Genomic DNA, 140947 nt, shown 5'->3' on the forward strand with positions numbered 1-140947 from the left:
TTACTTCAACTAGTACTATGAGTACTATTTCTAATTCCACTATTATTACTGTGATGATATATAACACAACAGCTGAATCATTAATGCTGCTCAAGTACTAAATCATATTTAATTGTCATTGTTTATTTCGCCAACACTACCACAAAAAAATTGCCTTTACCTAGTTTACTTATGCTGTGATTATCATTGCCACTACTATCATTACTGCTATCACTACTACAAGTACTACCGGTATGATTACAAATTCTATACCAGCATTTCTTCTGTTGCTATAGCTACTAGTGCTGCAGGAATGAAACATGCCATTGGCTTCTTGTCGAGGGAACCAGTGCGATGCATTTGCTTACATGAACTTGCTTCTATTATATTTGCCTGTAAACTTTGTTTACAAATACAAACCAAATCTAAATCATCTTCAGACAATAGCCGGTGTGTTCTGCCTCTCTTGCTCTCCACACGGACCCTTTACCCGCATTCAACCAAAGCCTGCTCTGACGTGATTGGTCAACTTCGAGTACAAACAGAAACCAGAACGCTTCCACGACAACTACTGTGATTTAACTATTATAACTGTCACTACTACTGCAATACCACTGTTTTTACGCATATCTTAATCAGGTTGTCTGTACAATCTGTTTTCTATGTTTAGTTATGTGGAAAACGTATGAAAGAATCTCAGGTACGTTTCTTAGATACACACAGGAGGGAAAACAACTCTGCAGCAACAGAGGAATTGTCCTGCCTCTGAATGCCTCACTCAGCTAAATATAGCCGGGAGATGCATGTCTGTCAGCCTCCCCCTCCCTCCCCCTTCACCGTCCCCTCAAGCCCTTATCTTAATTATTTCCAGACCTTTCAGACACACACACATACACAGCTGATAAAAAGAAAATACCAGTGTTGTGTTTACAGGCCTTCCTGCCGATGTTAAAGTCAGGGGAGGGCGTGACTGTCTGTGTGACGGCATACACTTTGTTTTCTCTAAACTCGCATGCACAGGCATTCGTTTCTGTGTAGTGTTCATACGGATGAGGAATAAACTCAAAGCAAAAAATGCATTTCTTATGATCTTTTATTGTTTTCCCTTATTTAATCATCACCAAAAGAAGCATGAGAACACGAGTATGTGTTCAAGTATACATCGTTTTCCTCGGGCAGCTTTAGATTTGCATTCATTTCTGCATTGATTTCTTTCAAAAATCAATCAGCATTCTCCTGAAACATGCTTGGTTTTCTTAATTTATAATATAAAATCAGAATGAAAAGAAACAGTTGCATGAACATGAATTGTCCATCAATACTGCAAAGTGAAATAATGCAATTTAAGCAAAGATTGACCTTAAAAGTCAGCCAGATATCTTCTTTTTTTTATTACAAGCATTCTCCTTCCTCAAAAACCTGACACCGACATTACCCACAATGCAACTGGAGTGAGTGCTGACAGGCGGAGACTCTTGCGACTTCTTGCTATTTTAACCTACAGCGGGGCTGAGGAGTGGGCTGCACGGCACCTCTTTGTCTCCACTCTTTGTGAACAACAACAATGAAAAGCTTCAAAAAGCTGGTACAGAATGTACATTAAACACACAGTTCAATCTCAAATCAAGGTGAGGTCCCTTTACAGAGATGTGTAATGTACCAGGTTTTAGCCCGTAGTACCTGCGTAATTAGGAAAAATACAATCAAGGTTTTAAAATAAATTGTTATCTATGATTGAAACTATTTCATTGGCAAAAACATGGTCAGGTCTTTTCAGCTTTGACATATTAGATGTGGGAAAGTCTGTATCTGTGACCTGGGTGGTGCCCTCCTCCTTTGTCCTATAACAGGACAGCAGGTCGCACACTGGTCAGACACAGTCACTTTCTGCAGTTCTATTATTTTTCCATCCTGTTGGCACAATAGAAGTCATCTGTGAAGCCCAGGCTGAGCCTGAGTTATGTTAGTAATTGTGGCTATCTGGCTAACATAAGTCATTTCACACAAATTAAACTTTTGTTCTCTTTGGGAGTGTCTTTCGTTTTTATTTATTTATTTAACTTTTTTAGACAGAGGTTTTTTTTTTTTTCTACAACCTCACCAAAAACCAGCCTGAACTGCTTCTTGGTGTTATGTCACAATCTCACTCTGTGCTGTCCAAGACCCACACTACCATCCTACTTAGTATGCCAGTAAAAGATTTAGTATGTCAAATGTAGAATGTTAAAAAAAATCTGGTCACATGGGCACTATGAGCAAGCCATAATGTTTTTCTGGCTATTCTGACCCACAATCCATTGCACAGCAGATATATGAGCAAGAGGGTCAAAGTTCAAGGTGCAATGTCCTGAGGAAGTTGTTTGTCACGATAGAATATATACATGCAACAGTACGTACTTGAACAGCATGTGTTCTCCTTCCATCACTCAGACAATCACTACTGTACATGCAGTATTTGATGTTCTTTAGTTTTCTATCTTTATGCGTGTGTGTGTGTGTGTGTGTGTGTGTGTGTGTGTGTGTGTGTGTGTGTGTGTGTGTGTGTGTGTGTGTGGTAATGATTAGATTATGTCTCTCCTATGCTGCCCCGGTGTTTCCCCCGGTGTACAGAGCTCTGAGCAGTGAGGTGTGAGATCCACTTACCAAACCTGACTCTCCCAAACACCTGAGGAAACACTCCAGCACGCTCGCCCATGATGTTGCCGTGCAGGCGTGTGGAGTTGTGACTGCTGCCGGGTCCAAACCTTGTGTCTGCAATATGGAGAACATCAGCCTTCAACCAAAGTGCCTTCCAGCCACGGGAGTGCAAAGTCAGGAGCGCAATTTCGTGAAATTGTCTACTCATATTTTCTAAATACCTGTCAATTCTTTTTTTTTTTAAGATTATAAAATGCATTTGAATAGCTCTCATCAGCCCCGCTTACAGCTGTGTGTGTTTTCAACTCAAAGCAATAACACCAGATGAAGCTTTAATGATCTCAGGGAGGAAATAGTGTTGGAGCAGCAGCCAAGTATGAAATGACAAAAAAAAAAAAAAAAAAAAAAAACACAGAAAATGGAGGTTTTATAAACATGACAAAAAATAAATGTTAAATGGCTTTTAAGGAACTGTTGCCCCTGATAATGTCGGTAGAAAGCACTCTCTTATTATCTTTCCTACTCGACACATAGCAGATATCCACCCATCAATAATTCATTTCGTTTAGCTAATTAGCTGCGCTTTCAGAAACCACTGTAAATGTCAAACACATTGAAATAATTGCTACGTCTCTGTCATAGTAAATGAACATAGTGGTCCTGGATCCTCAAAACTGACAATTCACAACGCTTCATAATGAATGGGGGTTTAAAAAAGCATTTACCTCCAATAGATTTCACTTAACTAATCTATCAAATCTTGCGTAGGAGACAAAAAGAGAGCGAATTATGGTAAAAACAGATTTTTAAGCTTTTAGTCAGCTTGACTGTACAAAAGGGAAACATAAAGGAGCAACATAAGACATTCAGAGCATGAGTAGCAGCAAACGACTGTCAGCTATGTAAAGATACAGTGGAGTAATGTCTATGCCCTCTGTGTGTGTTGTTATCAGAGCTTCTCCTTGCGTTAGCATACATGCTTTTCGTGGCATGTCAGCGTGCCCTACTGGTGAGCTGATAACGCCGTACCGACCCACACCGCAGAGGCCTTTTATTTACATCTTTTACATGTCTTCTTTCCGAACATTCCTCTAGCTTAGTGATTTGCCTCAGGTTTCACATTTGCGCCATTTTCTGTAGCCCTGTGCCATTCGGTTATCGATGGTTTCTCCGTCTTCTACCAATCTAGACCTCCCAGAGATTAGGAACCAGACGTCCAAATCAGCCACCTTAGTAAAATCACATGGAGAAGAAACTAGAAGTTGTAACGGGGACAAGGCTCCGGGGAGGCTCCCCTCAGCTTCGCTTTTACACAACTGCACACAGTGGCACCTGGGAATCGACAACCCGTCGCAGAGTACACGCCTTGCTCAGGGGCACAACAACAACACTTGGAAAAGGGAGAGGAAGACGAAATGTATTCCTTCTCCTCGCTTTGGTGTCCTTGATGGTTTTATCCTTCACTAAAGAACACAAAATCCCACAAGTGACATGGAAAGAGCTTATGTACTTTATTTTCAAGCCGTGGGAGCGACTCAGTCATTTTCAAAGTGTCATTGGCATTGTCACCCCGTATGATCACATTATATAATGAAACGTTGTTCCTCTTGACACTTCCTCATCCGTCTTTCCTTTTATTGTTAAATGATTCATTATATAACTGCTGTACTCCCTCTCTGTCTTTTTAAACTGTTGTCTCTTAGCTGCCATGAGCTCTTAAGAAGAGGCCAGAGGATCAGTGGAGGCTCCATATTTTACACACACACGCCTTTATATCAGTAACGCTTTGTCTCATACTGCGTATGAAGCGGAGCTACACTTTGCCTCACGTTATTCCAACCAAAGTCGACATTTGTAGTAATAAATGTCAAGGCAAAAAGGAAGATATAGGTTTCAGTAGCTCGCTTGCCCGCTGCAAATGAAATGCCATGTCACGCTAGTAAATCAAGTAGCAGCTCACTTGGCTCAATCCAGTAAGTAGTAAAAAAAAAAAAAACCCAAAAGAGTTACGACATGTAGTTTTCCTCTGGAGCGGACGATGGACGTAGCTACGGAGTAATGTTGGGTCTGTATGCTCACAGTGGTGATGTTAACATCCCGATGTTTAGCATGTTCGCCATCTTAGTTTAGCGTATGAACACAGAACAGCTGAGGCTGATGGGAATGTCAGTTTGCAGGGATTCAAAGAAGTGACCAAATTGACATGTCCTGATGAAAAGTCACCAAACTGGTGAGTTTTCATTCCCTTAGATGGATATAAACACTTTGAGTTAGCATTCAGCAGCTTTACTCATGTATCAATTACACATTAACACATTTTATTTACATACTGCAAATGCAGAAAACTGTTTTCACTTTGTAATTTTCCACAACAGCAGCATCACTTTCTTCATTTGTGGTTCCACTTAAAGACTCGCGTCCTAATTCTCCTGTTGCACAGCAGTAAGGCCTACAGGGTTCAGGAGTTCACACCTGCACTGTCACCATGGTAACCTTGATCTGAAGAAGAAGTTCAAGCAAAATATTAAATTCAGTTTCTAATAACATTTACTCTCACTGTTGCCTTTGGATTGAAAAAAAAAATCATATTTATTCAACATTTATTCTTGGGAGTTTGAGAGCTTTGGAGGGAGCTGCTTTTGTACTTTGAATTCAGGAAAATTGAATTTAGGTCGAGTCTTATTTGAGTGATGCAGGACTCTTTAAAAGTCCATGCATCATCCTTCAAAACTGGATCGCTGCCACATTTGATGTTGTGTTGGAGCTCAAAGTTTTCAGCTACAGCACCCCCATGCGGCTGGTTGAGATACTACATCATTAGGTGAAGGCGTTTTCCACTAGAGGGCTGAAGATGACATGCAGACAGCAGTAAAACAGAGTCCTGACTTTGCTGAAAGGCAGAAAGCTGGCTTTGTGGATGTGATCACATGAGACTACATCAGAAACAATGTCGAGCTTTGCATTATTGTGTTTTTCACTAATCTGACATGACTCATGACTATAAATTAGCTTCCATGCAGGACATCCATGTTCCTCAGTCTCAGCGAACCTTTGCAGGTCTCACTGGGATCAGTTTTAACGAGCGTCTAGCAGAAACCTGGAAGTCTTTGATGCGCTGGTTTCAAGTCCCGGCCCACACGTCTACATCTTGGCGAAGGCCTGAGGAGAGTTGCAAAAACACAGGGGCCACTGAGACGCCAGGGGATTTGAAAATATAGTTTCTGGAATCATTGCTTCTCGGGTCCTTGTTAAATGAATTTAAAGGAGATGATACGGTGGCTCTGCTTGTTTCAGATGTGTGCAGAGAAAGAAATGAGGACCAAAGGTGGGAAAGGTTGCTCAAATCATAATGGGAGATTTATTTTCAAGTTGTATTCAGGGAACAGGACACTACAGTCATGTCGACTACGTTTTTTTCCCAAGTGAATGTGTTTTTAGAAACATGGGTGTGATACATACTCCAGATCAACAAAACAATATTACTTTTTCTGGTGGGGTTTCTGTCTAGACTTGTATTAACTGTCCTGCCCCTGAACACAATGTGTTGTTCTCCCCGGTGTTGTATTGTCTTACAAATAAAAAAATAAAAAAACATGGTTGTGATGGCCACACAATGATAAAACTGTCCACACTCTCACCACATTACTTCATAAAGTACACAGGTTCATTTCGGTCAGCCATTTCCACATTAAAGTACATATCACACGGTTTGATATGTAATCATTTATTAACTTTTAAACGTACACTGTTTAAATGGAGTGCATACATTCCCACTCTGGAGGTTTAAAACAATCAAGTTTCTGTATGAATTATGATTTCTTTGAGCATGTTTGTGGGGAGGGAAGTCCCTTCCTGGTGGAGAAAAAGGCGTGGCCAAAGGTGGAGGGCTGCTTCCCATCAGGACATACCATGTGCTGCCATGTTAGGGGGGGGGGGGGGGGGAGTAGGGATTAGTTTGTTTTTCTTTGTATTAGCTGTAGTTGACTTGTTTTCCTCTCTGTTGTTATTTGGATTGTTGAAGCCAGTATATATGTTCCTTAATGTCTTTTAACACTGCTATTATTTTCAGTATACTTCTATTTTGTTGACCTCCTTTATATCATATTTGTTGGTTAAATAAAAAACATATTTTTCCACTCCTGTCCTCCTCGCTGCTTGGTCCCTGACGATCACGTACTATTTAATTAGCTTGGATTCCAGTATTTATAGAATTGCGAGAACTTTCAAGTGAATTGAAAGATGAAATTCCAGAAGATGGAAATCAAAAAGCTTTCTTTAAAGCCGTTCTGAAATGCTGGAGCAAAGGAGGCTGACGTGTGATGCATTATTGAACAAAGTGCAAGAGATTCTTCTTACGTTTCAGATGAAAGAGTTGTGGCTTTCAAGAGTTACAGCTGTCAGCACCATGGGGGTTTCTTTTTTTTTTTAAAAACACCCCGTCATATCTTTTGATGCCAACATGACCTACAGACCAGTTTTGCTGATTCACAACATAAACAGAAGTACAGGATGGATAGATGTCCCCATCTGATACAAACATCATATGAATAAATAGATAATATGCATCAGGCGGGAGCTGTTTCTGGCTAATGACAGTGTAGACAGCATGTATGCAACCTAATAATACAGATAGATAGATAAATGACTAGCTGTTGAGACTCCTAATTTACCATAATTTGAATCAAAATGTGCCATGTTTGCTATTTACATAGGATCAGTGCATTGTTGCTCTCACTAGATTTGCACTTATTTGAATATCTTATTGTCCTAATATCTGTGTTATGGCTGAAAAGCTTTAAACAAAAGCTGAAAAAGAGGACAACAGTCAATCTAAACTCCTACTTCCAAGGGCCTGCTGGTGCATTACATTATAGTCACACATCAGGGAGAAAGAATCCAGTTTTAGTCTAAATGTAATAAACGTAGGCAATCAGAGCCGTGCTGCTTGGTTGTATCTGAAGACGTATCACCTGTAGCAGCATCATGTTTGCTCTTTGATTGTGTTTCTCTTCCAGCAACGCCTCCCGCTTCCTTGTCATTACTGCTCATTAAAAATACAGCAGTTATAGCTCGTGTGCACACAAGGGGCCTGCAGCCGCAATCACGAATAGCCGGCGTCGTGATGGATGTCCTGTCGGAGGCGGAACGGCATTTGCTCTCAATCAGAAAAGCAACGGCAGACTCCTGTGAGCTTAAATGAAAGGAGCGAAAACTGCAGCGTGGTAACAGTAGGAGTGGAGCGTTTCTTTTGTTTGTGCTGCTGGAATAGTGAGATTTATGACGCGGGTCCATGCGTTTACATCTTCCTCTGTCTCTGGCAAAAGTCACCATGTAAACACAGGGAAGACACAAAGGAAGTGAGTTAGATATGTGAACCCATGAATGGAAGTTCAAATGTGAGGTTGCAGAACGGAAACGAGCGCCGTTGACGTTGGCAAACGCACGAGCTGTCAAATGCTTATGTTAGCATCCGCCGTTTTTATCTGTGTTCGAATAAGGACGTGCTAAGCACCGAGAGAGTTTGAAATCAGAATCAGATACAAGGATTTGGGTTATCAGCCGAACGCACGGTTCAGAGAACAAACTCACAGGAAAGACGCCAACTCAGACATGCAGGTCAACAACTAACTGGACAAACCAGTTTAGTTCATTCAGCCCAAAAAAAGGGCTGAACTTCATCTCTATAGAAACATTCAACCCGACAGGCTCTTAGGGCTGTACGTCTTGTCTTTAAAGCCTCTGAGCAAACATTCTTTCAAATGACCTTCATGATAAATGTATAACTTAAAGCTGCACATAGAGGTCTGTATATCCCATATACTTTAACCAAAGTCTGTTTTTAAAGTGCGTTTTCAGCCCCTTTTGTGCATCTCTGAGGCTGCATTTCTGTGTCAGGATGCTCCAAAGCAGGAAATCATTTGTTGGTCATGATGTTGGTCATGTGTGGAAAAATACACGACATGACCAACATCAGAAACTACAATCCTTGCAATCTCCACGTTAGTGAATCTCTGCTGCTCTGCCATCACGCCCGAACATATAAATATACATCCACTTTCACTGAGGAGCTCAAACGCAACCTCAATCTTCTGAGGCCGGTGCAGGTACAATGGTGGAACGAATGCCTTTCAAAATCCAGAGGCTGATGAGAGCCCCGTCGAACTGAAATGACAGAAAGGGAGCAGGCAGATACATAAACGCGGAGAATAGAGGATAGGCAGTGAAAGAGCTTCTCCAACAATGCGGCTCAATAAATCGAGGAGGCAGATCAAGGCTGGGGCTGCTATCTTGATGAACTTGCACTGTAGCGGCCCGCGAGGAACAATAACATGTTATCTCTTGCCTCCGAACGGTGAGCGAGATGGGGAAGATCAGGACGTGATAGTTGCCAATAAGTCACGTTTTTGTTCCTCACCTCTCATTTCCTTTTTTTAGTTCTCTTCAATTCTGTCTTTGCCGAGGTTGTTTTCATGGCGGCGAGCCCCTGAGTGTTTGTATGGTGAGTCTGAAGGGAAGGTTAAACATTTATAAACCAATGGAAGCTTCACACATTTCCATCAAGTGTTCATCGAACGTCTAATGAATACGAGAGGGGAAAGGAGTGCTGTCTGGAAAAGAAAACATGCATTATGAAGGTGTTTAATATACACTATGTGTCTGGAATATTCCCTCCCTAGTAAACATTATAGCCTTCACCTATAGCAAGAACATTTCTAGTAAGCAGGGCTTCATCAGGCGCTGTAACGTTCTTAGAATCAAAGCTAGAAATCAGAGTCAAACGAAATGGCAGAAAGTAAAAATGGTACAGTAAGAAGCAGATCATATTTGAATTAAAGTACAGCCTAGAGTCAAAAAACACATTCATATGGCCTAGATACGATGTTAGAAATAGATTCATAAGTGTAAACAACATGAATGGAACAGTGTGTAGGATTTAGGGGGATTTATTGGCAGAAATATAATATAATATTTATAATTGTGTTTTCATTATGTGTGTATGATTACCTGAAAATACAAATTGCTGTGTTTTTGTTACCTTAGAAGGAACCTCTTGTAACTCCACACAGTAGCCTAGAACGGACAAACCTAACCTGGCTTTTTTGCCGTTTTACGTCTCCTGAAAGCCAATGTAGATCCCTGACACACTTGGAAAGGGAGGGGCGTTCATTTGGATGCAATCTACAATGGTGGCCCCCTCACTTCTGAAATGATGGCTACGCCCCTGCACATATCCAAGAGGTTAAAAGGCATCTTGAATGGATTCAGGCTTTGGGCCTGACACACATTTCAACCTGTTCACACGCTCACACCCAGAGAGCCCTGTGGATTAGTCAATCACTGTTTTGATAAGCAATATCAGTCAAATCTCATAAACATTCACTGTCTTCTACAATATTCCTAATTGTAGATGATCTATGACTTGCTTTATACGCATGCAAACTGAATATCTTTGAGTTTTGTATTGTTTGGAGAAAAAAAATAATTTAAGCATGTTGAGCTTCAGGAAAATTGTGAAAAGTTTTTGTTGTTATTTTCAGACATGTTATTTACCAAATGATTAATAGATGATGTAAAGCAAAAAACCAGCATAAACCAGCTGTAGTAACGTTAGTCGACCTCTCTGTTAGCTGAGGGCGTTGAGCTAATATTAACTAAGCAACTGCTAGTTGTCGTTTACATAGTTAGCTAACTGTTATATGCTTGTGTGAACTGTTTCATTTAAAGGGATCTTCTGAAAATCTAACCGGAAGTCGTTTCATGGATACAAAATAGTTTGTGTTCTATAGCAGTAGGATACCGAGCAGGTTAGTTCAAACCACCACTCTTAAATGCACCCTTTAATCTGGTCAACTTGGCTTCAATATAAATCTTTACTACTACTGTAGTTTACTTTAAGGCACAGAAAACACATCTGTCGAGCCTGCCCTTCACTGTAAAAGCCTTCCAGAGGTCAAGAAGCTTTTATTGTGAAGTGGTAGGAGGCATCCAATCCGCACAGCTTCGGTTCAGTCCTTTTTCTTTCCTAAACCAGGAAACAGAAAAGCGACTGCCGTGTTGAGTGTTGATTAGTGAGTTTCGTGGTTGCTAAGAGTTAACTCACTCTTAATCTGTGTGTCAACTTCTGGTTCTCATTTATTTTGGTCTACAAATTTACCTGTGAACTGTGAAAAGATGAGTTACTAATTTTATAGTTGACAAAATTATATTACTATAGGAATGTAATATTTGGCTGCTGTGATTGCAGTGAATCTGATATCAATACTGGACAAAATCCCATATTCAAAAATGTAACTTTACCCAAATTCTTTGTTTTTATGAAGGGAATGGAACATGTATGTCTTTGTGTTTCTCTAAACAAAAAAGGCTGTAAAAACGGACTGTAATCAATCACTTATCATCATTCCCTTGCATGTTATTTTCCCTCTAATTTTGAGTTCAATGTCTTCCTTTGGTATATTGTATGTAGGACTGAAGATACAATTGGGGGGAAGTGATGCCAAAGCTGAAGTGCCTTAAACTCTACTGGCCATCAGGGGGCGACACCTCTGGTTGCAAAAAGAAGTCTGACTGTATGGAACCCATTGGTTTCCTCAATAAACCAATGGGTGACTTCACAATAACTACGTCCACTTCTCATAGTCCGTGGTCTCGACCAGCAGCCCACTGAACTCAAACCTTTAGTCTATGTCGCTCTACATGACCACAGACAGCGTATAGCTGGAAGCTACTTGTATATGCTGGTAATTTCTCTATGCTTTAACATTACATATATCTCCACCAAATACATTCATGTATATGGCCAATAATACTGGGCAACACGTTAATGTGTTCTACTCACTCATAGCACGCTGATGTGAAAACTCAATTTGTTTTATGTTCCTTTCCCATGTATTATTAAAGGAGTCGTAATTAACGGCATTGAGAAACTCATTTGATAGAGGGCTGTTCATCATATATCGCTGACGTATAAGTACTGACTGATGACAACATGAGCTGACATGTGTTGTTCATTCGCTGGTGAGGTCAGAGGACAGGGTCCACCAGACGAGTCTTTTATCTTCTCAGACTCCACATGTGAGTTCCACATCACCATGCCATCCAAGCTGAAGGCAGGCGATGGAGTTCACCTGGTGGTGACATTGTTATTGACAGACTCTTTATTGTCTTTTCCATGTTGGTCCAATCAATGTTGACCACTTGTTGGACAGACCTTGGCAAAAAGACTATGTGACTACTCTCTGTGCTTTAATGTCATTATCCTTGTTGTTATTAAATATTATTAAGACATATTAAGTCACTTTGTGCCATGGAGATCTCTCACAGAGGATACCCAAAGTAAAGTATATACTGTACAGCATTGGCACAAAGTACAAAAAAAACCAAAAACCATATAAAGTTGCAATTCTTAATTTATACATTTTATAATTATAAATTTTCCTGAAACAATGGCAGTATCAGCACACACATGGCGCTTATTTAGAGGCTTATATCGCCACCTAGCGGTCACAATGATGATTGACGGGCTCCTCAAAGAAAGCTCCTTCATCTGCCAGTTTAGGCAATTAGAAAAGAGCGAAAAATCACCTGTAGTGTTGGTGAAACAGAGACTCCCGATATGATTTAGTGAAACATTTCACAACAAAATACAAGAGACATTATACTCAAAATAATACATGGCAGCCATAATGCCACGTGTCTGTATTTAAACCTGCTGAGTGTAAATATGGAAATAGAGGTTTCCAGCCTGAAGTTAAGCTGCACCCAGAGTCAAACCTTTGAACCACATTTCTGTTTTCTGAGGGCAGAACCAGGTCTACTCCAGTGCACTTCACATTGCAGTTCAAAGAGCACTCGTTCTGGGGGATCCCATTCAAAAAGGTGAAGAAGCTGCATTGTTTGAATGCTTTATTCTTTGCTTATATGCATTTAACTAAGTCGCCACTCATCGTCATCTTTTCTAGGGGTTTTAATCTGAGAAATGTGACAATAATTATCCAGCTTTGTGAATCGGGATCAATACACAGCTTTTTTAAAAAGCGGCAAAACATGTTAGAACATCATGTCAAAGTTCCCAAAACTAAGCAAAGTGAAACAATCATCAAGCTTTTGCAAAGTAACAAACCAAAAATCTTTTTTTTTAAACATGGTAATACGAGTCTGTGTATTAATTGTGTGATCATAATAATAAATACATAAAAGCTACGAGGTGTATGTTGTCAATAACAGGACTTGTGATGTTCAGAAATAGCCCAGAGATAAACGGTCTTGGTTGGCATTTTTAACAGCATCAGCCAACACTCAGCCACTGGCTGCACCTGAAACTCCTCACCAACATGATCTCAGTGTACAGTAATAACCTTGCATCAGGTTGGTCATATATATAATCAGTGCTTGAATTGGAATAAAAAAGGTGCCAGTACTCTAAATCAGCAACTGCACAGCACACGCGCTTGTGGCTCTCGTGGGTACCATGTGTTTTTGCCTGGTTTATCTAGATAAACCCTATACTAGTTGCTTAGATAAACCACATACTAGTTGATAATTTTCACACACACATTTCTCTGTAAAAAAAATAATAAATAAATCTTTTTTTTTAATCCGCGCACCTAGAGAGCTGATTGGTCAGTCGGCAGTGTGTTTCTCCACGTTGATCACTTATCAGGAACATGACCTGCTCCGGAGCAGGTTAGCTCCACAGCGTAAGTTACCATGGCGATCTACCCCGGTAAGAATTGAACCAGCGTCGTAGGACGGAAAACCCAGAGTTAACGCTTAAGTTACCTCGCTAAGCACAAATCCTGCTGCAGAGAACAGACCAAACAACAGGCTCTACATGCACGGAGTGCGTGGGCCCATTCAATTTTTTTGGTGCGCATATTTTGCGTGTGGGGAAACCGGAGCACCCGGAGGAAACCCACGAAGAGAAGGAGGCAGGCAGCTTTCTTGTCATAGAGGTAAACCGTCCCGTGTCCGTTGATGACAGAGGGCAGAACTCTATGGGGTCAGTTCAGTCTCATTAATAGTGAATGCACAGAGAAGGATTCACAAATGCATTTTGTGATTTATACATACATTTGTTATTGCCTGGCCAGGCTGGCGGAGGGGGAGTTGACCCTCTTTTGCAAGTGCAGCGAGGCACAACTGGTTCCTCTCTCCACCTAATCAACCTCACTCTAAAAGCCAGTCCTGACTCAAATCCTGTGCCAGATAATTTCTGTCTCATCGGTAGAGCCAGTCGTGTGTATTGTTAGTGAGAATTCTCCTGTTTCCCTCAGTGTATGGATTTGTTTACATTTTTACATACCGATATCCATTTGTGTGTGCATTGAAATGTATTTGTGAGAAGACAGTCATTTATATATAAATGACAAAATACATTTGCGAATCCTTCTCTGTGCATTCATTATTAATGAGACTGAACTGACCCCATATAACTCCTGGTGAGACTCTTGCAGAAACCTGCTGCTGGACCCGCACTCACCTGAGCTGGAAAAAAATGCGTGGTGGGCTGCAACGGCGCCCCGCCAGAACCCCGGCACGCATGGAGTGCAAGGGACTGAATTATTATTATTATTATTATTATTATTATTATTATTATTATTATTATTATTATTATTATTATTATTATTATTATTTTGTGTGTGCATATTTTGGGGAAACCGGAGTACCTGGAGAAAACCTATGAAGAGAAGGCTTGGCAGGGTCTTTAGCAGCGCCTGTCAAGCTTTACATAGAGGTAAATGGTCCCGTGTCTGTCGATGTCAGTTGGCTGGTCTCCTCGTGAGACTGTAATGCAGTCATCGTCCGCCTTGACGGTGATCTGATGATACTCGGAGAACAGATAGGACCACATGTGACCGTTGACTGGGCTCTGACAGATGACAGAGAGTATAACTGTACACAGTCTGCATCCACTGGAATCTCTATGAACTTAGACGGAGCGAGGGGGGCTCCGCATGGAGGCACGTAGAGGGTCACAGTGTCCGCGTCTTCACACACTGTACGTTTCTCTACTCTGGAGCCGCATGTTGAACAGGCTTCTTGGTTGAACCGCACTCGCTGGAGCTCAAAGACACGTTTGAGCAGAGCTGCAGTCGTGCAGAATCCACTTGGTGTGGGTAAATCATAAATGCTGCCCAGGGGCCCGTTTCACAAAGCAGGTTCAACAAACTCTGAACCTAACCCTGAACTCTGAGTTGATCAACTCTGAGATGGGCAACTCTGAGTTTTCGGTTTCAGAACAGCGGTTTTGAATGAGTTCAGTCAACTCTGAGTATGTAAACTCTGAGTTACGCGCGTGCCTGCCGACTCTACAAAGCCATCATCAATGGAGCTCCGATACTACGATTCACCATGGCAACGGGGAGAGCGTCATTAGATATTATTGAGTGTTTATGTAGAAAACGAGCTCATCCTGAGAAAGCGGAGCAACGTAACTGCAGCAAAGTAGCGATACTTGGCGTGGCAGACAATTACTGCCCGATCTAATGTGTATAACTGAATGAAACAGTCTATTGATATAAAGGTAATAATTGTTCATTTTCAGATTTGCAGAGCAACACTGTGGTGTAATGGTTAGCAGCGATGCCCCCAGTGCAGGCGACAGCGGTTCAATTCACGTAGTTCACAAAGTAGCGCAATGAATAAATTATCATTATCATTGGGTGTAATCCCCCCAGGCACAGAAAGAAAGTGGCGTCAGTTGAAAATTAAGCATAAGAATATTGCGCAAATAAGTTGACTAAGGCATATGATTTTAATCATATTTCACATATTAAACAGTAAATATAAGCAGATATTTCAACACAGGAATGTAGCCTACTTAAACATTTCATAAATCTCCCGTTCGCAAAAACATTACCTCCGCAAAGAATCTGGTTGCGGATTATGTCCGCGATATGAAATGTTGAAAATGTCGGAGAATATTGTTTAGATAATATCTAATGTGATTGGAAGGAAAGGTAATCAAAATCCTCTCCCGACGCAAAGCTGCTAGAATCACGTTTTATTTCCATATCGATTAGGTTGACGATGACAGGACGGCACAATTTTTCAGAGTTGGTTCAGATTCCGGAAAAAGGCGGAGACATGTAGGGAGAAACTCAGGGTTTGTTGAAGCAAACCTGCTAGCGAGCAGGTTAGGTTCACGGAATATGTTACCCGGGTAACTGACTCAGATTTATGCTGAACTGGCTTTGTGAAACTGAAAAACCAGAGTTTCCCTCATCTCAGGGTTAACTAACTCAAGGTTTTCACTAAACCTGCTTTGTGAAACGGACCCCAGGTCTAAGCTGTTGAACTTGGTGCATCCACATCTTCCACAGTTGCTTGTTTCCTTCACCCGGATCTTCGTCGACACCCCACATTCATTTAACCACACCAGCAGGTGCTGTAATACACTCCGTGGGTTCCTGTGCTGTAACGGGGTTGTCTCGGATAGTTCCTGCAGGACCAGAGCGAGTCCCGGCAGATAGAAGTCCCTACCTGGGTTTTGGAGAGCTCCTAGAAAGAGTCCAGCGTACCTTGGTGTTGTTGCAAACGGTGTCAGAGACTCTGGCTGTCGGTGCATCAGTTTGTCCCGCACCACTTTCGGGTTGAGTGGTTGCATGAAGCAGTATTACAAGCTGCATTGTTCTGTCCCTCAGGGAACCTGCAGATGTTCCAGCAGGGATCAGTTGATTGAAACTTCTCGTAACGGAGTTTCCTGGCGCTGATTTCTTCCTTTCTCCTCTGCTGCTGCTGCAGGAGCCGCGGTTTCTGCAGCCTCGGGTGCAGAAAACGCTGCGGGTCCTGTGACACTGTCTTCTTGACCCACGTATGTGTCGAAGAGTTTCCTCGCGGCTTTGGTGACTAACGTGCCCGCAACTAAACCGAGAATTATGATGGGCATGTTGCTGTGAGGATTAGTGTGGATGTGAGGAGAACTGGATGAGCTGTTCAGTGTGTCTCTGCTTGTCAGAACGTTGCTTTATAGGCAGGCGAGCTGGACCTGGCTTTGATGTCAGTGACGTAAGCATTCCATCAAAGGCATGCCACGTCACAAAGTAATGACTCTCAGTAATCGAACCGATTACCCCCCCCCCCCCCCCCCCCCCCACCTTGGACTTTGAAGTTCATGCCCATTGTTTTCTTTGTTTGTTTGTTTCCTCAACAATGGCCGCGTTTCCCAGATTCGTTAAGAAGCTCTTAAGTGCGTAGACCTTCTTAGGAGCGCTCTTAAGAACGCTCCGTTTCCCAGAGTCGCTCTTAGCTTAAGAAGATCTTTCACTAAGAAGCCTTTAAGATCGAGCTGACCCACTCTTAACAGCCTTCTTAAATGCTCAGTGATCAAGCCGCGTCAGGGAAATTTACATCCTCCACTTTTCGAAATAATAAAACAATTCTCAAATGCGTTGAAATGCGCTGTTGAAATGCGCTCATAGCTGCGGACCACTGGCGCAAGAAACATAGGCGAATATAAGGCGAGAGAAGAAAAACAACTTTTATTGAACAACACGTTTAAGTCTTCCACACACATCTGCATATATGAGTTTATAGTCGGCCTACATAAAAAACAAAGTAAAAAAAGCCAAAGTCCGCGCGTGTGAGAAACACGCTGGCTGCAATACAGCACATTCTCGCTGCGAACCAACAGCGTCGCCGTGCGTGAAGCCAGACGCTTTACAGAAATGCATACGTGCGTCAGCAATTCTCCCCACTGGACGTGCTGTCAGACCGGGCTGGTGAGGCAAAGTACCGGCTGCCCCGTGCGGAGATCCAACGGCTGATCTTTCTGGTGTCTCCACACATCCAGAGAGCAACCCGCTGCAATTTTGCCCTCAGCCCGGAGGTGCAGCTCCTGGCTGCGCTGCGTTTTTACGCAGTGGGGAGCTTCCTGGAGGTGGTGGGGGACGGCAAGGCATCGGTGTCACGGAGTGTGCCAGCTGTGACTCCGATTCTCCTGCGCCACGCCCGGACCCACATAAACATTTAGATTTAGATTTAGCATTTAGATTTAGATTTAACATTGAGTTATAGATTTAACATTTAGATAATTATTTACCGTGAAGTGATTGGTGATTCATCTGATTATCTTGCATATCATGAGACTTTATTTGTGTCTATAGTTTAGCTTTAGTCTGTGTAGCATCACAGCTCAGGTGAGTTCTGAAGAACTCCTGGATCTTCTTCCACATGAGGACTTCAGCTGCAGCGTGGGACTCGGGCTCACCCCCCCACAGGACCGGCTTGCCTATAACCCCATGAAGACTGGAGGGGCAGTAGGGTCCATAAGGGGGCTCGAGATAATGCCCCGCTCTGGGGTAACACACGCTCTCGAAGTTGTCCTTCCCATGACGCTGCAGTCTCTCCACCATCATCTCCATGTAAGCCTTGCTGTCCCAGTTGAGGTCGTCCTCCGAGGCCACAAAGAGGAAACGTCCCTCGGCTCGTTCAATGGGGACCACGGTGGCCTGGTTCTCCTCTGCCAGAGGATTATGGAGAGCATTCTTGACAATGATGGCCCCTGACTCGGTGGGAATTATCTTGCTGATGTCCGCCTGTAACGCAGGGAGGACTTGGCTCTTCTTATAGTAGAGGGGAAGGAGTGTGTTGGCAGAGCAGCCGTTGATCCACACTACGGCATCAACATCTGGCAGGAAGGAGGCCATCGAAAGTGCAACATCTCCACTTTTTGAAAGGGATATTACACCAACACCTTTACTGCCCACCTGTGCAAAAACAAACAGACAAACTGTTGACATTTTTCCAATTTCAGCACATGAAGTCATGGTATGACAAATATGTGGCAGACAGACAAACCACCGAGATTCAGAAGAATTCGGATTGTATCATTCAAACTCACCACATCTTGTTTTTTGAGAAACTCTACTGCTTCTTCAAAAGAATCCAGATGGACCTCTTTGATGTTCGTCGCCATGTCATCATGTCTGTACAGCGCTACAGTCAGAACTACAAATCCACGGCTGGCCAGCAGAGAGGCCCTTTTCTCCGACACACCTCCCCCAAAAGTGTACAAATCCAACACGGCGGGGAACGGACCTCCTCCTGGATCAGAAGACACATGAGAACACGACGCAAAATCAAAATAACGCCAGCATTTTCCTTTTAACTTTACACATTCAATTATTTGAATTGTGAAAGAGACATGGACCAACCGGGGGGAGTAAACAGGACTCCACGAATGTTCCCCTCTTTGACGGGCCGCCGGCTGACCCCATCTCCCATCAGCAGCCTCTCATTGGTCGCCTCAGCCAGCACCCTGCCCTCCCTCTCCTCCTCGTGCACGGAGAAGTTCACCACGTGGGGGTTCAGTGAATTGGTTTTCTGAAACCTTTTGTGCAAGGTGTCTGTCCTCATGGACCACAGCAGACCCATGGGTTGGACCCCGGTGTAGCTCCCACTGAGAGAGGGGTCTCTCTGCAGGTCGATCTGCCCGCTCCCATCAGCCTTGTAGGTGGCCGAGGAGCTGAACGCGGCTCCCTTCTCGTCAGTGGATCTGGCTCTCATGGTGACCACCTGCCTGGACCTCAGCCCGGTCACCTTCACCTGAACGGCCTCGTCGTACATGCATCTGGCACTCGGCAGCAGCCTCAGTCTGACCTGGGACGACATCTCTTCTGAAACACGGAAAAAAGCTCATGAAATGCAATGTGTTACAGGTCTAGAGGCTGGTACCACAGTAGAATAGTACAATCTGCAGAATCCAGAAAGGAATCAGCAACAATGAAGACACAGAACGTTCGCTTCGTCCTCCTGATTGGCCCAATTTCAATGTCCCGTTAAATCATTGAGGGTTTAGGGCTGTCCTACTGTCAAATCATCAGGTGCACGAGGGCTCGACTTTTTGAGCTCTTTATGTCCACTTTCTGTCAGTCAGCATCAATGCTGGCCTTGCCTGAGAGAATTACCCACAGTTCATATCGTGTGAAACATGGGGTTACCAGGGGAAGCCTGGAGAACTTAAAAAAACAAAGAGGATGGCACATGAGCAGCATATTTTACACGGAAACATTAACATCAAAAAATTCATATGGCACATAAAACACTTGAAATCATAGGAACAGGAGCATTAGGCTTCACACCTGGTTAATCCATCAACCATTTCTTTTAATTTTGCTTATTGAAGTCGTTTTAACTGAACCAAGTAAATACATTTGACAATTGCATCTCGTCTGGGATGATTAGAGCCTGGGAGATGTTCAGAACAGGCTGTCAGAAAAATAACATAACGATCTACACCTAGATGTGTTGTTTTTGGGTCATCAAAGTATAATGTGTAACAATGCCGTCCCATTTGTATTGCCCATTTCAAGCCCTCTCCTCCGCTCACACTCAACCATTTACCAGGTGACTTTAAGTCCCCGAGGGTTCTGGGTTTATGGCTTTAGGGGGGACATTGAGATCGGGCCATACTGGAATGGAGAGGGATCAAGAGTTCAAGGATGTAGGTCAAATTCCACTGGCAACAATAAGGCCCAGACCTTGTGTGGGCCTCCTGAGTACAGCAATAGTAATAAGAAAATGATATTTGGTTGCAGAATGAATTAAAATCATGACTAAGCTCAGTGGAATGTTGGAGTTTATATGCCATCTTGTGGCAAAAGAGACTAATGACAGTTGTGCATGAGTAAGTACATACATTTGTACTTTTACTTGAATAGTATTACTACTGGTGGAAGAGAGTACCTCATCCACCACTGTAGCTTATTTATATCTTATCTATATTTATATGAGCGAAACTTGTGTTTTAAGGCGTTCGTATCTAGTTTAGGATCAGCTGCACTCTTTTAAAACGCATGTAAAGTTTCAAGTCTAATCCTTCCGTTTTCATGGCACCCTTGGGTGAGCCTGAAACCGCTAACCCTGAATTCTCCCTTCAAGTAAGCCGAACACTCGCACGCGCTGCAGAAACGTCACGAGAAGCCTCAACAAGTATAACGTCACTTACCTTCATGAAAGCATAGTCCCGTGTCGTCAGACTGCGGTCAGACTGCGGTCAAACCAGCCGACATTTAAATCTCCGTTGTCAAGCCAGCCGACACTAAAATGGAAGTGCCCCCATATACTCACATTGACGGTAGACGCATGCAGATTGCCCAGATCGGGAGCGAGCGTCGAACTTTACAAAGTTAGCGGAAGGAACCAACAGCGACAACTTCCGGTTTCAAAATAAAAGCTAAACAAATCGTATATTAAAAGAAGCAAATAACAACTTCCGGTTTCAAAATGAAGCCAAACAAACTGTATAAGAAGCAAATATATTTTTATATATGAATTTGAGTTTTTATTCACATTAATTACAAACATATTGTCTGTCTCTTCACAGGAAATTGGCACTTCATTGTGAGGAAATTCTTCATTATGTGTGTTGCTGAAAAGATAATTTAACATTTTTTTCAGAAAATGCCTGGTAGATTTGTGTTCAGGACATCTCTGACTACATACATACTGGAAATCAAGCATTCTTACTGTACCAATGTGGAGAAATTCAAGTATAAAAGTCCCATATTTATACCTGGAGAATTGCATATTTGCCCATATTTGAGCTTCTGTAAAAACAATTTTCTCAATAATTCCTGGCTATGGGTGGTATATTTGACTTCTACACATAATTGACTACAAGTATGTTTAATATGAAGCATTTTTACTGAACAAATGTGGATAAATTCAAGTATAAATGTCCCATATTTATACCTGAGATTGCATCTTTGCCCATATTTGAGCTACTGTAAAAACACTTTGCTCAATAATTCCTGGCTATGGGTGGTATATTTGACTTCTACACATAGAGGACTACAACTATACTTTAAATCAAGCATTTTTACTGTAGCAATGTGGAGAAATTCAACAACAAAGTCCCATATTTATACCTGAGATTGCATCTTTGCCCATATTTGAGCTACTGTAAAAACACTTTGCTCAATAATTCCTGGCTATGGGTGGTAAATTTGACTTCTACACATAATTGACTACAAGTATGTTTAATATTAAGCATTTTTACTGTACCAATGTGGAGAAATTAAAGTATAAAATTCCCATATTTATACCTGAGATTGCATCTTTGCCCATATTTGAGCTACTGTAAAAACATTTTGCTCAATAATTCCTGGCTATGGGTGGTATTTTTGACTTCTACACATAGAGGACTACAACTATACTTTAAATCAAGCATTTTAACTGTAGCAATGTGGAGAAATTCAAATATAAATGTCCCATATTTATACCTGAGATTGCATCTTTGACCATATTTGAGCTACTGTAAAAACACTTTGCTCAATAATTCCTGGCTATGGGTGGTATATTTGACTTCTACACATAATTGACTACAAGTATGTTTAATATTAAGCATTTTTACTGTACCAATGTGGAGAAATTCAAGTATAAAATTCACATATTTATACATGCAGATTGCATATTTTACCACATTTGAGCTACTGTAAAAATACTTTTCTCAATAATTCCAGAATGACACTGATTGATTTGAGTTGAGGACATCTCTGACTACACACATACTGAAAATCAAGCATTTTTACTGTACCAATTAAGAGAAATTACAAAGTAAAAGTCCTACATTTAACGAATAATAGGTATATTTCTGAATATTTGGGGTGCTATAAGAATACTTTTCTCAATAATTCCAGAATGACACTGATTGATTTGAGTTGAGGACATCTCTGATTACATACATACCAAAAATCAAGCATTTTTACTGTACCAATTAAGAGAAATTACAAAGTAAAAGTCCTACATTTAACGAATAACAGGTAGAGGTAGGAATGTTTGAGGTGATATAAAAATACTTTTCTCAATAATTCCAGAATGACACTGATTGATTTGAGTTGAGGACATCTCTGACTACATACATACCAAAAATCAAGCATTTTTACTGTACCAATTAAGAGAAATTACAAAGTAAAAGTCCTACATTTAACGAATAATAGGTATATTTCTGAATATTTGGGGTGCTATAAGAATACTTTTCTCAATAATTCCAGAATGACACTGATTGATTTGAGTTGAGGACATCTCTGATTACATACATACCAAAAATCAAGCATTTTTACTGTACCAATTAAGAGAAATTACAAAGTAAAAGTCCTACATTTAACGAATAACAGGTAGAGGTAGGAATATTTGAGGTGCTATAAAAATACTTTTCTCAATAATTCCAGAATGACACTGATTGATTTGAGTTGAGGACATCTCTGACTACATACATACCAAAAATCAAGCATTTTTACTGTACCAATTAAGAGAAATTACAAAGTAAAAGTCCTACATTTAACGAATAATAGGTATATTTCTGAATATTTGGGGTGCTATAAGAATACTTTTCTCAATAATTCCAGAATGACACTGATTGATTTGAGTTGAGGACATCTCTGATTACATACATACCAAAAATCAAGCATTTTTACTGTACCAATTAAGAGAAATTACAAAGTAAAAGTCCTACATTTAACGAATAACAGGTAGAGGTAGGAATATTTGAGGTGCTATAAAAATACTTTTCTCAATAATTCCAGAATGACACTGATTGATTTGAGTTGAGGACATCTCTGACTACATACATACCAAAAATCAAGCATTTTTACTGTACCAATTAAGAGAAATTACAAAGTAAAAGTCCTACATTTAACGAATAATAGGTATATTTCTGAATATTTGGGGTGCTATAAGAATACTTTTCTCAATAATTCCAGAATGATACTGATTGATTTGTGTTGAGGACATCTCTGACTACACACATACTGAAAATCAAGCATTCTTACTGTGCCAATTAAGAGAAATTACAAATTAAATGGCCTACATTCACATTGATGAATAGTTTGTATATATTCCAATAATTCCAGAATAAAACTGAATGTGTCAAATTGAATTATCACAAACTGTTCACATAAAATCTTGTTGAAATTCCTTAAAACACGTTTAATTCACAGAATTTCTCAACAAGAATTTGACACAAAAGGTGCAGGGGGCTGTCAGAAGCATTATTATATAGTGAACAAATGAACAAACAAATAAATAAAAACAATAGTTCCCTGCAGTGTTATAAAGTAAAAATAAGGCCACTACTCCATGTGCATACACAGAAAAAAGTGTATCATAGGGGGAAAAAATAGGTTGTACACACTGTTTATCGATTCGTTACAGACACAGACAGCAATTCCACTCAGTAGTACTCATATTTGTAACTTGCGCTGGGTCCATCTGCAGGCACTGGACGTGAAACCAACGGGAACAGCTGTCACACTGAATCTGAAAAAGACCAAATTAGAAGTTTCACCACAAAAGCCAGTTTTATACAGTTTTTAGAGTGTTAATACACTTTTAAAACGTTCGATTGCTGTTTTCATAAAGTATCAACTCCTAATATAAACTGCACGTTCTGTAATAATTGAATTGTAAGAAAAGCTCATAATGTAATAATCAGCATACAATTTAAGAAAACAAAGAGAGCATAACATACAAACTGTTGTGCATTATTGAATAAGAATTTTGTCACAAGATGATTCATCAACTTGGGACTGATTGATGAAAATGTACTCAAGACCAAACTGTAACGGTTGTAATTTATATTAACCTGCCAAGGCACTAAGGGCATATGCCAAATGAGGAAGGTACTGAGTGGCATGCTGCTGATAATATCAAGGAGCTACTTTCTGTTGCACGTTATTTCCCATCTCTCTGCCCTCGTTTCATGTTTTCCTTATTGTCTCTCAAAAACAATTTACAAATGCACAAACAAACAATGACAAGAATAAAATTATAACTTACCCAGTTAGTGAAGGCAGGCCCTGGACCCGGTGGTTTTTTCGTTGAACACATGGCACAGTTGTTATCCATGTCAAACACTAACATAAAAATATATATTTTAGATCTTGATTACTACAGTACAATATCACAATATAACTATGAAAAGTTCTTACTCACCTGAGGCTACAAGTATTTGCAGCGCCAAGCGTTTACGCTGATGTTTAATGTAGGACTTTTACTTTGTAATTTCTCTTAATTGGTACAGTAAAAATGCTTGATTTTTGGTATGTATGTAGTCAGAGATGTCCTCAACTCAAATCAATCAGTGTCATTCTGGAATTATTGAGCAAAGTCTTTTTACAGTAGCTCAAATCTGGTCAAATATGCAATCTGCATGTATAAATATGGGAATTTTATACTTGAATTTCTCCACATTGGTACAGTAAAAATGCTTCATATTAAACATACTTGTAGTCAATTATGTGTAGAAGTCAAATATACCACCCATAGCCAGGAATTATTGAGCAAAGTGTTTTTACAGTAGCTCAAATATGGGCAAAAATGCAATCTCCAGGTATAAATATGGGACTTTGTTGTTGAATTTCTCCACATTGGTACAGTAGAAAGGCTTGATTTAAAGTATAGTTGTAGTCCTCTATGTGTAGAAGTCAAATATACCACCCATAGCCAGGAATTATTGAGCAAAATGTTTTTACAGTAGCTCAAATATGGTCAAAGATGCTATCTCAGGTATAAATATGGGACATTTATACTTGAATTTCTCCACATTGGTTCAGTAAAAATGCTTAATATTAAACATACTTGTAGTCAATTATGTGTAGAAGTCAAATATACCACCCATAGCTAGGAATTATTGAGCAAAATGTTTTTACAGTAGCTCAAATATGGTCAAAGATGCTATCTCAGGTATAAATATGGGACATTTATACTTGAATTTATCCACATTTGTTCAGTAAAAATGCTTAATATTAAACATACTTGTAGTCAATTATGTGTAGAAGTCAAATATACCACCCATAGCTAGGAATTATTGAGCAAAATGTTTTTACAGTAGCTCAAATATGGTCAAAGATGCTATCTCAGGTATAAATATGGGACATTTATACTTGAATTTCTCCACATTGGTACAGTAAAAATGCTTGATTTAAAGTATAGTTGTAGTCCTCTATGTGTAGAAGTCAAATATACCACCCATAGCCAGGAATTATTGAGCAAAGTGTTTTTACAGTAGCTCAAATATGGGCAAAAATGCAATCTCCAGGTATAAATATGGGACTTTGTTGTTGAATTTCTCCACATTGCTACAGTAAAAATGCTTGATTTAAAGTATAGTTGTAGTCCTCTGTGTAGAAGTCAAATATACCACCCATAGCCAGGAATTATTGAGCAAAATCTTTTTACAGTAGCTCAAATATGGGCAAATATGCAATTCTCCAGGTATAAATATGGGACTTTTATACTTGAATTTCTCCACATTGGTTTTCAGCAACACACATAATGAAGAATTTCCTCACAATGAAGTGCCAATTTCCTGTGAAGAGACATAGACAATATGTTTGTAGTTAATGTGAATAAAAACTCAAATTCATATATAAAAATATATTTGCTTCTTATACAGTTTGTTTGGCTTCATTTTGAAACCGGAAGTTGTTATTTGCTTCTTTTAATATACGATTTGTTTAGCTTTTATTTTGAAACCGGAAGTTGTCGCTGTTGGTTCCTTCCGCTAACTTTGTAAAGTTCGACGCTCGCTCCCGATCTGGGCAATCTGCATGCGTCTACCGTCAATGTGAGTATATGGGGGCACTTCCATTTTAGTGTCGGCTGGCTTGACAACGGAGATTTAAGTGTCGGCTGGCTTGACCGCAGTGTCGTACGACACTGCACTAATAGTCAGACTTCGGACCCTGAACTGAGGCTCAAAAGTCCTGTGTTTTGTTTGTTTGTCCCTGCTGTTTTTAAAATGTGCTTAATAAATAAAGCTTAACTATGCATTAAAATGCCATAAGCACCACTCCATTAACAAACTACACCGTGTACTAAAGCATGGAGTAAACCGGCTCCTCGTCTCGTCTGCCCACCAACAGACCGGTTCTTACCTTAGCAGTTTAATCCCTTTGGCACAGCTCCTGTTGTTTTAAACCTGCTAATATAAAGTTCTGCTTCAACGCTTCAAAACCGGCCGGTTCCGGACTTCCTTACGACTAGTGGACGAGTAGAGTCGGACTCCGTTCTCACGAAAGCAGTTCTGCGGGGACTCACAGTACGTAGAGCTACCGCATATAGCCAGTAGAGGCGCTAGTGGACCAGGGGACTAAACACCATAGAACAAGACGGGCTTGTCTGCACCTTGCCAGACGGTCTGAACCCATTATTCCTGTATTGTAAAATAATCATCTGAAACAATGCAGACGCAGGGCAGAGTAACAGAGAGCTCCTCCATGCAGCAAATAGACACTTTATTGTGTGGCAACATGGAGCACTGGGACCGGATCACAGAGACTCCCAGTTGCTGTGTCTGGAGGATATGGGATCGCGACCCAGATCCACCTGGACTATGTAAATATTTCATCCCAAACAGAGTGTAGTGAATACAGTATTTTGTTTAATACCAATGTGTATTCCTTGTTCTGCATGACCTAAATTGGTTGAATAAAAAAATCTTTAAAATCTTCAAGGCAGTTCCTTATTTGCAGTTTGAATTTACATTTGGCAGAGATCTGCACCCCGCCGAGTCCACCTTTCAGGTTTCATGTGTGCAGAATGTTTTTACGGGTGTCATTTGGTTCCTATGTTGAGACTACAATGTCTTCACTGTGTTAAATATTAGCAGTGACTGAAGTTAGGCTACGAGGGATGTTGGTGATGTGTGGATGTGCAAGACCTTTTAGTGATAATCACAATACGAAACAAAGATAATCATACTCCAAGTTTAGACATTCTGTAATCTACATTTCCACTGCAAATTATGTTTTTGTTGGGGATTTTTGTTTTTGCTTCAGTATAATGTCTTCTTTCAGACTAGTAGAAAGAAAGATCAAAAATATACACTGAGGTGTTTATTACATATTGTCTATGTAGATTTTTCCTAAATTCCCCTAAAGTTAGCATTAGATAATGACTCACTTGGATATTTGGACAGATCAGAAAATATGTAATACAAAAAATGATTGTCTTAATATAAATAATCAATTGGGGGAAATGTGATGTGAATGGGATTTTGCAATCCATATCTTTAAAGGCAGTTTTTTCTAAATTGTTTTTTCTCAGAGTCAAAACTCTCCACATCAGCTGTGCTTACATCCAACGCTTCCAGTTTCATCTATATTCTGAAGGTTTTTACAGAGGGGTTTGCTCATACATCATTCATAACCAGATACCAAACATTTTATTCCTAAAAACATGTTTTTTAATGCCTGTTGGTGGTATTTTCTGATTAATGGAGATATAAAGTTCCCTCTGTGAAGTCCTTTGACTCTGAAATGTCAACAAAATGAAACAATAATTTGAACCTGCAGGGTTCTGGATATGAAAGATAATGCCTATGTGCATATTTAAACATACATTCTCATCAAACTTGTAAATACAAAAAAGCTTTAATATAAGTTATAAATTATGGTATTAAATATCTATTAGTTATTACTTACAACTGGAGTGTAAATAATTGTGTTTTTGTCTCCAGTGATGGAAGAAGTATTCAGATATATTAGTTATTAGGTAAAAGTAGCACAAACACAGTGTATACAGTCTGTTGCAACTAAAAATACTGCATTGAAGTAAAAGTACAAACATAATAGCATCAAAATATACTTTAAATATCAAAAGTAAACAGAACATTTCGATATAAGATCTATTATAACTATCGATGCATCATATAATGTAACACTTGATTTATATTTTGTATTAACAATCTGAGTCTGCAAGGTAACAAACATTTCCAAATAAATGTAGGGGAGTAAAAAGTACAACACACCCTTTTAAGTACCTCAACATTCTACATAAGTAGAGTACTTTGCAGTTATACAACCATGTAAATGTGTGAAGCAGGAGACACAGAGGGACACGCGGTCTGAGTTGAGCATCACTGTGATTTAATTCACTATGTCTTATATCACAAAGAAAGTCTTTAAAAATGCAGACTAGAATTTCTGTATATAAACTGTACACAAAAAGCAAGGCACTATACATTCGGAGCTGCTGTTTTCTCTTCCTCGTAGGTCAAACCTTTTTAAAATGTCTCAGTCATCGAGTCATCGAGCAGTTTAACACGCCAGTTCCCTACGTGGCCTGACAGCATCCAGACACTGGAGACAGAACAACCCAAAACAACAACTTTCCTCACAACATCTGACGTGATGGGTCTTTACAAAGCTACATATACACAAACGTTACACACACACACACACAAACATTATATACAACCGCACACACGCACACATACACGACCGCAGCATGGCACCCCGACAACAAGCGTCCTAGTGTGCACGTTCTCAATCCTACGTCCACGAGTGGCGACTTGGGTGTTTGGAGGCGAAGCCAAATACACACAGACACCATGTATGAACAAAGCGAGGTGTTTTTATCCTTCTCTTAAACCGCCTGGAGTTCACTTTGTTAACGTAATGACAAAGCTGAAAGGTAAAACACGACTAGAAGCAAGGCGAGTGCATCTCCAGGCTCATCCTTCATGTACGTTTCCTCCTGATTCAGATACTTTTCTATCCCCATGTCCTCGCCACCAAAACAGCTTCATTCCCTGTGTCTCCGACTCCGACTTCTTCTTTAATCCACGTCCATCGTCGATTCAAACCTTCTTTAAAACAGTCCTTTGGCCTTCTTTAAGTTCACTTGCTTCCATCCTGGTAAACCTTCATATTCCTCTCTCGTCATATCCAAAGCTTTCTGCAGTCGGAGAGAGAGACATGCAGTTAATTGATCAGGAAGATCACGGCAAATTCAAAAAGTCTTGGTGTTTTTCCTGGAACTGATGATAGCTGTGAAGCCGTCAACCATACTTAAGAAAAAATGACATTTTAAGGTCTGTAGAAATGTATTTTATAGCAACTGAAATAAGCTGTAATTATTTCAAATTGCAGTAAATGTCGTTGACTTCTATCAAAGTGAGGATTTTTATGTTAAATAGCCTTTTTAAAAATGTTTCTAGATGTCAACAAATTGGACAAATTATCTCTCCACCAAGTAACATTCAGCCTCAAACACGGGGTTCGTACAGCTTTTTAAGATTAAAATTCAAGCTATTTCATGGATCCTTAACCAAAAATGTCCAGGCTTCAAAGTCGTCATCATCACATCTAAATTGTTGCAATAAATTCTACTATGAAAAAACAGGTTATAGAATTCCACTATCCCTGCAGAAATCAATGTTTATGCTTTTTACCAGCTGTTGATATTAACTTTGATCGTATGTTTTGATTGTGATAACTGAATGTATTAGGTATCAGGTATTAGAAGTGTTTTTGGTTTGCATGAATGATGTGCTGATGCAACAACAGATTGTGAATACATCATCTGAATAAATGGATAATAGAATTATAAATGAATTCAAGCCTATTTCCTAACCTTGAAAACATTAATTCAAATTAAGAAGACGATCCCTGTGAATAAATTTAACAAAAGTGAATTCTTGTTTCTCTCTCTGTTAGATTTCAATTCTAAAATGAAGTTTCAGATTATTCATATTAAAGGTATAATATGCAACAATTTGGATTCATCTGTTAATTCACAGTTTATGTAATAAATCACTATTTAGTCAATACTGGGCTATTAAGACTGACTGACTGTCACGGTAGTAACAAAGTCACGCTCGCCGGGTTCTTACAAGGACAGCTCAGTTGTTTCACGTTTTTCACGCCTCCATTTTGTGCTCCAAAGACAGACAGTGAGTCAGACTGCAGTGCAGCTGATGGTGAATCATAAGTACAGAGGAGAGGGTCTCAGGTGGAAGGTGTGTGTGTGTGTGTGTGTGTGTGTGTGTGTGTGTGTGAAGGGAAGAGTGTCGGCAGCAGAGTAGTGTGGTGTAGTCGTGTACAGACACCTTGCAAAGAGGAGAAGAAAGGAACCATGGCTGCACAATTAAATGTTAATTCAATTATCACAACACTATTAATTTGACAAAAGTGTTCAAACGCCTCATTAACAACCTCAGTGCATATTAAGCAGGCGTGTTAAAAACTGCTGAATCTACGCCGATCATCCAGGGTGATACTCAAAGACATTTCTGCAATAAAAAAATGTAAAAAAGAAATGATAATGTATGAGATAAAGTCAAGTTGTTGACTTGCTGTTGCTGCAACTATCATCGAATCAGTTAATCAGTTTGTCTATAAAAGTCCCCAGAGTCTAAAGTAAACAAAATCATCTGAGTTTGTGTTGTTTCACTGAACAAAACTGTCATTAAAAGTCAGACCAGACTGACTAAAGAAGAACATTCCTCACATTGGAGAAGCAAACAATGACTGATTGCTGATTAACTTTCGGTCAATAATTTTGAGTTTCTATTTTGATCCTTCTGAGCAGGAATGGGGTCTACGTTTGTTATCTGCTGTGTGAAGAAGCTGAAGTGCTAAATCCTTTGTGACCGCGGCCGAGACGAAGGACTCGACAAACTGTAATCTCTAACGGAGCAATCGGGAGGATCTCTTCAGACGCAATCGTGCAGCCAAGCGCGAAACTTTCCCCCTCAACCGGCGGCGCTCGGGAGTGAAACAGGAGTGAAGTGAGTTTTCAAAGCACAGAAAGACAAAAGGAAAAGAAAGAAAAACACAGTGGTGACGTGCTGGAAAGGACAGGTCGCCTGAATGCTGGTGAATCACACGAGGGGCTTTTCTTACCTGCATCCACCTACAACTTGGTCTGCAAAGTGAGAGTTAGATGGAGTTAGGATGAGTGGCATGAACGAGGAGATGTAGAGGAAAAATCCACCTTTGAATACCAGTTTATGCATGAGCTACGATCAACTTGAATATGAAGGACTCCTGTTGCGTTTGATGTACTCAGTCTGCCTCATTATGATGGAGAATGTTAAGTCAGATAACTAAGAAACCCACCACTGAATAATAAACTCTCACCATCAGACAGTGGTAATAACATGGGGAAATGAAATTATTATCTCCACCTCCTTTCCCAAATCCTGGGCTTCCATCTTTTATTCTTTCCTCTCTAAATTGCTTTCGGGAGGTTTGGATGGAGGTGACAGTCTGGCCGGCTTCTCCTGATTAGACCTCTGGCTCAGGCTGACCCTCATCCCTCACAACCGATGCATTGCCAGTGCATTTATAATTTGCCACATGGCTCTTTGCCATCTGACACAAAAAAGAAATCTAATTTGATTTCAACCAGGTAGATATTACTATGTTTGTATGTATGTTTTCATATTTTTGTTCAGATTGCCTCTTTAAATCCTGCAAATCTCCTAAAAACTATAACCAGAGGAAGTCAAACATGCTCCCTTAACAAGTGTGTTTATTTTTATGTTTGATGATGTTTGATTTTTGCCTCCAAACTAATATAAAAAAATCAGACAAAAATCAGGTTTGATGCAGCGGTTTTGTTTGTGGGTTTGCTGACCTCAAAGTCCTGGTCGGTCAGGTAGATCTCCAGGCGGAGCGGGTCCACCCCCTCTGGGAGCGGCCGGGCCTGCAGCTGAGCCAGAGGGAAGATGTTCTGGCAGAGCCGGGCCAACACGTCCTCCACCAGGATGATCTGGTTACACACCTCCGCCTCCTGCAGCCACAACACACCACATGGCATGAAGTCCTAATAATGACAGCAGCTGTTTGGACAGTTAGTTTATTATCCTGTGTGTAAAGGTGGAAAAACGAGTCTGAAAACGAGTGTATTTTGATAACTTCCACCAATGTATGGTGTGTGTGTGTGTGTGTGTGTTGCTGACCCTCTCTGTGATCTCAGCCACGTCCTCTCTGTGCTCCCAGCTGGGAAACATGTTGGTGAAGGTGAGCGGCTCCAGACCGGCGTGGATCAGATAAGACTTCTGAGGCTTCTTCTCGTTCTTCCCTGCAGGAGAAAATCACTACAATAATTCTCAAAAAAGACTCTGAGTTCCACTAGTTTGATAGAAAACAGGGATGCAGGATGTTTTTCGTTTTCTCTTACAAATACAGTCTTAATATTTCCAGGTTGAGATAAATGGTATGAATTTGAGTACTTGTTGTGAACACTTCCTCAAAGTTAAAGTGACAGGGAATAAAAAAAAATATTTTCTGACAGTGTTCACCAGTGGCTATAATATTAAAATATTTGAATAACATATAAGCACATCTATCATCTGTCATTCAATGAAGCATTTCTTACCTTTGCAGTAGCGCAGCACCGTCTCCATTGCACACTTCCTGTCTGCGTCCCAGCGGATGCGTGCCGAGCCGGTGCACTCGCTGTCCTGAGGCCACCAGCCCTGCCACAAGTAGACCTCGTGGAAGTTATCCACCAGGAACAACGCTGTCAGGGAGGGACATTATTATTGAGACAAGCTGTTAACTGCAAACAGCAGTCCTCAGTTCGTCATGGTGTATTTATTGCGCCCTCACCTGGTTGCTGTGGTGTGTTGTACAGGTCTTCCTGCAGGAAGGGCAGTGAGCTGACCAAGTCTGGAGCTCTGGACTTGTGGAAGAACTCATCCGCCACGAAGTCTCCAGATGTGCTGCTCAGCTGGAAGAGCCGTGGGGTGAAGTTGAATTTGCCCGGATCTGAAAAAGAAATCCAGAAACCAACATGTAACAAAATAAATCATTCCTGATTCCAGATCTGGGTCTGTCTTAGGGGGGCTGGTTGTTGTCTGAGGTCCCGCTGGAGTCTGAGCTGAAGCAGTTTCTGTTGAACTGCATGACTTTGCTATAATTGGCGGCACTGATGACGAGCATTCAGAGTAACTACATAGAAATAACGAGTCTCGTTTACTTATGTAGGTCATACAGAGGCTTCAGTACTACATTTAGACGTTTCATAACCAGTTCAAAGTTCCTCACAGTAACTTTAAACAGTGACGGATTTGAGACAGCTGGCTTTTATTGTCGTGTCATAAAGGGAGCTACCATCATAAACTATTGTTCTTGGAATGGTAACAGATATCTTTAGTGTACTACTGTCATCAGTCACACCAAATGCATTTAAAAAATGTGACACCCATAACTTTATTTTTAAATGCCAAAATATATGATCTGTCAAAAAGGCTTGCAAGTAACCAAAGCACACGGGGACAGGCTGTACCTTGCAGCATGCAGTCGTAGGCCTTCCTGTCTTTTCTCCCCAGTGCTTCCCAGAAGCCCGGAGGCTCAACTCCCTCGTCACACTCATGGATGGTCACCTTACTGCTGCTGTGGAGACCCGCCTCCAGAGGACACCTGACACACAGACACAGAATTCATCTTTCATGGCACCCACCACCACTGACCAGTTGCAATCACTTGAATCAGCGTCGATGTATTGACTAGTATGTTGAAAGTCATCCTAGAGGTCGTCCTCGACACTCACTGTTCTTTGATCTTGAGTGCGGCCGTGTTTCCCACGCTGCGAGTGTGTAGCTGCGTCTTGCAGCCTTGCCACAGGTAGATGATGGCCTTGTTGATGTTGAGCAGGATCATGGAGGCTCTGGAGCGCAGGCTGCTGCAGTGGCACGCCACCTCCAGCAGGTGGCCCTCCACTGGCACCTCGCCCCGCACACAGTACAGACGCCACTCACCTGGGCACAGACGAGTGGGTGAACGTGGTCAGTGGAATGATGGCATATGTAAAACTAACACAACTACAAAAGATTACAAAAGATACCTCATTTTAATAACAATTTATGTCTTTTACTTTCATAAAAGTAAAACAATTCAATAAAAAACATTATTTTATATTTATTTTATATATTTTATATGATAATTCTGTTTTGAACGATTGCCACTTATAATATGGGAAGCTTCAGCAGTTCATGTTTTATAATCACAATTTAGTTTTTAATTGCTGCCTGAATGTAAAGAATGTGCAGGAAAAATAAGGTACTTTTGGCATAGGCCTACAAGCAAACATTGTTCACAGAACCTTTTGTCCCGGGGAATCATTTGCATAATTTAGATATTGAACAACAACCTTGTCTACAGCAACCTTGCAGACACAAATGTCAATAACTAGAATAAAAGCAGGATTGTTTACTCTGAGTGTTCTCCTCCTCCTCCTCCCTCTTGCCAGCGTGGACGATCATCCCTCCGTTAAAACACTGCAGGAAACACGGAGGCTCCTTTCCTTGCTGCACCTGAACCTGTAACAACACAGACGGAGGAAATCAGTGGCCAAATTAATACAAACAAAAGAATCTGGAGAATCTACGATGCTGCAAAAAACAGCATTGATAGAAAAACCAAGTTATTTTGTAATAGAGGAAGTCTAGTATGCAAAAGTGAACATTAAATTAAAGTTCAGTGTCTACTTTTCACTTTCTATTACATTGGAACAGTTTCTGATTTGATTATGTGGCTGGTGAGAAGCCTCGTCTCCGCTACCTGCGCCCCTCTTTCCTCGTCCAGCTCCACCGTCATCAGCGCTGACGTTCCCTTCTCGCTGACGGTGGAGTGTCGACCCTGCCAGAAGAAGTAGCAGCATCTCTCCTTCCCCGGCCCACTGCTCCTCACCTCGGGGTTCTGCCTACGACCAACTGAGACACGCGTACACAACAAGAGAAAATACATCAACAACATATTCAGAATCTTTAATAATACTGTTTGTATTGTATTATAGAGGTCATAATTGGCATCGCGGGCGAAGGAGTCCGCGGTGACTAACCTGAGGTGTTGACCATGTACTTCCACTTGACCACGTAGGCGTCGCCCTCGTGGAACTGGCCGATGCTCTGGCGTGGGAGACGGCTGTAGTCGAACTCCAGGATGTGCCAGACGTCTACCGACGCAGTGCTGATCTCCTGAATCCTCATGTGGTCCTCGGTCTCCACTGGGCCGTGGCCGCGGCCCACATTCACCCCGTCCAAGAGGGTGGAAATGGACGACTGGAGGACGGGCAGCATCAGGCTGACGTCGTAAGGCTGGCATTCTCGTCCCGGGGCCTCCTGAGTGGTCTTACAGAAAAGATGTATGATTTTAGAAGTGATAATGTCAAGAATAAGCCATTCTTATGACTACTTGTCAGTGGTAACACATGTGCTCATTCTTCTCTATGATGCTTTGTACAGCATCCACACAAAGGCATATTCTTGCTTACTCTTGTTTCTACCTGTGTTTAACAGATGGGGACATAGAGAAAACACAGAAAGCCTCTGTGATGTGTGTGACCTGAGTGAGTCTTGCAATTATCCTCGTGAAACAAGCGTTGGAGTTGTACCTTCTGCTCAGGTATGAGCTCGCAGCTTTCCTTTGGTGTTGGCGACTTTGCTTCGGTCCATTCCACAAACTTCTCCTTGAACAAGATCGTCTCGTTGTGCTCCGTCAGCCTGCCGAATATCGCCCAATCAGGACGGCCCTGGCCCTTCCTGTGTATGGATACACAGACACAAAGGAGAAAAGATGTCAGGATGAAACCGTATGCTTTGCTTAGTCAAAAATCTTAAGACAGTGTGTCTGTGTGTGAGAGTCTTGTATTAGCGATGTTGTGGGGACATAAATGCATTCACACAGTCACAATATGGGGACTCATCTCCCATCTGGGGACAAATGTTGGCCCACGTGAGAAAACCAGTAACTTAAGGGTTAAAGAACTTGGTTTTTGGGTTGAGATATATCTCAACCCAAAAGGCTTACTCAAACCTTAACCGAATCCAAATGTATACATTTGGATTCGGTTAAGGTTTGAGTAAGCCTTCAGAAAATGAATGGAAGTCTATATATAATATATAATATATGTGTGTCTGTGCGTGTCCCACCTGGGTATGAGTGTGTTGCAGCCTCCGGGGTCCAGTGGGTTGACGTCACAGCAGGTGTAGTCAAACATCCCGTTCCAAAGGTGTTTCGCGAGCTGGAAGGCCACTTTCCTCTGGGCCAGAGTCACCTCTTTACCGTGCCACACATACACCTCACTGCCGAAGTCAAACACCAACACCTGCAGCACAACACCAAACACAATGTGAAAGCAGAGGTGAGATGTTTGTCTACGCTAAAGGTTTGAGTAAATGCCTCTATAAGCATCATGTGGACAGTGCTCATGAATAAGTACTTTTTAATCCATCTGTATTACATGTAGTATGTAGTATGTACAAGTAAAGACTGTAACAGCATAAAGAGAATGAGTAAAATAAAAATAAATAATAAAAATTGAATTATTAAAGTATAGCTGAAATGAAAAATGCCCCTTTAACCCTATTAGATTGCACGTCCGATCAGGTTCACCTATTTATCAAAATCTACCAGATCAATTACGAAAAATCAATTTATTTATATTTTTAACTCAAAATCCATATATTTTTTTTTATTCCTGGAAAACAAATATGACGCGTGCTTACATCATGACATCCATCCATTAATCAATCTATAACTTCGGCTCTGCACAGAGCTGGAGACGGTCGAGAGATAATCTTTTAAATTCCACCGAACGTTATGTTCCACATGTTTCACTCATAAATACATGACAATACAGAAGCTAGATACTCTTGAAATGACAGCATACAACAGTAACAACAAACTCAAGTGAAGTGACATTAGAGTGAGAAATTAAGATTGAAAGACGCTCCATCATTAATATGCTAAATAGGCAATATAACTGCAGTGCACTCCTCTGTGTTATCCCCGCTGTCCTGAACACACTTAATTTTTTCAGCAGCAGCAGTGCACAGATGGATGTAGGAGGTGCTCGCCATGGCACCTGCTGTTGCTTAGCAACAAATTAAGACCAGCTTGAACCAGAGCTCGTCTTGACAACACTGAAATATTATAAATGTTGATATTAAGAGCTTGTTGCTTTAAAGGAAAACTCCCCGATAAGGACTCTTAAACGTAATTATTTTATAGAATGATGTGAAATCAAATTGCCCATTTACTACATTAAGTTGGAAAACACCAACCATCTATTCTGGCACAAAAAGTATTCAAGCACTTTCAAGGACGGGTGTCTTTTTGTTTATTTTCCAAAAAATGAAAGGCATTTCAATGCAAATTCACGACCTTTCAAGGACTTCAAAACAACAATAGCCAGTTGTCCGTTCTGTGTGCACAGCAGTGTTCATACACAGACCTGCCTCTGTAAATGAGAAATACACAAAGTGGCTCGGGCCAAGCCACACAACACTATTCCAGTCAATCAGCAATAGTGGGCGTTCAAAAGACCATGCATGTATACGGAGAAAGGCAGTGGGAGTGAGGGGGGTGGTAGATCTAATATTTGTTTGGATATTGAGTTCAAATATAAATAGTTCTCCAGTATCCACCTTTTAAAAGGCAGAACTTATGACGTATAATCCAAGTTAAGAACACACAAAAAGCAAACATGCACCTCCTTGGACGCCAGCAGAGAGCTGCGAGGCACCTTCCCCCACTCGTCGTCATCAGGAACCAGCTTGTCATCCAGCAGCCTGAAGATACAGTTGGTTTCCACAATGGCATTCTCAAACTGCTCATCCTCCTCTGGTGGACCTGCCGCTGGAGGCACAATCAGACAGATGTGTAACATCAGTTTACAACCTAAACCTTCTTGTCAAACCTGAATATTAGGAGCCCGTTGCTTACGTTGGTAAGCAGTCTGTCCTCCGAGGATCGTCCAGAACTGCTGGGCATGTGGACTTTGTGGATTGACCCCTTCCTCGATGGTCTGCACCTGGTTCGCCCTGCAGCCCATGTCCTTCTTCGTCTGGAGGAAGGTGGCCATATCTATTGCCTACAAGCAAGAAACAGAGATCTGATGTAAACAACAAGGAGCTTTTCTTGATTAATCCAAAAATGGTGAACTGACCTCAACAACATCCTGCTTCACTTTTATACACGAATGATGAGTAAAAGTACAACATATAACTACTGAGTCGGATACAGAGGACACAGTGAGGTAACTGGGAAGAGACTTGGCTGAATCATGTTCAATCTTTGGTGCATAAAATCATAACAAAATGAGGAGACAGCCCTGATTGAGGAGGCGGAGTAGAAGAACCGATGCTTATTACAAAGTGTCTAGACAGACATCCTTTGGGGAAATGGAAGAGCTTTAGTCTGAAAGCATGTGTTTGGTAAAGAGCACAGATTGGCATATTTGCCAGTGTGTGTGTGTGTGTGTGTGTGTGTGTGTGTGTGTTTGTATGGAAATGAGAGGCAGAATCAGTGAATCATCTTTCTCACACAACAATTCGATTCTAGATGTGAAAAACAAAACTCTTGAGCATAAGGCCCAGTCAGTAATGATTAATAATGGAGGTGCGGGCGCTCACCTTCGCCTTCTCGATGACATTTGAGAACTCTCCTATCCAGACGATGCAGTGCTCTGGAGTGACCAACACGAAACAGTCGCCGCTGTTCAGCGACGACGCTCTCGGCTCCACTAATCTGGTCTGAACGTGACGACGACCTGGAAAGACCAAGTTATTAATCGGCTGAGTTATAGAGACAAAGCACGATTAAGTCCCGCCCACACCGGGGGACAAAACAATGAACCGCTCTCTATCGACTTGTATTGCTTGAAGGCCTCCTTGTCATTTTTCTGTTGTCATGGAAACAACAGAAAAATGCCTAAAAGCTGCTGTCACAAACTTAAGTGTCAAAATAACTATGAGGTGTTTAACTGGTATTTCCAAAAATATCAAACTATTCCTTTAATTTGTATGTTGAGTCTATTCCTGCTCAGCTTTCCCTAAAAAAACTAATAAATTAGCTTAATTTTATGCAGATCGTCAGTTGGCATAAGACCAGGTTTTAATTAAAGCTTAACATCTGTTATCAGTCTAAGGAGGTGGCAGGGATGATAGAAGGGGTTTCTACCTTTGACCTGCATCAGCATGAGGTTCTTGTAGGGCACGGCGCTGTTGTTGGACATCTGCTCGGAGATGTTGACGCTGCGCAGACTCACGCTGCTGAAGTTTTCTTTACTGGCCAGACCTGCCAGCGCAGCCTCAGAGTACTCGGAGGATTTATTCACTGGAATTAGAAAGAGTACACATTTTTATACAAAAAAGAAGACCTACATGGGGTAGAAAAACAACATAAATGCTTCATTAAACTTTAAAGAAACTAAACCCCTCCTGTAAACACTGCTACAGAAGTGGGGCATGTGAGGCTGCGTTCCAATTAGGGCTGTTTACTCATAAAAAAAAAAAGAGGTGGAGACGAGTGTAGTTTTGTAGGCTGTAAACAACGATGATGTTTCTAATTTTCCACTGGGATTTACAACAAATAACATGACTCGTGTTGAGTCTCATTCCCGATCACACCAACAGATAAACCTGCGGCGTCATGCTTACGCTCACTCTTCTCGGTCTTCATCCTCTTGCTCTCCAGCTGTGCCACATTCAGTCTCTGCTCGGTGTACTCATGTCTGATGTCCTGTCTGGCTGCCAGCATCTTCAGAGGGTTTCTGGACGCCTGGACGTTCCTGGACGGACGCACCGAACGCTTGTGCTGCACCATGGCCGAAGCCAACCTTGGAAAGGAGAAACGCATGAGCATGAGTGTTGTACCACATGCGCGTTGTATAATTTAAAGAGAATAGAATCATTTTCTTACAAGGGGCCCTGAGAACCAAAGATGGCGTCAAAATCCTCATTGATCTCAATCCTGGTGGGCATGCGTGGAAATTCAGCAACACGTCTGTAGAACTTGGAGAAGATTTCGTCATCCAGCTTCATCACTTCCTTCACTGCCTTCTCTGTAACTGTGATGGTGGTTTCCTGCAGACCTGCCACTGATGGAAGGACACAAGACCACAATCATAAACACAACAAGCCTAGAAATAAGCCGAAAAACAAAGATAACCAACGACAAATCTTCTACTAGGTGAAGATGACACAAAACACTGCTTGATGGATTTCACTGAGGAAGTACAGACCTTTGCTGTTCAGACGTCCCAAGAAGCTCTCCAACTTGTCTAGTTTCTTATCCGATTCCATGTCTGGTCTGGCCTCAATTTCTAGCAGTGGAACAAATAAATCAAGACTCAAGATTCAATTCTCTAAAAAGTGTACATTATTTGGTCCTTTTACATATGATTCCCATGTTATTCAATAAATGTTTTTTATTGATGCATGTAAATGTTTGTAAATATATTGTATCAGGCTTAAAGTGCTGTTCAATTATTGGCTAAAGCAACAACAAATGTGCAAATTAAACAATCCATTGAGGTTTAAAGTGATGACACAGGACTTGAAGTTCCGTCTCACCCTCCTGTGGTTTGTTGACGACAGGTAAGCTGCTCTTGAGTTTGGTGGAGACCGGTGACAGGATGGGACTGATAACTGAGGAGGAGGCTGCCAAGCCTGAAGACACAGACAGAAATTCACATGAGATGTTACATTCGTAATATGTTTCAATTTGCAGCGACAACGGAGTCATGCTGTATTCAAAATCAAAACACCTTTCAGGTAATGATTTAATTTTTTAAATCATTACCTGAAGTTCTCAGATATTATCAATAAAATCCCTTCATGTTCTAAGTTTCACAACAAAAGCACAGCAGTGTTTGTTTACAAGATGTGCCATTTTATGTCTAATAAATAAAAAACATGACCAGCAACATTTCCAAATGGTGTACACCTCAATGAAGATGGCTGAGTAACAGCCGCTCTTTGCACTGACCTTTCTTGACCATGCGAGCGGCCACGGTGTACTGGGTGGAGTCATTGGCTGCTCCTTTGCCCTTTGTCTTCCAGGCCTCCTCACGCACTGAAATCATCTGTTTTCTCTCCTCAATGGACATCTGGGCCTCAATCTCCTCTCCCATCTTCTGCACAGACAACACAAAGTTCTAAACGATTAGAAAGGATCACATCTTGCATGCAAAGCAAAAAGCTTGGTTTGTCAGCTAAATTAATGTGGAGTTATTTTCTTCACAGATTTAAGAGCTGCATCATGGAGCCATAACAAAAAGCCAACACTGGAGCTACTTTCCAGGTCAAAGAACTGCATCACCTCTCACACAGCTTTCCTCTAACTTCATGTGACTACACACGTCCCTCAGAAGCATTTATTCATGTAGTCACAGTAACGCACCAAGCAGGTATTAAAAACTAGATGCACTCAAGCGTGTCCGGTTCATGTCCTGTCAGCCCATATAAACAACTTTATCCCACTGTAGGAGCGATGGCTCTACACTGAGTTGTGCTCATGCAGTCAGAACCACATACAACTCAACAGCACCCAGAGCGCCCATCACACCAGTAGCTGCAAACCAGGCAGAACAGATAAGACTCCAGTACATGCATGAGCCAGGTCCATGTCCTTACCTGACTATGATGGTCAATATACTGACACTTTTGGCCAAGGGAGATAGTAGGAGAAAAGGTGGAAGAGAAGACAGGTTCCTGAGGATGCCGAGGTGGGTGGAAAAGTGAAAGAAAGGAAAGCAAAGGAGGAAACGGAAGGAAAAATGATACAGATGAAGGAAAATAAAGGAGGGATGCAAAGGAGAGAAGGCCAGAAAGTAGGAATGCAACATGACTGTTGATAAACTGCTCTCAATGATTTCTATATACGCTATATGCTGTAGCTGAATATGTATATCTGTTGTTAAATCCCTTGTTTATGTGGACACATACTTGGAAAACAGATTCTGATCTATTTAAATGTGTTTTTGAAACATACATGCACACAATGTCAATTTATCAATTTGTTATCTTTAAAAATTGTAAAAGCCTTTAAAAGTAAAATTGATTGCTTGCGAAATAAAAGGAGAAGCTTAAATAATGAATGCACTTAAAGCCATTAGAGTCCATTGTATGCATTTTGTTAGTAACAAGCAGCAAACTGCAAACACTGTTCTCCCTCTAAGTTGAGACAGGAACAGTTTGTCTCAGGCACACAACGGTGCAGTGAAAAAACAGCTTAAAAAGGTGCATTAATTAATACTAGGTTTAAAAATGTCATTTACAATGTATTTATAACAGTGGTTAACAATATATATCTATGTAATGTGAATGTGTGTTTTTCTCATGTACTTTCTGAAAAGCAATGAAAAAGCAACAGTGCTTGGAAACGTTTGTATATTTTACTGTATTCACTCTTTTATGAAACTGTAATGTTTTCTGTGATCGTAAAAATGTAAAGCCATCTCAGAATAATTACATTTGCGTGAGTAAAGTACTGATGTTGCTGGCCATGGTCACAAATACGTGATCATAAAACTTCATCCAGCTGATGAAAAAGTAGAATGTATGTTATTAGACAACAGTTTTGATTCTATTTGGACTCTAATTTCTCTTACTTTTAATTCAATTGATTCCTGTAAGCCCCTTTCAAAACAGGACCAGCAAAAAGCTAAAGAAAGTTCCAGCTTCAGCAACTTTCCAACCACCATCCCACCATTTCAGCAGCATTCAAGCCAGCAAGCAAAGAAGAGAAGCAATCACACAGAGTCCACACAAAGCTGTGATTGGCCAACACAGATCCCACACGTAGCTGATTGGTTTAAGGGTGGTGTGTGGCCCACGCCGGGTCTTACCCACAGCTGTTCAGACACAGACACAGCGGAGTAGTCTTGAACGACCACCCCTTCCTCCTGAGGGGTTAAACACAGGGGAAGTTCTCAGTCAGGGGGAGAAAAGGGGGGAGGATGAGGGGGAGGGCATTGTTGCTATAATGGGTTTAGGGGTGAGCCTGCCTGGCGGATTACCATCCAGGGTTTAAAGCAGCCAGTTTCGCCCAACAGAATACTAATGTGAAGGAGATGAACTGCAGGAAAAAGTGCAAATCCTAAATTAGAGGTTCTCTGAGCTTATAATTGAACCAATAGAGATGCATATAAATACATATCAGAGATTTCCTTTTGCGAAATTAGCTTTCAACGTCATTATTGAAAGTAAGCCTGGAGCTTACCCAAATCTAATCTTGTAAAAAAAGAGAATGTACAGTATTCCCAAACCCCCAGGCTGTTAACTCTACTGCAGCGGACTGTACCATATGCTTCCTGGTTTACAGCCTTTGGGGCTGAATGCTGCACTGATCTGGACCACTGGGCTCAAACAACAGATGGACTGCAGGAGGAAATGAAAGGGGCACTTAGCTAAAAGAGCGGGCACAGGCGCTGGCATGGTAACCCTAAAGGATGGGGATGAAATGTGTTTACCCTGGCTACCTTGGTAAAGCTGCTCAACCATTATACCCAGATGTGTAACTTTTTGGAGAAATATATGGATTTTTTAAAATCAGGGACCTATAATTATCCCCAATAAGATCAATAACACAGTAGCAACAGTAGGGGTGAAAAGAAGAACATTCATTTCAACCTGGATCCCACTGGGTAAGAACAAATCTAACCGGCTATATCGCAGAGAGGGATCCCTACTAAAGACATCTTACAATGGTACCCATTAGAGCAAACAACACAAGCTACTCTTAAGAAAATGAGTCATGAGTTATCCATTATTAACACTGATGTGCAGACTGACCTTCTTCTCGCTGGTCTGCTCTGTCTCCCATAGCTGAGCCTGCTGCTCAGTGGACGCCACCTTCACCACTTCCTGTTTCTTGTTGATCCTGTTCCTCCAGTCCTCCTCACCACTCTTCTTCAGCAGTGCCACTCTGACAACAAAAATGCATTTCAATAAGCGCACTAAGTTAACTATTCTATTCTTGATGACACCTCAACAGACCAGTCATGTCATGACAAACTCCAGTGGACTTTATTCTTAACAGTGTTTCAAAGGTTCAAACGATACAAAATACTGTATGTGGGCTGAAGTGAGGTTGCATTTGTTTGTCTTGGGTTTTATCCCACTCAGTGGGCTTCAATGAAGAGCTGGAACAACCCGATGCACTATATGTCATATTGTCCGATAGGGTGGACTCAGATAGGCATGATTGGCTGTAACCTCACCTGTCTCATGATGAACTAATGAAAAATATAGAATATATTTGTCCAATCTTAAAGTTACTTAAGGATAAAAATGTGGGAGAACAGAAAATAAAGAGGTTTAAATGATGCACTACAATAATGCTTTTAATTACAGGTGGAAGTCTATAGAAACAAATGTTCCCAGGCTAGCATATCATAGTGCAGATTAGGCAAACATGTTACGAACATGTACATCTAGAATTCAACTAAAACATTGTGCCTCACTGGAGCTCAATATCTTGAAATTATTTAATAAACAAAAAAGACAATGGTCAAGGTGAATCCGAATCTTAGCAGCAGATCTTTTAACTTATCACATTTTTTTCGTAAAATACCAAAATGAACAGGCAGAGTCAGGATCGGCAGTAATGTACTCAATAATGGATTTTAACTCTGTGTTAAACTAGCTGCAAATAGAGTTTTGGTGTGATGGGTTTGGACCTCTTGAATTGCTAACATGTGAAGTATGCTAATGGGGCAAAATGTCCTCGCTGAACAACAGTTCTGCATTTCCATTATTTCCATGAAGGTCATCAGAAAACGATCATTCATGAGTGAAAAATCAGGTCAGAGATGAAAGCCAGCAAATGTGACCGTTGAGAAAAAGGCCTCCGAAGCGCTGATAACGGATGGCTGAGGGGAAAAAGGAAGTATGCCGCCGTCTCTGCTGCTAGGGTGTGGACAGGGCAGAAATGAGGGCATTGGGAAGAATCTAGAAATACTCAGAGGCCACACGGCTCTCTGCTGGCTGGCAGAAGAAACTGCTAAAAATGAATCACTCTCACCTCTAAAAATGTCATTGGATGGAACAAACCTACATACTGCAAGGACTTTTGCCTGATTCCATCAAACGCTGCACATGTATGAGGCCCTGGCTCGGAGTCTGATCTTTGCTGACAGCTCAGATTTCTGACTGGATCCTGGATTTGAATGGAATCAAGGTTTATTTGTGCCACCGGCTTTGCTCGGTATTTGGTTTGAAGGAGCATTTCGCCCCCTGCCTTTGCCCGGGACCGGCCTTTATTTTGGGAGGGACCTTGTTCTCTTAATTTGCAGCATTGTGAATGCAACAGGAAAGTAATGAGTAGTTCCCCTCACCACTGAACACATGTTCTGACCACAATGCATCTGTGATGGAAATAATTTGTTCTGTCCTATTATCTCTCACATTTTGCACCACTGCTGACCATCTGTGCAAAATGTTTGCTCTTTTACAATTGCCAATGATTTCTTAGAACAAGAGTTTTCCTCCCTTTTCTGCAAACGGCTTTTTATGTTCCCAGTGTTGTTGCCTGCAAAGAGTGGGGGTGATAATCAAAAGTAATTGTTCTCCACCTTAGTGTACCCAGTGGAAGATAAAGTTAGACTAACTATCCGTATATTTTATTTTAGCGTGTGACAGGGATTGAGGAGGAAGAAAAATGCACCACGGACTGTTTCACATCTAGAGTAAATACTGTAAAATGAGCGTACCTGTCATAGCCATTCAAGTTACATCATTATTATTCAGCTTTTATTCTGCTAAATCATCCCATTTTCCTCATAGCAAATGTTCCAAGGTTTATATGCGATCACACTACACTGTCCAAATTTGGTCAATCACCCAGTAAGGTATAAAATAACAGCAAACAAAATGGGCCCGGTGTCAGAGAGTGTGCTATAATCCTGAAATGATGCTCAATCAGTGTTTTTGGCAGCCAGCCTCAGCCGCTGGCAACTTTGGGCTCAAAGCCTTAATAGTGGCATTAACCTGACGGATAATGCGTTTTTAACATCACCAATCCATCACTCACCTCTCCTTGATGGACATCTGTTTGGCGGACATGCCGTCAGACAGCTGGTCTCCAGAGTCTGTGGGGGACAGCAGATCTCCAGAATGGTCACTGTGCCTGCTGAAGTCCTCGATGTGGTCCAGGGGCAGGGACTGGGACTTGATCAGCCCCTGGGGGAAGGACTGGGGTTTGGGTGGTGTCTGTGGCGGCACCAGGGGTTTGGCCTGAGGCTGGGGGGATGTCTGCAGGTAAGGCTTAGGGAGAGGCTGGATGAATCCCTGAGGTTTGGGCTGGGTTTGTGGGGACTGAATGAAAGGTTTGGGGTACGTTGGGGGCTGGACGTCCACTGGAGGTTTGGGTGGTGTTGGAGGAGGCTGCTGTGTGAAAGGTTTAGGAAGAGTCTGAGGAGGCTGGCTCTTGGTTTGCTGCTGCTGGCTGCTTGAAACGTGAGACACGGTCCTGGATGACACTTTAGCGATCAGTGGCCTCAGTGGCGCAGGATGATTCGGCAAGTCTGAAAGAAAAGCACACAGTATATTTATCATCATGCATAAACGTGAACTGGTCAAAATGATTTGTGTAGTATCAGAGTCACCCACAACATTATTCTTACTTTTTCACTTTTTATAAATGTCTAGAATCAAACATGGGTAAAGCAACCAATAATTACTTGTTTGTCATCATGTTTTGCAACAGAACTCTCAATAAAGTTCTTCAATTGATGTCCTACACACAGTTTTCTGTTCATTTCACTGATGATTTAACGGCTCTGCACACTCACACGGCATTATTTTTGACAGATTATTTTTAGTTAGAAGTTATTATAGAGTGCAAAAGTGAGAGTTTGTTGAGGCTAATCTTTAACCTGTAGGTTATCCCACCCTGACATGTACAACAACACTCATAGCATGTGAAAGAATGTCAATCAAGCACAGTTCACACACCCACAAAAGACCTAAACCATAGGCTTTCCCCCAAATTATTATTTCCCATTACATCCATTTTTACCTACGCTGTTTGGAAACAGCTTTGTGGAGTCCTGCGGCTTTGAGTTAATTATTGTTTGATAACCATAAATCCCCTGTGTAACCAGTACTCATCCCTAAAACACATGCATGCACATGCAGCTGGTTTTATAGGGAAATACATGTCATTTCTGTGTACAGTATCCTGTTCACATAAGTCATATTTTGGGTGCTCTTCTCACATTAGGAGTCAAAACATTGGTGAACCACCACATGTTAGGCTAAAGACTTTTGTTAAGGTCAGGGTAAGGGTCAGTGTTAGGCATGTAGTGGTAAGTCTGCAGGGAATATGTGTCAGTCATTGCCAGTCCTTCTGGCCTCACAACACGATAGTCTAATAGATTATACTTGAGTGAAGATCGACCCATGCAGAACTAAATAGGAGTACGGCCTGCAGACAAGGCATCCATTGTGTCCTTCCTGCCCTCTACCTGCTTCATGGAAGTGCCGGCCAATTGTTCTGCACTCTCTCCCTGAGTGCCCTGGTCTTTCTGTGCACTGTTTGTGTGCATGCATGAGAAAAAGACCACCCGTGGACACGTCCTGCATTAGCACATAAAAACGGGTCAGGCCCATTATACTGTAGTATGTGCAAAGCTAACCCACAGGCGTAATACGGTGCACAGGGACCACAGCCCCTTTACAGGCCATGACAGTGAACACACGGAGTTCGATTTAAAAAAAATCTCTGGCGCCTATTAACTGACAAACAGCATGTAATGAGAGGGCTTCCTCTTCCCAGACAAAGAGAGCCACGAGGCAAATGCATGGAAAAATATGCTAATTAGATTCAGTTTCAGACGCCTCTCTCTCTCTCTCTCCTTCACACACTCTCTTGCTCTCTGTATCAGCCAAATCAAATACCCCCAGCTGGGACAAGTGTGTGTGCAGCCGGCAGAAAGCAATCATGCGTGGGAGCATGCTGCATAAGACAATGAGGATAATGAGAATAGCCCCTTCCCTAGACATTGCTTCCCCTTCTTTTTTGTCACTCCCTTTCTCTGTTTAGCATCCTTTATGTCCACTCCGTTTTCATCTTTCCCATATCCCTCCTTTTACCCTCAGCTATTCACATCCCTTTATTATTCTCTCACTCACTCCTCTCCATCTCATATCTGTGGAAGTCGTCGGAGAAGCCACCTACCTGAGATGCCTGGCAGGCTCCGGCCGCTGCTCTTCTCCTGCTCCTGTGTGGAGGAGCCGTGAGCTGCCTCTCTCAGGTACCCTCCTCTTCCTCTTCCTCCTCCCTCTGCTCTCTCTCTACTCTCCTTGGAGTGTCCGTCTGCGGCTCTCCAGCTGGGCAGAGGCTCTGACTCGCCCCTCCACAAAGAGGGCTCAGCAGAGTGCTGAGGCTTGGGATGCTGCTGCTGCTGTCTCCCGTCCCGGTCCCTGTCGGGGGAGTGCTGCTTTCCCTTAATGCTGCCGTCTTGGATCTCTTCTCTGGCTCCTCCCTGCTGTCTCCCCCTAACCTCCTCCTCCTGGCGCTCTCTGAAGCCCTCCTCCACCGCCTCCCCCTGCTGCCTGTGACCAGAGGAGGAGGTGGGAGCAAGAGGAGCCCCCACTCTCTGCCGGCTCTCAGGGAGGAGAGGGGAGGAGTTGGGCTCAGGCTCAGGGTGGCCTGGGTCCCCACTCTGGGTCATGGAGAAATACCTCAACGCCCTCTCCTGGTGGCTGCTTGTGGTGCCGGAAGCCTGTTGTTGGGCAGGTATATAGGGGATGGCTGTGGACTTCCCTGGACGGAGACTGTCGTCATCGCCAATGCCGCTGCTGCCAGGCGTGATGGTTACCGTGGTGACGGAGGCTTGGGAGGTGACGGCCGCCACGGAGCGGATGAGGGAGGCTGACAGGGGCTCCAGTTTGATCTCACCTCCGTTTTTCAGCTGCAGGAACAGCAGGAATCATGTCAGATATTCAGAATGGAGAGAAATACAACAGGAGAGCTGGAGAAGGGATGGGTTACATGTGGCCGAGGCAGGGAAATTAGCAAGTAATGGATGAATTTGTGGGTGTTAATGCAACAAATGAATGGATGGAAGAATTAAGTGAGATGACAAAGAAAGAACTGCAGCAATCAAAGCAAATTATGGAAACAATATTGAGTAGTTTGCAGGTTTGCTCATGAAGCCGCAGCTGCAAAGCAAATTGTCAAGCACAACTGAATCAAAAAGACAAAACAGACAAACATTTGCCCATACAGTTTATCTTACGACACTCGTAAGCATCTAAGCTATGTCATTCATGACCAATTTCACCACAATCTGGTCTGGTAACCTCTATTTAATACATTTCATTCAAATGAATGCATGGAATAAACAGTGGTTTCCTTCATGTATATTTTTAAATTGGCGTATTTCTCATAAATGTGGCCATTGTCTCTCACACTTACTTGTGTCAGGTATACCACTGTACTAATAATGTGACAACAGAAAAAGACTTTTATTAATTTACTTGTTAATGTTTAACATTAAAGCTGTATCATTATAAGCATCAATATTAGTGTGTGGTATATTGAACTCTGACCCATCTCTTCTTCCTTGGCAGCAATACAAGGTCTTCGTATTGACTTTACACATGTCTGCACACAGCCAGATCCATCTAGATACACATTTTCTGCATTTTTTTTTTCTTTTGCTAGTTCATTTAAGTTGGCAGGAAGCCTAAATAAACTAGCATGCAGAATTTGCAGTCAAAGAATCTCATGCCTGTTATGCAGTGAAGCATGTCACAGAATCCACTTCCATCCATAAATAAGGATCCATGGAAAACAAACAAGGCTCCCTAAACTTTCAGAACAATTCCTTGTAGCAAAGCAACATCTACCACTTAAAATGCACACTGAATTGCATTTATGGATATAATCAAGCGGAGCTCAGCTACTGTAAACAAGACAAGACAAGACAACATTGGTCACAAGCGGGCCCATCAATCAAAAGCTGGCCATTTGATGCAACCAATCAGAAGCTCCATACAGGCAGCAGGGGTCTTACATGTTTTCCCTGATTGGCCGCTAAGTCACCGTTACACACCTCAGAGGTTGCCGGCGCCTCAGCTTCCTGTGTAGACACCAGTGACTATTGAGAAAATGCTGGAGCTGAACGCTACCTGTTATGGAAGGAATATCAACTTTGATCATGTCTTTGCATGTAAGTCATCTGTGGACAACGTGTCGGTGAAAAGTGGTGACACGTCGGGTGACATTTTGGCAATGTAGATGGAATTTTATCCCAACTTTGGTCTTTCTGAACTTCCATGGAGAAGATACTAAAATGCAAATGCAGAACAAACTCTGTGACCTCTGCTCATTTCCTTGTATCTGAGAATCATCCAGCTGAATCTTATAATTCATCCATCACGCACCAAGAGAAACTGGTACACTGCAAAACAGTGTCAGTGACCTGGAAGTGAATCGTCCGTTGCTTCGGGCCTATTTACTGTAAGAAGATCTTACAACCAAATAATCTTCCCATGTAGTGTTGTTCATTTTAATTAATTCTGTTCTACTGTCATACTTGCAAATGTCACAAATATCTGCTGATGCTATTGTTGGTATGCTTCTGTGCTAATTTCACGTTGGTGGCTATATCTATATATAACGTTTGGTCATAACAAAAATGTTTTTGTGACTTACTCCTCTCTTAAAAACTTCATCAGACTCATCATTCAATTTAAGGGGGCAATTAGGATGAATGCCAGCAAGGTTGGTGGGGGGTGTCTGTCCTACAAGCTGCATTACACCTTGATTTTCCTCTCAAAAAGAAACGATAATTTAAAACATTACAGGCTTATTCTACCTGCTCCACCTCCCCCTGGGTAATGGGTTGAGTCTGAAATCGGGTGTTGGCCCTGCGCTGGCGGGTGTCTCCTCTGGCCCCCTCTGCGGTTTTGCCTGTAGGTACAGCCAGGCGGTTGAAGAGGGCCATCTTCTCAGCCAAGGTGAGGGTGGATAGGTCGGGTTCGTCTGAGAAAAACTCGAGGCTATCTCCCACAGGACCAGCACTGGGAGCTTGAGCTGGTTTCTGGTGCTCCTGGGTCTCCTTCTCCTGATCCTGGACTGCTGAGGCCGGCTTCGAGGAGGCCTGAATACTGGATAAAGACAGTGGGACGTCAGTGGGTAAGGGATGGGTGTAAGACTAATAACCATTTGATTTCTGTTTCTAGACGGCAGAACATTTAGTTGCCTTTGACTTCTAAGTTTTAGATATCCTATGACATGGATGACCAAGAATCTTCAAAGACATTTGAGTATTTTTTTTAATTTTCAGTTTTAAATGAAATAACTGTAACCTGTTTCTATTCAAACACCTACCGTCTTAAGGAAACAAAAAAATATATTCATCTGCTAAATAAGAAAGAACTGAACATACATGCAAACACTAGCTAACAGGTGAAATAACTGTGACAACTGCGGCAGATTATAGGCATAGCAACAAAGACATAAGTAGATCAGCACACATATGCCAGATAATCATATAATGCACTCGGATGTTTGGAGGGGTTATGGAGATCTCGCGGCACTGTGCTAAGTTAAACCAGGGTTGGTAAACAAACTGTAGGACACGTGAACCCAGACATGCAAAGGGCTTTAACTGACTCGACCTCTGACCTTTCCATGAGGTATGTAACCTCTTTTCTTCACTGATATTTGTGAGCTGCAGTGGTGCTTCAAGAGGGAATGCTTGGAAACTGGGCATGAGAAGTAGTAAATGAGTTATTGTGTAAACGCTGACTTTCTTCCCCTATAAGGTGCACACAGTGAAGAAGCAGCACGTGAGGGGGGCAGAAATAACAAGGTAAGATGAGCCGAGGATGAACAGATCAGCACTGCAGCCAGGAGAGGGAGTTGGAGGTTAAAAATGCCTCTGTGGCACAATGAGTACAAATGACAGGAAGCGGCTTCCACTTCTGTTACTGGCAGTACATTTCGATTTGTTGCAATCAACATTGTCCTTCCATAATGCATAGATTTGAAGCGAAGGGTAGCTTTTTTATAGCTTAAATGCAAATTAATCTCTATGTTAATAGCAATGAATCCGCTTGGTGAAATACTTTGATTCATTAAGGTAAAAGTGTCCTTGTGAATATTTTATTTCTACACATTTTTTATAACAAAGAGAAAATGACAGATGTAAAACTAAGCTGCTTGTCATTCAATATAGACATCCTGTGTGTTTACATACAGTACAAGCAGGTATATCCTACAGGGGTAACGAGTAAGTAAGCAACACATGCAGACTCACACAGATGGAAAGCATATATAAGTAAGCAGCCCAGCTGTACCTGATGCTGGTCACACTGGTGCAGACTGCAGTGGGGCCGGGGGCATGAGTTACATTAGCGTGGATACTCGTTGGTTGTGACGATGGGGCAGGATCACTTAAAAGTGGAGAAAAGAAGGTATGAATTAAAATGCAAGACCAAGATAAGGAGTTGAGAGGTGAAATTAACAAAAGATGACTAAAATAAGTTAAAAGTGGTGTTTGAAGACAACCAGAAAGGCGACATAAAAAGGTGAAAGTATAAAATAAAGAGAAAAAGACAGGAACAGTATATATTCTACAAATTGCATGATGCAGAATACAGCTATACAGATCTACCTTGAGACATTGACCACCTCCTTGTTAGTGACGGGTTGAGTGTGTGACCGGTCCTGAACTCTTCTCAGACGCCTTTCGACAGCAGTGTTTCGAGAGCGTGGTTTGGGAATACTTCCATCTGATGTCCTTTCTAGCTCCTGGAAGAATATGTCAGTAAAACCACAGTACTTTGGTTCAGTAAAGCTGAGGCCCACAACGGTGTATTAAGGCGTTTTTTTTTTTTTTTTTTTTCTAAAACAACCTGGGGCAACATTCAGAGAAAAACCTCATCCAAATCAATGTTATTTTCTCCTGAATAGTCGCAATTCACAGCATTGATAGATGTTTGGATGCTTATAATTAACATGTGGACTGTGGGAGGAAGCCGGAGAACCCACGCTTACACGGGGAGAACATGCAAACGCCACACAGAAGGAACCCGACCCGGGAATCGAACCCAGGACCCTCTTGCTTTAAGGCGAGAGTGCTACCCACTACACCACCGTGCAGCCCTATTTGAATGTCTATCAATACCTAAATATGGTACCTGCAATACCAAAAACAGCATCGTCTGTTGGAAATCTGAACAAAGCTAGGGCTTTTTGTTTGGAGATCATGATTCTAAAACATTGCTAATTCGAAAATATATACTGGTATTTATCATCTGCTTTTATGATTGAAATGTACATAACGTAGGAAGTGTACCCTGAAGAGAGATCTCTTGGCAGCCACACTCATCTTGGCCCTATCGTCCAGTTTTCCTTCTAATGAAAAAGAGAACAATTATGTTACATGGCATCAACTGTATTGTTACTTCTGGAAAAATGTCAATAACATGTCCTTAAATGATGACGAATTGTACGTTCATATAAGTAGTAGACTGAACTTACCTTCAGTATCCTGTAGCTGTGATGGGCTAAGACGAGACCTGCAGAAATCATATGTCATGCATAAGCATTTATATAATTTGAGTGGTGTGATCATCATGAGCTGAATGCCATCCTAGAACCATGCTCTGCCATGCAATTCAGTGTATTCAATAAATACATCATGTAATAAATACAAAGACTCTGAAGAGCTCCTGCAGAGACAGAGAGTCTCTCCTGTACCTATCTGACTCCAACCGCTCTGCAGAGGTGATGGGCTGCGTCCTAAACCTCTCCGACATGCGACTGTCTCCTGGAGTGATGTAACGTCGAGGTCTCCGGGCACCCCTGTCCCGATCACTGCTGCTAGCTGGGTCTACCTCCATTGCTGACAGATCTACTTTAGTAGTCTCGCTTTTAGAGTGGTGTATAGATTCAGAAAGATTGACGAGGACAACAAAAAGGAAAAGTAGATGTAAGAAAACTATGAACAAAGGATGGTTTTAGTAGATTGGTAAACTGTTCACATTTGTTAGCAGTTTACCAGAAACTGCACTCGAATTAGAAGATCAGGGTCTCTGAGCATAACCTTACTGCAACCCAACTGTGAAGTGCCATCACCCAAAGTCAACATGCAGCAGCAGACAACTTCCTTGCAAGAACTGATGCTATTGTAAGTGCACAAGTAAGTTAAGCTCAAAAAACCAAACTGCAGACATGACGATGAACATGATAATGGTAGATGGTCATAGCAACACACCTTGACACATTTCATGCCGCAGAGTGACAGTCTATCAGCAGTATCTTCCTTGGATCATTGGATTATTTGTTTGCAAAAGCTTACAAATGCAGCGTTAGAAAGTTATTTAGCGATGCAACACAGAGCCCATGCCAGTGGACCTACAACTCAGGTTTCCGGTTGGCATTCTCCAGATATGAGTGTCGTAGCTGTGCTACTGACACCCTGGTGTCCAAGGAGCCCATCTCCCCGTTAGCCATTCCTGATGGAGGGATGACCCTGGATGTCTCTCTGTTGGCCGCTGCCCTTTCCATACGATACATGGCAGAATGCTCGCTTATACCTATATCTGACATAGCGCGGGTTCGTATCTTGGGTTTGGGCCCTCCTTCCATGCCCCTGGGTTTGGCCTGCGGCAAAGAGGAGCTCTTCTGGAGATAGACGGCTGAGTCAAACCGGTGGTTCCCTGATGGACCTGGCTGCTGTCGCCTCTGAGGCTCAAAGTTTTCATCTAATTGGGGCTCTTGTTGATTTCTCTGAGAGTCTTGCTGCTGACTTGGAGGCTCTTGTCTTGGGAGCGCACACTCCTGCTGTCTTTGAGATGGCTGTTTTTGAGGCTCTTGCGACTGTTTTGAGTGGTCGTACTGATGCTGCATTTGAGGATCTTGCTGTTGAACTTGAGCACCGCGTTGTCTCTTTCTGGGTTCATACTGTTGTTGCGCTGGGCTCTCTTGCTGCTGAATTTGGGGCTCTTGATGGTACACAGGCTCTGTGGGTTGATGTTGTCTGGGCTGCTGGTGTACAGAGGTGAGGGAAGGCTGCATAGATTGAAACGCTCTCTCCTCTTGGCTGTCATGGCTAGAGAGATGCTCTCTCCCTCTTTCTCTAATCCTCTCGACATTTCTCTCCCTCCCCCTCTCCCTCGGTCTCTCTCGATCCCAGTCTTCCTCGCCTCGACTCATTCTCCTCTGTTCTGGGCTGTAGTTCTGCCAGTCCATGTCTTCATGCCGACCCCTATGAGTATCATCCACACTCTTTTCCCTTCTGCGAATCTCTGAGGGCAACACAGCTTTCCTGCTCTTAAGCAGGCCCTCTGTTTGGGCCTCTTCCTTCAGGGCCTGCCTGGCCTCCAATCTAGCCTCCCTGTGGGTGGCATGGATTTGTTCGGCACTCACTCTCCTTCGTGGTTGTACCTCTGGAGGTCCGGAAGGTTTTGCACTAGCCACGGGGGCAGGGATGGCCATATAGGGCTGAGTGTCAACAACAGGGCCAGAGTGTTGGTACTCAGGGGCGGAGAAAGGGTACACTGTTTGGCCATGGGCAGGATGGTGGCCTGGGGTGGGCTGAGGCTGGGGGACAGTCCTTTGCTGGGTGGATTCTGAGCGTTGTGCCGTGAACTGAGCAGTGTTCCCCTGAGTACGGTGTCTGTTACCCTGGTGCCTGTCTGGACTCCAGTCGTGGGGCCTCTGGACAGTTTCATCCCTGGACAATCGTTCTCTTACTCGGAGTCTTGAGGAAAGGAATGGATAAGGGACACTGAGATTCCAGTTCAATTAAAGACAAGCGGAATTCTCCATACTCAAAAAATCAACTCAACCCAAGCTTTTTTTCTAAAGGAACAGAAAGGATGGTAAATGATCAAATAAACAAATAATCTTGCATATGGCAGACAAATTTGGAAAAACCACAGAGACTGTAACTTCAAAGCCACTCCCCCAGAACACCCCAACAAGTGCTCGAGATTGGTGTGCTCCCAATTAGGAAGTAAGCAAGTCCAATTATTTGCTCCGGCCACAGTCCTGCCACGGCCACAATAAAAAATGTTTTATGTCAGAGCATTTAATTTATTCATTGCTATCAGTATGTCAGTAGGAGGAGTAATATAACAGAAAGTGTTTCTGAATAGAATCACCAACTCAACCTTTAACATCTGCAACTCAACTTTACAAAAGTTGATGATGCAAGACTATCATGGGACCAACTTGAGCTCTCAAACCCTACAGTAGAATTGCAACAAGGTCAAGCAGTGGCATGCCCTGTGTTTAAATATGAGTCTTAGTTCAAACAACTCTCTCCCCATGATGTCTCCATGCCAAAAAAGAAAGCCAAACTATTTTCATCTCCAACTTTCTGACCCCTGGTAGCCAAAGGTTGCTCTAATCTCATTGTAGACCACTAAGCCATACATAATTGATGGGCCTCTGCTTTATCTGACATGCCATGGAGGACTTACACAGTAACTGTACGACACAAGTACACACTAAGCATAAGCATCTGATAAGGCTACAAAGGCAGTTGGTGCCGCTGGTATTCATGGAACATATATACTAGCTAGAAAATTATGTATATATTATATAATATTTCAGACAAATAGACTTCAGAAAGAGTGTTTTGGTTTTCCTTCCTGTTATTTGTGAATGGAGCACCACAGAGTTGTGAGTGTACCAATAAATAAAAAAATCAATTAAGCTTTACTAACACTCTCTAAAAGGTTTGTCTCACCATGCTAGACGTTGCCTCTATGAATTTCACCTGTCCATACAGCTCACAGGCTGGTCATGGGCCTTCATCCTTTCACACGCTATCAGCAAGCTGTCATTATCTGGGCCACCGCCAAGTCCAGAAATACACGTACACTCATGGACATTGATGGTAAAACCCTCCAGGAGTCATAGAAAAAAAAATCTAACATTTCTGATAATCTGTTTCGCACTAAAATCCTTTCAGCACAAAACTATATCAGGTGATTTAAAAAAAACATTCATGCAAGCTCTAAAAACAGAATCAGGGTCTTATCTTATGCAACAACTCGGTCAAAGTCACTGACGGGGTACAAAGATGTAATTTCATAGGGGTTAACAGACCAGAATCTGAGGAGGGGGGATGTGATTGCGGCCTCAGCTGACTAGTGCTGAGTCAGTGGGTCTATGAAGGACTGGGTCAGGGCAATCGAGCTGACTAATGTTGTCACCACATCAACTCCGGCTCGCCAACTCAACTGCTCATGAAACCCAGGTCAAACACAGCAACAACTGATTGAACAAGACTGATGGTATTGCACTGAATAACAAGTGGTCAGTTTTACAGAGTTCTAGGTATGTTTATAGAAAGTGATCTGAGTAATGCAGCAGAAGAGCTTTAAGAGAAGGTCAAGTACACTTGTTTCCTGCAAGGTCTTTGAGGTGAACTGTATTGAGTTAGCAGAAACTGTCTAATATGTTTTAAGAGAACTAAAAGGACAGTTAAGCCTAAAACAAAAATATATATATAACTTTATATAACTAACTTTAAAGACATCTTTCTTTGATTCTCAGGTGGGATGGATTAACTGTACTACTTTCAAACTGGGTATTGCTATTGACAATTAAAACATGCGATAAGATCATAGCATAAATTTAAAAAATCTGTCTTCAGAAAAACTGATAAAAAATGACTGTATGTATTCAGTTTTGACGAATGAATGTTAAGACTAAGTAAGGGATGAAAGTATGTCAGTTAACGCAGTTAAATGGAAGACAATGATACCAAATATTAAGGGAATTATTACTCAATGAAATATGATATTGCACTGTTAGAAGATATATATTGGAACATGTTAGCTGCATGTCCACCCAGACTGTGTTTTTAAAGTGCTGGCTTATTATCTTGTTACTTTACTTTTTTAAGGCGTTCCTAGAAGTATTTTGAGAGAGTATGCCCAGAATGCAGAATATTTAAGACATCCTCTTTCATCATTTTTAAAGACACATGAATACTGTGATAGTAAAAGCGCAAGAAATAGAAAATCATTACAAAATGAATCCGCACTTCTCTGGTGAATGCAGCCAGATTAAACACATGTACTCGGTGGACTGCTGGGCATTATGAGGTCTTTTTACTGATGACATTCTGCACAGGAAGTACCTTGAAGGCCAGCTGAAGTCTGTCTGAGTATCACTCTCTGAGTCTGTGTTGGGAGACGAGTCGCTCATTGCCAGGGCGGCCAGGCTACAAGATGATGTGGTCACAGTGTTAAACCCTGAGGGAAACTTCTGATCATTGTTTTAAAGATCAGAGCAAAGTGAGCGGCACCGATCAGCAGAACTGTAATCACCATTATTTTCTCATGTTGCAGATGTTGAAAAGTCTGATCTTTGTTTCCAGAATCAATTTAAAATGCGCACTTTGTATATGTTGTTCCACAAAGTGTGACTATTTTTCAGTGTTAGAATTATATTTAGCTGAATCCGCTTCTTTACTTTCATATGACTTTATATCATTTATAGGTTTCAGTTAATAGCACATTGTGTCACTTGTCAGTGCTTCAATGACATCAAGGCCAATTCTAAATGACTTTATAATAGAAAGTGACTCAAGCTCTTCACTAATGAACCAAGCTGCTGTTATCTCTCATGGCAAGCAGGGAAATCGTATACCCTCCAAAAACCAACCCTGCCATGTACCCTGCTGCCCTACAACCTTTCCCTGATGAGCTCCCCAGAGCCCCTTTGCAAGTGAAAGTGGAGCAGGATGTGACAGAGCTGCGCCCACAGTATAGAAAGATCCTAAATACCAGCACAGTGGCAAAAGCAGCAGGCTAGTTAGCTCAGCAGCCAGTGGAAAGTCAACACATGAGTTTCCCAGTTTCTCTTTGTTCATTCAAGATTTTGAATTACTTGAATTACTGCACAAATCAATTTCTGATTTAGTTTCAAGTAAGAATCTTGTGCAATTCCAATAAAAAAAGATGTATAACATGTTCCTAAAGGAGGTTATGAGCAGCCAGTAGATAAAAATAAATATGGTCACCGGTTCATGTGGTTCAAACTCTATTTAACTGTAGCTTCAAAATACATTGCAGACACAACATCAGACTTCTAATGGAAGGATCACCTCATACCCAATGGGAACACATAGAACTACCCACAGAGGAATTGATTGGCTTCGAATAATGATCGAGGCCATTTTTGTGTTTAAAAAAAGGGGTTGAATAAATATTTTCAGAATAAAAAAGGAGAATCATTTATAATGGGTGACAGACACAAATAATAATAAAAAAGTAATAAAATAGTACCCCAAATTAAGGGAAGAATGATGGGATCATTTTTCACAACTTGAGTTGCCCACTGCATCAGACACTTGTCTGCTCATGTATTTTGTGAATGCTATAACTCGTTTTTTATAAACTCACCCCTGTCTGTTGAGGATGCTCTGGGCCTGCTGCTCTACGAATAAATCCCCAGGTGAGATGCCGTAGCGTGTGGAGGGCAGGGAGGCCCGGCGGGCGGTACGAGGGGAGCTGGGCACCGCTGCGATGCTGTAATCCCTGGTGGAGGCGGGGCTTGGCTCCTGATGGCCGATGTCCTGCTGGTGCTGCTGTTGGTGCTGCTGCTGCTGGTGCTGCTGGTGCTGTTGGTGCTGTTGGTGCTGCTGGTGCTGCTGTTGGGGTTGAGACGGATGCTGCCCCTGGGTTCTGGCTCTAGAAGTGACTAAGGGCTCTTGAGCCCCACCGCGCCGGTAGTTCTCAATGTTCATTGCTTTTTCCCGCTCAGAAGATCTTCTCTGCCTTTCTTGGGTGGGGTGAGGGGCTTGGTTGGAGTGGGCGGGGCTAGAGGTGGGAACAGGGGCAGGATCTGGGTGAGTCCTCATATAAACCCTGCCCACGCCAGAGCGATATGGCACCTTGGGCTCCCGCCCTTGTTCCTCAGCTTCCTGTCTGTCTCTTTCTCGCCTGGCAGCTGTTTGTCGGTCAGACACATCAGTGTCACGGCGGGAACGGTAGCGGGGTGTGTAGTCAATGTCCGCCTCCTGATCCAGGAGGATGCCATAACGCTCTGACAGCTGGCGGCGGCGCTCGGCCTTGTAGCGGGCGATTCGTTCAGCCTTGGAACTGAGGCTGGCAGAGTTTGAGGAGCCAGATGTAGGTGTAGAGGAGGTGGATAACGTTACCGGGTCCACATACACCAACATTGGCTCTTGACGGCCACTGCCAACACCACCTTTGACTTGGGGAGATCGGTCTTGAGACGACAGCTGCTTCTGGGGTGCCTCCAACTCCTCTCGACTGTAGCGCCTCACTGTGGTAAATAGTGGAAATGCTTGTTTACTTATCAACAATATTCCTTGACAACCAAGAATCATCCCACATTCACGTCACATGGGAGTTCATGTAATTACCAGCTTCTGACTTGTGAATACCATTAAACATTCAAGTCACATGTTAGATAGCATCATCATCAGTAATATAGGCCTAAGTATGTTCAATGCATACAGCTGCCATGTGTGCCTTGAAATAATGACCACCCGTTGTTCAGATGCGTTCGGTGGTCAATGTACTTTCCGTCCAACATGACACAAATGTGGCATTAAGCATGTGAACACATCACAGATTTTCATGTCAATTAATGAATGCAACAACTGAATGGAACAAAGTTGTTGTGTGTATTTTCAGTGACAGGTACTAAACCGACATTACAGATGGCCAGCATAACCATAGATATCAATTGTTGTCAACTGAACTGGAGGAACTGGGTATGCATATGTGCTCAAGGGCATGATGAGATAAGAGTGAGTTTTAAAAACAACAAATCATATTGTTTACAAATTCTATATAGTATTTTCTTCATTTACATTTCAGGAGTCCACAAAAAGCAGTATCATGTTTTGGCATCGTGCCATGCTTACCCATCACACAAGGCTCACAGGGATCTGAGGCGCGGGTGTACCGCGGAGGGTCCTCCTCCAGCATCCTGTTGGCTACCAGACCACCGGGCACCAGCGCAGGTGGAGCATCACTTTCAATCCCCTCCATGCGCCGGGCTATTCTCTCCTTCCTGTCAGAGACAAAGGGTAGAGGGTCAAGGCTGGCAGCTGTTTAGTCGAGTTGGGATTTATACAAATATTTAGATGTGGATCATGTGAAAAAAAGTGAGCCCCGAAGATACCTGTTCATTCCCAAATCTTCTGTGACAGCTCCCTCAAAGTATTTCTTCAACTCTGAAACTGAGTATTAGAAGAGAAAATATAAATTTTGTGTCACAAACATGTCAAAAGTAACAAACAATGTGTGATTGTGAGGTACTGTTTGTGGTTAGAACAAATGTGCACCCTTGGGAAGGACGGCCAGAAGTTTGGCATCTGTATCTGAAACACTCTTGACCAGCGCGGTCTTGTCCCCCAAGGAGAAGTCGCTCTGAAAACTGAAGGAGAAAACAGTCACAATGAGCAGCTGCTTTTTTTTTTTAATTCCCTCAGTGATAGTGTAAAGTGGTGATGCTGAAAGTAGCTCAAATATAGATTGCCCTACAGCTAGTTCAGATTAAACGGCAATGCTGGCCTCTTTAAGACATTGGAGGCAAAGGTGAAACTCAGCTGGTGTCACGCCCAACAGGATCCAGCTTAAGAACTAGGTCATCAAGTCCTGACTCTCCTCCAAGTGGAAGCAGACAATCAAGGTCCTGTCTAAATGCCTTTATATCACAATCAACAAGTCATACAAGCCAGGGAAAAAACTTCCAAATTTTGCAAAACCTTCAGAAATTATTAAATGTATTGTTAAAAATTAGCAGTTTGTGATTTTCATTTCTAGACTTGAGTTGACTGAATTGGTTTGTAGTCTTTATTTTGTATAATTTTAATGATACATTTTTTTTAAAAGGAGCCAATTAGTTAAAATTGCTTGTGAGTTTCTGTTCAAATGTATCGAAACTGTTCTTGTGTTTCTTTCTGCCAGACAGCTTAAGACCAAGCAGGAACAATGTAAACTAATGCAAAAGAGGGTTAGGGTGCAAAGCGCTCCTGAAGAAGGTATTATGGCTTTAATGCCCTGTGAACAAAAAAGTGTCTTAGGTTAAGCTGTTCCAGGCATCTCCAGCTTTTAATGCTTACTGCGCATGATAAGCTAAAGTACTGTAGTCAAGCCTATATCCTTACATATCATGATGACAAAGCAAAAACGACAAAAACCTAAATGCTTACAAAATATAACAAATTCTTATGTTATTTCTCTATTTATTTGTACTTAATCTGTTTTCGTACTGCTGCATCAATCTATTGATCAAGGATCCATAAAGTCTCATCTCATCGTAAGTCATTTCGGTGATTGCAAACAAAACACTCACCTTAAGGCCTCTGTTGGCAACGAGGCTGAGCTGCAGAGCTTGGCCCGAGCTTTAGATCCAAACTCTAAAAAAGAGAAACAAGACGCCGTTAAACTTGAATGACAAACACCACCTTTTAATACTCAGTATCTCTGTGCTGACATTGGGAAGAAATTGTTCGTATTTGATAATGTTATCCTGGTCAAAATGGAAAGTACCTTTCTGGAAGTTCAGTGGATCAACATTAAATGCTCACTTTTACTGGGAGGGTCTGTGTTTCCTTCCGGCTTCAGACGCCTAGGTCACGAGTAAGCTAATAACTGTGCACAAATGTCAAACGTTCAGAGTTTCTGTTGAAGTTTTGAAATACCTCCATTGAAATGTGTTCTTATTGTAAAGCGCTTTGTACTGCATTTCTTGTAAGAAAGGTGCCATACAAATTAAGCTAATTATTATTTAAACTCTTATTAATATTACTGCTGTTTAGACAGCATACAGAGGGGTACGGTAGAAGGGAAACATTCAAAAAAAGTGTAGCCCCCACATTCACTTCATTGAGACCTCTGTCTTAGCACAGCAAGGGTCCTGACACAGAGGGCTCCGGATCGTCCAATAAAGATTGGAAACATTAAGATGAGCAATCGGAAAATCCATTTACATGAAGTGATGTGTTTCAGTGATGATTTCCACCACATTAACATTGTCAAATGTGGCCTGCCAAGAGTTTCATGATGGACTGAAATATTATCACTCTTCTCAATGGGTGGGTCCATGCCATCGTTCTGGGGGATCCAACTGGGCAGGTCAAGGACGGCTGCTTGGTGTGGGAGGATCCCCTCATGGGGCCACTCAACCGGGACGCTAGCTTTCCCTGGGTGCATTCCCTTAAGCATAGGGTGGACTGACTGTGATGATGTCGGCAACATACCCAACCCGTCTTTCCAGAGTTCCTGTCAATAGCATCAATAACTGCTCTGCAGTCCTTCGGCTTCAGATAAGCCTTTAAACTTGTGGACGGATTACCCAAACTGGATGTTCTGAATTGTATTTCATTGTCCTTTTTTTGGCATCTGAAGAAACAGAACACTGACGCACTGATGCAGCCTATTGTGTTTGTCTAATACGGTATTGCTTTGGATCCGAACACCTGCACCTCGAGTGCTTTGTTGGTTTGATTCCCACTCAGGCTACTCATGCAAAAAAGAAATGTATACTCATATGATACTGCATGGTGTCCACAAAACTACTGCCCATTCACATATATCACTTAAATGATATGATGCCATACCTGCAACATGTCTCACACAAGAATATTTCCAACAAAACTTCAGAGTATTTTAGAATGGGTGTGTGCTTTTGTAAATAGTTGATCATGAATGCACTACAAACAGTATTCGTTTGGCAATTGTACTCAACATCAATTCAACATTTTTACCTTCTAACAAGGTTTTGAAGTTATCAGCATCAGTATGAGTCACTTGTCAATTTAGGTTTAAAAAAAAAAACTACGCCAACAGTACACTTCCCAGCAAATAGCCGACCCTCTCGTGTCATAGCAACAGCAGCCTGTTGTAAAGTTGTATCCCAGTATAGGAGACAGATCGCGTTACTGCTCCAGACGACTCCAGAAAACCTCCAGCCTATTTTGACCACCAGAATCTGTGGCAATACAGCAAGGAATGATTGGCAGGACAGAGCGTATAGAAGCGAAAGGTGTGGTGGTGGAATCAGAATCCTAATGCTCACTTAGACATCAAGTTCAAGGGCTTCTCAGTGGTTTGTGGTCCCAGTGGTCTTTCAAACATAATCTTTTGCTCAAAACTACAATGAGATTTTTGAAGCCTGTGGTAAACTTGTGTAAATGTATCTGTCTGTTTATCTGTCTGGAAAGCCCCTTGTGCAGAAGTCAGCCCGGCTTCCCTTGGAAACGCCTGCAGGTTGTCAACAAAACAAGGCTCAAGGTTGACAGTGCCAGAGAGCAGCTTAGGCTGCTGACGGTCCAAAAGTGAGCGTGGTGAGGAGAGGGATTTTCTATAAATATTCAGAGGGGCAAAATAGACTTCCTGAGTGAACTGGACCTTCACTTGCACACAATCTGTTTGGAACGGTTTGCCGGTGGAACATGAACAGCCCTCCTCCACCTCAGCAGGCAATGATGGAGTGCATTGACAAGGTAGAAAAAGCATCGCCTGTAATAACACACACCTGTTGAAAACACAACACTGAACAAAAATGATCTCATTAGTACTCAACTACACAGCCCATTCATTCAAAGCAGTCTGATGTTAACATCCATACCCATAGTGATAGATTTATAACTTCCGTGTCTTCTTTGTAATATCCCCAAATCCTCAAATGCATTAGACAGGGATGAGTGACTCTTCCACAGGTCATGAATCCTCATTTCATCCGATCCAACCAAGCAAACGGAAACTAGACAGGAGCCAACCAAGAAACTCTGCAGCCTCGCGGCCCATCTTTCCAACACGAATCCCCCTGCCGACTGTGACACTGACAGCCACTAAACTGTCATTTATCTCCGTAAGGGACTAAACTGCATTAGCCGAGCCCCCCAAGCTGTCTGTAGAGTTAAGGGTATCACAACGGGTTAAGCAAGTCATCCTATAGCCAGACCAAGCCTTCCCCTTTCAAAGGCCTTACCTTGGCCACATGGCTTCTCATGGTTCACATGGTAACTAGAGATCCATGGGTTTCGAAACATGTTTAGGGAGAAGAACAGAAGACTCCCCTCCGGTCACAGAGGTGGTGATGGCAGTGGACAGCAGGAGTGACAGCGCTGGAGGCGAGGGCTGCTACCGGCAAGCAGACAGGCAGGGATGAAGGTGACGACACACACACACGGACACACACACATGGCCACAGCAGAGTGACTGCCCTGGCTACACAGCAAGTTACAGCCTGCACGGGCTGGCTGTCATAGAGGATGTGTATGTGTCAGTTTGCGTGTGCGTGTGTGTGTGTCCATGCAAGGGAGCTGAGCGAGAGAGACAGCGCAGCAGGGTGCTAAAGCAGCTCAGAGCCCTAATCAGATTACAGGCAGAAATTAGCCTTGATGATAAAAACTCTGGAACAGGATTGGAGCAGAGTGCCAGCAGGGCCACAGGGGGTTGGTATAGGGTCCAGGGCTCCTGGTATCAGATGGTATCCTTAACACACGCACACATCAGACTTGCATTAATATTAAAAGCATGAGGTGGTTTTTAAATGCAGTCGGAGCAGATCATAAAATCCAGACTACTCCTGGGAATATGGCTCATTATGGTTGTATGGTTTTTGCTGACAGCCTGCCAGTTCATCCAGTCAGAAAGGCTTTATTAAGCTGTCACGTGAAGAGCAGTAGAGCATTATTCAGAGTTCCTTGTCATATCGCAATCCTTTCTCATTAAACACAACACCACTCATGAGTATAGCATGACTACACCTAATTTATGGGGTGTAGTATATTATCATTTATCTAATATTTACTGTCTTCTTCTACCTTCTACCTTATTCACACAAGCTGTAACTCAGTTGGCCTGAACTCGGAGGTGCATTGACAGGGTGCAGACACAGTCTCATATGTCCGTCATCACATAAGGTAGTGTGAGAGTAGCATTAGAGGAGGCAGCGAAGGTGACAATGAGCGTCCAAAAGTCACATGACCAACCATCAGACCACTCAGACAAATGCTCCCTCAGAGAAAAGGGCACTTAATGTTGATATTTTTAATTGTCATAATAACCAATGTCCATCCATCCATTGTCTACCGCTTATACTGTATTCAGGGTAACGGGGGGGCTGGAGCCGATCCCAGCTAGCTATCATTGGGCGAAGGCAGGGTACACCCTGGACAGGTCGCCAGTGCCATAACCAATGTCCTTTCTGAAATTTCCAAAGGTTTACAAAACTAAAAGTCTATCATAAGACCAGCCGACTCCAAATCCATGCACTCACATCCCCTCTGAACCCTAAACAGCAGGGTTGATAATAAACAAAAACTCTCTGGTATCTAGAAATGTAAATAAAATGAAACGCACATAAGAGAAAAGTTGACTTCCTATTAACTCAGGATCACAGCCATGGGAATCCGCTGGTTCTGCTAAATAGATCGTAATGTGGTGCCCTGCAGAGACTGGAAGTCATGAGAATAATACAACATACGGTCTTTATCATCGCTGTAACTCTTGTTTACCACAGAACAAAACACGTGGGTGCGTCGCACATCACAGACATCCACAGGTGAGAAATCTCCCCGCTGATCTAAAACGGAACTGTATCCAATAGGTGACCAGAAAATATGTTACTCTTTTCACACACTTTTGGACTCTTAGTCTTACTCACTTGCACACTCACTCGCCTCCTCTGTCTGCTGCTTTTTCTCACCCTTTCACACACAAACTCCCCTCCACCTCCCTGAGTCTGCCTCCTGTCCCTGTAGACGCCCCTAATAAGGCAACATGTGTTGTGAGTGGCTGCCTCGGGGAGAGGTCACCCCGTCAGCCGGCCGGCCGTGTTTACCAGGGGACCGTCTCCACGCCTGCTCGCTGCTCCCCCTTGTTTTCTTCCCCACTCCTCCATTTCATTCCCCAGATCTGTCATCCATCTCACTCAATCCTCCGACCCAAGTGACTCCCTCTCTTTCCTCATCTCCCTTTCTCTCCTCTCTCTCTTGAATTCCTTGTGTTACATTTATTTTTTTCTTAATCTATTTGTTTCTTCGTTCCACTTCCCAGTGCAACAACACACTTGATGAATCCTCGGTCACTCTCTCTCTCACCGGTTGCATGCATTTTACTATTTCAAAACAGGCCACACGTTAGTCATAAAGCTTTTCTTAGAGGTAAACCATACTGGCAGAATACATAAGACGTAAAGCCTTCCAAGTGACCAGACTGAGGTGGACTATGAGTGGGTCAGACCTCATGACCAGCACAAAGGTTTAAGAGCTGGATTTGCAGACCTCCTTGACTGTCCAAGTTAACAGTAATCTGTAGAAGAATTAGCTCTTAAATGTGGGGTTGGATGTTTTAAAACAGCATACAAAGAAAAGATATGTTTTCTTTAGTGCATAATTACCTGAAAATAATAATAAATTTTCCAGGGAGCAGGCCGCCATGTTTCTACGGTGGCCCAGAATAGACAAACCGAACACTGGCTCTATAGGTCCATTCACATCGGCTGTCGTATCTCCTACACGCTTGGCACACGGGAGAAGTTTCAGTTGGTTGCAACCTGTAACCTCACCACTAGATGGCGCCAAATGCTGAGTCTCACTTGAATAATCTGCTGTTTTGTACTTTTTTCATTTTTATGTAAAATGAATAAGCTGTTATGTAAGATGTTTGAATGTGGAGAATATTGATGAACCTTACCTTAACTCAGGCTTTCTGTCCTCATGGTAACGAGGTAAACAACAATGTTAATATAACAGCATTGTGCAAATATTGGATCACTGTTTTTTAATTAATAAAATACTACATTTTTTTCAAATGTAGGTATTGCAATTGTTTTTTATTTATCTGTACATGAATAAATAATATGAATAAATGGTCTGCAGCGTGTTCATTACCATTACCACCACTATCACCCAGCTGTCAGGTGTAGATATCTCTCAGTCAAATGACCAGCACCAATGAGACTACTTGCTCTGATGTGATTTGTCCCTTGGTCCAAGGAGTCAAAGACAAATATAAAAAAGTTAAATAACAATTTGAGCTTGCAACACTGATGTGCAGAGCAGCCAATAAAACTCAATACCCAGGACATCATGTAACCAGCATGTGACTCAACATCACAGCATCTCTTTGCCAATCAAATACTAAACTGAGAAGCTCAGCAGCACACTGGTCATACAAAGTGGATGTTGTCCTTATAGAAACCACATGATCCTTTGTTTCACTCTGTGTTAATGCAGCCTGAGCTTGACTGAGCTGTGCTTTACGTGATCCACATTATGACTGACTGGACTTGAGCACCGACGTTTTTTTAACAGGACAAAACTTGGTTTGAACTCACAAAAACAAGTAATCAACTTTTACACAATGTTCATCCTCAACAAACGTTGACAGTAAACGTACCTTCAACTGCTTTACCGGCCAGTTTAAAAGGCGATATGAACACTTTTCATAATCTTTCTCTATTTTAATCTGAAGATAGTATTTGTGCATTTTTCACTATTGATACAAATGAACCACAATATTAACCACTATCAGACAGATTCACTTTCCCGCACACAGTTTTTCAAAGTTATTTGAACAGAGAGAACAGGACAATATACATGAAGTCATGTTGTATGGCTACATGATAAATCATCATTACACAGATGAACAGTGTATTTTCACAGTGACAGATGAAGAAAGTGGATAGATGACGCAACTCATTCAGTGTAAATTTAATCACGATATCTAAGACCAAATACCTCCATGTTTGATATTGGTTGATCATTGGTGCTTTACAAAATATTTACAAAATATGTTTTTTGATAATTATCAGTAACGTGATGTAATGACTAAGAGCAAATAATATAACAACTAGAGCAGTCTGGTAAATGAGACAATTTCATCTCTCTACTGTAATCCAGCCTTTTAAACCAGGGAAGAGCATTTGGACGATACTACAATATCCATAATCTAAGGAGCCTAATATAACAATATTGATATATTGCCCAGCCCTTGCCACACACCTGGTGTTCAGTATGACAATGTGTTTTTTGTTTTATTAGGATAATGATTATTCATTTAGCAACTTCTGTGCAGCAGCAGCGCTCCAAGCTAGCCTGCCTTTATTAGGAGAAACTGTCCCTGTCCCTGCACACATATGCACTAATATAAACACCTGAACACACATGCAGAGGAAGTATACGAGCCAAAGCCTCCCCACCACACACACACACACACACACACACACACACACAATAACATGGGTCAAACGAGAGCAGCAGAGGAGGAACCTTCATCCTTCCTTAAACATTTACTCTTTATATCCAGATCCGCGTTCCTCTCTGCTGCCTTGCATCAACTCGGCCTGACACTCTGCACAAAAATGTGCCTGCTCTGCTCTTATAAGGATATCGATGAGCACAGAGCGCGGTGCTGAGGAGACACACTTAAGAAGTTTCTGCAACACTTAGACAGCAGGAAAGAGGGAGGAGAAGGGAGGAGAGACAGAGTAAAGGAAGAGGATTTCATGCCAGAAATGGTTACTTTAGGATTTTGATGGGTCGTTTCTTAAAGGTACATCTTCCAGCAACATTTTCACATTATGTAACACAATAAAGTAACTTAAGGTAACTCCTGAAGCAGGCAAAAGTGTCACACCAATTCATGTGTTCAATCTCATAAAATGCAAAGTTGGACGTTGATAAGTGTTAGGATCATTGCAGTGGTATTGGCTTCAGGTGAAATTAAAATAAGAGAGAATATGCAACATAAGCCGTGGCTCTCATTACAACCCATGTTAAAGTAGGTACCGGGCCATTCTGATGTACGACTATTAATGGGACTCCATATGGCAAATACGCTGTTGTTTCTTTTCCAGTGAAGTAAACCATCACATGCAAAAAAAATAATTAATATGATATCCAATCAATACAAATATACCTTTCTCTATTTTACACTGCACATTTGCAAATAGGTTGGCAGGTCTAGGAGTACTTTTAATATAATAATACCGATATAAATACAGCTTGTGTCTAGTGGCACCTGTGATTAACTTTATATGCACAACTGCAATGATAACTACAACTTAATCACAGTGTATTATACCATATTAAGTGCATTATTTGACTTATTGTTTTTGGATTTGTTGTTATTTTCTATCTGAGTGTTCCTGCTACAACCACACACTGACTCGATTACATCTCATCATCAGAAACATCCAGAAAATTATGCCATAACATAAAAGATATACCATTAGCTATTTGTTGACACATGATAATAAAGAATATCCTAGAATACTGGATCCATTCAGGAGCATGGATGTAGTGGCCATCGTCATTGATTCAAGTCACATGCAACACAAACAGCAGTCACACATTCAGAAAGAGGCCAGCGTGTTAGCAGGCCAGCAGGAGCCTGTGGACAGCGACTCTGACATGCTGAGTACAGACGATGACAGCAGACAGCGGGGTTCTGACTACAAGCTACAAGATAACTAGTGCGGGGGACCGCAATCATCAGGTCACACACCTGTTGATAACAAGCAGGAGGGAAGGTCTGGTTCTCCTCTAAATAGGAGGCAGGAGAATGCAGAGAAATAATCCAGTAGAGTTGGATCAATCAAGAAGACACTTTGCTGTGTAATAGAATGTAAGATTTGCCATCCTGAAAACACCAACAATAGAAAAGAGGGGAGTTTCGAGTAAAAAGTGCAATAATCTGCACTTATTTCTAAGGGTGAAAACATACCTGAAGTATAGTTTGTAAAGCTTTTTGTTCTGGTGTCAATTTGCTGACCAACAACGAAGCTTATTAGTGCAAACAAGAAGTATGTATTTTCACCTATTTCAACAAAGAATGCCTTCCACAAATGAATGAATGTCAAATGTGTCAACAACACTGGGAGACGATTGCGAATGTGTATTCTTATATTCAGATGACCAGAATCAAACGGCAGAGGGCCAAGCATGAGGCCGGCCAGTAAAACCTGTCTCTTCATTTTGACGGGTGCAGCAGGTGGAGAGCACCAAGCAACTGCCTTACGGAGTTACATGCACTCACACACACACACACACACACACACACACACACACACACACACACACACACACACACTACAAAAACAAAACTGGGGAGAAATGACGCCTGGCCACTGTTGAACCAACACACCAGCCCAACATATTTGCCGATAGATCAGCTGCACACACATACCACCATACGGCCATAATCTGGGGGTTGGAATGCTAATACCCGTGTGGTTACTTGAGAAGTCGCAAAGCAACAAGTGCGAGGTTTGGTTGGGACACTACATTCAGTCCTCCAGGGAAGGAAATTCGAAGCAGACACCAGTCACGCACCAAAGTTTGCCTCCACTACTGAGTAGTTTGGCAAAAATAATAGAGCAACAACCAATGTCTTCCTCCCCTTAAAGACACTTTACTATGTACAATACTTAATACCAAGCTTTGATTCTACAGCAATATGATTATTTTGGACATAATGCACTTGTTTCAACACCTGATGATTCACAACATTCTCCTGCTGATGCTTTTATACCTGAATTAATACAAATAAATAAATGAATAAAAAAGGGCTGGTTAACAACTGAACCAGCAAAAAGCCTATTTAGTAACTGTCAAGTATACCAATCAATGTTTCATTACCTTATGTAACGGCAGAATATTTTACATATCTTTTTATATTCTAGTCACAAGTATTGTAGCATAATGGCCGTCTACTTAGCATATACACGAGAGTATACACGTTGCAACTCAACACAAAGCTGAATGATGAATGGTTGTCGGATTCTTCATAAATTAGGTTTGCTTACATGCTGACCTAATATACAGTATACAGTATATCTTAATATATATCATAGCATGCATGAGATCAATACTTACAATGTTTTAGCTTCAATGATAAGGGACTGGTGAAGTCCATTTATCCCGGCAGTAGATTACAAAAAAACAACGGGTCTCACTAGTTCCTTATCCAGAGTGAAGCAGATGCTGAGGAGGCAGGAGGCGCAGGTGTGAGCAGGTAAACCCAAACAGGAGGATCCAAAGTCATCCACCATGAAGCAGGTCCAACCTCAGCAGCCGACAAATATAGCCGGGTGCTTTCCCACTAGCTCTGCTGCACCGGGCCAAATAAATCAGTCCAGAAACAGAGCAGAGCAAAGAAGGAGAAGAAGGGAGAGGGAGAGAGAAGGAGAGGGAGTGGGGTAAATGCAGGAGAGGGGAGAAGGGGAAAGACCGGGGATGAAGCTGAGGGATAAAGTACACAAGAGCTGTGTGAGAACAAACAGACTGATACTCCAACGATAAGTGGTTCTTCAAATTATTCCAAAAGTCAAAACAGTGGTTTTTAAAATGTTCATTCTTGTAAACCAGGTCTGGGCTCCTGGTCTGATAGTTTAGACTGACAGCCAGAGGCGACACAAAACTACCTCCAAGGGGTTTGGGGAGTGTGGGCCAAAATCGGCGTGGTAACCTCATCCCACAGCAACCATGTATGGGCTGAAAAGAGCGGCCTCGATAGACGGGCATCTGCCATAAATAGCCAGGAAGCGTCGAGCTCCCGACGCTGGGGGATCGAATCAGCTGTTAAACTACGGTCCAGCAGCACAGTGTGATCCAGGCTCTGCAGGGGCTCCTGTACTACAACACTGGAGTCTTCACAGCACAGGGCTGGACAACTTAATTTAGCTTTGTGGAATGCACGGTTTACCTACACATTGGCATTACACCGGATATATAAACAATACATTCGTGTTCATTTAAGCCAAACAACGAATGCATCCAACTGTATGATCCATTTAAATGTCTAATTCATCAGCTTGATAAACATGCTGTACTGCTTTAAAGGTCACAACTGACATGCGTTATGATCATGACCCTTGCCAAAGTGCTCACTAAAGGACAGCTGTTGGGATGCACGAAAGAAGATCTCTTCTGTGCTGATGCAAAGAGTCACCATAGATAAGCAACTATTGTTCACTGCCAAACATGGAGCAGGCAAAAAAAAATGTGTGTCTAATAAAAAGACAAAAAAAAAAATAATTTAACACATTTATACAATGTACTCAATTAAGTTCTGATTGTGATTTCCACAAGGACTTGTTGGAGATAATTAGCATTAAAAATGTATTTTGTTTATTACTTTATTTTACTCTGGTTCTCTGGTTGGGGGCATACAATATATGTGTCAAAGTAAATACGTGCGTTTAGTATTGTATTATAATAGTTGGGCTCCATCTTGTGGACGCAAGAAGTACATAACAGTATATACAATCTTTTAGGTCTCTACTACAGCTACAGCAGACAAATGTGATAAGTAATCTACTCCTCTCAGTTTAATCTTCTTCCCAAGTATTACAATGCAGTACAGTAATGAATGCAGAGACAAATGTCACTGTGACATTGAAGGAGTTGAAGCAACAGATGTTTGACAGTTGCACAAGTGTACAGCAGTGACGTGTGTAGTTTGCTTACAGAGGTATGGCTTGGAGAGTGAGACAGCTGTGCTGGAAGGACAGCTGGAGAGAATGGCAGTGAGATCTGACCAACATTTTAATTCCTCCGGGTTTCATTATGACGGCAGTATTAGCAGGGAGAAGAAGCAGTACAACTAGTAATAGCTGTAACTTACTCGGGTAGCAGTCAAAATAACGTAGCAGCAACTGGTTAGGAATAGTAAACATAAGTGGAAAGAAGAGGGAGTGAAGAGTGGTGTTACATTAGCTACTCAATATGTCTAATACGTTAAAAACGTACCTGTTATGTCCTGTTTTTCTGTGGTTTTACCTCAGGAAGATGGTCAGCAGTGGTTACCGTTCGTCACGGTGCAGGTTAACGTTGACCTTCAATTAGGCAAACTAGCTTGCGGCTAAAAGAAAAAGCTAGGAGCTAATCACAACAAGTTTTCTATGCAAAACAGACACTTGGGAAATCTGTTCTAAATTATGGTTAGCAACAAAGGTAAGAGTGCAACACACCACAACGCTATATGTTGGGGGAAAATGACCGAGAATTAGTCCAGAAATCGTCACCCTCTGATTTGAGGCTAGCTTAGCCGTTAGCTACAGTAGCCTAATTAGCTAACGTAGGTGTCCATTAGCAGTTAGCTAGTATGTGAACTACAACTCACCATTTGAAGTTCTAAAACTGAGTACCTATTGTGAATGAAAGCCTCTTAGCTTTTCTGTGGTTTTCCATCCATCAATCCGAGATGTTAAACTAGCAGCACCATATTCTTGCAGTATTTAAAGAAGTGGTACCTTAATTAGCATTAACATTAGCTGACAGATAACCTGGCTGATGCAGTGATTCTGAAAACAGGTGCATTGAAAACGAACATATTAACACGGATATATATATATAATTATTATTATTATTTATTTATTTATTTTTTTCATGAAATTGATGTTAGGCTAATAAGAATAAAAAGTAAACTGGCTATAGGAATAATCTACACTATAGCTAATATCGCTAAATATAGCTAAATCTTTTTTTTTTTTTTTTTTTTTTTTTTTAAAGAGTGGATTATTTCACTAAAACATTGGCTAATTTGGGGTTACGTTTCATCATGAAAAATATCAACTAAAAACATGTAAGAGTTGATATTATATTATAATCTGTTTTTTGTTTATTATATAGCTCGTTAAATTTTGTCACCTGGTGTTCCCTATCACTGACATGCATGACATGCAGATAGTGACAACCTGTCATGCCGTCCCTGTATAACCCTGTCTCAATAATGCCTTAGATCTTATCATTGGAATGTTAGTGAAAATAAAGCTTACCTATATAGGGATCAATAAACAATCACATCAGAGGAACTACTAATCAGATTTCTCACTCCTTTTTAGAAAAAGATGGCACACAGAAGGAAATGAACAGTGTCTGGGGATGGATGCCATCCAAGCCTCAGAGAGCATGCTGGGAGGTTTTTACAGGGTTCAGCTGAAGTATTGTCTTACCAACGCTTTGATCGAGCAAGTGGATCTCAGTGTGACAGTCTGGCAGGGTAATTGGCTTGAAATTGCCGTTACACAAGTGTGAAAACACACATAGTTGTGCACATACGCCCCATTTTATATTGCCAGGAGTTTGATTTGAAAATTATTAATACAATTTATATAATGCTTTGAAAAATAAGAGACAGCATTATTGCTGAACTTATACAAATGAAAATGAGTTGATTTATATTTTATGGAGAGTAAGTTCTGCATTTCAGAAATATTTTACAAAGAAAAAATAAAGTATTATTTTCCCCAGTGGATATGTAAACCGATACAGTACACAAAACAAATCCTGTAGATGGCCCCTCAGCGATTGATCACAAACACAAACTTTCATGCAAAGAGTTTATTTATGAATCAGACTGCAGTATCATACAACAGTAGCACAATCATATGACTATGGATTATGCTCATATTTAGAGATACAAAGATAAAGGCATGTCTTAAAGGAAAAAAATGAATGAGTTTTCTTTCGATTTACTCTAAAAATAGCTTTTAAATACTTGGCATAGTTTTGTAAATTAAACTACGAAACATAATGTTTGCCCACTGGTTTTACTATTGGAGTACCAAATGCAAATATACTTTATGAAAAAAAGATTTTTCCTCCTCTCTCTTGCATTTCATGCAAGGAAGAAAAAAAGATGTCAGTGAGTACAAAAAGCACTTAAATCTCATATGAAAATAGAAAATCTTACAAGTGTGCATAATTACTTCATGTTGCACATAACCTGCAGTACAAAAAGTCAAATGACACTATGTTCAAGTGTACCTGACATGCCAATTACTGGGGGGCGTATGTACTGAAATAGCTATTTAAATGTCGTCAGGGGCAGTTTACACACAAGACCGAGGCAAAGCCTTTCAGTCTGCAAAAATGAATTGAAAATGACATGTGTCAGTAATTATGGGCGTGCCAGCTTGTCCTCCCTGTGATGCTGACTGTGGGGTTGTCTTTAAACACTGAATCTCATCCTGTACTTTTTATACTTATGCTTTTTGTATTATTTCGAGTTCACAGTTTTGATTCAATGTTCCCTACAGATAAACGCCATAAGGAGCGGAAACTATCCACAATGCTACTGTACCTCTCCAGCCAGAGGGATGGCAGAACAGTAAGTTGTTTGTAAAAACCTAAGGTATGAAACAGTGCTTAGTAGGTTAATATTTGGCATTGCCTGGAGTACAATGTAATGCACACATAATAAGGTGACATGATTATTCCAAATTTACAAGAAATGTTTGAAATACGAAGACAAAGTTCTGAGTTGATAAAATGCTACAACTGTAAAATGCTACATAACAATTAAGTGATACTTGGTGAGTGATTAAACAGTGATGGTTTACTACTGCGTTACACCAATGCAGCGCTGCTGTTGCGGTAAAAACCACGTGAATGCAATCTTGTTTTTATCCACAAGAATATTTTTTTAATCGTTATTTAGTTGTTGAGTTATGATTTTAAATGTATTAAAAACCCCTGTATTTTAAAAAAATGAATAGTCAATTCGTGGTTTTTAGCCAAAATAGCATACTGCATTGTATCCTTTAGTGCAATAAGTGTTAGGGACGGCAGAACATTTCACACAAAATGAACACGCTGTGGAATGAAAGAAACATAGAAAGAAAGGGAGAAGTGTGGAGGAGGAGGGGAAATAGAAAGGGAGGGTGGAAGGAAGGAAAAGAAAAACATTTCCCAATTTTATTTCTAAACATGTTTCAAGGAACCAACAACAGAACAATACATGATTTGAATTGGAAGACATACAAAGACAAAAATAAGACACAGGCCATGTCTGACCACCAACATAGGAAATACAGCTGAGATGGATTGATGTGTCAAATATCACAAGGAGCGTCACTCTGTTAGCGTATGAAAAAAAGCACTATCGAATAGGAAATCATGGCACAATCAGAACGTTTCCATCACATCAACATCGCATTGATGGGCCCTATCGCTCACTGAAACCGAACCGTGTGGTCAAGGCACCCCACAGGGCCATCCCTTCTTAAATCACTCTGTTAGATTTTAAAGCACTAGAAAAAGTATGTATACTCTCAGTATGATACTATACAGACATGTGATACTTTCAGCTTGATATAAGTGTGGAGAAATAAAATTTCATGGTTAAATACAAAATATCTCTTAAAATATTTAAAATATACTTTTATTTTGTACATTATGCAAACTGATTAACAATTCGATGATAACAAAAATAAGTTTTCCGTGAAATGTCGTCTCTTTGCGATACAGATGTATGAACATATATATATATCATGAAGTAAAGCACCCACCCCCTGTTAACTGCCCATATACCCTGACACAATTCCATATCCCTGTAATATGATTTGAATGACACGTTCACATTATAACTCCTGACAATGGTTCCTACAGGTAGCTCCACTACACCACTGAGCTGTTTGTACAACAATATTGCTCTACCTATCTCTTTTTTTGTTGTTGTTGTTCTATATCCCTAAATCCACTTTTAAAGTTTGCCAAATTCGCCAAACCCACTGCTTCAACTCAATCCGTGCCTTTATTGCTTCCTGAAAATCACCTGGAAATGGGAGCTATACATCGGATTGATCAGAGGACTAACACACATTGGTTAAAGAAGGCAACTCTCCCTCTCCAGCGCAGAACCAATGTAACGTATAATAGGTCACTCTTCTATCATGTCATGTGGTGTAGAGTCACTCTTCACTGAAGAGCTCTATGGGTTATGGTTGCAGTGTGTACAAAAGCAATGAAACAGAGCACAATGTCATTAAGATTAAAAAAAGAAAAGAAAGGCTGATTGATCTCGTCTGAAAATCAAAACAGTTCTTGAGCCAGAGACAGTGATGTCCAGTTCTAAAACAGCTGTCGCCTCACCACGACAATCAGATGCGCAGTTTATTTTGGTGTAGTTTAAATGCAACAGAACAGGTTTGTGATAATAACCCTTCTCTAAAGTCTACTTTAGGCTAAACATAAATACTTACATTCATATCCATGACAGCTCGCCCGTAAACAAACTGATTTGTTCAGTATGCGAAAAATGTCTTGACTGTATTCACTATGGACATTAAGAAGTTCTAGTATGCACGACAGAATTGCATAATGTCTGCCAATGAGAAAAGCATAGGGAGGATAGAATAGAAAGGACAAGCCGCTACAAGAAGACTAACTAGTAGTAACCCTATAAGCTTGGCTTGGGGATGGAGGACAGATGGGGTAGCGGGAAGTTTGGGAAGGCTGGGGAGGGATTTGAAGTGGAAGTTGCCCCACAAGTTAAAGGGGCACCTCCCTTTGGCAGTGGAACAGCACTCTTAGTAGTCAACGCAGCGCCAAGGGTGAGGGTGTACACAATGCTCTTGTCGGACAAGAAGGCCATTTCAGTGTCAAGATGAGATGAAGGCATTCTAGTAGGCAGCCAGGTCACAGTGTTGGAGCTAAAAACCTCAGATGGAAATGTTGGACGCAGTCTTTCTACACTGTCTCCACTCGGCTGGGATCATGGGGTTCTGGGATGTAAAGAAGAAAAACATCACAATGGCATTTTATCTATATTGTCTTATATTACTCATCAAAATGACCTTAACCAAAGAAGTATAGTAAGGTGAAAAGTTTTTTGTGCTTCACATTTATTCTGTTTATTCCAGTTACATAAATGTTATAGGATTTGAATTCATGAGGGAAAACTTGTATTATCTTTGGGCACTGACACCATCTTGTGGAGATGTCTTTAACAGCACGGCCCATTGACAGTCTGTTGATAACTTGCAACCTTATAAATTAACAATGCATCCTTGCACACTTGCACTCTCTTACTTATATGAGAAAATAAAGCCTAAAAAAAAGCACTAACAATGAACATATGGTTATCATTTCCTATCAACACCTAAACACATTCTGATTTAGAAACGAGCAATTAGTTTGTTTTACCCACAGATTTGTCAGCATCTAAATGGAGATTGAAATCTTATGATGCATTGAACAAATAGTTTAAATAATTGCATTGGTATTATCCTTTTAACTTTAAGGTTAGTAGTCTACTGAATCTGTGTGGATCAAGAGCGTAAATAAATGTTTTATTTTTATGTTACCCTTGATCATTTCAAAATGTGGGTACATTGTTAAAGCTGTACAGATAGTCCTCTAGTTTTAACTTATTTTTTCAAGTTTAATTTCCTCTAATGTTCTTATCTTACCTGAGAGAGATGACTCCTCTTCATCTTGCAGCACTGTCTCATGAGAGACCTGCTGTGAATGGGTGACCTCTTGATCTTGTTCGTTCTCCTTCTCACTCTGAGGAGCCGGGTGGGGCTCATCCTCTTGTTCGTCCTTGCCCTCTCCAGATGCCTCTGCCTCCCCTTCCCCAGAGTCATTACTCCTGATGCTGAGGCGCCTCATACGATACATAACGTCCACCTCTCTCATCCAAGCCATACGCTCAACTGCCACGCGACCCGGAGAAACAGCCAGCTTGGTCTGCAGCGCTTCCATTCGGTGGGCGGGACCCTTGCTCCTCCTCTCTCCCTCTAAGCTAAGAGACAACCTGCGGTCTAGGTTTGGGGGAACTGAAAGTGGCAGTCTATCTGGTGGAAACTCCGGTAACCCCGGATGGTCTCGCCCCAAATGAGTCCGTAGACCAAGTCTATGCTCTAGACCAGCGAATGGCTTCTTTTCTTGCTCCTGCTTGTCATCAGGCATTGTACTGTCCTGTCCTTCACACTTGCTTTTCACTTGAGCAGTCTGTTTGTCTTCACCACCCTCAGGTGTTTCTGCTGTAATGGCTTCCTTCTCTCCTAATTCTACTTCCCTTGTTACTGTTTCATTACCACTCTGTTCCTCTGTGACTTGGGGGTCTGCTGGCACATCAGTTGCTAATATTTTGGATGCGCTGTCCTCTTTAGCTCCGTTCACTGATATGCTCTCAGCAGGATTAAGTGCGCACAAATCGTCCAAGTTTTCTGCCTGAGCATTATCTGTTTTTTCACTCCCTCTCACATTTTCCGGTGTCTGCTCACTTGGTTCGGCACACAGGTCAGACCCTGACTGATTCAAACTTGAGTCATTTGGCTCCTCTGTGTTAATATCTTCTGCTGGACTTTCTAACGCAGCGCATTGTGGTGGACTGCCATTTTGATTGGTCGAGCTGTCCGAGCTGTTCTCCTCGTGAAGTGGAGGCAATGGGCCCTGTCTCATCTGATTCTCAAGCTCTCTTTTACAAATAGGGCACTCGTCCTCCGATTCAGCACTGAGATCTTGAAGAGTCTCTGCGTCATTAGGTTTAAAATTGCCTGTGGGCGCTTTATTGACATCCGCTGGGTCTCTAGAGTGACGCAAAGTCTGGCATATGTCCTCATAATCAGGAGGACTAGTGAGCGTAGAGGCGTCCTGCATGGGCTGTCTATCTGCCCACGGCACCTCAGCTGCTGCGGTGTGCGTTGTTGGACTGAAGTCACAAAGTGGTGTCTCGATAGGCTCATCTGGCAGGTCTAGTTTCACAGTCCTGCCATCGTTGTTTCGTCTGCGTGAAAGATGTGTAACGACCCTGTATTCTCTGAAGCCTGTCTCCCGAGGTGGGACAGGGAGCTCCTCCCTAAGCTGCTTGCTGAAGGTTACTGATTTTGTGGCAGGCCTGGAGAAGGCGCTCTTGACTTCCCTGTATTCTGGGTCAACAGACCAGCTTACTGCACTGCGCCTAAGGCTGCTGGGTTTGTTGAGAGGTTCTGATGTCAATCGGATTTTGATACGCTCAGGGATTTGAACAGAACCATTCGGGACTTTATTGCTGGCAGTGCCTAGCTCCAAGATGTCTTTGTAGGCCTCATTAAGGTCCTCTATACACTTGTCAACACTGGGTTGTTTGCTGCTCTGCTGCTGCTGTTGATCCTGGACTTCTTTTTTGATGGTCTCCAGCTCTTTCACAGCATCCCATGGGCGCTGGCTGACCGGTTTCAGCAGTAACTGTTCAAATGCCTCCTGCCCACTATTTGCTGCTGGTTTGGTCTCCTCCACATTTCCTGAGGGTGGTACTGCTGGCTGCTGAGCTGTGCTCTTGTTCAGCTGGTTGGAGAAGGTGGCGGTCAGGGAGAAGGCGCTGTTGCTTGACAGTTTCAGGCTCTTCACTCCCTTTATAGGGAAACTGAAGGCAGTGCCCACTACACCACTGCTATCTGAAGGGACTTCAGTGCCGGGAGGAACAGGGTCTTGTTGTGCTTCCTTATCTTCAGAGGCAGGTTTTTGGACCTCTGGGCTAGTTTGTGTCTCCTGGTCTCGATACTGGTTTGCAGGCCAGGTTCCCGACAGCTTCATCTCCTTGTAGTGGTTTATCTTAGGGGGTCTACAGGGTACTTTTTTAAACATTTTGCTGCTCGCTCTACTGCTTGTTTTGCTGCTCGCTATGCTACCAGTTAGTGCTTGCAGCTCAGCTTCAGCTGAAGATGTGCTTTGGAGACTTTGGTTTGTTAAATGGCCAGTTTTGTTGTCACTAGGGCTGTCTGCTGGGTCTGGTGACTTCTCGTTGTTGTTATTCTGATCACGGATTGTCCCGCTGAGCTGCGGAGTAACAGGTACGGACACTAAACAGAAAATTGTCTCACTAAGTCTCTTTTTTAGATTCTTGGATTTGTCTTTCTCTAGTGGTTCAGGTTGTTCCACCTTTTTTACTTCTGTCACAGTTTCAGAGACACCCTGGTCAGCCGGCTTGCATGGGGGTGGTGGTGGTTTACCAAGAATAGATGAAGGAAAAAACTGACTACGGTTTTGTTCAGGACCTACACTGTCGCTTTTTTTGTTTAATCCCCTGTTGCACCATCGATTACTGCTGTCGTTGTCATTGAGAGCTGTTTTGCGGCTGTCGGTATTGAGAGCTGACCCCTGTTGGGGAGGAAAGGCACTATCATGTGTAGATTGTCCTAAAATCTTAGCGGACGGAATCTCTTTGTTGATGTTACGGATCTTGTCTGAGTCAGTGAGAGAATTTCCGCTAGGCCCTCCTGAGATTTGCTTCACTCTTGGGTCTTCAGTGGGTAATAATTGACGGGCAGGACCTGGTTGTTCTTCGTGTCCACAATGTAGCTGTTTTCGATAGGATGCAGCACGATCTCCATAATGTTCCAGCCATGAACCTGCCTGTCTGTAAAACCACCGTCCAGGATCTGAGCTGGGCATCTGCAGAGCTTCTGCCCTCCATCTTAGGTTTGCCATTTCATTACGGTTGATTGAAACTGACCTTGGGGGCGGACCTCTTCTATAAGATGGGGGTGGGATGTAGCCAGGGGGCTCCATTCCAGAGATGACAGAATGTTGTGCGAAATAGTCTTGTCTCAGGTCCCCACCCCTTGGATAGTAGATAGGCCTTTCTTTTTGTTTGGCACCCTGGTCTATAGCAAGCATTTCTGCGCTACCCCTAGTCTGCTGGTGAATCTCATATGACGGAGGCTTTAAAGGCCTGCTGAACCTGGGCTTTGGTAAAAGTGCAACATGGCTGCTTGGCCCTGCATTCCTACCCCACCGATCTCTGACAACAGCACCACTATAGATATACCTACTATAGGGCCCAGAGAAGACAGTGCTGCTTATCCTCTGTCTATCAGGTAGGCTAGGCCTGGATGGAATGAGCTCTCTGCTGGCAATTCCATCAGGTGACAAAACTCTGGGGAGAGACTGAGACTTTGCTTTAGTTCTAGGGTGAAAAAAACCCTCAGGTGTTCTCAGGCGGTAATGGTCCCTAGCCCACCTGTCCCCATCCCCATCCGACAGCTGCCTTCCCAGGCCCACAGCAGGCCTCCACTCCTCCGTACCGAGGCTCTGGCACTTCCTCTCCCCAGTCACCCTTAGCTGACCAGGGGCTGCATCCAGGTCCCTTAGCCAGGAAATGTCCTCCCATAGCTGCTGCGCTTGCCTCTCTGCTCTGTGTTCCTCTGCTGCAATTAGGGCTTGTGGCCTCCATGCGCCAGCAGAGGCCCTCAGCTCCCTGCCATCAGCATAGTCCAGGAGGATGCTGAAGTCTTGGCCTCGCCTTCGCCAGTAGGAAACATCCCTCTCGTCATGGCTCAGCGGCTCTGAATAAGTCAAACTGGGAACATCGTAAAACCTATGAAGACAGAAAAGTTAATTGTGAGTAAGACACTCACACGCTCTTTTTATGATTGACAGTTTTCTGGTATTCCATAATTTAAAATAAACCATAATACTACACTATTGATATCTTGTTACTTTAATCTATCTGCAATGAACAGACTTTTCCAAAACAATCAAATGACTATTAGGATTTGATAATTGTGTCCATACCAGTCTCAAGCATGTGTTTTGGCTTTGGCAGTATTGGCTTTCCAACGCAACTTAATCAGGGAGGGCCAGCACATATGCAAGAGAAGTGCTTAGGTCAGCGGCTCCCAAGTCCCTTGAAGAAACCATGAAATTGTGAAGCTACTGCAATATGATCTGCATATTAAATTGTGCTGACCTTATCTTGGAAGCTGGTCATCTGGACAGCTACTTTGGCCCTTAAAGAAAGTCTAAGGAAAAACCCCATTACCTGACCTGATAGTAAAATAGCAAAAGTACCTTTTTTCCCTTGGGTTATCTGATAGAATGACTCAATTAGTAATATCAAATTGTTCCCTTTAAGGAAATACAGTAAGACCTATCAATAAACAATACACTTTTAAAGCAATCGGCTTCACTATGTCACAATAAAACGTAATTAAGGACAACAATTTTGACTTTCTCAGTTGGATATGTAACATCACAAGCATGGATATAATTTTTAAAATGCTTGCTGACTTTAATATAAAATGGCGAGTGTGTGACGAGTGACTGTTGGCAGGTTCAAAACAGCGGTTCCACTGTTGTGTGATAAAGCAGTGCCGCCTGGAGATAATTTTAGTTATGGTTCCAAATTTAACTCGTAGGTGCAGGATGTAGCTGCATGTTGCACTGCCAAGACGCTTAGAAACAGCATACTTAATCATAACAGATTGAGTCTAAGAAACAGTGCTTCACTTCATTGTGTTCAAAGAGGGTAATTTTTACTCTATCATTATAATTTGGGAGTTTTTTCAAACAATCGTGGTCATTTTCTTGTTTCTGTGTTGTGAAACAGGACTGCTGAATGAAGCAGAAGGAACACTGTGGTATCCATGAAAAAGTAATCTATAACATCCAAGCATGCTTATGCCGTGTAGATGACTTAAGTTGTAATGGAAGAAGCGTTTAAAATACTTGTTGAAATTTAAATGCAACCATCAGATTTTCAACTAAAATAACCCAATAATTGTATTTACTCAGGCTAGTTGATTCATTTTTATGATACAGCCACATAATGCCACGATTTGCACTTAGCAGTTCCATAAAACACGAATACAAATCTAACCATAAAATGTATATGTTACAATATAAGTTTGTAAAATATCCAGTCTCATTGGTAATAAAAGAAAACTCAAAATGAAATACAATTACCCTTTTTAAGAGCTTCATCTCATATCTGCACTGCACTAAATCACCGTGTTAGTCACTGTACTCATTCATTTAAGCAGCAAAGTCAATGGATCATCCTCAGCAGCATATGCTACTGTATGGCTGAGGGGAGCCGCGCTATGCACACTTGCCCAGCAACATGCTTACATCACAGAGCACGTGCTGGGCGGGATTCAGTGTGCCAGTGTTTATAGTGGAGTGATTACGCGCCTGTCTTGAGGCATGTTCAGTCCTCCTCAGTTTGCTCACTGTCTAGTGCTGCTGTTTACATCTGCCTGTCTGGTGGAGGCTGCAGAGACGATTCCAGTGTATGGGTGGGCTCCACCAGAGACTCAAGCCACCTCTCTCTGCAGGCATGCAAACAACTCAAACCAGTGCAAAGGCACCTTTCGTAATTCCTCGCATCCCAGCATAAGATATGTCAGTGGTGCTGCTGCAGCCACAGTGTTCTGCAGCTCTGGAAGGAGGGGAAAGGGAAGAGGAGGGAAAAAAAACCCTGCGCAGTGCAGACTCAGTTTGCATGCAATACCAAAGGGCCCCAGTGAGAAGGGGGGGTAAGAGGGGGAAAAGGAAGGTAAAGGGTGTGGGGGATCGCAAAAGAGAGGGAAAAAAAGACTCACCCACTATCCGTGGCGAGAGAATCACCCAAGGGCTGAGTGTCACCTAGGATACCGATGCCGATGCCGATTTCTTTCCTCCTTTGGATCCTTTCCCCACTCTCGTTGTCTGTGGCGGGGTACCCCTTCACTAGTGCATGCCTGCTGCCATAGATGCCTGTGATAGATGCCGCCCGGTCCGCCTCATACCCGTTCAGTGTCCCCCGGCCAGCCTTGTTTTCCACAAGTTCACGCTGGCAATCAGCAGGGCGCTTGTCATAAGGCGTGGCAGACGGAGGGCCGCTCTTGGGCAGTTTATATCCGTGCGAAATGAGAAGGTCCTCCACACTGTACATGGTGGTGTCTCTCTCACTTCTGGACAGGAGGGCAAAGGTGGGTGTGTTACCTTATGCGCAGTGCTGCTGGTGGAGGCTGGAGCTCGGTTGCTCAGCAGAGGCCATCACTAAGGGAAGGACAGGGGAGGGAAGAGGTGACATGTGAACAGATTATTTCTGCGTGCACCTCAATCGAGGATGTATCACTTTCAAAACGCGAGTAGATGTCAGAACATACAGATTTGTGCTGCCTTCCCAGATGTGTTGTGGTGAACTAAACATGTGCTAAAGATAACAGTCTTTTTTCAGTATATTACTTTGTCGCCAAGGTTAAGGTCCAGAATGTACAGTTTAAACAGTGTAGTCCAGTTTATTTTCCTGACCATGGACAATTCTCTTCCAAATTTAGCCACACCCTTCCTTCCTCCTAAAGACATTTTATCATCTTTCCTAATCTCCTAAAACCATTGTATAGCCTATTATAAGAATTGCTAAATTGAGAGTTATTCCCATCCATTAAACCTCTCTCTACATAATGATTTCTCTATCCTTTGTCTGCGATAAGTATAGTGGAAAATCTGATTTAACCTTAAGAGAAGCAGGTTCTCGGTGTAACATTAGTCATCAGTCAATACAATCACAGTTATTGTTCTCCAGACACTTAGAGCAGAATTTGGACAATGCTGTACTTGTCCAGTGGACAAGAATAACTGCACAAAGTGATTCTTCCACATTAAGTAAAGTGAAGAGACTGCTCCAAACTAATAATATCTCTTCCACTATAGTTTGCATCATATATATTTTCCCTCCTGGTAATGTAATACGGCTGCAACGATTCTGTATCCCAACAGACATGGGGGGAATTAAATATTCAATATAAATTACTGCACATAATCTATAGTGCCCTTTGAGTCTGTGCTGCATGTCGCCATGCATGGTGTAAGTTCCTAAGTCACCAGTATTTCTTCTGGCGTAATGGCATGCCGAGAAAATATGGTACATTTATTACATGTAATTAAAATGATTCCGCCCCTCATTCATAAAATCCAGTTCAAAGTTGAATTCTAACTTGCTGTGTTAACAAAAAAAATGTACACAATATTTAGGTTTAAAAATAACTGAAATGAAAGAATAGTTTAAAGTTAAAATAACTTAAGCTAATGTTGTGATACGAACCTTACTTCTGGAAAGTGTGTATTCACCTTTTAATTTATGGGAATGAAAATATAACATCTCTTTACAAGTACACTGTGGCAACTTTGTAACACCTGACCAAACAAAGTTTGCAGACCACCACACCAGTAACTTCACTATAGAGTAACTGAATCTAAATATGTTTGTACGTTTCCACTTCTCTCAGAATGTAGTCACTGTATCTAAATCAAATGATTTAAAAAAAAAAAATTGCCAACACTGTATTGTTAAAATATAACTAGCACCACGTCTAACAGTTGTCTTTTTGTCAGAAAAGAGTGAAAAGCGACCATCACAATTACCCAGAGCCCAAGGGAATGTCATGAAATTGCTTGTAAATGTAATGCGTCAGGTAGATAAACCAGCATGAGCGCAGACTGATTTTGTATGTGAAGAGTCTATCCTCCTGTAAGTTCCTCTGCTGTTTATGTGAATGCACAAGCAGCCCTCCCTATCTGATTATGGCTGTAACAGTCTGTCCTGCCTGGAGATGATAGTGGATGGCTTATAAAACAGTAACACAGTGATCAAAGGCTTTGCACACATTAGCATTTTGGCTAATCATTTTTGGACTTGAATAGTGGCTCGCTATTCATTTTTCATTCTGAAGGTGTCAATTAAAGGACAAGTACAGTGTCGAATCAAAGACTTGAGTGTTAAAATAGACTCACAAAACACTACCCGTTACAAGTTAGGGCCAGATTTGTTCACAGCAAACACCTTTATTTAGTTTTCAAACCGAAACTACAATACTCCATCTGTTATCTTCCAGATCACAGTATAAACGAGGGATGGGGCATGTGACAGAACTAATAATCTTATTATCTAAAACCAAATATATCACAGACTGATAATACATTATAGTACTACAGTACACTTCTCTGAAAGTTGCAGGGCCTTTGTGTAAACCAAACGCAGTGTTTTCATATTGTCACTTTACCAGGAGCAACAAGTGCGATCTTAATAACATATGAATACAGTCAAACAATCTTATAAGACTTGCTTCTGTTGCTTTTCAGGTTTTTGCCTCAGGCCAAAAGCAATTAAAGAGGAATTTACTGTTCATTGTAAGGCAATTCCTAATTATTATCTCATTATATGACAATACAATTTATTAAATTAATATTCACTTTCAATACATTTAGATATTATTAAAACCAAAAGTTTGTTTTTGTTTACATATTGATGTAATAATGCAAAATGACTTGTAGTTATGTAGTATACATAAAGTATTACATTAAATAATCATTTGTACAATCAATACGCATAATTGGTGATTAATTGTTGATTATAAGAAATGTATTAAAAAAGTAATGAAAAATGCTTATCCCAACTTCCCAGAGCCCAAAGTCATATCCTCATACTGTTTGTTTTGTTGTTTGATTCCAAAACAGAAACATATTTAAGTTACTATGCCAAAGGCAAGCAGAAAATCCTTGTATATGAGGGGCTGGAACCAATAAATAGTTGTCATTTGTCATTAACATTACTAATTGAATGTTCATTTTCTTTTAGTTGATTATTCATCTAAAAGTTGCAGCTCATAGTAAACACTTCCAAAATAAATTGATTCAAACCGTGAAATGTCAGCTTTTTTGCTCCATTACATCAATGATGGAAATGATTGATTATATGTAGGACCACTTTGTTCAAATGATTTGGGAAAGTTCCCTCCTCTTCTCTTGACCTTAAGGTGACCTTAACATTTCTCACTCCATAACTTTATCCACTTTGCAGTTAGGAGTTGCCCCTGGCCTGGAAGCTGATTTCATACTGTATGACTCACTGTAACACTTTACATGTAGCCTGGAGATAATTAATATTATCCAGATGACAACGGCTCAGCAGAAAATCTCCACCCTAAGACCACACTGTGCGAAACCACATTTTCAAGGGCAGCACATCAGAAAATGGATTAGTCAATTTATAAATGCCATTGTAACTTCACCGACTAGCAGGCCTAAGCAGATCCTAACAGAATGTTAAAAAGCAGCACGTCTGACGTAAAAGTCCCCCAACTATTCCTGCCTCTTCAAGTGGAGTGAACAGGCAAATGCAGCAAAAATCAACTCAAGGGTTTCTTGAATTAGCCAAATCCGGGAGCAATCACTAGCAGGGAAGATGGGCTCGTATGGCTTCCTTTTTAATGCACAGTTTCATCAGAGTGACAGCAGACACACTCTGGCCCTTTTTGACAAGGTCACAGCTTCAAATGATTGCAGTGGAAATACAGCACGTGAGCCTTTTTTTTTTTTTTTTGCATAGCAACAACAAAAGTATCATTAATAATTACAACACAAACAGATTTGTACATGCACATTGTTGATTTGCTGAGGGATGCGATGGTTTTGTGTGTGAGGAGAACTAACAATAAGCTCAGGTGTAAAAGTTGCTGGTGAGGTCATTCATTAGCTGATTCTGGAAATATAGATACCTTTTTTTATGTGAGGAGCTTTTATTCATCACTTTCCTGTGCTGCCCTGTGAATCTCAACTCGGAGGTTGAGTCGAAATGTATTTTAAAGTTTTAGAGATTTAATTTTGTTGACCACTACCCTCCCAGAGCTGAGGGAGGGAGGGAGGCCCCCAGTGTACGGCCAGGCCTAGCACACTGCATGCACAGGTAGGGGCCACTGTAACACATCAGCATGAGCAGGCAGCACCACCCTAACTGCCAAGGGAGTGTACCTACATCTTACCTAGTGACAGGGAGAACAGCGACACACGCCAGGCTGAGCCTCATTATTCAAACTCATCTGGAAGCTCAAGTTCAGCACGTTTAGAATGAAGAACACTTTGCGTTAACTGTTAAAGTCCACCTGGTTCTTTGGAGAAAAAAATCCTCCTCAAAATCCATTTCCCTGGATGATAACTTGCTATATGAATGAATAATGATTTGAAATAGATCCCTTGTATCATAACACACAGCTATCAATAATGCATCACTGTTGTGGAAATATCTCTGCAAGCATATACACAGTGTGACCTACTATAGCCTTGCTATAGCATACTGCAGTGTTATATGGCACAGCCTCCATAAAATTGACTGCTATGAAATTATTTTTCAAATCGGCTCCCAATACCTGCTTCGCCCTGTAGCGCAAGTGCAGCGCCTATCAGGGGGAAAAACCCCTCTCTCTACCTGCAAGCGCTGTAAGTTAAAAATATAGTCAGCGGTCATGTTGTTTTTTTTTTTTTTTTACCAAAGCCGCTTTACTGAATCATAACCTCGTTGCAAAAAATTCTCCCCAAGAAAATGCACGCAGCGCAGCAGCGAGCGCACATCCCCGCCTCGCCAGCAGCAGCAGCGGCGGCGGCGGCGGCGCGGCGCGGCGCGGCGCTGATCTGTCGAAGGGCGAACATTTTGAGGTGTGTGCAAGTTGACGCGCGGTTAACGAGGAAGGTTTTGCAGATGCGTCTTCGCTGAGTGTGTGAGTGTTTACCAAGCCCCGCTGCCCTGCGCTACAGTGGAGGCTACGTGAGCCACACAAGAAAAAAATGAAAAAGAGAGAGAGAGAGAGAGAAAAAAAAAAAAAAAGACACAGCAACCCCTCCCTAGAAATAAGCCCGTGTCTGCAGAGCGGGGAACAGCATGCAGCAAGATGCCATAACATTGTGAAAAAGAACCCGAATAAGGGCGTAGCGACGGAGAGACGCATACCTGGGAAGATGCTTGGCGCGGCCGTCGCAGTTCCCCTGCGCCCAGCTTTAGCTGCTGAGACTGAGCACTGCACAGAGCCTGAGCCGAGCATGCCTATTGGTAGGCAGAGACGCGCTGGTTGCTGGCTGCCTGGACTCCTCACTACAGCTGAGGTGGGGTGGGCTCCTCACACGCATGCAGCTACAGAGAGGGATGTCAGAATGGTTTCTCCCAAACTATTTCTCCTAACTTTGCTCTTTTTTCATAGCAACAGTCATTTTTTCATTCACTCTCACACATTGACTGGAATGATAACTACCGACATGTGGAGCAGCGAGGTCTGTGTACCCCCACGTGTCTCAATCTCTGTCACACATGTTCGGCGCATTAAACCCCCAGAGGAACACACCTTGTGTGCCTCTACAAGAAAGGTCTGTCACAGCGTGTGCTCATTTTTGCTGCGACTGATTTTTCCAATAAAAAAAAAACTCCATCTCCCGGCGATAGACTTCGACATTAACGCCTATGCGTCTCTTTGCCATCCTGTTAAGTTTGGGATGTGCAGTGTGGCAGTGAGAAGCGCCGCGCCCTTGGTGATGTTGATGACTCGTCACTGTGTGTGTCCCCCCTCCCATCCAATGCCAAGACAGCTTGGCTAATTAAATGTGCTGGGCTCAGGCCTTCCTGTGCCAACTGTGACATGCTACACTCAGAGGGATCCCTCATTCGGAGGCGTGACGGGACAACGCACACGTCCCAGAGATTCACTCGCTGATGATGAAGTGCTACTGCCTGACCTCAGGGGTCCCTGCAGACACCCTTTTTCACCTAATTTGGGGAAGGGGTTTAATTGACATGAATCAACATGTGGGAGCTGCCGAGTGCAACCAGTGCCCGCTCTTTAGTGTGGGAAGTACAGGGCTTTCAAGTAACTTCAACATGAACCCATCCGTGTCATTGTTACAGGCTCAAAATGCTACAGAAGTGTGAAGATAAAAAACTATCATACAACTATTTTCTATGTAAAGATATACTTGAGTAATGTGTGCAAAGAATGAAGTCGCTCTCCCTCTGTGTGTGTCCCTCTGAGCCTCTCCTTGCTCTGTTTACATAGGCGGGCCGGCCACGGCTCTCCACTGCTCTCATACAACGGTTAGCTGATTACGTTGTCCCAGCGACGGAGTTGTCGTTGAAGCATAGCGCCCACCCTGTGGTTCCCCCTCAGGTAAACACTGTTAGCTCTGTCAGCAATTTCCTCATTGTTTGCACTGCTAGTGCTGTTAGCACCGTTAGCTGCAAGCAGCCTGCATGCCGTAATCTGTTGAGAGCCGTTCAGAAGCAATCGATATCCTCCCAGGAAATTAAATCTGTTAAGAAGGGAGTCAGTACAAGTCAAGTGATCCCAAGTAGCCAAAATGCCTTGACCTATACGGGCCTTATTGTAGGACACCCCGTTGTCACACTAATGATGAATGACTGGCCTAAAGCTAAACTGAGTGCTGCTAACTGCAGATTTTCATTTCAGATTTGTCCCAAGTCCAGGTCTTCAATACACAGCTGAATGTGAAAACCAAGTCGGCTGACACTCTGCTACAATCAGCCTGACTGAGCTGTACTTAGAAGGCATTTCACACCATTATCACACTTCAAACTTAACAGCATCCAACCGTCTACACTATCTTTCTTTTTTATTACATGATTTCTTTTACATCTCTCTGTATGAGCAGCAGGGGCAGACTACGTTTTGAATTCCACAAACCAGTGCCTGTGAGCGTGTGTTGGTGGCACATGTGAGGGTTTTGTTTTGTGTGACGTACGTTAAATTCCACATTAACCCCATAACAAAAGATGTAGCACAATTATATTTTGTCTCTCCAGCTTGGAAACATTCACATTTCACCAAAATAATTCTGATGAAAATAATCTCAATTGTAAACAGCAACAACTATCTCCCCTACTCACTGAGATTACACTGTAATGATGTGAATATACTGTAGTGTGGATTGTGATTTATTTAGTGGCTGCTATTCATTAGTTGGTTGATTTCCCTCACTTGCTTTTTTTTTTACCTTTTCAGTACAATTTCACTGATAAAAACAATGAGATTAAAGCTCTGCAAAAGCGAGTAAGTGGCACTTAAATTGAGATTCGGAGGTCGGCGAACGACCTTCCACGTTCTAGTCTTTCTGCAGTTTGTATCAGTTTTTAGAGTCAACAGCAGATTCCCACATGCTGCTGCTTAGAATTACCACAAAGAGGCTGACATGCTAAATCCAGTACAACGGAAACAACGTGTGAAGTAAATAAATAAGTCAGTGCAGGTTTTACTCATACCTCCGTGACGTCATGGATCTACATTTTGTGCAAATCAGTGTCATCAAATGTATTTATGTGCTTCAACAGATCTCAAACCTTAATTATCAGCTGCCATTTCCAAGTGTTAACAGGAAGCTTGCAGGTTCACAACCTGCAAAATTCAATACATTCTAAAACCTGTTTCTTTAGATGTCCATTGTCTCGTTCTGCTGTACATTATGTGGGCTGGGTTATACTATAATGTCATGTTGCGTAACTTTAAAAATCCATGTATAGAATTAGAGTGAGTATTTTGTTACACCTCAACTAATTACAATCACTTAGATTGTGAAAAAGTACCACCACTCCATCAACTGGCCTTGTGTTGGATTAAATGCTGCCAGCCAGGAACGCAGACTACTATATCAGCTCTACTTCTTCTCTACTTCCTGCCATACTATCAGTGCTGCCAGCAGTACCCATCTCTATGGTAACATAACATATGCCATTTGGTGAACGCTTGTGTACCTTATAGTGCTTAAGTGCTTCTTTTTCAGTGCGACTGCCAGGAGCGAGGTTTAAGGTCTGACTCTGGTCTGAGCACAGGAAGGGTCAATATTGGTAGAATGAAGAAGATGCTGAATTATTAATTAGCAGCTTGTTTGGCGCAAATCTAATTTTCCATTCTGGAAAAGGTGTTAAATACCATATCATTATTGTTCACTTTTGATCTTGAGTAAAATTTGGTTTGCTCTGCTGAGGATTTGATGTGGATCACCGTTAACACCTGATCTAGTTGGAGACATGACAGAATTTGTTACTTAGAAATACTGTCTAAAAATATCTGCCTGCTGAGGCGATGCGTCGTAGAATCATGTCATTTAGCAGACGAGAGATTACTTTGCCATTTTCTTTTGTCGTCTGCTGCATGCTACAGTGGGTGGTCTAACACCTATATAAGCGCTGCTCTACTTCACATGGCAGGCTGACTTTTACTGAGTGGAGGCCTTTGCTTCTAATTTACTGCTTTGAAAAAGTATTCGACTAAAGGGCTCGTAGACACGTGAAGGGGAAAAGCCACAAGACATCTGTGGAAGTGGGATGGTGAACCCCGTCTCACACTATTTGGAAAAAGTGTGTTTAGCGATTTTGTCATCCGAGCACTTTTTAAACAATTCCATACATTTCATGAATGTTGTGCTTTAATTGTGCTGATTCTGAGAGCATCTGTTACCCGGAGGTGAATATCTCACTTTAGATTGAACTCATTGCACATACAAGAGGTGTTGCTGCATGTTTTTTTTCCATCAGTCGTACAGAAGGAAAGAAAGCCTGTCTGTGTTGTTTGAGACTTGAGGAAGGTTGCTATTCATGTTACAGTGGGGGAGCGCTATGGTTCATGCAGTCAGGAAACAGTCATGAATATGGACAATTAGAAGCAGCAGGAAAAATAATCAGTCCGGTATTGTGAACTTAAAGATTTTTGCAACAATATAAGTCGTACATGAGGTAATTTCCATTACTGGATATGAAAGAAATGCTCAATATTCATTTCAATCCGGCAGTTCCCAGGTGTGGGTGTCACTTCATCAGGAGGTGCTTGTTAATCACAGACGTATTGCATGGACCTGCTGTGTTGTCTTGAAAACACTTCCCTGTGCCTGTTGGAGCTCTCTTGCAGAGCGCTGCAGGGATGACGTATTGTTGTAGGTCGAGCCCGGAAGTAAGCGTTGCAATGGTTCCCATGACAAAAGCCAATGGGATTGTTGGATGTTGGATTATTGCAGGAAATAAACTCTGTGGCAAACAAACATTTATGACGCTTACGCATTTTGTTCAGCAAGATAATCTAGATAATGTACACCACGTTTATGTATTTTGATGGGTGAATTCAATAAGCGGAAGTAAAAGCTAGCGTTAGGCTATAAACAAACTCCACCACAGTGTACCGCAAGTATGCACTACAAGGCTGTAAAGGTGGACTAGTTTTCAGTGTGATGTCGTTTTGTCGTCTCATTAGGCCCTTGTGAGCAACAACCCTTTTTTAAGACACGTAAAAGCTTCAAAATTCATGAGTGGGATATTTACTGACATATCATAAAACAAAAGAAAAATCTCTTAAGCTTGTGATAAAAACAAATATTATTCCAGGCATCCAACCAAAAACCCACTGCTCAAGACAAGGAAACCGGTATTGCAAAATAGCTAACTTATTTCTGGGTTTTAAGACTCTCTGTTTTTCCATATTGGATATACTTATACATTGTTGTGTTTACAAGCGTTGTTTGTTTCCACTTCCAACAGACACAAAGCAAAGCATTTGTTTGGAGTTGTGGCTCCTTTTAGCTCTATTTTGGTGTCCTCTCTTTGTCCCTCCACATTGTACTTCTCAACCACCCCAAACCTCAAATTCAACCTCTTATCCATCCCTCGCTCCAAATGCGAAACAATCGTGCCTTTATTGTTTTAGCCCCAGTCGTCTGGAGTAATCTTCTCAATGTATCATCTGCAGAATCATCGATTAAAAACTGTTTTAAGCCCAGCCTCTTTGTTTATATATCTCCATCCTTGTTTTATTTTGGTATGTCTTTCATTGTGCTGTTTTATATTCATAGTTTTTCATGTCACTGTGTATTTGAGCCAACGGCATCAAAACTATGCGTGTGCATGTTGGCAGCAGAAGAAGCATTTTCCTGAACCATTCTGATGAGTGAACGAGCTTTAAACATTGAATTTGAAACATTAGCAGCACCAAAATGTCTAGTTTCATGTTTGGTTGTCAAAATCGCTCTTGTGGACAGCAGACTCAAGTTCTAGATTATTCCAACAGGATCACGACTGTTTCAGAGCTAAAGGTGTTTCAGTTTAATGGCTGAAGAGCTAACCTCCACTTTCAGCCAGATGCGCTCGTTGTTGCTCTTATAAAAAAGTGGAAGAGATTGGGAATGACAGCAACTCAGCCAAAAAGGCGGCGGCCGCGTAAAATGACGGAGTGGGGTCAGCGGATGCTGAGGTGTATAGTGCGGAGAGGTCGCTAACTTTCTACAGAGTCAATCGCTACAGACCTGCAAACTTCATGTGGCCTTCAGGTTAGCTCAAGAACAGCGTAGAGAGCTTTATGGAATGGGATTCCATGGCCGAGTCCAAGTCATTCATCAGCAAGTGCAATGCAAAGTGTCGGATGGTGTAAAGCACGCCGCCACTGGAATCACACTTCTCCATCTGGCAATCTGATGGACGAGTCTGGGTTTGGCGGTTGCCAGGACAACGGTACTTGTCTGCATTGTGCCGTGTAAAGTTTGATGGAGGGGGATTATGGTGTGGGGTTGTTTTTCAGGAGCTGGGCTTGGCCCCTTAGTTCCAGTGAAAGGAACTCTGAATGCGTCAGCATACCAAGAGATGATGGACAATTCCATGCTCCCAATTTTGTGGAACAGTTTGGGGATGACCCCTTCCTGTTCCAACATGACTGTGCACCAGTGCACAAAGCAAGGTCCATAAAGACATGGAGGAGAGAGTTTGGTGTGGATGACCTTGACTGGCCTGCACAGAGTCCTGACCTCAACCCGATAGAACACCTTTGGGATGAATTAGAGTGGAGACTGAGAGCCAGGCCTTCCCGTCCAACATCAGTGTGACCTCACAAATACACTTCTGGCAGAATGGTCAAAAAGTCCCATCAACACACTCTTAAATCTTGTGGAAAGCCTTCCCAGAAGAGTTGAAGCTGTTATAGCTGCAAAGGGTGGACCGACGTCATATTAAACCCTATGGATTAAGAATGGGATAATCACTTAAGTTCATGTGAGTCAAGGCAGATCAGCTTTTGGCAAGATAGAGGTATCAAGAGGTAATTTATCATTGGTCATTTGCTAATGCGTTCTACCTACTCACTAATACCACAGTTCTGGAAAGTCAATTTCTTTGGGTTGCATTTGCGATCTTTAGTGGTTAATGCACTTGCACAAGTTGACAAGCTGTTGCACGCTGCTGTTTTTTTTTGTTGTCAATTATACCATGGTCTATTTAAATAAAGCTAACTTTATGTTCTACTCTTTACATTCACCAGTAAGTCACTAACTTAAAGGTAGTTTACAGATGATTTATCTGAGCTGTGATAGTGAAGTTAAAACCAAAAATTTACCTAAATGATGCTCAAACTGTCTGTAGAGCTGAGGAGAGCTGCAGATTTAGATTTCTCTGTGTGTTCATCACAGTAAGTGATTCCGTTGACATTACACAGTAGTCATTTGATCCGTTGTTAGTACAAAAATATTGATTAGAGCAGCTGTAAGCAACAATGTTTCCTGCTAACAGTCATAAAGCATATTATTATAGGGATTCTAAGGATCATCATTATTATTTTATTATGATCCTTATTTTATTATTAGAGTCGCTCTCGATTGTTTGTCAATACAATTTAGTTTTTTCATTTGTATGTATGTGTATTTATGTACATAGTTTTGTGGTGGGGGTTTGTGCTCCCCAGAAACTAGATTTAAAGCCTTATTTTGCATTAAGCTTTCTTTTGGGCTTGGCATAACTGGTGGTCAGAGTGTTGCAGGTGATATTCCATGAAGACAAACATTGATTTTGGCTCAGTGGGGATCATGCAAAAAACAGCCTCTCATTAAAATCATAATCAGAACTTGGAAATGACACAGGGGGTTCAACTCCAGAGCGAGCTGAAAATCACTGGAAACTATTAAACATGCACTTGACCTTTCACTCTCAAACAAAACATGACTGATTCCAGTTATGACATCTCACACATAACGTGAGGTGAAACCTAAAAGCAACGTCATAGCTGCTGAATGTTTCCAGTATTATATTGAGGTCAAACTATTTTATTCTATAGAGTTCTGGATGATTCAGCCTGGCCTGTTTCATCCTGTTTTAGTGACGTATTCAGATATTAAACCCCACTAGCTATATCTATGTAATTTGTTTTATTATTACAGTAACAAAAAGAAAACATTTCAATATCCTTCATGCCTTAATGCTCAATGTCAAGGGCATTCATGGTTTTCCACCTGAAGGTCACTGCCATGCGTCATCATCATCCAATCTTACACGAATATCAAAATATAAAACGTCACATCAACTCTCTGACAATCCTCATAAACTCCCCTATCAGTTGTGAGGGTCCAGTTCAAACACACATCAACACACACACACACACACACACATTCGCATCAACACACGCACACTCTGCCCTCTCCCTGTCCCCAGCCCTGGTTGCCTAGGAGACAGCTGAGATGGGGACCCCATCTCATTACACACCAACATGGCTGTGTGACTGGCTGGAGGAAGAAGGATGGGATCTTTAACGCCATCTAGCAGCCAAGACAGAGAAAGACATTTCAATGTTTTTTTTTGTTTTTTTATAAAGCCACGTTTCTGCCTAGTAACCCAATATGCTGACATCTCCTGGTGCTGAAATCCCAGCCTGGAATTTCTAATGAGACTGCAGGGCTTCAATAGACGCTCAATACGGGCCATTAGTCAAACAGTAACCTACTAGGTCATCAGTGATTGATGGTGCAAAATGTGGGCAGAAAATGTGGGATTTTTTCATGATGTAAGGCAACTTAAGCTTGTGGCTGAGCAAATTATCCACTTTTTTATCCCACTCCTCCAATACATCAAGAGATTGATCATAAATGTGATATATTGAGCTAACACCCGTGGTGGAAATGAAAGTACCTTTACTCAAGTTCTGAGTGCAATTTTGAGGTATTCTATTGTGCTTCACTATTTAACATTTTATACTACCTTATAATTCACTTATCACATTTATCAGGTAGTAATTTTATTCTTTTAAAATGTAACAATTTTATAGAGTATGGTACCCAGCTATGCATAAAAGCTATTTACAGTAAAAATAATTAAATTGTAAATGCATCAATAATCATTATCCTATAATATAATTATATAACACTGAAGGGGGTCATGCTGGGGAAAAAAATAGTACTTGTACGTTTGCTGCTTTAACTCAAGTAAATGATTTTCACTTCACTTATTATAATACTGTACAAGGACAATATTGCATGAATCTAAGGTGCAGGACTTCTTTCAGGGTTCCTGAGAAAGGAGAAAATAATAATATGTAGTCTCTTGAGTATACTAATGTTCAATAGGTTCACGCTAAGTATTTCCTCATTTGTAACTTGGGAATCATTTTGAGCAACTCAAATTAAATTAGGTAAAGTCTGCATACCACATGTTTGTCAAAACCAGAAATACAACAACGTTCCAGTAATTGATTGTATACAGAGTGATAGAAAAAGTAGTCCGTGTTTTACGTAAGTAAAAGTAACAATAGCTCAATGTAAAAATACTCAATTACCATTACAAAAATGGCCCTTGAGATTGTGTTATAGATAATATATGATTTCATTAATAGAGCTGTGTTAATGTCTGTGCTGCAATTTAATGTTGCTGGTGGATGTGAATTTTAACTACTCTCTATATAGGTTTATATAAGACTTAGAGTATTACCTCTGAATTGTAATGAAGCAGACGCATACAATGGAAATCCAGAACTTGATTAAATGTATATTAATTTTGCTGCAAATATCACACAATCTGAGACAGGAGTTCTGGAATATACTGCAGTTTATTTATTCTAATATATGTGTTATATTACATATTAAAAACATCAAGTATAAATGGCCACATATATACACAGCAGCAGAAGCAGGAGTTTTGGCTGAACGGAGCAGGACACTGTTGTGCTTTTAATTTCTACTTGGCAGGGAAAAGAATATAGATGATCCTTGTGCTACACACGTCCTATGTGAAACCTGTCTGTTAAAGGTGGCGAATAGATACCCTCGTCACCATAATGTGAGAGTGCTGTTAGGAGCGCCAGCAAATTAATGCTGGTGTTATTAAAGAGTAACTTAAATCTCGTTTTTCATGACCGCCACTGGTTTAACCTCTCACCTTACGTACAGGTGTACCGTTCACTGCTGGCCATGGTCCAAGGTTAAACACGTTTGAAACTTTCAACCAGAGAGGGCAGCAAAATATTACTTTTCAGCCTGCTGTTAAAGGGATAGTTCCGATTTTTCCAAGTGGGGTTGTATGAGCATCTTATCCATAGTCAGCGTTTTAGAGAAACTGACAGCAATACCAACACAGGAGCAAAACAATGTAGTATTGTGGATGAGGGTAGCAGAAAAACATGTTAGAAACCTAAAAAGAAAAGGCCCAGCTAAAGAAAAAGTATATCCATTCAAGTGTATACTATATTTAGAATATGTTTTCACGGCTTTACCCTTTCTGATGGGGAACTTTAGCCACTATCTATGCTCTCTTCAAAGACTCAAGTTGCTGTTCTCCCGGTGCCTCGGTCGGTTACTTTGTGTTGTTGTGTGACTTTGGTGAATCCAAACTAACCCTTTAAAATTCCAAAGTAACACAATGACAAACTCTCTAACCAAGGCAGAGGTAAACCAGAAACTGTATCGTTCAGCGAGGAACAGTTACTGTTTTTGTCAAAGGAGTCCTGTGAGTGTAAATAGAGCATAAATAATGGCATCAGTTCCCCACAATAAAGGTTAAGTGTTATTATAAATATAGCGTACATTATAAATATAGCATACATTTAAACTGATATTTTTAAAGGTACCCTGCTACCCCCATCCACAGCAGTGCATTGCTTTGCCCTGGTTACTCCTGACTGTTTCTCCAAAGTGGGGGTGTGCTTACAGCCATTTACTCTAGGTCATACACTGGATATGAAAACCTGATGGTACCTCATAGTACCCCATTTCATAAACTCTTAACTATCCTCTTAAGTTACTCTTTAACAAACAAACATACTCTGTGCCTACAGAGGATAATACATTGTTTACACCCAGGGCAGGAAAGCAGATTTAATGTCCACTGGCTACTTTCATAATCTTTTGTCAGCTAAATAGATATTTGAAACATTTTTCTAGCACCACATGATTATTTGCGGCCAAATGAAGTTTTGAGTATACGGAAATACCATCCAGCGGCTGTGGGACGGTGTCACCTTCCCACCCTGTTTACACCTGATTGATGTACAATAAACCTCATAACAATATTTGCACCTAAAATGTGAGGTTACTACAATTTTCAATCTCTACTTCAATATCATCTAGTGATATTCATGCGCAGGTGAAAATAAAGCGTCTATGCACTGTATCTATTTTAAATGTGAACGATCCACGTGAGTCTGCACAAACAATCACCTTGTTATCTTTTTGCAACATTCTGCCGTGGTCCACAGGATATACTATGGTCGAACCCACCTAAAGCATAGTATTGTCATTTTAATGTAGATATAGGCAAGGGTGATTGGAGCTAACACAACAGATCAAAAAATAATAATAAAAAAAAGAAAGCACACATACAGTACACTTGTAACAAAGATCAACGTAGAACTAAAAGACAAAAAAAAAATATCAAGAAATACACTCTTTCATATGGTAACATAAGATATGGCATATACTGTAGTGGGCCTAATGAAACTACTCATTTGCCTTAAAAGGAAAGATTTGCAAACACGAATAGTGGTGAGGTGGTCTTTGTAAACTGTCTGTTCTAGGCCTCTGATTCGGACTGGTCGGTGGCGACGCTGCCGTTCAGCTCGCCCAGTCCCGTTTGCTCCTGGATGTCCGTCATCTCTCCAACGATAAAGGTGGGCTCTCCTCCTTTACTGTTGGACGAGCTGCTGTCCGGCTGCTTGGCCGCCTGGTTGGTCAGGGTGGGCTCTTCATCCAGCCTGCTGGAGATAGACCAGTAGAGGTGAGCGTCGAGTCGGGCTGCAGCCAATGAGAGCTCTCGTGCTGAGCAGGAGGGGGTGTCCACCTTTGGGGTAGGGGAAATAAGAGTTGGTCAAATCAGTAAACTCTCATTTCACATGTCCACTTGATGAAGATATTAGTGTTGAAGTAAGAAGAAGCCCCATTCATACGGTTAGATTTTCATTCAATAAGTTCCAGGATTGTTGGTCTTAAAATGAGGAGTGGTCTGGCACATTGTCGGCAATGTATTTTCCTGCTGATTAAAAGGTACATTATTCAGTTACTTTGTTCCCAGATTATGCTCTGTTTAACAAGGAAAAGTGTTGGACGCGCCATAAATGCACTTTAGGCCACGCACTATACTGTCGATCACTTAATAGAGCCCCTGGAGTGTTGTCATCACTAAGAGGTTACAATGCAAACAGCGTAGACTCCAGGAAGTAACTGCACCCGCTGGTGGATTCTGTTATTGCATTACTGTTTGTGCTCTGTGTTGAGTTGTGTGCATTTGTGTAAAAGGATAGGCATAGGTTATGAAAGCTGTGGTGTGTGAGTGGCACTGGTCCATGCTATGTACTTGTTCCTACCAAAATAAACCTGGAATAAACACTTCAGTTCCAGTTCCTGCATTTCCCAGCATGCCTTTCAACATCCCCGGGAGTACAAGCGTGATAATTCAGCTATTGGTTTTACATGTAGGTGGAGACAGGAATAGGGATAACTCAAACCCTTGTAGAAAAACTGGTATGTTTTTCCAATAAGTTGTTTAACGGCAGTAAAGACATTTTTGACATTTATGTGACTACACCGTCTCATCGACAGACTTAAAAAGATGAACAAATCTGATTGCAAAAAAAGTCCTGAGCTGCTTTACATAACCAAGCACTCCTAGCATGACGTTTGTCCCCAGCTTCCAAAGACGTTACCTCAAACGTGTGATGAAAGGCGCCGTAGTCAATGTCAAAGAAGCCCTCTGCTAGCGACATCATCGGGCTGAACCTGTGACCCCACATCACCTCCTCGGCTAGATAGGAGCTCCTCGCCTGGCACGTCATCCCTGCACACACAGACACAAGATTACTGATGAGTAACGCATGTGTTCAGGACCTTGTGCTACATGAGAAGAAATAAATCTCACCAGAAAGTCAAAGCAACGCACTTAAACCTCACGGGGATAATTCATTTAGTCACAAACAATTTGTCCTGGTATGAATACTCTCTGCAGTCAAGTTCTTTGTAACTCTCCACAGCACTCTGACTAAGGGAATCAATATTTGGAGTAGGCAGAGAGGCCACCTTTACCTTTATGGAAGACGCACCATGAATAGCTCTGATGCACTGAATTCCTGCCAGCGACATTATGAGAAGAGGATAAAGAAAAAGAGACTATCTAGATCCTTCCATGGCTGTTTGTTCCAGACTCTGTTCCTAACTGTTTGGGTTTTGGTTTCTGGCATGCGACATGAAATACAACCACAAATATCACTGAATTATATCACAATATCACTGAATATGTAACCTCTATGAGCAGATATAACGTGTAGCTGCTGCAAATCAATATACAGTATATCAAGACCTTGGATTCAAGGTTTGGTTTGATACTTTTGGTAGAAAAACCTCTCGAGGCTGGCAGGTGTTTGAAACCAGAGCAAAGGGGTGCTTAATGGGGAGTTACGTGCCTTGCTCAAGGGCAGATAAGCGTTAGCTGATGTTGGTTGTTTTCTCATACATTCTGTCACGCCTTTTAATCTTCTTCCAGTACAGATATGTTAAAAGACTGCTCCTTGAGTCAGTTAAGTGATGGGAACATACAGTATGAGAACACAATAACCTCCCTCCAGTTTTGTTCCTTGTCATATAACACACTTATATCTAAATATAAATGCATATTCCCCCTCCATCACAGCATCATCAGGCTCCAAAAGCTTCCTGAAAGACTGAGCAGAGATGGAGAGCTCTCCAACAATACATTTCATTATTGCTTTATTCTAATGGACAGCTTTGGACAGGGTTTGCTTTCTGTAAAACAGTGATGGTATTACTGTAATATCAGACTGTTGTATGCATCTGCAAGATTAATTTCCTAATGCTCAATACGTGTTGTTGCAGCCAACATGCATTTACAACATAGTGGCCATTAGAACTTTACAGCCAAATGAAATTGCAAGGCATTATTTGCAAAACAAAACAATGTTGTTAGGTTGTTACATTTATAACGCATGTATTATTATTTTAAGTCTACAAGAAATCATATAAAACCCTCAAAATAATCAAATATTGTTACTGGCATTATTTATATTGCTTGTACCTTGACAAATTTTAAAAACGTAATTATAATCGGCTCGGTATAGCTGCATTTATTTTTGTTCATTCACTGCAGTGGTTTTTAACAGCACATTTCTCTCTCATCCACATTTTCATTTCATATGCAAACATAACATATAATCGGACCCTATGCGCAGTTATATTTTGATTGATTATTGATTGTTATTTATCTGCCAGATTTTTAAGATGACCTGCAAATTGAGTGAACTGCCTCTAAAAGTTAGGTGAAGTGGTTTTCCAGGGACAGATGGATGAGTTTAGTGTTTGCATTTAAAACAATGTTAAATCCATTGCTCACCGGTTGCCTCCACCATTCCCTCCAGGATGACCACGATCTCAAAGTCCTCCTTCTCCAGCTGGGACTGCGACATGTCCCAGAAGGGCGAATGCAGGTCGATCTCGTGGGAGATCACCAGCGGAGAGACAAGAAAGAGACGATCATCGCCCGTCTCAAAGCCCACGCTGATGTCTGTCTGGTCCAGAGGGATGAACTCGCCTTGAGGAGAGGAAAAGAGGAGGTGAGCGCCTTTCTTTATCAATAACTCAAGATCCTCCTGATCGGGTCATAACAGCATGAATGTCGTTTTCCTCCTGTGGTGGTTGATGTGGAGGTACTGTAGTTGTCATAGTGACAGTAGTAATTGTAGGTTATATAGTGGTCACATTAGTACTGGTAGTGAGTAAAACATGTACCAACACTATCATTACTTGTTTGATTCAATTTATGTAATAGAATGTAAAAACGAATATTTAACATAACAATATAAATAATAACAGAATAACAAGGGAGCCTAAAAGGCTTATCACGGGGGACTCCCTCAGTTTTGATTTAAGCAGCCAAACTAAACATAACCGATTATTATTTTGATAAAGTTTGTTATTTTCAAAGCATGAAATTATTATTATTAAAAAAAAAAAAAAAAAGTAGCTCACAATGATGAGGCCATGGTCCACTAATGAAAGCACCATATTCATATTTGTATGTGTGTCTAAATATATATACACACACACAAACACACACATATGCATCTCACATCCTGCTGTTATGTGCTGGACTGGTGGTCTGGTGTTTTTTAAACACTTACAGGGACTGACCTGGGAGCTGATTAGCATTGTTCCACGATATGGGTTCTATATATTTGTACAGAAAATCGGCTAAGGCATGCTTTCACAAGGGGAAGGTGAAGGTGAAGGTTATCTGGTCGTCTCACCCTCCTGAGTCTGTTTGGATTTGATGAGCTTGGCCCTCATGTTGGCCCCCACGATGTGGGAGCTCCGAAGGTCGCCCACCCTGAACATCAGGCAGGGCTTATCGTCTCTCAGAGAAATGACTGCGTGTTTGGAGAAGACGAGCGTCTCTGCACGTTTGTTGGGCTGCGAGATCTTCACAAACATACAACCGACCTGGAGGGAGAGGAGGGAGGGGAGAGGAGAGGTGGGGAAAAAAACGGGTGCAAAAAGCTGGAATATTTGCAATAAGTGGAGAAGCAGAGGATTTGTTTTGGAGGATTTGTTCTCTTGTTCAGTAAAACAGAACTGTGGCATGGCTCCAGCTCGCAAACATGCATAAACATGATGCTGCACGGACGTCAGTGTGTGGATTCATCCTCATCAAAAGAGTGCTTACTTGGTGGGAAAATTCAAGCTCAATCAGCACTTCCAAAGGAAATACTCTTTTCAAGAAGTGTACCATCTGCACCAAATTAGTGTCATTTCATCTCCATAATATTGAAGCATATACTCTTCTCTCTGGGCTCAAGAAAAAAAATATTTATTCACAGTAGTAGTTTTAGGTTTCATTAAAAAATATTGAAACAATTGATTTAGGACTTCCTCTGTAAGAGATATTTGTCTAATAGTCTCAAAATCAAAATACTGTGTAAGATTCAGGAAGTAAATATATTCATATTTATTTTTTCTCAAATGATTAATATTAATAATCATCCTTTTGAATAACAATCACAATATATAATACCTTCAAAGTAATCAAAAGCTGATCCTTTTTCTTTTTTTGTGATTGCTTTCTGAATATGATTTGATCCCTGCTGCTCACCATGAAGGCATTGACCATTGAGCCCAGTATAGCTTGCAGCAGCAGCAGCATGGTGCCCACCGGACACTGGTCGGTGATGACGCGGTGGCCGTAGCCAATGGTGGTCTCCGTCTCGATGGAGAAGAGGAAGGCCGAGATGAAGCCGTTGACATTGTTGACGCACGGCGTCCACGTCTTATCCTCCAGATGATCCAGATCACCCCTCGGAGAGGAAAGAAAGGGGAGGGGGGGGCAAAGTGGGTGTCAAACGTGAAAATAGAGAGAGAGAGAAGATTGATATTCTTAGAACAGAGGTGCAGAAGTTTATGTATGACAACTCCTCTCCCTTTTTATTTACAATCAGCTTTCAGCTAATTCTCATAATGAATAGGAAGTAATCCGTACATTAACCATAATGATTAACCTGACATTCATGCTGTCATTTCTTTTTTGTTGATGCTGCAAAAACATACTTCACTCTAATCATATATCATCACATGCAGCATCCTCATTATGCTGGTTTAACAGTCCTGTGCCACTTAGAGTCTGCAGATTTTCTTTGGAACTACTCGCTACGCGGGCTAATGTCCCTGATTAACACAGCTCCAGTCAGAGAGGGACAGCTAATTAATGAAAGTGGTGTTAAGTAGTTTATATAATATATTACTTTTATTGACCTGTGTTGGTGACCAAGGAATCGCAATAACACTGACAGCTCTCTGGCACAGTTTAAGGTGGCCTGTAATTGATATGAAGAGGTCACGTTTTTACGAGACGAATACGTTAGCTAATTGGAGCGGGGATCCAGCAGGCTCATCTAGTGAGGAGGTAACACATCATGATGAAATACACCGTCATATTAATACTGCTTTGTCATCTGCTTTTTATCTGGGCTGAAACGGTGGCCTTTTTTACGCCTCCGTTGCAGAAATGTCTCACAACGCTGGTCACTCTCACAAGATCATCCTCCGTCTTGGAGCAGTTAGAAAGGTAGCGTTGCCACATGATGATTTTCTGAAGGGACATTTTTGGGAAATTGTTTTCTTGCCGAGAGTTTAGTGAAAAGAGTATGAAGTTACAGCCAGGAGACGCTTAGCTTAGCACAAAGACTGGAAACAGGGGCAAACCGCTAGCCTTGCTCTGTCTGAAGGCTAACAAAAATCTGCCTCATATCTTGTATGTTATGAATCTTCCCAACTTTCCCCTGAATATCAAGATATTTCTTTAAGTAGAAAGGAAGAGGAAAGAAGAAATCACACATATAATGAAAGCCTCGTTTCTGTTAATGCATTTTAAATTCAATCAAATTCTTTTCCCATTTTGACCTTTTAGGCTTGCTCTAAATAAATAAACGTCTTCCTCTCAACAATCTTACCTGCAGTAGGCTATGAGGTACCAGATGGCCCCGAAGAAGAGCCACGTGACAGCGTAGGCCATGACGAAGACGAAGAGCGAGCAGCGCCAGTTGAGGTCCACCAGCGTGGTGAAGATGTCGGTCAGGTAGCGGTAAGTCTCCCGCATGTTTCCATGCTGCACGTTGCAGCGGCCGTTCTTCTCCACGTAGCGCTGTCTCTTGCGGCGATTCCGGCCTGGTGACGGGAAACGGCAGGGAGAGAGGAGAAGCAGTTACCAAGATGGAGGTAGGAATGTGCACGGCTTTAAAACGGGAGATCTTGCTCTTGTGGAAAACACGTGCAGCAGGAGTTTTGGTGCTTTTCTATGATTTGAACAAGGTTGAAGACGAGTCTTAACAGGTTGTTGCTTTCATAACCCTACGTTCCAACAAACCCTTTCAAAACCCTTTAGATACTTCAAACGCTTACGCAAGGCTGCCTTTCTACATTTCTGAGAAGTTTTGCTGTTTGAAGATACAACCCGACTGCAGGTTGAAGAGATTGGAGGATAAACAGAGTACTCGGGGAGAGGCGGTGAGGCTCAGAGGAAAGTCAGGCTGGTTGGAAGGGATAACAGAAATGAAACGAGACAGGCAACGAGAGGAGATGAAGCACGACAGGACAACATCATCAAACACTGAGAAGAAAAGCTACAGTGTTGGCCTTCAGTTACTGTACATCAGTGAAGGGAGCTGATGATGTCGTTCCTTTATAGAGAGCCTTTTTACTGTGGTTAAACCCAACTACAGCTGAGATTACGACACAGGCAGGATGCAAACCTATTGTTTTGTTTTGTTTTTTAGCTCTGATGACAACAATGGATATCCACGTTGATCCTCCCAAACCCATAGAGTATCTGGAGGTTTAATGGAATAGTTATCTGCCTTTTCACAGATAAATATCTAACTTGCCAAAAGAAAAAAAGGATTTGACTGCTTTTTGACAAAGTGACACCGAACTGGACATCTGCCACCTTGTATTTAGAAAAGTCTGAGCGGGATTGTTAAAATAATTGAATTTGTGCTTCTGGAAGGCATCCTCGCACAAAAACGATGAACATTCATCTTCAATTTTTTAGGTTTCCGGGGTTGATTTGTTGATGGACAGCGAAGAGAAGAGAAACACAGAGCAGAGCTGGGCGAGGCTAATGAAAAAAGATGTGCAAGACTGTCAAAATCGATGAACCGATGCAGCGCGGTCCAAATTAGAGGAGAGATTTGCAAATATTGCGACAGAGTCGTGGAGGATGAGGAGGCACACAAGCTTAGACAAAATACAATAAGTGTGTGTGTGAGGAAACATTGATCGGACTCCAGAGTCTGCCAGTCGCTCCCAATCTCTCAAAGAGCCTTATAACGATTCGCCTGCAACCTTCATTCAGTTTTCTGCACACTTGAATGAAAGGAATAGAAAGCAGCCGTGACACATTACAAGCGTTTCTGTCACTCACCCCAACCGAATCGGCCCCTCTCCTTCTCCGTCCCCTGGGTCTTCTTCCTGGGCTCGTTGGCTTTGGCCTCCCGCTCAGCCAGCTTGGCCTGGAACGACCTGTTGACCTTGGCTACGGGCAGAGGTGAGGGCGCCGTCTCCGTGGTGACGACGTGGCCCAGCTCCTCCGATAGGTTGAAGACTCCGGTAGAGGCGGTGGCCTCCGTGGCCACCTCCACTTCGCCCCCTTCCCCCTTCTCCTCCACAGGGAGCGAGAGAGAGTCCGGGCGGGAGGGGAGGACCGAGTTCTCCAGCGCCATGGCCTGCGTGTGTGTGTCAGGTGTACTAGCGTGCTATTGATATCCTCCCTATGGCAGACTCTGTCCACAGGCTATTGATTGGACCATTTGTTTGCTTGACTGAAGCCTGGAACACAGGAGAAGAACACAATGAGCAAGTGAAATCACGTCTTTAATTAGCTGTTTTGCTGTCACACTAATTCACTGACAAATGATTTTTTTTTTAAAGAAAGAGAAAAAATAGGACCTACTTTCAGCTCCTCTGTCCCTTTAATTTCTCTCAAGATACCTTTTGCCTTTTCTACATTAACAATTAAGGCCTATAGCTTCTGCGGAAAATGAAGAAAAAACATGACAATGTTTGAGGTGGATTTTACAACTTTGGGGGAATAAATCACTTTTCTGAAATCACCGGAGCAGTGTGGCATATACATATCAGAACCACTCTTGCATGTGCCTTCTGTGTGTGTGTGTGTGTGTGTGTGTGTGTGTGTGTGTGTGTGTGTGTGTGTGTGGGGTCCATGCGTGTTGTGTAAGTGCACTTAGTACGTTAACGTGGTTGGTTTATGCTGAAGGCCTGCTGGGATTTCTTACATAAGTCCCATATACATCTAAGAAACTGCAAACCCGTATGTGTGTGGACACTAGTGAGACATGGTGGGTCTCATATTAGCACAGTAAAATGGACTCCCTTGTCCTCTTCAGCCCCGCATGATGTGCGTCCATTTAGACAATTGAGGGGGGGTGGGTGCACGCAAGATGAGACTGATGGTGACAATCAAGATGACGCACTACGCCTGATGGATAGCTCAGAAATAGCCTCTATTAGAGGCTGTCTGTTAGCCAGCCAATAGAAGCCAACAGCTCAGCTTGAGGATTAATGTCAGACAGTTAGGAAATGAGCAACATCTTACCTGCTCAGGGTAGCAACTTATAGATGTGGAAGACCTGGAGCGGGCAGGCGATTTATCATAAGGAAAACGGAAATGTGCTCCTAGAACGAACCGCGACAGGCAGCATCGGTTCGATGACTCCCATTTCTGGTGTTTACCAGCGACGCAGCATCTGTCCACTCCTGATCGCGTTTCCAGGAAAACAAAGACCACCTCGATTCGACCACTCAGCATTCACGATCATTGGAAGGCGAGCACGCCGTTCACTGAATGATCACGCATGAAAAATGAAGAGAAGAACAAACGGCACACAAAAAAAATGTAATAAAGTCAAAAAGACATTAGGGCATTTGTAGAACATGTGTCGGGCAGTGTACATGCGAAATGGTGGCATCAGGATAATCCGGCAGCGTAGAGAGCTCCATCATCCGTGCGTCTGATGGAGTCAGTCAGGTGTGGAGCCAGTGAGCGGCGGAGGATGCTGTCATCAGCCCAGCCCCATCAACCCCGCTGCCTCACACGCTTCCCATTTCAAAAGTCATCTCCCTCATCAGAGGAAGACGCATGCATATAATAACATGACACACTGAGTATGTTATAGTTTAGAGATTTTTTTTATATACCTGTGGTTTCATTTGAATGCAGATCTATTTGTGTGTGCTGGTCTGTCCTACAATACATTATTATGTATTGTTATAAAGATCGTTTCCCTATTTTAATAACCTCTGCTGATACCTGATACAGTCGCATTACATTGTATCATCAATGCTATCAGCGACTTGATTGTAATTAGCGTTATATTCTGAACGCTATTCGACCGCCGGCCTCTAGGCGGCGGTGTGTGTTGTTCGCGGAAGCCGGTGAGCAGTCCTCCTTTTCCAAGATGTCGGTGTACGGGCCAGTGGTGAAAATTCACCCCGTCGTTCTCGCTTCTATCTGCGACTCTTACGAGCGGAGAAATGAGGGAGCGAGCCGTGTGATCGGGACCCTGTTGGGTAAGCAGAAAGTCGGTGTATTTGTGCGGTGGACCGCTTTCTGATAAAACAGGCGAATGCTAGCTGGTTAGCTCCCCGGCTAACGCACGCTGGCCTGGTTCGGATCGCTAGTAGATATCCTAGCTACACCGGGCCAGCGTTAGCCAAAACGGCTAGCTTAGAGCATCTCTTGTAAAAGGTTCCTGTTCGCTCTAATGATCACGTAGATGGAAACTGTGGCTATCTGGCAAGTTATTTTGATATTTTCTGCGTAATTTCTTAGGCGTTACGGCTATGACATTTATGTTAGTAGCTAGTATTGAACGTTGTTATTGGCGTTAGCCGTTGCTTATGGCTCGTCATGAGTTTAGCCTTTCGGGTACCCTCTAGTTTGCTAACATAGCTAACAATGCAAATGCGGCTAGCTAAATAATAATGCCTCATTTTAAACATGTTGCCTTCTCAGGTACGATTGACAAGCACTCAATTGAGGTGACCAACTGCTTCTCTGTCCCCCACAATGAGTCTGAAGATGAGGTATGTTGTTAAACTCCTTTACTCAGTCCTTATATTTACGTAGTTTGGATTAAAGTGACATGGACGCATTAGGTAGATGGGAAAACACAAAGAAGACTATATTAATTAGAACGATACTCACGAAACACTTATGAAAGTTTTTTTTAATCGATGTGATTAAGTGCTCCATCGGTATGGCATAGAAAATCTTACATGAGCTTGACCTGCAGAAGATAAAGTGTTTCACCACATGATTTTGAGAGACTTTGGGGTGGATCTTAGTCCCTGTAGGGGGTGCAGGTGGTAAACTGCAGTGAAGATAATGTACATTTTAAAGTTAAAAGCTTCAATCTGTTACACCCCTAGCAAAATGAAGGCTAGATCTATAAATAACTTGTTCATGTAAACACGTTTGTGCTCCACTCCATTACAACTCAGAGGTTTTTACTTAACTACATTTCTTTAACTATATTAATGTTTACAAGCTACTATTCAACTTCAGATTCTTCAAAGAAAATATGAATCAGATATTATACTTTAGTGTTATATTAAGTATTAAGCTATAATTTATACAATAATTATATCTTCACCTGTACCAGCTGCAATGTTAAAATGATGAACACATTAATGCATTGTAAAAGAGGGAAGATGTTTAGTAAAGAAGTGGCCTTGATTCTCTTTGCCAACAGGTTGCTGTGGACATGGAGTTCGCTAAGAACATGTACGAGCTCCACAAGAGGGTGTCACCCACCGAGGTCATCATCGGATGGTGCGTCAGTTGGTGAAATTTGATATTTCAAGGATGGAATTTGGAGGGGGGGAGAAACATTTCTCACCACAGTGACATTTGTCCTCACAGGTATGCCACAGGCTTTGACATCACAGAACACTCTGTGCTCATTCATGAGTACTACAGCCGTGAGGCCACCAACCCCATTCACCTGACAATGGATACAGCACTGCAGAGTGGCAAGATGAGCATCCGCGCCTATGTCAGGTTGGCTGATCATCCTGTCATAGACTCTGTTTTATCATTATTATTTTTGTGTGTGATCAACGACAAATTGAGAGTGTGTTTTAATGTGCTTTTGTATCCTACACAGTGCACAGATGGGTGTTCCAGGAAAGACAGTTGGGGTGATGTTCACCCCACTGACTGTCAAGTACGTCTACTATGACACTGAGAGGATAGGCGGTAAGCATCTAAACAATGAATACTTCCTCTCTAAAAATCTGTGAAATGTTTGTCATGGGGAGACATGCAGTGTCTACAAAATGAATGGTGTTCATGTCAATAGAAAATCCACTTTTTGATACATTTTTCTGATATATTTTTTCCAGCCAGTTAAATTTTTCTAGCCGTGTCTCAGTACCTGGCTCTCAATTGTAGTGCTGCACTTTGTAACAATCCCATGTGTTTGCTCCAGTGGACCTTCTGCAGAGGACACGTCTACTTCCAAGTCGCACCAAGGGTCTAACTTCCGATCTGTCCCAGGTGGGGGGCTCTGCCGCCAGGGTACAGGACATGCTGGCCACCATGCTTGCATACATTGATGATGTGCTTGTGAGTATTGGAGCAATTGGAATGATGATGTGCCTCGTGAAATATGATCCATTGTTTCTGCTATTTGTTTTCCTTGTCATATTCCAGTGTTGTCTCTCGAGATACTCTATGAAGTAATTAAGTGTATGGTTACTGTAAAGCTAATGCTGTTCGATCTGTCTCAGTCTGGCAAAGTGGCCGCAGATAACAGCGTGGGCCGTTTCCTGATGGACCTGGTGAACAAGGTGCCCACCATCCCAGCTGAGGACTTTGAGAACATGCTCAATTCCAACATCAATGTAAGTGCTCCTCATCTGCTGGACAACTGCATATACATTAATTTATCGTATGCATATTTATTTTCTCATCAATGCTGATGGATGTTTTTACCATATTGGTTTTAGTTCATCTTCTCCAGCTTTCAATTCTCAATTTTCTTGCACACTCAGGCTTGTTTTTAGCACACTCACAATGATTACAGGAAGCATAAAATTAGGCTTTGTTGTTGTTCCTATTGTATACTTTCTTGGTTCCTCTCGTCTCATGCATCTTTATGTAGTACTTGCCCAGCATTCGCAGCCATCTTAACAACACGAGTGGTTGTAGTGACAGGTCCGTCTAACTGTCCTCAAAGTCCTTAACTTCTAACGTTTAAGGAGCATAAGCATGTTTAACTGATGGACATGTTTTATATCACCATAGACAAGGCTGTTACAACAAAATGTAAATGCTTTGCTTCATTTGTTGCAGGATCTGTTGATGGTGACCTACCTGTCGAACCTCACCCAAGCACAGATTGCTCTGAATGAGAAGCTGGTGTTGCTCTGAAGGGATTTCATCGAAGTGATTCATATTTAATTTTTGTACACTTTTTTTTTTTTTTTGACTGAGATGAATAAAGGTGTTAACAAGTCATAACATGTTCACCCCTGGGATCCAGGTATTGTCTTTACTAATATTGTAATTACCAATAATGCAATTTAGTTTCTCAGAAATAACTAATGAACATTGTGGGAGGGACAGTATTGCTAATGTAATCTGGCTTTTTGAATAAATGTGCTTATTAGACAGCTCACATGTACTGCTGTTTACTCCTTCCATCCAGGTTTTATGTTTGACATTCTACAGCAACATCTTCTTTATAGATGTAATGAGTATAATATATTGCAGCCCTATAATCATGAGGTTCCTTCCACCTTAAACTTAATTTATTTGATTAATTATTGATTAATTAGCCAATACTTTTCTCAACTAATCATTTGCTTTATAAATCAGGATAAGGTTAAAAAAGGACTTTGTAACAATTACATAGAAGCTGAAGGAATTTCTTCAAATTGCTTGGTTTGTCTGACAAATGGTCCCAAACAAAATATATATTTTGGACACTTTTGCTTAAAAAATGACAACTGATAATCAAAATAGTCTTAAAACCAACAAATGTCTTTAGACTTTATTGCAAGAAAAGGTTGATTTTTAAAAAATCACTTCCCTACATAAATATACATTCAAATCAGAAGCAGAGGTACATCAGTCAAGTTGCAAAGCCCTTGTGACAGGCCCATGCCCAGGCCTGAGTTGCATGTGAAGCTTAGTGCAAAAAAGTGGGCATGAGAAGTCACATGTCTAGATAGCGCACGTCAATCCGCTGATTTATTATTGCTGACTTGCTGCAGAACCACACTTGCATCCTCAGGGTTTAGTTTCCGAGTCGGTGCCTTTTTCAGCCTCATTTCGGGGTCTGACCATCTTCTCCAGGGCAGCGTAGCTCTGCACCGCGCGGTCGTAGATGGAGTCCCCGGTTGACTTCGCGATGGCCGCCGCCTTCTCCGGGTAGTAGAGGGAGGCGCTCACGGTCATCAGGGTCGCCGGGTAGATGAGCTTCTTAACCCTGGAGCCTCGGGCGAGTAGCAGTCCCAGGACGCCGGTGAAGCCGATTACACCTGCCCGGGGATAGAAATCCTTCGGCGGGTCCTTCAAGTAGGCGTAGGTGTCGCTCCCGCACTTGACAGCGCTTTGAACTTTGGGTTGAATGTTGCTGTAGGTGTCCTGACACCAGCTCGTGTACGGCTCTATGGACTTCCTGACGGTGGCCACACTCTGCTCCACCTGGCCCGCTTCAGGCTCCACATAACGACCCTGAGGCCGAGGAGGAGCGGTGTACAGAGACAGCTCGTCCCGGAGCAAAGGGGCGGTCGTCTCTGTCTCCCCGTCACCGGCGGCAGCAAACACGGTGGTCGGTAACAAACTCACAACTCCCGACATTGCGAAGCCTGTCACCTTCAACTTGTACGAACTACGGCGTCTGAAAAGGGACAGACGTCTCCTACTCGAAGCGATAATCACGCCGCCTTGCAGATGACTTTTGACAAACGCTTGAAACCACAAACAATGCCCGTTAGTCTTTGAACAGGTTTAATTTCCAAGTGATTGCTTTGTGAATGTAGTCCATTGTGATTATTCAATCATATACGCTTATTACACAACATTAGTTCCCTATTAATAACGTCGCTGTGACTTTATTTGCCTCTCTCGTTTTCGTTCTTCGAGGTTTCCTTTTCCGTCACTGACGTCACTGTTTCTCATGGCAGCCTGGTCGTCTCCAGGGAAACGGCAAGCGTCAACAGTGACGGTTCAATAATATAGCAATAACTTCTGTATAGGCCGTCTATCGAGGCTAGTTTTAATTATTGGAGAGTTTACTCAATTCTTACTTGTAGTTTCGAGGAAGTTGTAGTTCCTTTTTATCCATATCACTAAAAAAGAAGGGTAGAAGTACGTTTGTGCCATTCTCAATGGAGTGTCTGGGAGTATCATCTGTTCAGCACCTACAGGCTCTGTCTAGCTTGTTATCTACTCAACAGGATGATGATGATGACGAAGACTACAAAGTAAGATATTGTACACTCTGAGCCGCAAGTCTGCCCAGATTTGGATTGTTCATTTAGTTCACTCAGCCGCAAAGTTCTGAAAAAAAGCCCATCTCGAAGATTTTCATTGAAATAAGTGTCTGATAAGTCATCACCGCCGAAGGAGCTAACACAATGGTGCTTGGCCCACTGAAGAAAGTATTGCAATATTCATAAATTTGCCGTAATGGCAACTTTTCCAGAAGAAAAAACACTGTATTTTTCTAGGGTGTGTAGTATTAACATTTACCATAGTATTAAAGATGTCAGTCTTAGTTGATTTAGAATTTCAGTAAAAACTATAGAATTGTGCTCAGAGATCAACACTCGGATGTCCTTTTTGTTGATACAGGAGCTTCTTGATTGTCAGAATTGTGTACATGTCTCAACTTAATAAATACAAAAAGAAGATTATTTAGTGGAAGACACAAATAAATGTGTTTCTGAAAATCTAACCAGCTACTATATTGGCTTGGTTGTAATGGTGTTTTTTTGTAACTGCCTTATAGTGACTGCAGATAAAATCACTGGGTGCCATTAGTGTTTATTTGAATGTTTCTCTTAATCGTTATATATTAATTCTATCTTTCATCTCACTAAACCAAATTACTTTACGATATTAGTGACTGCGGCTGTTTTTTTATTTAAGACATGTATTCATTGTTAATTATTTTAACAAAACCACCATTTGGCCCACTTATTACTAATGTATGTGTCTCACATGTTTGTTAAGCCAAAAACAAATTCCCATCAAACTAATCAAACCGAAGATTAAATCTACAATAACGTTGGTTCATCTCAACAGAATGTGGCTGTTTGTGCACAGCTGGGTCCTGGACACATTGGCCCTGCACCCAAAAAAGATAAAGAAGGTAAATACTTTGTAATTCTCTTGCACATAATACTTAAAACTAACTCAATGAAATGTACAAACAAATTTTGCATGTGTGCGTTGCTGTTTATTTAGTGTCAACGGCCCACGTGAAGGAGAACAGCAAAGATATATGGAGCGAGGAAGAGGTGGCAGAGGGCTCCCAGTATGATGACCTTGCTGACCCGCGGCCACAGCCTGAGTAAGTCTGCAGGGCTTCACTGATGCATACAGGGGTGACACACTGGGAAAAGCAGACCCCTCACTCTTAGTACTTTTTTCACCCATTCACTCACTGAGATCACACCTTCCCTCATCCTCAATTATGGGGTTTATTTGAGCCTTAAAACCCCAAAGACTTGCCTTGGCTATCCTTTTGCTATGAACCAATTCTAGAAGTAAAACGCATGAGTGGATTATGAGATAATGGACCCCTGGCCTGACACTTCAGTAATTGGCTCATAAGTGAATGGGAGGACAATTCTGCCTGAAGAGAAGCATCTTCATCACATTTTCCACTCTCCATTGACCTCAGCTGACCATTTCTCTTCAATGTTGTTCCCTATTGATTCAGTTAAATTGCCTACACATTTGTTTTCAGGTATGAAATAATCCTAAAGCAGAGTGTGGGGACAGAGGATCTGTTCTTGGGCTTGAACAGAAAGGACCCATCCTCCATGTGCTGCGAAGCTATGCTGGTAATATATCCACTGCCACAGTATTGTTATAGTTTTCGATATTACAAAAAAAAAGAGAAAGAAACACGAAGGATTCCCTCATTGTCAAGTGTGGGCTGGCTTTGGAGAATTCATTTCAAGAACAAGAACATTTCAAGCTCAATTAAGCTATTTTAATAATATATATTAAGATCAGTTGTTTTAAGCAGCACCGATACGGCAGAGTTAATGTAGCTTTCGAAAATCAAATCAGTGTTGAATAAATAATATTACAACAATAAATGTCAGTACTTTTACTGCCTTAGCTAGTTTCTGACCCTGTATTAGAACTGAAAAATCTGTATCATCTTTGAATAAAATTGGTGATTGAAGTATATGCAAAGTGTACATTATTAAAGATGCTGACTTTTTCCTGCTCTTAGGTCAAAATCAAGCTACCAGACACTAAAGCAACAGACGTGATCCTGGATGTAAAAAAACAGTTCCTTGATCTGCGGACGCCAAAATAGTAAGGGATGCTTTGAAAATGTTCTCTTTCATTTTTAATCCCCTCAAGATGGAGCAGCAGCCGTTCAGACCAAAAGCTCCCATTTTCCAACATTTTCCTTTTAATCAGGGGTGACATCGTGATCTGAGCTTTAATAGCTGATTCACACTGCTCTTAACAATTTCCCTGCACGCTCTCTCCCTTGTGCTCCATCTGTCTCTGTAACCGGTCTTCTCCCATGTCTTCAGCAAACTGGGCCTTCATCTCCCACATCCCATCCACAGCCGGGAGGGAAAGGCTCAGTTCTTCAGTGAGCGGGGGGAGCTGGAGGTGACTCTACTAATGAAACGCCCCATGGATTCGATCAACATGCAATGAGAAACAATGACTGCAGCCAACAACTATTCAAAAGCAAAGACTTGTATGTGGATTTCATTTTCTTTTATTCTTACATCTCTCTCCTTTGATTCTGAGTATTAAAACATGTTTTCTAAGAAATATTTTGTCTTATTGCTTTATTATAAGATACCAGATGGTAAGTGGTAACCACAGGTGGTCTTAGATACAAAATAGTGTGCATTTAAGTGGAAAGATGAACATTAAAAGTAAAGGCTCAAATTGTTTCAAGTGTTCCTTTTCTTTGGAAAGATGCCCACTTCATTTGGCTGTCAGGCGACTGAGGCCTCATTAGCTTGGGTTATGGATTTAGTACCCCAACACTTACACATGGAATATGGATCATTTCAGGGCCTTTTTGCAGCACAAATTCAATTGAATAAAAAAAAAAACACTTTATTTTGCTTCAGAGACTTGACATGTAAGCATGGCATTATCAACCGTTTCTTTGCTTCAGGCCAGCAGCATCTTAACTTCTGAGGAAGGTGGAACTGTATCTGGATCATCATCACTAACTAAAGAGCCCTTTCTCATTGAATCTGCTCAGTGCACAAAGGAAAACCTGGACACTTTGCAAGTCTGGATGTTAAAATCCATGTTTATTTTTTACTACGCTGAATTATTGTACTTTTCAAGACTCTTCATTTATTTGAGAGTGAGAGTTACCTTTTCAATAAAATGCAGTTTACATAATAGTATAACACTAGCCACGCTCCATTATGTGTATTTTTAGTAAAATGTTTGAATATGTCTTCCACCACTATTAAAATGAAAAGTGTGAAGCAGAATATTCTTGCAAGAAAAAGAAAAGTTGGACATAGAATAAGTACAATTTAAATGGTTGCAATAAACGGCGCGTATTGTCACTACAGGTGGCAGAAAAGGTAAAAGTCACTATAACACAATTGTTACATTATTAAAACAGTAGCCCTCGTTGACACCTATCGAGCGTGTGGAGCATCCCTGGGTGAGCGGTGCCACACCTCCGAGCACCGTTACCGCAGCAGCGGTGGTGTGATCATGTGACGCCTGCATTTCCGACACAACAATACAACACAGTATTGGTCTGCACTCACGCTCCCACTCTCCCCCCACGCCTCGGCTCTCGGTATGGCGGACGGCGAGAGGTCCCCGTTATTATCAGATCTGGGAGATGGTGCTCTTGGCAGCGGTAACGGCGGGGTGTCTCCCGGTGCAGCGCCTTACGGTGTGCCCAACAAACCACAGAGTGAGTATCCATGGTGCTCTCTCCTCCACCCGACTCCAGCCTCAATTAGCCTAGCTTAAATTAGCCTCCACTGACAGGGCATTCTGGCTAGCCTGCTAGCTCAGCTGTGAACCAGCCCGTCCGAAATGTGTCTGTGCAGGATAGACATGTACGCTTTCAGAGTGCGTCTTCACGGTCACCTGGCGGATGAACTGTGCTGTTTTGCAATCAGGACGTGAAGCAGAGACTGCAAGGGATCAGCGTTGTGCCATCTAGCTAACCTAGCAACCCTTATCTATTAGCTTAGTTGCTAGCTCTAGCTAGTACCGGCAAACCACACGCTGAGCCTCCGGTTAGCAGCTCATTAATATTAACACAAAAATATATTTTATTTACGCTTCCTCACACAATTTGCTGCATGCATTTCGACAGCTGGACGGTGGCCACTGTGCTCGCAAGCTAGATAAGTGTATCGCTTAGCTAGCTAGCATCTGAGAAACACCTGATGTGATTGACATATGAGACAGCCATAACGGAGGCTGCTGAGGGATGGCGTGACCAATGGCATCTCGCATAGGGAGGGACTGTGGTTTAATATATTAATGGAAAAAGCATGAGTTATGGCTCCTAATTGTGTTTGCTCCAACAGCAGCTCTCTTCAGACTGCTTGCTACAAATGTAGTTACAGTATGTTGCATCTGATTCCTAGAGGAAACTCTCAATTACTCATTATTTCTCTGTCTCTCACCAATACTCGGACTCTTATCTGTTGAAACTAACCCCCACTCAGCATTCCATAAGCATTTTTCTTCTAAAGCTCCTTTCAGTTCACCCGAGACTAAATCGTATTATCTTGTTAATCACAGCGTAAGACTTTACTTGCTGTGGGAATTTAGGCCTGTTTTGGTTGTCAGGTCAATTGTGAATGTGTTTCCTCAACAATCCATTCATTTGTCACCATTCTCTCCCTTCCTTGCCTCCCTCCATCCCTGTGCAGGCTTTCCTCCGTTCCCCAGCCCAACTCAACCCTCGGTGCTCCTAGGGGAGGACCCTCCGCCCTACTCCCCTCTCACCTCCCCAGAGAGCGGCAGTGCACCTGTTATCAGCTGCAGGGTGTGCCAGAGCCTGATCTCTGTGGAGGGAAAGATCCATCAACACGTGGTGAAGTGTGGGGTTTGCAATGAAGCTACAGTAAGTTTCTGGTGTAACAAGTGCAATCTTTTTACAAACTGCGCTACAGAGTTACAGGGAATATGTGAAAGGGGATAGAATACGCCTTGTATGCAGTTGTGAGCCACACACACATACCCTTATACTTGACCGGTATCTTCTATTAAAGGATTGTTTCACACACACTCAGGAGCTTTGGTTTGAGATATGGGTCTCTAAGTTTCCCTTTCAGTACAATGGAGGTGATTGTAATTTCTTTGTACTCACAGCAATGAAAACTCATCTGTTTCCAGAATCAGTATCTTTGTTATTCTGGATAATCCACAGACCTCACAGTGAGGTCACTAATGGTCCCTTTAATCCATTTGGAAATGTTTTTAAGTAGGTTATTTTTAGAAAACATTTTTGTTGCTATTAGGTGAACTAAGCCTTAAATGTACTGGGTATAGTGTTAACACATCACAAAATAATTTATAAATTAGATGGGCGGTCTGTAGTTTCTACTTTGAGCAATGCCCGGTCAGCCCTAATGGTATAAAAGTCCAAATGTCCAATGTAAGCTGTTGATTTATGATATACATGTAGTGTGCACAAGTCAAAGGATATAGGATATGAATGTTTATCACTTGTATGACTTTAGAAGATAAACGCTCATCTTCTGATCTGTCAGGTGTGTTTGATGTTAGGTCTTCTTTGAAGTTATGAAGTCTAGTCAGAGTGGTGTGTGATGCTACACGCAGTGAATATTTTGTAAGCTTTGCAAGTCAGTGAACCAGACAAGATTTAGACTAAAAGCTCATGCAAGTTTGATCATTTTTAATGCCAGTGGTCAGAATTGATTGGATTTGGATTTACCCATGCCATAAAATTGAATGATACTTCAGAATGACAGGTCACTTACTGTAAAGTCCCCTCCCCACCAACATCGGGACTCTACTTCGGCAACACCGACTGCCGTGGATTTATGGATACAGAGAGGGACGCCTCTGAAATGTTCTCTAGCATTGTCTAGAGTGGCCGTTCTCATCTCCAGCCGAGGCTACAAACCTCAGTCGGCTACAGTCAGGCAGACCAGATTAACATATTTTATTAAACAACCCCTCTGCCCCTGCACTCTCTGCTGCTAGGGAATGGAGAGGAGGGATGGTAGCTCGACAAGGCATTTTGGCAATTTTGAGTATCACCTACTTTCTATAAGTTCATATGACATGTTTACCATTAAGGGTTTTCTCCGAATCAGGCAAGCCGAAGTCTAAAATATGTGACCAAAACTGAGTGAAATGCTGATGGAAAGTCATTAGGAAAGGGGCCAATGTTCTCAAGCACCTGCGAGACCAAACGCAGTAGACAGAGCCCACCTGTCATCTCGATAATGGTCTCGTAGTTATTTGTCTGTTGCAATTACACCGGCATAACAATTAATTTGACAGCGTTATCATCGTAATCATCTCTTTGGGGCAACAGGTCTCACAGAGAAAATGATTAAAATGATTGGGACAATTGGAAGATAACACGATGTAAAACCGCCACTGTCAGATTCATAGGTTAAAAGGGTCTCCATGCTTGCAAATCACCAGTAATGCAGGGAGAAGTTGAAATGTGTCCAGATGTACCAACTGGCAATATGAGAAATTCACAGATGGAGAGAAGATATGTACATGTATAGCAATAAGTCCATACAGACTGTTGGGTGTATGCCTTTTATAAAACCAACAGATGTAGTTGCATTTGGACAGAAATGAGTGTGGAACATTCACTACAGCATTACAGAGGGAAGTTGCATCATGAGGCGGAACATCTCTTATTCTCTTCCAGTCACTCAGTCGCAGCGACGCGTCACAAGCTGAGCGAGTGGAAGCAATGGTTATATATAGAGACATGTCATGTTCAAAGATTCATAAAGAACATTATACATTTATATTGTGGAAATCCTGCAACTAAACTACTAGATTTTGTTAAAAAAAAAACAACGCGCAGGACTCTCAGGCCAGGACGGAGGTGCTGATGCATGCTTTTATCTCCTGTCTTTTAGATTATTGTAATGCCCTGCTCTCTGGTCTTCCCAAAAAGAACATACAATTTATAATTACTACAGAACTCAGCCGCACGCGTGCTGACGGGGACCAGAGGGCGAGAGCACATTATACCAGTTTTAAAATCGCTGCATTGGCTCTCTGTGCGCTTCAGGATCGATTTTAAGGTTCTTTTACTAGTTTTTAAATGTCTTAATGGTCTTGGGCCTTCTTATTTATCTGCTACACTTTTACCCTATCAACCCTCATGGACCCTGAGGTCCTCTAGTGCTGGCCTTTTAACCATACCACAGGTAAGAACTAAAACACGGGGAGGCGGTATTCAGTTATTATTGCCCCCGATTGTGGAACAGCCTGCCGGAGAACCTCAGGGCCGCAGAGAATGTTGATGTTTTCAAAAAGAGGCTCAAGACCCACCTTTTTAATCAGGCTTTTAACTGACTTGTTTTCTAATTCCTTTTATGCTTCTTACATTTTTTTTATAATTATTCATTTTTATATTATTTATTTCAGTTTATCCTGTTTTATTATTTTATTTTATTGTTTATTTTTTATTGTTTTATTTATTGGGTCTATTTTATGCATTTTAGTGTTTTTATACCCTCAGATTTTAGCTTCGATACCTTATTTTACTGTTTTAGCCCCTCAGTTTTCCAGTGTTTCCTCCTGGGGGTCTACCACACCGGGAGTCGTTTCTGGTCCACCGATGGGGGTGCTGTCCTGTGGACGGCCTTGGCCCGGGTGGCTAGAGAGCTCTACACCGTGTGGAGCATCTACACCGTGGTGTGGAACCTCCTGTCTGCCTGGGCTGGGGTGGTCCCTGTGGCGGCGCCCCCTGCAGTCATGGACCATGTTTCCTCTCGGTGTGCACGGCCCCCAAAGGTAGCTTCTTCCTCACCTCAGATCTCGGTGCCCAGCCATGTCTCCTCAGCAACAGCTAGTGTATGTGTGTGGGTGTGTGTATGTTTGTGTGTGTGGGTGTGTATGTCTGTGAGTATGACTATGTATGTGTGTGAGTGTGCATGTCTTTGTGTATCTCTGTGTGTATATTTGTGGGGGTGGGAGGTTTGGGTTTTCATGGTGTTTCCTTGTTCCTCATTTTTCGTTTTGTTTATCTTTTATTTTCTGTGAGACACTTTGTGCTACTGTAAAAGTATGAAAAGTGCCATATAAATAAAGTTGATTGATTGATTAAATAAAAACAACTGTCAGTGTAAAGTAATACTGTTCAACAGTAACACACACTGCAGCTTCCAAAATTACCATTCTTACCTTCTTGGAGTTATGATTTGTTGCAGGACTGTTGTATTCGACTGTATAAAAAGTAATATAAATGTTGAAACTGACGCAAGTCTGTATGGCAGTCATTTCAATTCCTAAAGGTGACTGAAATTTGACAATCCACTGTATAATGACTATTTGAAATATTAGATTTCCCTCCCTATCATTAGCTCCCTCCCTACAGTGCAGATACAAACTCAACAGCTGTTGTAAGTGAAATTGATGATGGAGCAGGAAACGGAGAGGACTCAATGTGATTTGATTGGTCAGAGTTTAGTACCTCAGTGGGGAACCACCAGGAGGACAGCAGCAGGATATTCTATTAGGGCCAGATGAAGGGGTGTTATTGATATATCATAGTTGTGTACGTTTCCATTCTCTCTGAGCTAAAACATTGTGACTGAATATGACCAAAAGTATTATCTAAGATGATACAAAATAGGCTGCACCAACCACAAGTATACATGTTTGTTAAAATAATGCACTCATTCAGGATGGAATTAATAGGAATACAATTGGATTATCGGGCATAAATCACTTACTTCGAGATATTATGTAACTAATGTGAATATTAAATACTGTACAGCAGGTCTATTTAACTGGCTGATCAGTTTTGTATACAAATATATACAATGTAAAACCCAAAGAAAAGAAATCCAGCAAATAACGTACATTTTTCCACAATAAATCATTATAGTCTTGCGCAGTGACAAACAAATGCATAACTGCTGACGTTGCAGATATAGAACAATATGACACGGACAGACGAGGCGGAGCAGCAGAAGCAAGTTATGAACAAATCTGTTATATTGTAATTCATTCCCAGAATGCTGATCAGAATAATCTCAGTCCTTATTCATTTCCTGTCCATCGTTAATTGAAGCACAGCAGCAGCTTTTGTGGTGGAAGTTGAACAAATTTGAACTGCTCTGCTTTGTGCGTTGCGTACATTACTGTGGCCCTGAAAATGAAAACATTTCAATATTCTTTCAGTATCGCTCATATTTGGTCCCCCCCACCTAACAAGGCGCCCAGAGTTAGGAACATTGATCTTTATTATCCTGTGTAATGTCTGGGGGTGTCAGAAATGGTACCCAATAAACACACATTTGATGGAGCTGCCAATGGTCTGGGGCCTGTTTCAGCTTTAGCGAAAACCCTGAGATGAGGGATGGTTTCACAAAGGCAGTTTAGCATTACTCTCTAAATCAGTTGCCCGGGCAACATACTCCGTGAACCTAACCTGCTCGCTGGCAACATACACTGAGTTTCTCCTACATGTCTCCGCCTTTTTCCGGAATCTGAACCAACTCTGAAAAAATGTGCCGTCCTTTCCTCGTCAACCTATGGAAGCCAAAGGTATTCCAGTAGCTTTGCGTCGGGAGAGGATTTTGATTACCATTTTTCCTACCGATCACATATCTAAACAATATTCTCCAATATTCTTCATATTGGATATAATCCAAGACCAGATTCTTTGCAGAATGGGACATTTTTGAGTTGAAATAGAAATATATTTACTGTTTAATATGTGAAATATGATTAAAACCATATGCCTCACAGTGTCGCTCTGTGGATTTGAAAATAAAGCAATATCACCTCATCAATCGACTGTTTCATTCAGTTATACACAGTAAGTCGGGCCGTAAATGTCTGCCACGCCAACTATCTCTACTTTGATGCAGTTACGTTGGTCCGCTTTCTAAGGATGAGCTTGTTTTCCTTTCATAAACACTCCATAAACACTCTCCATAAAAACATTAGTAATATCTAATAACTCTCCCGGTTGCTATGGTGAATCGTCCTACTTGAGCTCCATTGAGTAAACTCTGAGTTTACATACAGCTGTTCTGGAACTGAAACTGTTCAGAGTTCAGGGTTCAGGCTTAGGTTCAGAGTTCAGGCCTAGGTTCAGAGTTCAGGGTTAGGTTCAGAGTTCAGGCTTAGGTTCAGAGTTCAGGCTTAGGTTCAGAGTTGGTTGAGCCTGCTGTCTGAAACGGGCCCCTGGGCCCTTCACGGCTGGGAACAGCTGTAATTGACATCTGGAGTCTTGACAAAAAAAAATCAAACAATCAATGTTTCTCTTTGTTTTGAATTACAGGTATGTTGTGAGGTTTCACACATACTCACACAGTGCCAGACCTGCTAAATATCAGCCACAGCGGTGCCCCTAATGAAAATGTTAGTCGCACATGGCAGACTTTTGGTCACGTGTGCGTTCAAAATGGTGGCACTCTGGAGCCCTCAATGTGTTTTTGATTGCAAAGTGTGGGCGCTTGATGCTCAATGTGTTGGTTCAAGTCTTAAACCACCTGTTAGTATTACATATGATTATGTTTCTTGAGTCATTTCCACAGCAACAAGCAGTTCTTGAACTGTTGGGGACGATGGAGCTCAAATAGTATCATGTTGTATCATGAATTTCAGCAACGATTCCTTAACTGCGACTGCAGTACGGACATGTCCGATATCTCCCCGTATCTCTCCCTCCTGCCTGTAGTTTTGGTTAATTCTTGTCCATCAAGAATAATTGGCTTGTTATCTACTCCTATTCTAAGTCGGTGTTCTTATCTCTATCTCCCTCTGCAGCCCATTAAGAATGCCCCAGCAGGGAAGAAGTACGTTCGCTGCCCCTGCAACTGTCTGCTCATCTGCAAAGTCACCTCCCAGAGGATCGCCTGTCCACGGCCATACTGGTGAGACATTTCTTTCTAAGAGTGCAAGAACACTGTGTGTCTGTGTGAGACAGAAGTGAAACACAGGAAATAAGTTGCATTGGGAGCAGCAGTTCCTCAATTAAGGCTGTGCCCCTAGCGTAGTTTACATGCGGTGCACAGTGAGCCGGATGAGGAAATAACGGCCTCATTAGAACAGCCACATCATGTGTTTTCCTTCTGCATATCATCCATATTTGAAGGATCTCTCTCTTTGTATAATATATAGTATGCATTGTGTGTTATGTTCGGCCAGATTTAATTGAGGGATTGGGATGATGTTGAGGTTTAATTTTCAGTCTGCAACTTGCAGCTAAAAATCACCGAACCCATTCAGCATGTAGCAGCTTTAATTATGCACTAAATTCCTGCAGAGCGGCCACTAACCAAATACAGCAAATTCATTCATATTATAATGACGGGAAGCAAAATGAGCACACAAGTCTCTTTTAGGACCCAACAGGTGAAAGTAAACTGGAAAAACTCAGAGAAGATGTATGATAAATGTCCCTCTTTTTTATTTTCCAGCACATAGACGGGGGAAAAAATACAGGTTGTTTAAAGTTCAATTACAGTTTGGGAAAGAAAAGTTGCCTTCTGTCATGAAATGAGCTGAGCAAAAAGCCATAAAACACAGTTTGCAGGCCAAACAGATGTGTCTGGATTTTTATTGTAAGAAAAAAAAACAGAAGGCTGATTCCAGTCGCTGGAAATGAACGGCCTTGGCAGCTCGAATGAACACCATGCTGCTGCAGCTTTGTGTAATTGGTCAGAGGGATAAGATTTCCTTTTTTTCTGCCTGGGGCATAAAATGTGCAAGACCAATTTTTTTTGCGGGGTTAAATTCCTGCTGCAATGTAAATGTGTATAATTATAAAAGTGTGCATCGCAAAAAAAATGAAATGCATAATTAATCTGTGAGCCTCAGTGCTGCCCATAAGGCTGAAGGCTAATTAGGGTTTGCATTTTTAAATAATTTGTGACATTTGACATTATTGCACTTCCTAGCTCATCAGGAATCCTTTTAGTTTCAGTTTGAACTTTCTCAGAAAATATTGTATCTGAACTGTGAATTTTGTATCACAGATATGTTTGCAGAAAAACAACAGTATTTTACTGTTACAGTAGTGGGGATTTCACATTGAACTGCTCATATTCCTGGTTTTATAACAGTTGACCGCAGGGAACCCGTTTAGTTAATGATGCCAAAGGTCATATAGATTCCTCAGAAGCATCTAAATTGCTGTCGGAGAAACCAGACATGCTGACGAAACCAGACACATCTCCATGGTGCTGTCTGATCAATGATTCTGAGCCACTGAGGCAGTGCTAGAAAAGCAGAGCTAATGGTAATGAGAGGATGACTGCTGATGGATCCCAAAAAGTGAAACTTTCATCAGCCTTTCCACATCGGCGCCTGCTCACAACACCAGGCAGTGATTACTAGCTTGCACTTGCAGTGAGTAATATTTTGAGTCGTTCATGGCGTGAATGTTAATTTTTTGTCTGTCTCTTTTTCTAGTAAGAGGATAATTAATCTGGGTCCAGTTCATCCTGGTCCAGCCAGTCCTGACCCCCAGCCAGCCGGGGCCCGGGTGTCCTGTGGACACTGCAGCAACACCTTCCTGGTACCACACTCACACTGTTTAAAATATATTTTTATTTGTTTCACAGAAACAGGAATGATTCAGCAATTTGGGAATTTTGCTAATTTTCTTTCTTGATCCTGCTGTCATGTCTGTCCACCAGCTGAGCATAGAGACTTAGGGAAACAGTTAGCCTAGCTCTATTTAAAGGTAATAATACCCACCTTACAGTACCACTAAATGCTCACTTCTCAACAACTACTCTCTTTTGTTTAATCTGTACAAAAACCAAAGTATAAAAACGACTTGGGGCTTGGCGAGGGATAATCTTGTATAGCCAGATGTATCTTCACAGCACTGCTTCCGTGCTAAAGGAAGGATTGGCTCAGGCAACAACCCCCAGTTCTGAAAAAGTGCCGTAAACTTGCATTCTCTCTAACGGCCATCAGGAGGCGGCAACTCATGCATGTAAATCTATGAGAAAATGACTTCTCACTTGATTAATTATCTCAGCATACATTGTAAACACGAGTTTATCGCCTCAATATCTAGTTTCAAGTCATCTTTAAAACATCACGATGTTCATTTAATAAATTATGGTCAGCAGGGTATGCTTTCAGGTGTGGCTGCCTTGTGATTGACTGGCGGTCTGGAAGCTTATAACCTTTTTCATAGTGTTTTTAAGTTCATGATAGTTAACTGTAACCGTTTTGGTTGCCTAAAAATGTCTCTTTCAGCGTTCAGTTGTACTGAGCTCCTCAGCGCCAAGATGGCATCCGCCTATATGATGAACTCAAGGTTTCAAAACGGCAGTCCACAAACCAATGGGTGACATGACGGTGACTATGTCCACTTCTTACAGACTGTGGTCTGGCTTCGCACGTTATCCTTCTGCTATAGCGGAAAGGAAAATGCTCCGGCTCTTTTGTCGTCCTTTAAACCAATTAAAACCGCCTTAGGTGACGGTGACCTTGCAAAATAGACGTTGGAAGGTGAGGAGAATGCCAGCTGAAATAGGCGACCAACGCACACACACACCCTCCCAATGTGTGGCTTTTACAGACATGAGAGTGCTATTGATTGTCTAAGTTCACTCTGCCAAGAGCTTTAGACAAAAGCAAATTCAAGCAATTTCCCCATATTGTTCACGAACCAACTCGTTTTTACATATTCTAATTAATTCTGTCTACACCTGGCAATATATGTCCACTAAATGTCAATTTAATTAACATTTTCAGAGCTTAGATTTAAAAAAAAAAACTCCCTTGAATTGTTTACAATCACATTTTTAGCCTATTGTATTTAAATAGCCACTCATTGATTGCCCTTATCAGCCTCTGACAATCCGTGTAATGTATTAAGTCTCTGGCACAGGTCCACACATAACCAATACAATCACATTCTCCATAGGAGGCTAAGATCGGCTAAAAGTGTTTATGAAGAGGTGATGCATTACTACGCTCCAGTGGAATAATAAAACTGCTCTGGCATTTGCTTCTTTTGGCTTTCAAGTGGAGCTTTTATCATTTGTAGCCGAAATATCTTGTGACAGTTTCAGTGAGCCTGCAAGGTTTTTGTTGTGAAATGCACTGTAACACAGCCAGAACAGTGAATTATTGAAAAGCCCGAAACATCTTTGCACAAGGCCAAGTAAATGTTGAGTTATGGTGGCGGATCAATAGCCCTATCAACTCTGCCTTGATATATAAGGGCCATTTTGTACTAAAGGGGAGTAGAATTATAACTCACTGTTCTTTAACAATGTGTGGGACGGGTAAAGATGGTTTGGATATGTGGCGTAAGAGAGGAGGGCAGCATTCGGTGAAAGAGAAGAATAAAATTAGAGGTTTGATGGATGATTGAGGGTGTTAAGCATTCAGTTGGACCTTCCCTGCCTACTTACAGACAGGGAGGCTGAATGAAAACACAAATCTGTGCCCTGGGTGGAGGCACACTGATCCTTTAGTCACAGATCTAGTGATTATGTTCTTTGTGCTTAAAATACAAAGTGTTTTTTTTTTTTTACAAAACAAGACTAATGCACAGAATGCACAGTGTCTTTCCGGATGTATTACACCCCCCTACATGAGGGAGGAAATAAATGTCTGCGCCCTGAGAGAAAACTATTTGTCTTTCCCATTTTTGGATGGCACGCCACACCTGTTGGCAAGAGCTAGGATGGTTGTGTTAAATTTCTTAAAGTATGTCATCAATCCATGCAGCAGCCGTATTTATAGAAGCCCGCCTACTATTCCACAAGGAATTCATCGTAAGGTTGTGCGTCGCCTCCTTTACTTCAGTACTAGTCCCATCGGATTTGCATTCACGTTGATTTGCATGCAGTAATATTGAGTCAAATTGTCATTTAACTGATTTGCGCAATCAACAGAAAATGTCTCTACAGTAGAAGTCATATCTCAAGTAAAATGTGCATCTCAAATGTGAGGAATATTGCTTTGCTCCGCTGTATATCATTCCAAATGAATATCTTTGTGGTTTTTATTGTTGGTCAGAAAGAAATCTTTTCCGATTAAAGTCGGCTTTTTGTTATTTTCTTCTGACTTTTACAGACGATGAATCTATTAGTTATTTTACTACAGTGTCCAGGTTTGATCCCAGTCAGTTCGATGGCAGACAACCCTCATCATACACCTCCATAAGTCATATAAGAAGCTTCTGGCCAGAACAAACACATAAAAAAGAAATAATTCCACATACCAAACAGTCTTTGCACTTTTAACACCTCCATATTTTTGCTTGTTTCTTTTTCCTCCTCTGCAATTCTTACCTTTCTTTACCCAATATATTTGACCTCTATGTGTATGTTCATATTGTGAGAAGTGTCAAAAGAAAGTTTGGATTTACAAATACACATTTGATCATTTCTGATGAAAAGTAAACAACGGTAAAACACTGAATCAAGGTTGGTTAGGCTTGTTTGAATGTAATTCTGCTACTTGGAGGATTTGTCATGATTGTGACTGTTAGCTGAAGCTGAAGGTGACCAGTCTCTCTCTTTATAATTTCAGTGGACAGAGTTCACAGACCGGACGCTGGCCAGGTGCCCACACTGCAGGAAAGTGTAAGTAGCTGTAAGGAATTCATCCATCACGCTTCCCTTCAGTCCCAGTGTGCTTTTACATTGTAGATTTACATCCTTAGGCATTTAGCTGAAGCTGTTTCTCAGTGAAACCTACGCAGAGGGAGCAGGTAGAGGATATGCAACGCATTTTCCTCAGTAACTTCAGAGTGTTAACGTTTCTCAGAGAATCATGAGGTTTCTGATCTGTGGGATTTAGCGCCATGTTTTTTTACCTCAGGACTTTCCTTTAACTTAACGATATCACTATCTGCATAAGCTTCTTAAAATGGGGAGCAAAGTTCATGGGGCTTTAGGAACTGGAATTTGTAGACATGTGATGCACGTCAATTCTTGTGATGCAAAAACGTATGGCATATACACTCAACAAAAATATAAACGCAACACTTTTGTTTTTGCTCCCATTTTTCATGAGATGGACTTAAAGATCTAAAATTCATTCCAGATACACAATATTACCATTTCTCTCAAACATTGTTCACAAATCTGTCTAAATGTGTGATAGTGAGCACTTCTGCTTTGCTGAGATAATCCATCCCACCTCACAGGTGTGCCACATCAAGATGCTGATCTGACATCATGATTAGTGCACAGGTGTACCTTATACTGCCCACAATAAAAGGCCACTCTGAAATGTGCAGTTTTGTCTCACAGCAAAATGCCACAGATGCCACAAGCATTGAGGGAGCGTGCAATTGGCATGCTGACAGCAGGAATGTCAACCAGATCTGTTGCTCGTGCATTGAATGTTCATTTCTCCACCATAAGCCGTCTCCAAAGGCGTTTCAGAGAATATGGCAGTACATCCAACCGGCCTCACAACCGCAGACCACGTGTAACCACACCAGCCCAGGACCTCCACATCCAGCAGGTTCACCTCCAAGATCGTCTGAGACCAGCCACTCAGACAATTTCTGCACAAACTGTCAGAAACCGTCTCAGGGAAGCTCAACTGCATGCTCGTCGTCCTCATCGGGGTCTTGACCTGACTCCAGCTCGTCGCCGTAACAGACTTGAGTGGGCAAATGCTCACATTCGATGGCGTCTGGCACGTTGGAGAGGTGTTCTCTTCACGGATGAATCTCGGTTTACATTGTTCAGGGCAGATGGCAGACAGCGTGTGTGGCGTCGTGTGGGTGAGCGCTTTGCTGATGTCAATGTTGTGGATCGAGTGGCCCATGGTGGTGGTGGGGTTATGGTATGGGCAGGCATCTGTTATAGACGAAGAACACAGGTGCATTATATTGATGGCATTTTGAATGCATAGAGATACCGTGATGAGATCCTGAGGCCCATTGTTGTGCCATACATCCATGAACATCACCTCATGTTTCAGCAAGATAATGCACGGCCCCATGTTGCAAGGATCTGTACACAATTCTTGGAAGCTGAAAATGTCCCAGTTCTTGCATGGCCAGCATACTCACCGGACATGTCACCCATTGAGCATGTTTGGGATGTGCTTGACCGGCGTATACGACAGCGTGTACCAGTTCCCACTAATATCCAGCAACTTCGCACAGCCATTGAAGAGGAGTGGACCAACATTCCACAGGCCACAATTGACAATCTGATAAACTCTATGCGAAGAAGATGTGTTGCACTGCATGAGGCAAATGGTGGTCACACCAGATACTGACTGGTTCTGAGTCCCCAGACCCCCAATAAAGCAAAAAAATGCACATTTCAGGGTGGCCTTTTATTGTGGACAGTCTAAGGCACACCTGTGCACTAATCATGATGTCAGATCAGCATCTTGATGTGGCACACCTGTGAGGTGGGATGGATTATCTCAGCAAAGCAGAAGTGCTCACTATCACACATTTAGACAGATTTGTGAACAATGTTTGAGAGAAATGGTAATATTGTGTATCTGGAATGAATTTTAGATCTTTAAGTCCATCTCATGAAAAATGGGAGCAAAAACAAAAGTGTTGCGTTTATATTTTTGTTGAGTGTATATCAAGCCTGGCAAATCTATGATGTCAGATTCTTTGCCTGCATGCTGGAGACAGCAGGCATTACATTTTCACGTTGTTCATCCATGTTCAAGGAACGCCTTGAGGGAATTTCTTCCAATTTGGCACAAGCATCCACTTTGGTGGTCAAAGTTCAGGTGTGTTCATGTGCCTTTAACTTTTACAGTGGAGCAATAGCAAGCACCCTGACTGAAAGGCAACTGCTCAGACCGTTATTGGTACCAATCTACTGAGCATCAGTGATATTGGTGACAAGAGGTGCCTGCAAAGAGCCCAAAGTATTTAAAAATAACCATACCCGCCCAGCCACAGCCTGTTCACCCTGCTGCCATCTGGCACGCACACCAGAAGTATCAGCTGCCAAACCAGCAGACTTTAGAGCAGCTTCTTAACTCAAGCTGTGAGACTTCTAAATTCATCCTCCACCCTCCACATATGATGATATCGTTTTGTTTTTACTCTACTTTACTTTGTGCGTTTGTTCATATGTAGCAAAATGGGACTACAAACCTTATTTCATTACGCAACCCTGTGTTGTACAATGACATTAAATGAACCTTGAAACTGTAGCAGCACACATTTTTGGCCATAAATCAAGAATTTACTGTATATGCAAATTATGCACACATTCCATTTAGCTGCTCCAGTTTCAGCGTTACGGTTTTGTTGATGCTGACTCACTGACTCACTGTCATGGTTTACTGGGTACAGAATGGAGCCGTCATTCATGTGATGGTGACGTTATTAATAAGGGCCCATGCTTTTCCTACCGTGAAAAACACTTATATTGTAAACACAGGGTCGTATCATTGTGTTGTATTTGATTTAATTTCCTAATCAAACTAATTTCACCCTTCTCCCCCGTGTTGGTCCTGCAGCTCCTCCATTGGCCAGAGGTATCCCCGGAGGCGGAGCTTGTGGTGTTTTCTACTCTGCTTGCTATTCAGCATCTCCACCGCCGGGCTGATGGTGAGTGGACGTCGCCAGATGCCTTAGCCATACTAACATCCAAGAGATGGAGTATTAATAAGATATTATCTATAACTGACCTGTAAACTTGAAACTTTAGCAGGCTAAAAATTACACAAACATTAACTCTTGTCTCATCTGTTCCAAATGTGTCCTCCTTTTTTATTTTATTTTCTAGTTTTTTTTTATTATCTAGTATGAAAACCTTGCGATTGCAGATAAAACAGTCTGTAGGAAGCAGCGGTACGATTATAATCTCTCCTTTTGTTGTCACTAGTTTAACATGGAGGGTGTTCACCTCACAGCCGCTCTCCACACTATGTGACAGACCCTATTTGTCAGTGAGACACAAGCTGCAAACAAAATGTAGCTGAGCTGTCTTCAAGTTGCAACACTGAAAAAAAGGTGTTTTTTATTTTCAACTTTAATGCTTTTTAACCAAAAATATAGTGCAAGACTTGAATAATCTCCCCAATTATAGATCACGGTTTTACAGACAACTGGTTGAAAATAAAACACGGATACATTGAGAGACATACATAGTTGATGCATTCTGCTTTATAAACAGCAGAGGGTGCTAGTTGAGCATGGAATCGGTATCGGCACATTGAACACAGGATGCATATGTGCCTGCCAGCATGGAGAACAGTTGGCAACATGCAAACAATAAATATGCTGTATTGACAGCATTGCATAATGCTGCTGTTGTGCCAATAAATACCCTACCATGAGATCGGGTTGTGTTTAATGAAAACATTTGGTTTTTAATTATCAGAATTGCACATGAGCACAGGTTTTGACGGTTAAATCTCTATGCGGCGTCGATAAACTTTATCGGCAACAACCCGTGACAAGCCATGGATCAAACTTAACTTCCAGACTGCATTAAATTAGGTTATAAGGAAGCGGTGGTTTTACAGTACATGACGGTAGTTAGGGAGATTCATCACCATAACAGCTGCGAGCTTCCAGAGTTGAGATGTGTCCCCAACTGGGCAACATGAGCGAATGCCATTTAAAGTGTTAAGGCCCCAGAGAGCGTCGTGAATCATTAAAATGTTACACATCATTTACAGGAGAAGAGGGAGGACGTTCATTTAAAGCTGCGGTATGCGTTTCTTTTAAGCATATTTGATGTCTTTTCAGCCTGCATGAGCCGTTTTGATTACCTCGTGCTTCCATACGACTGCCAGTCGAGTTCTCTTTAAGTAATGATGAAGAGACTCAGCCTGACAGAGTTTCTGTGTGGCCAACCAGGCAGACACTTACCTTTTTAACGTACACAAAACCTTATCTGGGTGTCTCGTCCCGAGGCTTAAACACGCCCGGTGCTTTCCTCTAGGTGGCATTAATCATTGGAGCCACAGGGTGTGTGTATCGTCCAGGAGATCTCTGGGTGTCAACAGGAAATAATGTTATTAATTACAGGAATTTGATGATATTCTATGATATATATATATATATATATATAATATACTGTATATAGTATTAGCTTACTCTAGTGTTGTGTCTTTGAAACAGGAATTCTTTTTTCCATATTCTCCCCAAATCCCTGTGGGTACTCTCAAAGTCACTTTTACCATCTTCATTAAGTAATTTTCTTCGGAGCAGCTGCACACTCAATAGTTGATGTGAAAGATATTTTCTCTCTTACCCCCGAGTCACTCTCGAGTATTGAACAGTTTCAGGAAAATGTGTACGCATTTCAAACGCTGCGATTCAGGGTTACTGCACTAGTCTGGAGCGGTTGGATTAATAACAGGATATGGATTGCAATATCTTTTACCAGACTCGTTTTTTTACTGTAAATATCACTGGATGCTTTGCTGGAATTTTGCCCAATTTGCAGCAACATAACTAGGTCACATAATAAATGCATAGAACACTTTTAATTGTGGCTTTAGCTCTCTGGTTGCCTGATTGGACTTGAGCTGGCTCATTATAATCACCATAACGCATTCAGAATCTGCTCATAATTCCCCTTTTAAAAGGCTGACATCTTATCTTCTGAACCGTGTCTTTAGGCTGGAACGTGGGTGAAGGCTCAGACCTACCAGGGGATCTACGCCTCGTGGGCCGCGATGCTGCTCCTGGTTCTCGTCACCTTGGCTCGGGCCTTCTACTGGGCCTGCATGAGGGTCAGCCAGCCCCTCCAGAACTTCACGTAGAGCCCCCTCCGTTCCTGCCGCTTCCCTCTCCCCCACCTGCCAGGCAGGAGGAAAGGTGGCTTTAAAGAAAAAGAAAAACACGCAAAAAACAGAATATTTATTTAAATCCAACTCCAGAAAGAGAAAGTTCTCCTCCTGTCCCTTCCCTTTTAGTCAAATGTGTTTCTAAAACTGGATGGCGGCGGCTGCGGCTGCTATATATCTATCAATAATTATGATGACGCATATAGCCTAATGTACTGTTTATCTGTTCTAATCTCGTGGCCAGTGTGGGGTTCATTTTAACACTATAACAATTATAACATTTTTTCGTCTTCTGCCCCGCACGGTTTGTACATTTTGGCGTTAGTCTTTGGCAAATCGGTTGTCCTCTCACAACCTCTGAGCTGAGGACTTAAAGCCAAGTCTTAGATGTGAATATTGCCCGCGTTTTTGTTTCGGGGGACGCTCCCTTTTCAATCTTAATTTGACAGTAGGTTCAGCATTTGAGCATTTAACATTTGTTTTTAAAACCAAGAGACACATTTTGTGAAAGCGGCGATGAAGTCAGATGAAGCTAACAAATCAATGCCAGCAGAAGACGCGTGTCTTGAGGGACATCAGCTCCCTTTTGTGAAGCAAAAGATCAAGTAGGTGTTGAAATGTGTCTGAAAAATTAAATTCAGCAGTACGTGAAGGTAGGCTATGATGTTTTTGAACTCAGTGTTTCTGCCGAATTATCCCCTGGGACTGACTTTGATCCAAAGCAGCTTGAAAGCCTTAAAAGGATGTGTGGTAGCAGGATTCAACATATACACACACACACACATGCATCCACAGCCACATAAAAACATAGCAACACACAACAAAAGGACGATGCTCTTTAAGAGTTGCAGCGGTTTGTCAAACGCAGCCCAGCCTCTCCCTTCAAAGACGGACCTGCAAACAGATTTTCTCTTATTTCAGGGAGGGAAAAGTGACGTGCATGCCACTTTACATGAAAGCTGGATGTTTTGTAGCGGTGTAACCACGTCTTATCATCCAAACTATAGCCAACAGGTTTACTTTAAAAAAAATATATACTTTTTATCCCTTTACTATTTATTTTCCCCTTGAACACCAACTTCAACCTCACGTCTCCAATATGAACCACAACATGGGGCCTAACCCTTCCTCTCGTTTTCAAGAGACTGGTTCGTGCACCTGTACGGTTTGACCTCGGTTGAGCTTCCGTCTGTTTGGCTTCCTGATACAGGCCAAAATATGAAAGGAAACATGGAAGAGTTATTGGCTGTTACAACATTGATATCTGCCTCCGTATACCCACAAACCCCCCGTGAGTATTGGATGTGTGTTGTGGAATTGCTTTCTGTTGTTGGTTGTAAGCATTCCCGCTTTTGAACAGCACCGCGTTTGTCTTGGGAGAAGACCAAGCAGAATTTTAAGGGCCTGTTCGTGTGTTTCGCTTGCCGTGAAAGCAAAATATCAGTGAGCGTAAAGAGGCAGTCCTTCAGGCTTTATAGCTCCAGACAGGAAGCCCAAAACTTTTGGGATGTGGATCTAAGTGCATCGGGGTGGAAATGACAAACTGTAACTGGCATGAAAGGCACCAGGTTGCACAACTCCATCAGTGTTTTTGTTGCATTCTGGGCCGTTGATGGTAGAAAATGTGTTCAGGTTTCCTCATTGAAGATGGAGGCTGTTGCTGAGGGTTTTTTAAATGCTTTTTTTTTTTTTTTGGTTCCTTTTTGGCCAGTGGAGTTGCTACAAAAGAGGCAAGCTCCTCCCACCACACGAAGCCTGATGCCAGTCAGAATAGGTCAGTAACACAAACACACACTACTTGTCGCATTCTCATGAAGTGAACGTCATATAATGACTTCTGTCCGTGGTTCTGAATGTGGTGACATTTCTCACGTCATGAATTGTGTAATTTTTTGTTTGTTTTGATTGTAAATATATTTGTTGTTTGTGTACAACGGAAGCGACGAAGCGAATAATGTTGCACTCTGGGCTTAACACTACTGCTGCGATCGCTGCGGACGTTTTCTTTGTTGTTTTTAAGAAGGTTATTTTTGCAACTTTTCACCTGTTACATATTTAATGATTTGATGAACTACTAACCTAATACGCCTCTGGACGCCCGGTCGGGTCCAAATCTTTAACCACAAACACCAACATACATCGACCAAACATTACGACGAGTCACATTCTCAAGCAGTGACATTTCTCTCTCTCTCTCTATCTCTATATCTCTCTCTCTCACACACACACACACACACACACACACACACACACCTTGCACCTTATACAGTAGTGAGAAACACTGCATACACCGAGTAAAATGAGAAGAAGTTACCCTGCTAGACTGAACTGAGGTCGCAAACGGTACGTAAGGTGTCATGTTATTTATTCTACACTCTGCAAGAAATGGCCATCAATAAGTCATTCATTAAGTCCTGAGATCGTTGTTTTGGAGTGAGATTATTTCATGTTCTTAAAGTCTGAACCCCAGATGTTTTTCTCCATTTTTGAGATCGATACAATGATCTGCCAGTTTCAACTGATGGTCGGTGCGTTTCTTTAGGACCGTGATGGGGGAAGGGGAAAAATGAGATCGAAGGACATAATTGACATGACTTGTTCAAGAGCCTTTTCTGTTTTGCAACAGAGTGATCATGTTTTATCCATGACTGCAAATGAAATCGATCATGTTAATGCCAATAATCAAGAACCTGGCTGATGCTCTTTTCAGAGTTTGTTTACACACAAATAAAGACATGATGATGTACAAAACAACAAGAAGTCTCTTTATTCACCAGAACATCGGATCTGATAACACCCCGCATCTCAGTCGATTTGTTTTTGAAACCTCAGTGTTTCTGAAGCTGTAATTATGTGATGCAGCGGTTTGAGGTAGACCGGCCTTGTGAAGCTGCATCATATATATTTCCAGAGCTTGCAGTATTCACTGTGTGGAGAACAGTCTCTATTTGTCTTTGCTTTGTTTACTGCTATTATCCAGCAGCCGTGCCAAAGTGGGTGGATACTCGAACGGTATACCTTTTTGCATGATTTACCCCACAGCCCAATCTGATGAGCCCAGTCATGTTGTTTTGAATGCACTTTGAACTGGATCATTGAGTTTGCATTAGTACTGTCGGTTACTACCACTTGGAGAGGCAAAAACTGCACCTTTTTTAATCCATTTTTGTTTGTTTGTTTATTTATTCATGCTTGCATGCAATTACAGTTTCTGTTGATTGAATTCCGGTTATCAAATCAATGAGTTAAGTGGAGCGGACAACTGTGGTCAAAGTACATTCTCCAAAAACAACATCCCCGTCGTGGATTATTCCTTACGTATTATATCATTAACGTGAGCTGAGCTTCTATTTAGAGCTCACTTTCTCAAATCAACATCATGGTAATTAACTATGTTGACGACCAGTCAACGCTTTTATTCATCCAAAAACAGGGAACTGCTGTTAAAGTAGGGGGTCCATTATTATTATTAATATTATTATGATTTTAAAAAGTGAGTGGCATGCCATTATAACAAAAACAGGAAGGAAATCACGTGATTTGTCGTGTGTTGCCCTGGTGACTGACTGACAGGCTGCAGGGACGGTGAGAAAGATGGATTTTATTTTGTGTTTAACAAGAAAACAAACATCCTTTAGTATAATGTTACACATCAATAATATGTATTCTTTTAACACATGCTCCAATAATAAATCGTCAAATGCTTTCAGCTTTGTAGGCTATACCTTTCACTCTGATTGAAATACTGAAATAATGAATGGACGACCATATAATGGGTGTCATTGCTTCATTATAAGATCATTCAAAGCGAGTACAACGTTTTCGTTTTGTAACATTGAACTCAAATGTAGCTTACCCGTGTCATCTGATCTGCAATTAAGCACATTGACTACACGGTCCAGCCATAGACCAGGTTTCCCTTAGTCTTGTTAATATGTTGATCGGACTCCAAATTGTGTCTCCAGTTGATGTAGACACAATATAGTGTTTAATCAAGTCATCAAACATTTAAATTCATTGAGAGGCACCCCACGATCTTTCCACGTAGTGTGTTTAGGTTTGGTGATGATGTTGGTAACGGAAACCTCTGATTAAAGCTGTCACCCCCTCTTAATTGGGATAATTAAAAGTCGTTAAAATGATGAAATCAAACTATTCCTCTCTTTGCTGAACCTGCTTCAGTTTTAGAACTCATTTCAACCTTTGTGCCGTTCTTTGGAAAAAAAAAAAAAAGAACTTCAATTAAAAAAGAAAAAGCAGCTTCTTATTTTTTTTTTCCTCCTCCAAAATGTTGGAAGCTCATCTTTTTCTCACACGACTTGGCCCCTCTCGGCCTCTTGAGTTTCATGCGGATATATTTTTTGCCTGGACACAAAGAGATGGAGGGATTAAGGACATTGAGAAACCTTTCAGAAACCACAGCTCCCCGGAGAGCAGCACGAACCAGGGAGGCTGAGAGAGCAGAAAGAAACCCAAAACAACAAAAAAAAAGACCTCGTAAGTGAAGAAGACAATTGGTCCCATAACCTTCTGTTTTTAAGCGAGAGGGCATTC

At 41.9% G+C, this 140947-nt stretch overlaps 8 protein-coding genes and 1 long non-coding RNA gene across 28 annotated transcripts; 3 read left to right on the plus strand and 6 right to left on the minus strand.

The window, feature by feature from the left end:
- Positions 1–17074: 17074 nt before the first annotated feature.
- On the minus strand, positions 17075–26643 carry LOC311012021 (acyl-coenzyme A thioesterase 1-like). Of its 3 annotated transcripts, none has more exons than XM_084007283.1 (4): positions 26496–26643; positions 18774–19235; positions 18461–18663; positions 17075–18326 (listed from the first exon to the last, which is right to left on the minus strand). In XM_084007283.1, the coding sequence occupies exons 2-4, from the start codon at positions 19228–19230 to the stop codon at positions 17718–17720; spliced, it is 1269 nt and encodes a 422-aa protein (XP_083863409.1). In that variant the 5' UTR covers positions 19231–19235; positions 26496–26643; the 3' UTR covers positions 17075–17717. The 3 variants fall into 3 exon arrangements, with proteins under 3 accessions (XP_083863409.1, XP_083863411.1, XP_083863410.1); XM_084007285.1 differs by lacking the exon at positions 26496–26643 and adding an exon at positions 20567–20803 and having other exon boundaries at positions 18774–19232; XM_084007284.1 differs by lacking the exon at positions 26496–26643 and adding an exon at positions 20567–20802.
- LOC311012655 lies at positions 23552–25087 on the minus strand. Its single transcript, XR_014597058.1, has 3 exons — positions 24553–25087; positions 24397–24473; positions 23552–23877 (listed from the first exon to the last, which is right to left on the minus strand). It is a non-coding gene; the product is annotated as an uncharacterized lncRNA (long non-coding RNA).
- A 1823-nt stretch (positions 26644–28466) lies between the features above and the next one.
- Positions 28467–72400, minus strand: svilb (supervillin b). 18 transcript variants are annotated; one of them, XM_084008547.1, is made up of 42 exons: positions 64728–64746; positions 62451–62514; positions 61438–61529; positions 61275–61332; positions 61015–61163; positions 59522–60407; positions 58255–58338; positions 54517–55860; positions 53856–54026; positions 53637–53674; positions 53452–53510; positions 52768–52904; positions 52451–52546; positions 50965–51256; positions 50161–50226; positions 48318–49053; positions 46170–46662; positions 43931–44063; positions 42985–43041; positions 41771–41848; positions 41124–41271; positions 40709–40804; positions 40378–40458; positions 40056–40233; positions 39794–39972; positions 39315–39470; positions 38768–38904; positions 38079–38226; positions 37846–37991; positions 36284–36459; positions 35746–35893; positions 35194–35482; positions 34914–35065; positions 34567–34672; positions 33904–34111; positions 33640–33773; positions 32961–33119; positions 32728–32871; positions 32309–32430; positions 31984–32139; positions 31248–31269; positions 28467–29298 (listed from the first exon to the last, which is right to left on the minus strand). In XM_084008547.1, exons 1-41 carry the CDS (start codon positions 64729–64731, stop codon positions 31258–31260), a joined length of 8112 nt encoding a protein of 2703 aa, XP_083864673.1. In that variant the 5' UTR covers positions 64732–64746; the 3' UTR covers positions 28467–29298; positions 31248–31257. The 18 variants fall into 18 exon arrangements, with proteins under 18 accessions (XP_083864673.1, XP_083864661.1, XP_083864664.1 ...); XM_084008535.1 differs by lacking the exons at positions 31248–31269; positions 64728–64746 and adding an exon at positions 71986–72400; XM_084008538.1 differs by lacking the exons at positions 31248–31269; positions 64728–64746 and adding an exon at positions 65091–65209 and having other exon boundaries at positions 39800–39972.
- A 3044-nt stretch (positions 72401–75444) lies between these two features.
- Positions 75445–85534, minus strand: jcadb (junctional cadherin 5 associated b; the record flags this gene model as incomplete). Its single annotated transcript, XM_084008053.1, has 3 exons — positions 75445–78617; positions 79305–83197; positions 85203–85534. 3 exons carry the CDS (start codon positions 85532–85534, stop codon positions 78583–78585), a joined length of 4260 nt encoding a protein of 1419 aa, XP_083864179.1. The 3' UTR covers positions 75445–78582.
- A 14620-nt stretch (positions 85535–100154) lies between these two features.
- kcnj9 (potassium inwardly rectifying channel subfamily J member 9) lies at positions 100155–110281 on the minus strand. Its single transcript, XM_084008061.1, has 8 exons — positions 109814–110281; positions 108623–109026; positions 107154–107367; positions 105800–106001; positions 104958–105150; positions 104045–104242; positions 102348–102478; positions 100155–101485 (listed from the first exon to the last, which is right to left on the minus strand). The coding sequence occupies exons 2-8, from the start codon at positions 108918–108920 to the stop codon at positions 101219–101221; spliced, it is 1503 nt and encodes a 500-aa protein (XP_083864187.1). The 5' UTR covers positions 108921–109026; positions 109814–110281; the 3' UTR covers positions 100155–101218.
- A 363-nt stretch (positions 110282–110644) lies between these two features.
- Positions 110645–113747, plus strand: eif3f (eukaryotic translation initiation factor 3, subunit F). Its single transcript, XM_084008081.1, has 8 exons — positions 110645–110787; positions 111233–111303; positions 111972–112051; positions 112142–112279; positions 112386–112477; positions 112710–112846; positions 113011–113124; positions 113576–113747. Exons 1-8 carry the CDS (start codon positions 110676–110678, stop codon positions 113651–113653), a joined length of 822 nt encoding a protein of 273 aa, XP_083864207.1. The 5' UTR covers positions 110645–110675; the 3' UTR covers positions 113654–113747.
- A 497-nt stretch (positions 113748–114244) lies between these two features.
- On the minus strand, positions 114245–115227 carry LOC311012581 (MICOS complex subunit MIC26-like). Its single transcript, XM_084008084.1, has one exon. It carries the CDS (start codon positions 115085–115087, stop codon positions 114515–114517), a length of 573 nt encoding a protein of 190 aa, XP_083864210.1. The 5' UTR covers positions 115088–115227; the 3' UTR covers positions 114245–114514.
- A 211-nt stretch (positions 115228–115438) lies between these two features.
- Positions 115439–118322, plus strand: dnaaf6 (dynein axonemal assembly factor 6). The gene is made up of 6 exons (XM_084008083.1): positions 115439–115713; positions 116537–116603; positions 116699–116804; positions 117204–117300; positions 117702–117787; positions 118015–118322. The coding sequence occupies exons 1-6, from the start codon at positions 115618–115620 to the stop codon at positions 118142–118144; spliced, it is 582 nt and encodes a 193-aa protein (XP_083864209.1). The 5' UTR covers positions 115439–115617; the 3' UTR covers positions 118145–118322.
- An 885-nt stretch (positions 118323–119207) lies between these two features.
- pip4p1a (phosphatidylinositol-4,5-bisphosphate 4-phosphatase 1a) lies at positions 119208–139139 on the plus strand. Its single transcript, XM_084008082.1, has 7 exons — positions 119208–119390; positions 120367–120560; positions 126443–126549; positions 128090–128195; positions 131183–131235; positions 134111–134201; positions 136226–139139. Exons 1-7 carry the CDS (start codon positions 119273–119275, stop codon positions 136367–136369), a joined length of 813 nt encoding a protein of 270 aa, XP_083864208.1. The 5' UTR covers positions 119208–119272; the 3' UTR covers positions 136370–139139.
- The last annotated feature ends 1808 nt before the right edge of the window (positions 139140–140947 follow it).

This window comes from Eutrigla gurnardus (assembly GCF_963514095.1).
Source record: "Eutrigla gurnardus genome assembly, chromosome: 4".
NCBI classification, from domain to species: Eukaryota; Metazoa; Chordata; class Actinopteri; order Perciformes; family Triglidae; genus Eutrigla; species Eutrigla gurnardus.

Coding starts and splice junctions, on each gene's coding strand:
- kcnj9 (XM_084008061.1), bottom strand. CDS start 108,920: ATGGCGCTGGAGAACTCGGTCCTCCCCTCCCGCCCGGACTCTCTCTCG. Junction 107,368..108,622: donor GAGGGGCCGATTCGGTTGGG/GTGAGTGACAGA, acceptor TCCCGTCACCAG/GCCGGAATCGCCGCAAGAGA. Junction 105,151..105,799: donor CAATGGTCAATGCCTTCATG/GTGAGCAGCAGG, acceptor CTCTCCCTCCAG/GTCGGTTGTATGTTTGTGAA.
- eif3f (XM_084008081.1), top strand. CDS start 110,676: ATGTCGGTGTACGGGCCAGTGGTGAAAATTCACCCCGTCGTTCTCGCT. Junction 110,788..111,232: donor TGTGATCGGGACCCTGTTGG/GTAAGCAGAAAG, acceptor TTGCCTTCTCAG/GTACGATTGACAAGCACTCA. Junction 111,304..111,971: donor ACAATGAGTCTGAAGATGAG/GTATGTTGTTAA, acceptor CTTTGCCAACAG/GTTGCTGTGGACATGGAGTT.
- svilb (XM_084008545.1), bottom strand. CDS start 65,151: ATGTTTCGAAACCCATGGATCTCTAGTTACCATGTGAACCATGAGAAG. Junction 39,471..39,793: donor GAAGACCGAGAAGAGTGAGC/GTAAGCATGACG, acceptor TTCTAATTCCAG/TGAATAAATCCTCCGAGTAC. Junction 36,460..37,845: donor CTCTGCTGGCGTCCAAGGAG/GTGCATGTTTGC, acceptor GTTGTGCTGCAG/GTGTTGGTGTTTGACTTCGG.
- LOC311012581 (XM_084008084.1), bottom strand. CDS start 115,087: ATGTCGGGAGTTGTGAGTTTGTTACCGACCACCGTGTTTGCTGCCGCC.
- pip4p1a (XM_084008082.1), top strand. CDS start 119,273: ATGGCGGACGGCGAGAGGTCCCCGTTATTATCAGATCTGGGAGATGGT. Junction 119,391..120,366: donor TGTGCCCAACAAACCACAGA/GTGAGTATCCAT, acceptor ATCCCTGTGCAG/GCTTTCCTCCGTTCCCCAGC. Junction 128,196..131,182: donor ACTGCAGCAACACCTTCCTG/GTACCACACTCA, acceptor TTATAATTTCAG/TGGACAGAGTTCACAGACCG.
- dnaaf6 (XM_084008083.1), top strand. CDS start 115,618: ATGGAGTGTCTGGGAGTATCATCTGTTCAGCACCTACAGGCTCTGTCT. Junction 115,714..116,536: donor ATGATGACGAAGACTACAAA/GTAAGATATTGT, acceptor TCATCTCAACAG/AATGTGGCTGTTTGTGCACA. Junction 116,805..117,203: donor GACCCGCGGCCACAGCCTGA/GTAAGTCTGCAG, acceptor ATTTGTTTTCAG/GTATGAAATAATCCTAAAGC.
- LOC311012021 (XM_084007283.1), bottom strand. CDS start 19,230: ATGTCGTCCCAGGTCAGACTGAGGCTGCTGCCGAGTGCCAGATGCATG. Junction 18,664..18,773: donor AGTCCTGTTTACTCCCCCCG/GTTGGTCCATGT, acceptor CTTCTGATCCAG/GAGGAGGTCCGTTCCCCGCC. Junction 18,327..18,460: donor TTCTCAAAAAACAAGATGTG/GTGAGTTTGAAT, acceptor GTTTTTGCACAG/GTGGGCAGTAAAGGTGTTGG.